The sequence below is a fragment of the Ambystoma mexicanum genome, chromosome 6q (assembly GCF_040938575.1).
Source record: "Ambystoma mexicanum isolate Mex_15411 chromosome 6q, UKY_AmexF1_1, whole genome shotgun sequence".
Lineage (NCBI taxonomy): Eukaryota > Metazoa > Chordata > Amphibia > Caudata > Ambystomatidae > Ambystoma > Ambystoma mexicanum.
In genome coordinates this window covers 68,981,903-69,126,081 of record NC_090937.1, presented here as the reverse complement: position 1 = coordinate 69,126,081, position 144,179 = coordinate 68,981,903, and positions in this window count along the sequence as shown.

The window sequence follows — 144,179 nt, the reverse complement described above, 5'->3', positions numbered from 1 at the left end:
GAGCGCTCGCTGCTGCTATCTGAGCGTGATCTGCAGGTCGCAGGTTAAAATCCCGGCAAGGCCAACTCAGCCTTTCATCCTTCTGAGGTCGATACACGTACCAATTTCAGTTGGGTGATATTGCATGTAAATATGTGCTCTGTAAAGCGCTTTGGATTAAGGCGCTATATAAATAACACATCATTATTATTTGTGTGCCCCTCTGTGTTTTAGCACAAGTTATATTTATAAAGATGTTATATGCTTGTCAAACTGGTTAATCACAAATGTTTCTGTTATGCTGACAGCAGTTTTTAGGAAATTAAACTGTGGGTTCATGGGTGCCAACTTTTGATTTTCACAGGGGCAGAAATATCCTCACCTCAGCCCTGAATATAAGCAAGCAACCAGCCCACCCATACCCTGGCCAAACACATTGTATAGCACTTTGTTTATAATGCATTGCAAAAAGTCATACGATTAACAACCTGTAGTTTTGAATATATAACATCTCAGCATCGGTCTGTCAACCTGCTGAACTACCCTGGTAGGCTTCTACTGTACAGCGTGTCTATGGATTGCTTAATGTACTAAAAGTGGGTGTACTTGTGTCATGAAAGTGATTTAAAGTGGAAATGTACAGTGTGGAATTTGGAAAGAAATTGCACCATTTTTTAAAATATTATTTTGAACATTTCCAGGTGAGCAGCAGTGCTACTGTGATATTTTTATTGCGTGGTCACAATGATCCTGATCCTGCCTCAGCCCCTCCAACATCTCTGGCAAACAAGAGCAGCTTGCTTAAGAAAGACTGTCGTGGGGGCGCACAAGGCCAACTGTGGTACTACAGGCGGCCTGCAGAAGCATAACGTGATACTGACATTTGTCAGTGTATTTACAAGCAGTTCCAAGTGGCATAGTAGCCAAGCTCTCTGCCTGCAATTGGGCTGACTAGGGTTCTGATCCTGAACACGGAACATGGCTGCAAAAATCACCATTAAATAATATAACTTAGGATAAATGTTTATTTTTCGGTATCTTCAGCGTGGGCGTCTGAAAAGGCTCAGGCGAGCTACTAGTCGCCCGCGATCGACTGTTTGGCGACCTCTGGTTTAGACACTGTTATTCTGTACGCTTTCTATGAGTGTTTTCTCTCCTTCCTCCCACTGCCACTCTCTCTCTATTTCTCTCTCTCTCTCTCTCTCTCTCTCTCTCTCTCTCTCTCTCTATCTTTTACCTTCTGTTCACTCTGATCCTCCCTTCCTCCGGAACAAAGTTCTGTTTGTGCCGTCTCGGTTTTACTCCTCCTCCTTTGCCGGGTCTCGCCCTGGGCTCCTCAGTCTTCTCTAGCCTTACCATCCTTCCGGAATCCTTCCTCCTTATCGGCATACCTTCTAGTGTGTCTGGTTTCCTGCTATTCTACTTCAGAACTGGCTTACGGTATTCTTCTGTTTATTCTTCTGGTTTACAGTCTTTTTACTCTGTCTGTGCCCTTCGGGTACAACCACCGATTCTTCTTTTTCCTGTTCCAATACCTCCCTTCTGATACAACCTTCTAAATGTTGTTCTCACCTTCCTCGGGACAGCCTTGGCTCCCTGCTACTCCATCCTTTTGCGGATATACCTTCCTCTACCTGTAGGACTTACTGGACTACAATCTCGACTGAAGATCCCTGAATTTGGTACCTTCCATCTGTCATTCTGGAAAACACAAGAGGTTTTTTCTGCCTATGGCTTTTTCCTCTCTGGGCGCTCTCGGGAGGGCGTCCTTTGACTGCCTTCACCAGAAAGGCTGCAGAGTGGCTTCAACCCGAGGGAGGCCTTATCTCTACGAAAAGAAACTTAAGGATCGAAAGAAGAGGGAAAGAGGCCAGAGACTTCTATAACAGATACAAGTGAAGAGGAGGGGGATATTTAACTAAATAGCGACCCTGGAACAAGTACCGCCTGCAGCATAACTGACACTTGGGTCCCTTCTCTACTCTATCACTCTCTCTACTTGTGGTGTCCCCCAGGGATCTATCGTATCCCCTTGATTCTTCAATGTCTTCATGGCCTCTCTAGCACACAGGATTTCTACGTTCACCTCTAACTTCCAGTGTTATTTCGGTTGACAAGCAGCTCTCTTTCAGGCTACCCTCGCCCTCTTACTCCACCTCGGTCATTCCTGACTGTCCGCAAATCAGTCTTGGTGTGCTGCTAATGATCTCTGCCTCAATGCCAGTAAGACAGAGATCATCCTCATTGGGACCCCTGCTCCCACTTTTCCAATTTCTCACTGGCCGGCCTTCTTTGGCGCTGCACACCTACCTGCTAGTGAGGCAAAAAACATGGGGGTCATTTTCGACTCCCCTCTCTCCTTCTCTTCTCAAATCTTAGACATCTCCAAAAAGTCCCACTACCAGCTGCACCTCCTCAGAAGTATTCTAACTTTTCTCACTTTCCCCCAAAGTTTCACCGTCTCCAGAGCCCTGGTTCTCTCCAGGCTGGACTACTGCAGCAGCCTCTTTCTCAATCTTCCTACTTCTCTCCGTCCGCTACAACTCATCCAGAACAGAACCTCAAGACTTATCCGTGGCCTCAAGCCCAGGGACCACATCTCTCCAGTATTGAGATCCCTCCACTGGCTCCCCCTTGCTGCTAGTATCAAGTTCAAGACCCTCTGCATAGTCCTCAAGGCTTCCTGGGGCCAGGGCCCTCACTATCTGCAATGCTCTCTTCCTAAATACTCTCCTTCTAGAGCCCTCCGCTCATCCTCCTCCAACTCTTTGCGGGTGAGACTTTTTTCCAAGCAGGGATTTGGGGGTAGATATTTATCCTCTGCAGGTGCCTCCCTCTAGAACAGCCTCCCTGCCTCTCTCCGCCTTGAGCCGGAGCTCCTTAAGTTCCGTAAACTCCTCAAGACCTTCCTCTTCTCTTCCTTTTTCTTTCTCCCTCTCCCCTGCTAACCTCCTCTCTTTTCTCTCCTCCCTCACTCCTCCTTCTCTTCCCTAACTCTGTTGAGTTTTTGCTGACTGGTCGCCTGGTTCACCTCCAGAGCCTCACAGGTCCCAGGCTCCCCCGCCAGTCTTTGCATTTGCCTCCAGTCCTATGCACTATGTTCAGCACTAGTGCACTTTCAGCATACGTTCTATGAGAGGGGTATCCTTTTTGCACTTAACCCAGTACCCTGCTGGACTGGACGCACTCCACCCTCTCGCATTTCTGTCTGTACACTTACATGACCTGAATTTACTAGGCTTGTACGTTCTGTCCTGTCCCCCATTTGTCTCCCCTCCACAGTTTGGTTGCACCTGAAACACTTCATGCACTTGCACTAGGAGAAATGCTGTCAGGCCTAGTACGCTAGTTACTTCTTTATTAGATCATTTGGAAACCTGAAGGCCTAAGAATGACTATTGTATTTCCTTGTTCCTTTCCTGCCTTTAAGCGCTTTGAAGCACTTCACTTGCGTATAAGCGCTGTACAAATAAACAGTTACAATTACAATTGCTTTACAAGATGGAGATGAAAATGAAAGGACTAATAGGAATATGCCGCGTTTTACTCTTTACTGTTCCACTCTGCTTGTGAATATTTAAAATTGCAATCAGGGTTCCAAACAGCACATACATGCAAACACTGGTGGTACCCTACATGCAATTTGCATTTAATTTAAAATGACCCCGCTTGAGTCTTTGTTACGTGTTAATCCCATATAAGAATATATATAATTATTGATAAGTATTTAGCAACTACGGTCATGAGTGACATCTGAAACAACAAGAGCAAACCTTGAGTTGTCTATGATGTCACGCGGAACAATGAAGTGAAATACAAACCATAATTGAAAGCTGCTCAGCTATAATTCTGTGTTCTGCAAGGCCCATCCTGCAATCCTTTTCCTTTACTTGAGTTGCCTACGATGGACCAGCATAGCAGAGGATTCAGACTATAAGCGTGAGGGAATATACACTCGTAAAGAATACCAAGTTGCCTCTCTCCTTAGCAATCGAAATAGGACATTAATGCACGGCAGAGAACATTTTGTACCCCATTGCAATGCCACTATAGCAATTGTTTATCAATTCCATAATCCTCTGCCATGATGTCACAGTAGGGGGCAACAGCATTCAGAACGGGGTAGTTTTGGCTTCCCTAGACATAGATGGAATAGTCAATCTGTATCAAAGGAGAAATTGTGTCTTGGGTGAGACCAATGTCTTTGACACCTTAGAGTGATGCATGCGGAGCCCTGCCATGCATTATGGACCTTTCACATAGGCCTGCACTGGTGTGTGTCTGTGTGGACACACGGGACAAGAAGTGATAGCTTGTGAGGGAACTAAGAAGGGGCTGCCATCTATAGTCTTCCCAGATAGGGATTGTTGCACTTTTTGATTTTACTCATGTGCTGCTTCTCGATGGGCCAGTTATCCATTGGAATCTTTCTCGGCGTAACTTAGTTTTGAGACTTTTCCTGAAGATTTCACTGTTTGTCTCTTCTCTGAGTAGTGGATGAAGCAGCATTCCAGACTCTCAGCTGATTTGTATGGCTATGAGGGTGGTGTCATTTAAGGAATTCCTAGACCCACCCTGCTAGGTTGGGAGGTGGCTGCAAAACAAAGGTTTCAGTGATGAAATAAAAAAAGAACAGTCATATATTATTGGTATGTCCTATGCTAATGGTGTATTCCCCCCACAATAGGCAATCAGTGAGGAGCCTGGTTGTATTCTTTGGTATGGATCGATTGTTTAAGCAACAGATACAGTCAGGACTCAAGGGCACAGACATTTAATGATCCATGCTTCAGTGAAATCAAACTGGGATTCAAATACCTGCAGACAGTGTTCTGGAATGAGGGCAGTTATCTGCAGATATCTTGGGCCCTTACTCCATTAGCCCTTGTAGAAAATCCACTTACAGTTCAACTAGAACTCTTAATGTAGATGGCATGTGCTCACTTTCCATGATGTTAAGGTAACAAAAAACACATATTGAACTTATCAGAAGGTTTCAATGCATTTATTAGTTAGCATAGATATTTATGCAAGATTACATTTTAGCAGTCTAAAAACACAGTGTCACCAGGGTTCCTAATAACATCACTCAGTGTCACAAGGGTTCCTAATAACGTCATTCAGGGTTTGGCGGTTTGTAAGAGTGAAATAAGGTGGGTTGTGTGGTTGAACAACGCAGATGACTCAGTGTTCTAATATTCCTTTCTTTAGAATCAATACAGGGTCCAAAATTATTCAATAAGCAGAAACAGAAGCATGTTCTGGGGGTATACTCCCGTACTCTAAAAGGCGTGTGTATCATCAATGTAAAGAGTTGACCTTAAAAGTGGTCACGTTAAGCATATGTAGAGAGTAATCTCAGCCTGTTCATCTTGATTAAATGATGGGTCCTAATACCAGTGTGCACAGTGTAGGGGATATATCCTCTGAAACTAATCATCCGAAATGAAGATTAACGTGCTGAGATTACTTTTGCGGGAACAAAGCCGCAGAGCTAGAAGCCAAAAAGGTTGCATATTCTCCAGATATTTCGAGTTTTGATACTCTGAATGTTAAGGAAAAGGTAGTCACAAACATGGTAATACAAGAAGGGTTTAATAAATTGTCAATTACTCAATGAATGGAGGTTCACAGAAGCGCACCGCAGGAAGAGCAGGAAATGTAGAAACAAAGTGGGTGTTCTTTATCCCCCACAGAAGCATTAAGGCAACAAGATAGCACTGTAAAGCCGGTGATGCTGGTAGCATTGTTATGGCCGGTAGCATTGTTATGGTGCAGGTTGCATTCTTTATGATGAATTGCATTGTCTGTTAAAAGTTTTCTGCTGGGCATACACTGAGAACATTAAAGGGGTAATACCTTGACCTACTGGTCCATTTCAGCATTTACGTATCAACTATGTCGATATGTTGCAGGTGTGTAACAGATATATGTATCTATTAGTGGTGGTGTGTCCTTTCTCTAGGTCAGGGATCTCCAACCTTTATGTTGGCAAGAGCTACTTTTAGTTAATTGCCAATACACAGGAGCTACTGGCAAGAGCTACCGGGGTGGTGATGTTCATGGAGTATGAGAATTTGTACCAATATTTTTTTAGGTGATTAATTGCTCTTTATATAAAAAAGAACATTTCCATTTAAGGTATTAACTTCAACAACATATTTATTTCAATTATTTTTATTAGAAGCGGTCTCCTATAAATTGTCGGCCATCTTCGATTGTAGGAAACCAATCAGAACTTTCACTGTGAAGCAGCCACTGCATGCTATACACCTGTGCTCAGTAATCTGGTTTATAGCTTGAAACAGCAACAGCACCAGATGCTGTCAGACAGGATCAAAGTTTTGATTTCAGGAAGTTCATGTCCGAAAAAGGCAGATTCCCAGAGATAGGCAATCACATTGGCTGATTGTACAAATACTTTCCTTGCCATAGTGTTTTCACCTAATTGCATACCTGACACGGCAGACAAACATTCAGGACAGTTTTTAAAATCTCTTACAACAGACTCAGCCATGGGAGTCATTGCGCCCTTCACAATTGCAAGTACATTTATTTTTCATCAAATAATTAGCAACTTTGAATGATGTCTCTGTAGCAGCATTTACATTGCTGTGTTTAGTTTACCTATTTTTTAGGATCGCAGACAGCTTCATTTGGGAAAATGATTTTCATAATGTGTGTGTATGTGATATGATAAAATGTGGCATTCATAACACGCCTGTACACAGGTGTTTCTAGGCATAACAAGACAAGGAGGGGGGAACAAAGGAGGACAAAATAACGATGTTACTAGGCCTTGTGTCATTCAGATCGCGCACTTGCGGGGAAGGCAGAAGGGGAGACGTGCCAGGGGAAGTTCAATTAACTCACAAGTGCAGCCAGCAGGTGGCTCATAAGGCCAGAGAGAAGGGACTGTATGGTTACAGATACAGACCCCTAAGTGCTGGGGAGTCCGGACGCAGTGCAAGGACAACTGGACATGCATGGGCCCGAGTTCAGAGGGAGACCAGTGCGCGGAGCAGTCAGGTGCATCAGCAGGGGAGAAGAAGAGAGAAAGTGGAAGAGAAAAGGAAGGTCTTGAGTTGCTTCCGGAACCGGAGGTGGTTCTGCTCAAGTTGAGTGGGAGGGAGGCTGTTCCAGAGGATGGCTGGTCCAGAGGGAGGCCGCAGCCGAGGAGATAGATCTGCCCCCAACTCTCTGCTTGGAGAAACATCTGGCCATCAGAGAGTTGGAGGTGGATGGGCAGAGAGCACGAAAAGAAGATGTTTTGGAAGAGAAATATGGAGGTAGAGCAGTCCCAGACCCCAGAATGCCTTGTGGATGATGCAGAGGGTCATGAACGTGATCCTTGCAGCCACGGGGAGCCAGGGAAGAGATTTCAGAGCTGGAGAGATACGATCCCTGGGCTTGAGGCCAAGGAAAAGTCTTGCAGTCCTGTTCTGGATAAATTGTAAAGGTCGAAGAGTAGAGGTAGGAAGATATAGAAAGCGGCTGTTGTAATAGTCCAGCCTAGAGAGGACCAGAGCTCTGGAGACAAGTGAGTGTCTGGGGGAAAGTGAGAAAAAGAAGAATACCTGAGGAGGTGCAGCTGATAGTTTGACTTCTTAGAGATGTCAAAGATGTGAGGAGAGAAGGAGAGGGTGGAGTTGAAGATGACACCAAGGTTCTTAGCCTCACAGGAAGGTGCAGGAAGAGAGCCCAGAGTGGGCAGCCTGGGGGAGGAAAGGAGGGAGTGGGTGTCCCAATTAGGAGGATCTCAGTCTTACTGGCATTAAGGCAGAGATCATTGTTGGCACACCATTCCTGAATTGCTGCCAGACATTCTGGTATGAGAGAAGAAGCAGAGGTGACTGAAAGAGAGCTGAGCCATCCACATAACATTGAAAATTGGAGCCGAAAGTAATGATTTGGGGGGCACAAGGTGCCAGGTAGTGGTTAAAGAGCCAGGGAGAGAGGTTAGACCCCTGGAGAACACCACAAGTAGAGAGAGTTAGAAGAGAGGAAAGACCCCAGTTGGACCTGAGACAGTCGGTTGGTGAGAAAGGAGGTCAACCAGGCCAGGGCCTGATAATACCAAGGTTGACGCGGAGGCAATTGAGCATTTTATGCCAGCCACAGGGATGCCTATCCTGTGCCGGCATGGTGACAATCACAATGGGCTGGCATTTCAGGGACTGCCAGGTACCAGCATAGTCTGTGCTCCAGCACTACTAGCATAAGTTCTCTAGATCAAACACAGAATCGGTATTGCTGAATTAGGTCTGCAGCCTAGGGCAATCATTCATAGGACAGGAGGCAGAGGTAGCAGATGGGTACAAGTATCGACTAAAAATAAGGCATTGGAATCCAAGTAGAGCAAGCTCCAGGCGTTCCTTTGAGAACTCAGGGGCAAGTTAAGAAACCCTTAACAGGCCGGTTGGCGACTTTGAACTTTGTATCACTGCAAAATTCCTATCAACCTTTATCTTCCCCCCGCAACTGTAACTTTGGCACTTTAGATTAAAGAGGAATATTTTCTTTTTACGCTGGAAGAAAAAAAGTGGGTTCCCATTCTGGATGGAAATTGAACATCATTTGCCTTTTGTTGGATGGTGCAAAGAGCTACTGGGAAGCCTCAGGCAAGCTACCAGTAGCTCACAAACTACTGGTTGGAGACCTAGCCTTTAGGTAGATCGAGGCAGGTCCATGCACACACCCTGATGCCACTTACGCAGTGAAGTTTTTAATGTGAAAAGTCTTTCAAAGGTGGGCTGTGTGTGAAGTGCTGAGATCCGACAATGGGCCACATTTTGTTATTGAGATGTTCGAACAGATTGGGCTCTTATTAAGTATTAAACACAAGTTTTCTTCTGCTTATCACCCGCAAGCAAACTGGATATGTGAGAGACTCAACAGCCTCCTTAAAGAAAGGATTGCCAAGATTAAAGTGACATTGAAGAAGTGATGGCTATATTGCCTACCCTTAGCTTTATATGCCCTTCGGAATCAGCCTGGCTTAGACCATCACCTCACCCCTCAAGAACTAGTGATAGGACGGTGAATGAGAACACCTCTTACACCTCCACCTAGAAGTAGAAGTGCTGCCCTGAGTGTAGCTAAGACTTTAGGTGGTGAACTGCATGATTATTTCACATGTATCGACTCTAGCATCTCTCTATTTTCAGATCAACTCAAGCATAAGGGGGCCGGCCTCAGGAAACAGATGAAGTAAATTCAACAACCGGATCAAGTGAACTTTTATTGGCACCCAAGGTATTTGTTGGAGATTGGATTTTAATAAAGAACTTTACCTGGAAGGGGCATGAGCCACATTTTCATGGCCCCTTTTGTTTTGAAAATATAACCCCTTCTGCTTTAAAGGTCCAAGGAAAACGAGCTTGGCTTCACTTAGGTGATGGGAAGGCATATAAAGGAGAGAAGCACCCTCCCACCATTGCCGATCCAGAAGCAAGTCAAGAAGAAGAATTTCAGTGTTTGCAGACTTGATCGATGACAAAGAAGAAGGATGATAAGGCTACCGGTTGATAATGCAGATTTTGCATTTGGACTAAGGCTCAAATGGACACGCCTTATAGATATTTTTGCAGGAGTGCAAACCCTTGCTGAGAACCTTTGGAATTTTGAAAAATGAACTTTAGAGATACATTAAAACATCAGAATGATGCCCAAACGTCAGTTCTTGAGCAGAAATTGGAAACAAGCTCAATATCCAGATTCATTACATGGTGTATACTTGTTCTAAGAGAGTTAACTCCTATGGTTCTCACTGACAATGATGTACATAGGCTTGTGCTTGCTGTTTTTGTATTTATACTTCAACCTTATCCTGCTCTTGTCAGAAAAGATGTTTATATTTAAACTTTTTTACAGGATCCTAAAAATAGCCCTGTGATCAGAAGGCTCCTAATTGCTATTATTGAACAGATTTTGCAATCGCGAATATAAAGAATGTTGACAAATTGCATTAAAAATGAGAAATTTGGAAGGTGGCACAGTCTTAGAGGAGAACCTGGGTCGGGAACGCACGGCTCCTCTTGCCTGCTTCCCAGAACTGCTGTCTCCGCCCTCCTGTCACTGCTTACCTGGGATTGTCAGGGCTTCAAGTCTTTTCGGCTGAGACCCCGAGTGGCAGTTCAATCCTCCCAGTGATTTCTGTTACCGGCTGGTACCTCAAAGGAATAACTGCACTGGATCACCTCCCATCTCTGGTTAACTTTTCTCAAGACACGCATAATTTTCTCCAGGATCCTGTCATTGGCAACCCATCTGACAACAGTACCCCCTACAGGGTTTTTTCAACCGCATGGCTTTTTCCCTGTCTGGGGTTTGCTACCGGGGAATCCTCGTTGTTTGGTGAATTATATCCGACAACGTGGCATCCATAGGAACTTGCCCTTATCTTCACGAAAAGAAGAAAGACCAAAAGGAAGAAGAAAAGAGGAAGATCAGGAGAAGGAAGACATCAGACCCACAAGACAGCTCCACTGAAGACCCAGGTGAGGAGGAAAGGAAGGAGGAGTCTACCGGGTTTGATACAGGTATCCATGCAGATATGAAAACTTTAATCCAGACATGTAAGATATGTGAAAAGACCAGCACTCACATCCCATTATCTGTCCCTCTGAACCCATTGATGATCATAGCAATTCACTTTTCAAGAATTGGTATGGCCATAATTGGGCCTCTAGAGACATCTAGATTAGGCAATACACATATCCTGCTGATCGAAGATTATGCAACCCAATGTCCCAAAGCATTCCCAGTGCAAAATAATTCAACACAGCAGATCCTTAAACATCTTCTACCATATTTTTCCAGGGTCGGCTTTCCCAAGGAAATACTAATAGACCAGGGTTTGAATTTTATGAGTAAGCTTATGGCCGTAGTCAAAGAGCTACTCCACATTAACACCTTGCGAATTTCTGTGTACCATCCCCAAAGTGATGGCTTGGTAGAAAGATTCAATAAAACCCTAATACTGATATTAAAGACATTGGTAGAATCAGACGGGAAGGACTGGCACCGAATGATCCCATGGGCACTATTTACAGTGAGGAAACCCCCCCCCCCCCCCCAAGCTTCCACAGGTCTCTTTCCCTTTGAATTGCTCTATGGAAGAGAGCCCAGAGATGTCTTGTACATGCTCCGGGAAACCTGGTAGGAACGAGAGGAGGCCCCTATTCCAATCTCACTAACCACCACCAGAATGCGAGAACACATGAAGTTGGTCCAAGACTTAGTCTGCACTCATATGGAAAAGGCCCACGGCCAACAAAAGGTCATTTATGACAAAAATGTGAATTTAAGATCATACTCTATGGAACAGAAAGTAATGGTTCTCTTACCCACCTCAGAAAATAAACTTGTCTCCAAGTGGCATGGACCTTATGAAATAATGTATAAAGTAGCTGAACCGGACAGAAAACAGGAGGTCCATTTGTATCACGTAAATCTCTTGAAAGAGTGGAAAGAGAACCTGTCAGCCACCCATGCCAAAGTACTAGCCTGTCTGGTTTCGAAGACATAGATATCTTTGACTTATTTCCTTCTGAGTTATCTATATAACAACAAGAAGATCTAAAAGATGTAGTGGTTTCATTAGCCGATGTATTCTTGGGAAAACCAAGAAGAGTAAAAGGTAAATGCCACTATATTAGAACACCTAAAGGTAAAGTGGTACACTTAAAACTATGCCATCCTGGACTTCGATGCCTAACCCATGCCATGCATCGAGTCCCTATTTGATAAACTCGGAGCAGCCACCTTTCTATCGACCCTAGATTGAACCTAAGGGTACTGGCAAGTTCCCTTATATATGGGCCATATAAGGAAAAGACCGCGTTTTCAATACCGCTAGGATTATTCCAATTTAAAGTCCTCCCGTTTGGCCTAGACAGTGTGCCAGCCTCTTTCCAATGCCTCATTGATAAGATCCTACAACCCTTTTCTGAATTCTGTGGAGTTTATGTTGATGATATCGTCATTTATAGTAAGACTTGGGAGGACCATCTCTTCCATCTTTATACCATCATGAAAGTCCTCAGAAATACTGGCCTAACTGCTAATCCAGATAAAAGCATATTGGCTCAATTAGCCATAAAATACCTTGGCTTCTTTGTAGGGAATGGGAATGTACAACCCCAACATGAGAAGGTTAAAGCCATATTGGATAAACCAACTCCCAAGACCAAAAGAGATCTTAGGGCTTTTCTCAGGTTAATAGGATATTACTGTAGGTGTATCCCCAACTTTTTTCAGGCATAACAACCCTGCTGACAGATAAACTTAACAATGCCAAACCCCAGAAATGTCATTGGACTGATGAGTATGAGATATGCTATAACATCTTAAAACAGAATCTGTGCCAGAACCCAATCCTGAAGTAAGTTGACTTTCCCAAGGAATTTGTATTAGAGGCGGATGCCTCCCTACAGGGTTAGGAACCGCCCTGTCTCAGATTTGCGATGGACTGGAACACCTCATATTATACACCAGTCGCAAGTTGGTCCCTTGTGAAAAAAAAGACTTTGATGCCAACACTGAAGAGAGACGCTGCTGTCCTGATACAGAGGCGCACTGAGCCTAAGAAGCCAGCGCTGCCCATAGCGAAGCTTAAATACAGATGTGAACCTGCAGTAGACGTGGTGTGCATGGTGCCCACAAACTGATGCCAAAACCATGAACCAAGGGAGGAGTAATCCATCCGCTGCCAACGAAAAAGAGCAGAAGTACAAAGGAATGCTGAGATGAGCGGAATCAGAAAAATGCTCATATCCAGTCCAGAAGAGTGGCAAGCTGTGTAGAACACAACAGCTGACAAAGAGACACACCCCCACTGGATCAGATCCTGTAACACTGAAAGTACGAGTGTTGCCCAGATCTGAGTGAGACACTGAGAAGAGCAAGAGGTGAAGAAGGAAGGATTGTCCTAATCCCAAACCAGGGTCATAGAGGCTCAGAGAGTGAGACTGAATCAGAGAAGGGGAAGGGTTATGGGAGCCCAAGAAACCCGAATAGGATAAACCTCCAGAAGGATCAAAGAAACCCAAAAGACCTAAGCATCACAAGAAGAGAAGGGTAACCGATACCCCAGAAAACAACATGAGTTATTGGGACAGAGAAGTCCAGTGGAGCCTGAGGAGCCCGATAAGCCAATAGAGAACATGTATGAGGAGAGCACAAACGGTACAAACATCCCTGAAAGAACCTAATAGAAAAGAGGATGACCAATACCCCAGAAGTATAAGTGAAAGAACAGGGTCATAGAGACCCGAAAAACTCGAACAGTATAATCCTCCCAACAAGTCAAAGGGTCCTCCAAGAACTAAGAGCACCAGATGGAAAGAGGGGCTGCCCATATTCCAGAGAGATAACTCTGGAGATATCAGGTTGGGGGAATCCAACAGAGCCACATGAATACACAAAGTAAACAGCCAAGACATTGTAAGGGGGCCACATGGAGATGCCCCACCTCAGAACAGAAGGGTTAGGATATAAGAGAGACATTGTGACAGATGAAGCCAAAGATGCCACTGCACATTTTAGAACTGATACCAGGAGTCACAGAGAAACTCAATATCCGAGCCAAGAGGGGAAGAGACCCACACTAGAAGCTGAAAGGGATCAGGGAAATATACATCCATCTAAAGAAAGTTGGCCATTATTATTTTGCTGGAACTTAAGACTTTTTATTGTTGAACTTGGGAAACCTTGAGGAACTTTGATAGACTACCAAAACCTGTGAAATAAGGGGAGCTGTTAATTTAGTGAATCCAAAACTAGGAGAAATTCCTGGAATAACTGAGAAATATTCTAGTAACCAACATGGAGTGCAGGGTACTCCGTCTAATTTTCTTATATATTTGTCTAAGTTGTTTGGACAGTTTAGTGGATAGGTTTGGAGTTTCTAAGTTGGAAAAAGTTATTTGAAACATAGTCTGGTTTGAGCCCTTCTTCTGACTTGCCATACCGAATATGCACAGACATGGGTCCTGTGCTTTCCGGGACTAGGGACCCAAGTTACATCCATTGGTGATGCCAAATGAGGCTGAAACATGTCTGAAGTTGATTGTGGTCTCATGCAGAAGGGATGTGACCCAGCAGGTCTGGATGGACTACCCCTTTTGTGGTGGGACCAAGCCTGATTTGCATATGTTATTGTTATTGATATTGTTATTGTTATTGTTATTGTTATTTTACTTATACCGCGCCAAAGCCCGTAGGCATCCACGCGCCGAGAGACAGATAAGAGACAAAAGCGACCTGTAGGAGTTTGTGCTAATTGAATGGATACATTTTCAATTGTTTCCGAAACATAAGAAGGTCCTTAGTCTTACGCAGAATAACAGGTAGGGCATTCCAGGCCCTAGCTCCTTGGGTCTGAAAAGCACTATCAAGCCCACAAGAACGTTTCACTCGATGTTGGACTAGTAGGAAGTCTTCAGCTGATCTGAGACTTCTTTTTGACTGATAGATACTAACAACGTCCTTCGGATAAGCTGGTGCATTCCCAAAGATGCATTTAGGGCAGATAGTTAGTAACTTAAACTGAATTCTGGCTTCCACAGGGAGCCAGTGTAGTTTTTTCCTGGCAACAGTAATCGGCTCTGAACATTTCCTCTGAAAGATGATGCAGATGGCTTTATTCTGTATTTTTTGTAGTTCATGAATATCAGCTTTGCTTGCTCCACCTTGGAGTGCATTGCAGTAGTCCACACGTGGTAAGATGGTGGGTGGCTCTCACAAGTTCAGTGCGATTTTCGACGGAGACAAGTGGAGCAGCCTGTCTAAGCACTTTGAGATGATAATTGTTGGAGATGGCTGTGAAATGGGCTTCACAATCTAGGCTATTCTCCATAATAGTACCCAATGTTTTAACTTTCTGCACAACTTTGATATAGCTGCCATCTATCCTGAAGCCTGAGTACTCCTGGCCCAGCTGCCCCACGGGGAACCAGGCTGCACCTCACTGAGGAGGTCCAACAAGGCCGAAACATGTCTGGGGTTGCTTGGTTTTCTGTGCAGAGAGGACCTGGCCTAGCAGTTCGGGCTGGGCTGCTATCTTCGGTGGCGGCAGCTGCTGACTGATTTGCACATGGCTGGTCCCCTTTTGCAATGGCGCAGACGGGCTAAAAAACGGTGGTGTGGAAGGTTGCCCAGAGCAATTGCCAGTGGTTTAGATTCATTTGAAACCTTCCACCCATCACTTTTGTGGTCACTTTGTTTCTCCTTGTGAGAGAGGATATGCCCAGACGTGGGTCCCTTGCTCGCTGCGCCACAGGGAACCAGGCTGCACCTCACTGAGGAGGTCCAACAAGGCCGAAACATGTCTGGGGTTGCTTGGTTTTCTGTGCAGAGGGGACCTGGCCTAGAAGTTCGGGCTGGGCTGCTACCTTCGGTGGCGGCAGCTGCTGACTGATTTGCACATGGCTGGTCCCCTTTGGCAATGGTGCAGACGGGCTAAAAAACGGTGGTGTGGAAGGTAGCCCAGAGCAATTGCCAGTGGTTTAGATTCATTCGAAACCTTCCACCCATCACTTTTGTGGTCACCAGCTTAGTTTGTGCCTGACGGGGTCCAAATAGCATAAGCTCAGTCCTTGAGGCATTTAGGCAGAGCCAATTTGTAGACATCCACTGTTTTCTCAATTGGTACACCATATCAACTATGCGTTGGTCAGCATCATGATCGCCAGTGATATCGAGAACCAATTGAAAATCATCCGCATAGTTGCAAAAAAAGATCTGAGAAAGTTCTAGTAGTTCTAGTTCACTGCAAAGAGGGAGGATGTAGATATTAAACAATAATGGGGAGAGGCATGCTCCCTGAGGAACTCTGCAGGTCAAAAGTTGTGATTTGGAGGCGCTGTCCCCCCAGTATACCTGAGATCGTCGGCCCTCTAAGAATGATCTCAGCCAAGCTATGGCATTGACGGAGAGGCCCCCAACCGTCTGCATTCTATCAAGTAGGATATTGTGATCAAGCAAGTCGAAAGCTGCTGATAAGTCCAGCAACATCAGCAGCCCCGACTTACTATCTTCCAACTTGGAGAACATAAAGGTCTGTAGGTCCCAAAGAGCACTCTCAGTTCCATGGTGACTTCTGAACCACGACTGTTTAGCGTGAAGTATGCCAGCCATCTGTACATAGTCCTGTAGTTGGATGGTTGCTACCTCATCTATGAGTTTGAGTAGGAACAGGGTGTTAGTAATTGGTCTTAGATTAGAAGCATCAGTAGGATCTAGTCCTACTTTTTTTAGTAGTGGTGAGACTGCAACATTTATGATTGACTGGGGAATTATACCCAACTGAAAAGAAGCGTTAGCGAATCTACAAAGGAAGGGCGCAAACAATTCTTTATGATCCAAAATAAATTTGGATGGGAGTAGTTTGCCAGGACAATTAGTGGGGTGCATCGATTTAAGGATATTTATCATTTCAACTAAAGTAGTTTCCTTAAATGTAAAGCCGGTTGCTAATCCAGATGCGATAGCATTATTGGAAATAAAATCCTGTTGGATATTAGTCAGGTTAGTGCCTATATGAGGTGTCTCACTAAACACCGGGTCGATTTTACTATGGGCAGTAAGGATGCCGATGTTTCTTGCTTAATTTTGTCTTGCACTTTTAATAATTTGTTCGCAAAGGCTTTCTGTACCCTATGATAGTCTTCAGAAGCAGGCTTTATGGAAGAACTTGAACTTGGGAAACCTTGTTTATCCCGTTTCTGTAATGGCCTGGCAGGCAAAGAACAATGGTCTGGGGGATCCTCAGAGTAATGCCAGAGGTTCAGATTAATTCAAAAGCTTCCAGCCATCACCTATTTTGTTTGCCTTAGTCACCCCGATTGTGACGGGTATGCCCAGACATGGGTCCTGTTCCTGCTCGGTTTAAAGACCCACATTACACCTTTACAAAGGAGTGTGGAAGCCCCTCTACTGAGAACAAACATAGGTCATATACCCTGTTCAATGGAATTTCTTCCACTCAGGAGGGTCTACAACCACGTTGTAGCTCACTGCACCCTTCACAGAGGAGAAATATCCATTTGCATATCAATCTTTGTCCCACCCACAAGGGAAGACCAGCACCAAAAGGCTAGGCAATTCTCCTCTGAACAAGAGTAACATCAACAATCCCAGGCATGTGTTTCGGCACAGTTGGGCCTCCTCAGTGAGGTGAAGCTGGGTCTCTCTAAAGCACAGTGAGCAAGTAACACCTCACTGAAGACATCCAATGAGGCTGAAACATGCCTGGGTTTGCTTGTGGTCATGTGCAAAAGTGATGTGACAAAGTAGTTTGAACTGGACTGCCCCTTTTGAGGTGGCACCAACACTGATTTACATATGGTCTTTCCCCTTTCTGTAATGACATGGTAGGCGAAGAACGATGTCGTCCCAGTGCCTACTGAGCCTAAAGATCCAAGCTACAACTCACTGAAGATGCTGTATGAGGCCGAAATATGTCTGTGGTTGCTTGTGGTCTCATGGAGAAGGGTGTGACAAAGCAGTTTTGGCTGGACTGCCTGTTTTGGGGTGGAACCAAACCTGATTTGCATATGGTATTTTCCCTTTCTCTAATGGTTTGGCAGGTGAAGAACATTGGTCTGGAGGGTTGCCCAGACTAATGCCAGATGTTCAGATTAATTCAAAACCTTCAAGTCATCACCTCTTTTGTTTACTTTAGTCCCTGCAACAGAAAGGGTATGTACAGACGTGGGTCCCATGCATGCAGGCCCTAGAGACCAAAGCAACACCTCACTGCAAGCCCAGTGAGGCTGAAAGATGTCTATGGTTACTTGTGGATTCATGCAGAAAAGATGTGACAATGTAATTGGGGGTGGATTGCCCTTTATGGGGTGAGACCAAGCATGATTTGCACATGGTCTTTCCCCTTTCTCTAATTGCTTAACAGGCACGGAATGATGGTTTGAAGGGTTTGCCCGAGCAATGACAGAGGTTCAGATTAATTCAAAACCTTCCAGCCATCACCTCTTCTGTTTGCTTTAGTCACCCTGAGTAGGATATGATATGATATGATAGGTTATTTATAACACGCTTAATACCCAGAGGTTTCCAAACGCGGACCCGGGGATCAAACCTGTGTTGCTTCATGTTGTCTTGCTTCCAAGGCGAGCAAGTTGCTGCTGAGCTCTCCTCCCGGGCTAAGGATGGGTATGCCCAGATGCGGTTCCCAAGCCCGCTGGGCCTAGAGACACAACTATGCCTCAATGATGGTGCCCAATAAGGCCGAAACATGCCTTTGGTTGCTTGTGCTCTCCTGCAGAAGGGATGTGACCAAGCAGTTTGGTCTGGACTGTCCCCTTTTGTGTGGGACCAAACTGGATTTGGATATGGTCTTTCCCCTTTCTATAATGGCTTGGCAGGTGAAAAGTGATGGTCTGTAAGGTTTCCTCGAGCAATTCCAGATGTTCAGATTAATTCAAAACCTTTCAGCCATCACCTCTTTGTTTTCTTTACTCACGCCAAGTGGGACGGTTATGCACAGACATGGGTCCTGATGCTGCTGGGTCGAGGGTCCCAAGCTGAACCTCACTGATGATGCCCAATGAGGCTGAAACATGTTTGGGTTACTTGTGATCTCATGTAGAAGGGATGTGATAAAGCAGTTTGGGATGGACTGCCCCTTTTGGCATGGGACCAAGCCTGATTTGCATATGGTCTTTCCCCTTTCTGTAATGTCTTGGCAGGCAAAAAAAGATGGTCTGGAGGATTGCCCAGAACTTTGCCAGAGGTTCAGATTAATTCCAGCCATCACCTCATGTGTTTGCTCCCTCTCAGAAGGGTCACTGCCAAACAGCCTCTAGACTGATATCATATGACCTCTTATGAAAAAAACAACTCTACATCCAGACTATCTTGCCAACTACTGGCCCATTAGGAACCTACTGTATATTGGCAAACTCTTGGAAAATACTCACCATAAGTGTAGCACTGAGATAACCTCCATTGAGGTGGTGGAGGATGTCCTCCAAATCATGGATAAGGGCAACTCGTGCCTACTCGCTGTGTTCGACACCAACCGAATGGGATTCTCTGGCATTTACCTGTATTCCTACCTCTCGGGCAGACACAAGGTTGTCCATTTGAACTTGTGTTCTAACCGACTCCAGGTCTCCTACGAGTCCCCCAAGGCTCCATCCTCTCACCAATCCTTTTTAACCTTTGGGCACTCTCCTCAAAGTTTAAAGTAGAGCCATCTACCAATACATGGATGATACGCAGTTGTACATGAGAATAAACAGCACACAGTACATTGCTCTTCTCAGATTAGCTATCCATCATCCAATCCAGGATGTCGACTGCCAACCTCTAACAAAACATCTCCAAGACTGAATTTGTCCTCATCAGTCCATCATCTAAACAACACCTTGTCCAACAATGGCTCAATGATATGCGCCTAGAGAGATGTCATCCACAACTCTCTGACGTCACCATTGACAGCAGCATGTCCTTACAGAAACACTTAGCCAAGAAGGCCCACACAGGCTGGCTCTGAATCACCACACTTCGCAAATTCAAATCCTTGATGATACCATAGGAATTCCGACGTAGGGGCTCCCAACTGCTCACATGGCACCCTTTAAAGCATTGCACCATGCTGCAGCATGTCTTATTTTGGATACACAGAAATTTGACTGAATGAACAGTGTCCTACATTAACAACATTGGCTTCCACTCCTGGCCAGGATACTGTTCAAAACGTCATGTATCATCTACAAAGCATTCACGATTAGCACACCAGCAAACCTGGAGGATAAACACCACATCTCTGGTGGCACACACTCCTCATGCAGCAAATCAACCAACCAGCTTGAACCACAACTCATCCGCAAAGTGAGGACCCACAAAAATGCCTTCTCTTCCCATGCACTCACCCACTGGAACTTGATCCTGGTGTTGGCTTGGAATGCTCCCACAATTCCCCAACTTCACAAGTCTCTCAAACCATGGCTTTTCAAAAACAGCTGACCAAGGACTAGTACCTCAACTCACAATACTGCGTTACTGTTAAAAGTTGCCAGCCCATATACTGGCTACCCACACTGTTTCCAGATCTCTGCTCCTCTGGAGCTAGGTCTGTGCTTTAAACAATTAAAAATATACAATCTCATGAGAATTGCACTAACTGATGGTGCAATTTTATCCAGTGATCCTTCTGCATTGCCTAAACTTTGAGACCAGAATTACCCTAAAGCCATGGGCCCTGATCAGACCCAGTGTGACATGTAATCCATGCTTATCTGGTTTGCTTACTGTAATGTTCTTACTGTTCAGCTCATGTATCCATTCATACTCTGTTACTTTATTCCTCTACACATGTGATAAGAAAGATGCATGTATTAATGGTTGTTTGCCGTTGTTGAAAGTACTGACATATTTTGTGGTACATATCAAGCATGCACAGTTTGTGGTATTTACACCCCAGAATTGATTTTCCTGAAATTTTAATTTGCAATATTTCCCGTTCTGATATTGACTCAAATTTCATTCATTTGTTTGTTCGTTTGTTCATATGTTCGTTCGTTTGTTCGTCCGTTCGTCCGTTCGTTCGTTCATTCCTTCATTCCTTCATTCATATGCTTTATTGTGACTTTATACCCTAAAAGTACAAGTACCAATACAGCAAAACAACAGACTGGTTAAACCATATAATAAAACTAAAATGATCATAGAACACACTTAAGAGAATCATGTTTCATATATTTAGAACATCAGGCAGGCTCTGAGCATGGTCGGACCAGGGCATACAATTGTCTCGGCACCAATTAAAAAGTGGCCTACCGTTGCAAATGGCAATTCATTCCTTTTGTGACAGACTGTTTGAGTAGTACCCAACGGGTTTTTTTGTTGATAAAATGTGATGCAAATTGTGCATTTTACAGACTATTTATTCAGTATCAATGGTCAAAACTACTAACCACAAGATGAAATAACTCATCATGGTTATGCCCAAGGGTTTCATGCTGATTATGGGTGAAAATGTTATCAGCATGATCTATATCAACCCCAAAGATAATCGATGACAAGAATATTAAAAGGATTCCCCGCAAAGTCACCCATCATCCAGCCGCAATGCATAACATGGTACATTTCTCCCCACCAGCAAAAGGTTCATATTGTGTGCCTCCACATATCACATCTCAGATATGATGACCAGCAACATGTGAAATTCCATTAAGTTGAGATGTTTCTGGGTAAAATAGAAAGGGGGTGATTCCATTTCCGTGTCTACTTGAGGTGAAGGTGGAGGACCAGTCCTGTGTTGTTGGGAGTGTGATTCCCAGTGCTAGGCTATCATTCAGGGGCACCCAGATCTACATAATGAATACACATGGCCCAACTTCATCATCCCGCTCCGCACTCGGTGGTGTCAGTGACCAAACTTAGCTCGGGTCTTTTTAGATCATCAGAAACACTTTGTGGGAAGAGTGATATGCCTCATTTTCCTACATGTGATGCATGGCTGGCGGGAGTAGCGGGGTAAGGGGGCTGGTGGGAGTCATCTGTATGCCGAGGAGGGGTGCATTTGGTGCATTTGGTGAGGGTGGTTGAGGGACAGAGGGAGTGGAGAAGAGAGCAGAGGTGGAGGGAGAAAGGGTATGAGGGGACAAGGGGTTGTGGGGGTGTCCACCACATCAGGATAAGAGGGGTGTGGAACTGGCTGGAGATTAAAAGAGTGTGTAGGTAGGGTGGGCCCCAGAGAGGGACACATTTCAGCTAAAAGAAAACGAAATATGGCATGTGGAATTTGATTGGATAGAGTGTCTGGTAGCGTCTGAAGTGATTCTGCAGAATGCAGCATTAGGAAATCATTCAGGGCGATTGAGTAGGGAGGAAGTGTTGTAAAGTGCTGTGCAGGATTCAGAGACGGAAGGATGAAGGACAGACGTGGGGGAGGAGAGGTAAGAAGCCGGGGGTAGGCAAAAGAGGGAAGAGGAGGAAATGCGCGTGTGTCCTGGCCAGTGGTGAAGAGGCAGCTCATAACAAAATGGCGATCATTAACCCCTTCAGTGCCAGGCTATTATGCAAGTCTATGCAAAAAGGCCGAGCATATGCGTCTTAAGAAGATAGCATGCATAGGTGACCACATAGGAAAGATCAATGGCAAATGGGATGACTTTCAAAACGGGAAACAAGAGAAAATATAGAACTCTCAAGCTCATTATGAAACTTGTTAACTGGAATTGGATAACTATCCGTGGATACGTGGTATTGTTTTTTTACATGTGGTTATCAAATGATAAGAGCTACAACACAGCCAAAGCACACGCTTCACTTAGGACATCAAATGCATGCGCACCGTTGATTGCCCCCTGATGATTAAAGTTCTGCATGCTAAGGAGCTCAATTTCGATCACACACCAGATACGCCATATCCAAGATTACACAGCCTGGGTGGCTCCCTAGACAGAATAAAGGGCACAGTCGTGATGACTCGGTCCTGCGCAGTGTGCGTGTGCATACATTTCCTCAAACTGCATTCCCCCCCTCGAAGATACAAATCACCGCATGAAAATGCTGTTATTGGATTAATGGCACACAAAATAGGACGATCAACCTTAAAAGCAAGAACTCCGGCGTGGGCGTTTCAAGGTTGGAAAATTCCTTATTACCTCTAATAACATTTTAAACCAGAAATCCCTGCAGGCTCTCTCAGATCACGATGTAATTCCATAATGAGAACTCATGAGGACTTTTTGTTTGCAGATTGGACAGTAAAGTCCTTGATGGGCGCAAAGCAAGTAAGCTCATTTCTAATTACCTCTGTATAAAACTGAGAAAACCCACATCCCGGCAGTGCCCTTTAGGGACGGAAGCATGATTGTAGAAAGCACTGGACTTGTGGGAGAATTTCAAAAGTTCTAAAATGAACTACAGGCTGAATCTGTCTTCTCTGTGCAGGAAGAGGGAGAAGCATTACTCGAGACATCCAGCTGCTAGAATCCCCATATTAAGATGAAAAATATAGACCTATACATTTCAAAGCAAGACCTTGTGGCAGATGCAGGTTGAAGGAAATCTGGAGCGGCACTACGGCACGATGGCAGAAGCAAGGTGAAGGAAATCTGGAATGGCACTACAGCACAATGGCAGAAGCAAGGTGAAGGAAATCTAGAACGGCACTACGGCACGATGGTAGAAGCAAGGTGAAGGAAATCTAGAACAGCACTACGGCAGAAGCAAGCTGAAGGAAATCTGGAACGACACTATGGCACGATGGCAGAAGCAAGGTGAAGGAAATCTAGAATGGCACTATGGCACGATGGCAGAAGCAAGGTGAAGGAAATCTGGAACAGCACTACGGCATGATGGCAGAAGCAAGGTGAAGGAAATCTGGAATGGCACTACAGCACAATGGCAGAAGCAAGGTGAAGGAAATCTGGAACGGCACTATGGCACGATGGTAGAAGCAACGTGAAGGAAATCTGGAACGGCACTACGGCAGAAGCAAGCTGAAGGAAATCTGGAACGGCACTACGGCACGATGGCAGAAGCAAGGTGAAGGAAATCTAGAATGACACTATGGCATGATGACAGAAGCAAGGTAAAGGAAATCTGGAATGGCACTACGGCAAGGAACAGCACTATGGCACAATGGCAGAAGCAAGGTGAAGTAAATCTGGAACGGCATTACGGCACGATGGCAGAAGCAAGTTGAAGGAAATCTGGAACGACACTACGGCACAATGGCAGAAGCAAGTTGAAGGAAATCTGGAACAGCACTATGGCACAATGGCAGAAGCAAGGTGAAGGAGATCTGGAATGGTACTACGGCACGATGGCAGAAGCAAAGAACAGCACTACGGCACAATGGCAGAAGCAAGGTGAAGGAAATGTGGTACAGCATTACGACGCAGTGGCAGAAGCAAGTTGAAAGAAATCTGGAACGCATTACGGCACGATGGAGCCCCAGTTGATGTTTCCTTCATCTCAACGTTTTATTGTATTCCAACAGTTTGCAAGCAAATGTGAGGCCATGGGAGCATATTTTAATGAAAATCCCCAAATCCGGGAAGGGCATGACCCAAGTGGCCAACTTCAAGTCTAGTTTGCAAATATATTTAATTTGCAATATGTATTCCAGAATGTTGGTTATCTTCGGTCAACAAACATTCCAAAATCATGGGCTCTAGTCAGACATTACAAGGTTGGTATACCACTTCCTGGCATCTCCAATCCAGTGGGCTCTTGCACTTAAATGAAGAAAAGGCCTTTGGCAGATTGTCCTGCACTTCCACTTTAGTCCTTTATGTTTGCTGGCACATTTTTGAATATGGTGAAGGCTGTGTACATTCATCCACATGCCTTAATCCTGGCCAATGTTGGAATCCGACCGCATTTTGACCCCATATAGGACTCACCAATGTTGACCCATTTATCCACTCACATTCATATCTGTGCTTGAGCCCCGCCTACACCTTTATATTTTAGCCAGGTATGAAGTAAGTTAGACCGGTTGCGAAAAAAGTAAAACTGTCTTGGCTTGTTCAGATGTTGTCTTCTTCTAGAACCCTGTGCATTTACTAAAATAACACAATGCAGATTAGCATTCCAATGTGCCTGCACTTTCCTCAGGCGAGCCGAAGACCTGGAGGTCTGGAACCTCTTTGCCTACAACTTCCATGAGACCATCACGACAACATGAAATTGATTGCAATCAATTTACCTAGCTTGCTGAGGAAGAATCAAAGTGGATAAAAAACATGACTGCTTTCTTGTTTGATATTTTCAGCTGCCGCTTCACCCTCTACAGATTACCATGTCATTCTTTGAAGAAGTTGACAAACTCATTGAAGTTCTTCTGAGGATTGGAATCAACAAAAAAACTGAGACTACGTGCAATTACTAAACCTTACTACTATCGCCGGGCATTATTGAAAAGGCAAGGTGCAAGGTGGTTTGCAAATGTGCACATTCACATCCCTTAAGACGCTATTAAATTTAAAACAGTTTCCCAAACAAATGTGACACTTTAAGATAGGATATTAGTGGATCATGTTAGCCAAGCATCATAGAAAGCCATCGTTAGGGTCACTCAGGGGGCATTTTTCAGCTCTATAACACTCTTGAACTTTCCAATTAAATGTGACTCAAGACTAGCCTTTGGAACCATAGATACACAATAATTGGAGGAACCAAGTTTGTTGGCAGGACAAAGTCCCCATGCAACCCACTTTACTCTCCTGTAATATGCTGAGGTTTTGATTCCATTCTTGATGGTATTGTGAAAGTGAGAAACTCACCGGCTACTGTGTCTCTTGATCTACGGCAGGGATAAAATACAAAAAATGTACAGACTGCGTGGGCTGTGTCATTGTGGCTATTGGAATGCTGCAGCTGTTGGTGGTTTCATCTACGTGCCAGTAGCTAGAATGCTGATGGAAGTGGCTACTCTTTTAAAATTGTGCGACTTGTAAATAGAGACAATAGTATTATGAAATAGGTCTTTATTTAAGCAATAAGCCCTGAGCAGGGAAGGGCATTACCACTTCTGCGAGGGGCTTATTGCTATTAGTAACCCGGCCAGTAAGACCGGGGTACTAAAAGCATTGTTTTCTGTTCCGTAACACGCCAGCGTTTCAGACCAGAAAAAAAAGCAAAAAAATGGCCACCAGGGAAGGGAAAACAGAGTCCGTTTTCCCTTTCCATGGCGGCGATTACAAAGATAGGAAAAAAAGTAAATAAATAAAATGGCCACCATGGGAAGCGAGAAGGGACTACACGTAGTGCCTTCTTCTTACAATGATGGCCTGTCGCAGATCGGGAGCGGACGCGCTGGGGACAGAAGTGTTCCCACCACATTCGCTCCTGAAAAAAGGACCAAAAAAGAAGATAAGTGGGGTTGGGAGGACATGGAGGAGATTGTATGGGGGGGAGGGAGTGAGGAAGAAAACACTTACCAGAATCCCCGGCCAGCAGGGGAGGATGGCAGCCTCCAGCCGTGTGGTGGCTCGGAGCAGAGATTACCCTTTTCCGAGCCTCCTCATTGACTGAGGGGCTGCACACCCCCCTCGCCGGGGATATGAAGGAACTTCAAGATTTGAGGGATTCTGCGTCAGATAAAGCCCTAGCGAGGGCCAATCAGATTGCGTGTAACAATATGATTGACTCTTGCGGGGTATTAATAACTAGAATGATGCTGAATTATACATTTAGTGAGAGCAGTCCTCTCGAGATTGTGCGTATGGTAAGCAGTGTACACAATTGAAATTAAACCCTCCCTGACATGGAGGCTTTAATTGAAATTGTAAATGTCCCTTGCCATAGCATGCTCGGCAAGTGACGCTCACGACAAAAAGCAAACGCTGCCTGGCATGCTAGCATGCCAACCAGCGTTTACTCACTTTGCACTGCAGAGTACAAATGTGAAGGGCTAAAGGCAGCATACACGCTTGTATGCTGTCTTTTGCCCTTTGCATTTGCACCCCACAGTGTAAATGACAAATCTTTGGCAGTGGGAACATGGATGTGCGTCACTGCAAACATACCAGGTCCCCACTGTCAAATTATGTCAGGGAGCAAAATGAACTCCAGAATGTACGCAATCTTCCTGTCTTCTTTCACTGATTCAGCCATTACATGGCCATTACATGGGGGTCCACGTCTGGATTGTCCTGGTGGTTGGGGTAAGACCTGGGGTTACTTGGTGTGCAGAGCGGGGGGTTCTGGGGATCCCTCTCCGAGCAGGAATAGAGCCCATGATGCACAACAAGGCTGAAATATGTGTATGGGGTTGCTGTTGGTACTCTTGTTCAGAGGAAAATGGCCTAGAATGTTGTGCTGGACTGCCCCTGGGCAGAACAAAGACTGATATGCATGGACATTTCTCCTCTGTGAAAGGGACAGTGAGCTAAAGACTTGGCAGAGTCTCTCCCAGGGGCCATCCACCCAAGAACAGGTCAATGGGCTGTGTTTGTGCTGGCAGAGGGATTCCCAGAACCCCCTTGTTTTGCATATTAAGTAACTTTGGGTCTCACCCTAAATTGCCAGGGAAATCCAGACGTGGACCCCTTGCTCACTGTTCTTAAAGAGGCACAGCTCCACCTCACTGATGATGGGCAACAAGGCAGAAACACATGTATGGGGTTGCTGTTGGTACTCTTGTTCAGAGGAGAATTGCCTAGCATTCCGGTGCTGGACTGCCCCTGGGCAGGACAAAGACTGATATGCAGGGAAATGTCACCTCTGTGAAAGGGAGGGTGAGCTAAAGACTTGGAAGAGTCACTCCCAGCGGCCAGCCACCCAAGAACAGGTCAATGGGCTGTGTTTGTGCTGGCAGAGGGATTCCCAGAACCCGCTTGTTTTGCATATTAAGTAACTTTGGGTCTCACCCTAAGTTACCAGGGGAATCCAGACGCGGACCCCTTGCTCACTGTTCTTAGAGAGGCACAGCTCCAGCTCTAACAAAAAAACCTCAGCATTTCTGCAAACTTATCTCACTCAAAAATCTCACACAACCATCTCTCGGACGCACTTCACAACACCGCAACAACACATAAGCAACACCAACAGCACACGAGGATTGGCATCGACCCAATACTCGCACCAAAGCTCAGCAACCGGTGTATACCGAGTTGAAGCTGCCAACATAACACCACTCCTCTCACTATCCTACTCCCGCTTCACCTACTAACCCATCCCACCTTCTCATTTACAAATCCGCCAGAGCGCCTGGGGACCAACACCGTTGGTGATGGTGCGCAGTACAAATACCTTTAACAATTAACATTTAACACATTAATTGCCTGAAGTGGATCAGGCCCCTGCCCTCAGAACGGTTGCTTATTTGAATGGAGGAATCAGCACTGTGTTGAAATGAAATATTATTCTCCTTCGTATGCGCCAAGGGCAACCAATTTAAAATTCCTGTTTAAAGTGTCGACTAAGGTGTGGAACGCCAAGCAAAAAGGAAGACATGCCCATGATGATAAATACCACAGAAGGTGCAAATTTGGTGAAGGAGTTTCAAATAACTCATGAGTGGCCAATGTAGACCAGACGGCTCACTTGAACAACGCGCATTTGCATAATTGCTGGAAATAAAACTGTTGCTGACGTGTTCTATTTTCACTTCACCTGAGCCCTCACGTAAATATGTATTCCCTCACAAGCACATAAATGCATCTAACGCTGACAGGCTGCTTACAATCCTGCTGAAACGCAGAAATAGCATCCTGTTCGTCCAGAAGCTGCCTCACTAAGAACCGATTAATTACAGAAATACTTAAAGTGGTTCGCTCTGGCAATGCAGAACAAAGCAAAGAGATCTGTAATTCGCACTTCTCAAATGCTTTACAAGGATTAAGCAGAGGGAGCACTCCATTACAAAACAATTAAAGAAGGGATGAGAAACAAAATGGACTCCTCGTTGAGAAGGACTCCACACAGCGCCGTAATAGGAAAGGGGAAGGTGCAGTGCATTTGTTTCTTAGTGAACTAAACATTAATTTTGAACTACTTTCTGAATATTTTACCTTAGAAGGACAAGCATTTCAGTACAATTGGTGTTTGCTGGAAATCTCTAGACTGCATTGAGAGTCCTGTGAGCAATGTGTCCCCCTCCATTCAGCTCCCCCTCCTCCCACTGACCTCACTGGACACTGCCACCTAGAGGTCAAGAGGCCACCTGGGACTCCCGCCCTGCTCCCCCCGTCTCCCACCCTGCTAGCATCGATCCTGATTCTCATACCCTCTACCTTCCCCCTCCGCCCCCTCTCCCTCCTCCTCCCCTCCCCTTGTGTAAATTGTTCCATGTACTGTACTTCTGGTTTGTTTCACGTTTGTAATAAGCTTCTCAAAATGTTGTATCTTGTTGTTTATCTGTAAAGCGCTTTGGCGTAAAGCGCTATATAAATTCAATAAACATAAACATAACATAATTCCTACCCCATCTAATGTAATCCATGTAATGCTTTCTGGAATGGGGATTGAAGCAGGCCTCATTGTATTTTAGACTACAAACTCGTTCAGCTTTGTATGATTGTGTGCCCTAAGGACAAATATATAGTCCCTAAAACAAGTTTTCCCCTTGGGCCCTATAATATAGTGCCTCCTTTAAAGTGAAGTGCAGCTAGTTCGGTGCCCCATCCCAGATTCCATGGGACAATCAGTCCAAACATTTGTTTAGCCATGCTAAGGGGGAGCTGTGCACTCAAAATCTGCAAAGGCTGACTACCTTATGAATATTTTGTTTCCGCAGACACATTTAGAGATTGACTGAAATTGTCGATTGCAATATTTCAGGAGAACACAACATTCACACCCGGAGAAGGGCTATCAGTCAATCAGGTGGCTGCAACAGCGGGCTAGAATACATATTTCGGCCACGGTCCCAGCCAACTGACACCCTTCCCCGGGTGGTGCCATTTATGTTTAAATAATGTACACCCACCCCCAAAAATCCCACAATGCCCTTTCCCACCCACTCCCTCCATCCCCACTTGCTTGCCGGACCGAAGTTCTGTGCTCCCCCGGGATCCCGGCCATGTCCATTTTCCATATGGCGGCAGCCATCTTTTCCTGTGCAATGAAAGCTATTCCCACCCTGGATGAACCCCGTGGTGCGAATGGCTTTCACGCCTGCTCAGGAGGTTGGACATTGCCGGAAATGGGCCACAGCCCGAGTTGAGGCCCATGCTTTCACTCGAGTCTGCCTTAGCGGCCATGTCCTCCGTCCCGAGCAGGCATGAAAGCCATATCCTTAATTCCCATTTTGTTATATGATTTATCGTGCCAAATTGAACATACTTAAATGTTCATATCGGCTTCAATCAAATCTTTACTTTATTATGCCAACATGAAAACTTCCAAATTGGTATTCTACAAATGTGTCATGTACCAGCTTGTCCCAAAAATGTTTCCACCATGCAGTAGGCTTTCCGCATGACATGTTTGTTTATTCCGTGGCATGAGGTAGCAGTGCTGAAAAGGGCGTACTTGATCAACGCGATTACTTTGAATGTATGTGTTTGGTTTTATGTAGTGCAAACTTAGCACAGACTTTGAAAATTCTGGGAAGATTTTAGAAATCAGCTGCAGATTTCAAAATGTTTGAAACGTTTCAGCAGGTCTCCCCTCCATAACTATTTAATTTCTGACTGCACAGAAGAATAAATACAATAATTCTGCAGATTTTGCCAAAGTTTACCATAGCCCTGGATTGCCTCTACTATGAAGAACAGAGCGCTGTATAAGAAGGGAATACACTGAGAGGATAGAAACATATGGCGATATTTAGAATAGAAGGTTAATGCTACAGTTAGAAGGCTATGGAGAGAAGGGATACATAGGGTGGCAGTCAGGTGAAGCAGATTTGGGAGGGAAGGACCCTCGGACGTCATTTCACTGAAATGCCTTGGGTAGCGGAAGTGACATCACATGACCCTTGACCTCTGATGATATCACAGGAAGTGATGACTATTGACCCCATCCCAAAGTGACATCATCGGAAGTGATGGAACACGACCTTTCCCCCTTGACAAAACAATAAGTGGCATCGCATAGCATTGTTCCTAAGTACACTATGAAACATATGGTTACAATATCACTGTAATGTGATATACATTTCATACAAGAATGGATCACCATATGCATCATTAATATCAGTGTATATAGTCGGCCCATGTTACCAAATTACTGTGGGTGTAAGCAGACGTCCAAGGTCAAATGATAATGATGTGTTATTGTATAGCATTTACGCTTACTTACACTTACCTACGCTTTATATAGAACAAATATACATACAATATCACCCAACTGAACCTGTGTAGGTACTCATTTATCAACCTCCGAAGGATGAAATTGCTGAGTTGGCCTTGCCAGGATTCAAACCTGCAATCTGTTGATCACACACACATTGCTGCAGCGAGCGCTAAAACCACTGAGCTATGTTACCGGCTATAGTAAAATGTGCAATTACATGTGTGAACGTTCTCAAAGTCAGAAAGCAAATTACACTCTCTTGTGGATACCATTAAACTGATAACAGATTTAACAGCAATCCAGTTCATCTGCAGGTCTGGTGCAAAGTTGGCCACATGTCAAGCCTGCGTGGATCTACTTTTCAGGCTTCAGAGCTTGGCCTCTCACGGCTTCCCGTACTCTGGGCACTCGTTAGCTCATACGTGCAAACAGTCATCCTGAACAGCATGCCATGCAGATAGGAATGATAGACACATTATAACAAAGGCACAATTAAACCAAGGGCCACTTTATGTGCTATGGTCAAGCATTTCTACACTGTACACAAGCTTTTAGGAAACCGAGATGGAATGTCTTGTGATGATCACAACAGAGACAACAGCAGAAAAAACATGCTGTAACTGCAACTTGCAAAGAGCAAAATACATAGTCCGGCATTCATGCTTATTCTACTGAAAATGCTTTTTGGAAGTTTTTGTCTGCATTGTGAATTTGAGGTGTTTAAGAACAGGCTAAATCAGTGGCTCACCCCCTGAAGTGTGCCTGAAATAAACCTTAATGAGTCTATCAATTATTGTATAGAATTCCAGCAAGATGAATTATTTTTCCGATTCTTTCTTATTTAGGGTCATGGCTCAAAGTGGTTCACCTGTGCAACCCCCTGTTTTTATTATAAGACTCCAGAAACAAAGAGCCACATGGTGCTGACCCCAGCCCAGGAGCTTCTATCTAACAAAGAAAAAAGAACAAAAAAATGTATACGATTTTCTTTTAGGGGTAGCAAGGGAGATCACAGGGGTAGGGATGACCCCTAAATGACGACCCTGGAAGGACCACTACACAAACAATACATTGGCATACATCTTTTAGAAACCGTAAAGACTAACATTATTTGAATTTGCGACACGTAATCAAGGATGCCATTTTGCAAGAAAAGTAAAGTGACCGTTTTTTTGTCCTTGAGTGTTGTTTGTGGGCGATATGCTTTAGTTGGAGCATAACAATTGGGACTGCAGAGAAGTCAATAAATTGCTATCATCTGACCAAAGACTGTAAAAGTACTTTAAGATGAACGCTAAGGTTTCTGGAGGGCACACCAACATCAACATGGGTTGCCCCCTAGGACATCAGACTCTATGCTTTCTGATGTCGTGGGTACAACACTGCACACGAGTGGGCAAATCCAGGGGTGGAAATGGGGTTTCCGGACGCTGCAATGCACATTTTTTACTCACGAGCTGATGCACATTCTAAAATCTGGAAATGCAAGCATTCACTGCACCTTCTTTCAACAGGCGCAGTGAAAGGCACCATATGCAGAAGGGTCATGAGTGACCCATCTATGCCTTTAGCTCCATGGATAGCAGTGGTGCAAATGGCTGCTATTCTGCATGCATTCCTACCCCTTTTGCAGGGAAAAATATCAATTTTTTAAATTTCTATAACCAGAATAAGAAAGATTGCTTGTGAAATATATATTTTTAATATGTTATTTAGAAAATACTGTATTTCTGTGTGATGTTTACTCCACCTTTTGGCAATGAGCTCATAATAGGTTTCCAAACCTGAAAATACTATGGGCCTGATTCACAGAGCGTCTTCCTATGGGATTGTGCCATTATAAAACGCTTCTGTCAATAAGACCATATATATGTGGTAATGGAATTTCAGCACATGTGGTGTTTCCAAGAAAATAACTCAGAATTGGCAACGTGCGCCTAATGAGATGAGATGAAATCCAACCTACAATTAAATCGGCTCCTAGAAGCATACGGAAAAAAAAATCACTTTATTTGACAAATAGTATAAAGCAGAAAAAGGGACCTGAAAAAAAGATTAAGCATATACTTACACATGGTGTTACCCCATAAGTCCTGTTATGAGTAGCAAGGAAACAATGAGAGGTTGATCCAATGCAAAAGGTAACAAGTAACTAAAAGATCATCGAATGATGTATTAGAAGGAAGGAATACAAATAATATATCATAATATACAGTCTTCAGGTGTGTATCCTGTATTAGTACCAGGTGAGGGGGTGGCGGCCACCCAGCCAATCAGGAGGCTCAGAACGGGGTCTTTATCGCATGGAAAAAGCCCTGTTCCGAGCCTCCTCGGAGCGTGAGGCCACCATCTTCCTCCGTCGGGACCAAGGAAAGTGCTCCACCGTGCACCCCTGAATCCACTGCCCCATAGCACTTTTCCACATATTTAACCCCCTCCCACCACACTTACCTGGTGCTCCATGGTCCCTTGCTGGCACCAGGAACACTAGTCTTTCCGGTTAATGCCTGACGCGGCAATGATCACCATGGAAAGGGAGAAGGGACTACATGTAGATCCTTTGTCCCACTTCCACAGTGGCCATCTTGGATTGTAGTTTTTTTCAAGTTAAGAAATGTCAAACACGCCTTCTTCTCAACTTGAAAAAAAAACGATTTGTATCCTGGTAAAATGTGCCGGGATACTAATAGCAATACACCCTTTGATGGGTTAGTGGACATTGCCGGTCAGGTAATACCCAGGGCCAACGTTAAATCCCTCACATCGCTCAGGCTTCTAACCTATGCCCCAGGGCCTTACCTGACTGGTAATGCCACCCTTCTAGGGATGTATTGCTTAAATAGGAGTCAAACATGAATAAAGCTCTGAGGAATACATGTAATTTAATTAACCTTTAAAGAATGATGGATGTGTCGTTTTTATGGGATCATGACCCCAAGTTCCTGCCCCAGGCAAAACGAAGGGCAATCATTTAGTGAAGGGTAATTTTTCCAAGTGATAATGACTCATCCAGAAGTATGTAAGGCTATTTTCATGTGGAGTTGTTCAACTAAACTGGAAAGATTGTTAATGAGCATAGAAGTAGTAATAAAAAAACTTCAAACAATTTGTGTTACTGTTTGCAGATATGGGAAATTGAACTGCAGATGCTTCTCTATGCCTTCTGTGCTGATTGTCAGGGTTCTGCTCAAGTGAGAATGTTTGGAAAATGGTCTATAACAGAGATATTAGACTGCGTTCCGGAGAATTCTGATTGGCTGAGACGAGGTCCATAAAGGAATTGATGTGCTAAACCTCTTCATGACGATGATCTAGTCCAAGAGCCAGACACAGCTGGTATCCAACCAATAGTGAACATCTTTAGAACTAATCCATTGCCAGCTATCACTTTTCTAGTAATGAACTAGCTACTGGATTATTTTTCAGTAGGCAAATTAAAGATCTCAATCATCTGCCCATAGAATCATTTAAATATAGTTTTGAATTATGTGCTCCTATCGTTAAAAATACAATGTAGTAATGAATTCTGACATTATTCCCAGCTTCACGTGAGACTGCCATCATAGCTGCAATCTTTAAGAATAGAAACAGGACTGGATAAAGTAAGCATCATCCGTAGTGCAGTTGAGAGAGCCCTGCCAATTAAGCATTGCATTCAGTATGCTGTGTACACTCTATAGTCTCAAGTTTGGATGGCAGAAGTGATGAGTCTGCCCTTCATTTTTATCAAGTTGATATTTTGCGTAATAATACATTCAATATGAATACATCCTATTACTATAGCCGTCTTACAGGAAAGATGAATTCAGCCGTGAATCACTACATAAAGCATTATATAATAATATTAATAATAATAATAATAATAATAACAAAGATAATATTGTTGGAGGTTATTGCAGTTGAACTCCCACAATTGGATTCAATACACATGTGTTATCCTATCAGCTTGGCAAGGGAAATGGCATAATAATAATGATAATAATAACTATTATTATTAGTAGTTGTAGCAGCAGTAGTAGTAGTAGTATTAATAGTAGTATAATATAGGTAAACAATAATAATGGTGATTATTATTGTTATTATTATCATTATTAATGTTATTATTATCATTATTATTTCACTAGTCAAGCTGATTGCAAAGTTATTTAGTAGCGAAATAATATATGGGAATTATACAACAGTGAGCTCCAGCACTGTCAATCAGGAGGTATAGAGGTTGTAACCACCATTGCTCAATGCTTTAAAATGTATGTGGTCACTTTCAAACATATGCACTTTTCAAAGTACCTTATTTCTCATCTCTGAAATTCTGAAGGCTGCGTTTCCGTCTAGTAAGTCATGTCTTGCTGTAGTAAATCCTACATTTCTTAAAATTAACTCAGCTCTTTACGATCTTTTGAGGCTTTTCTAAGTAATGGATCTTTTCCCATATCAGATTTGAACTATTAAGGTGAGCCAAGCAAGGGTCCGTTAACAAGGGTTGCAGACTGTTACCTACATGGTCGGATCCCCACCTTGGGGCAGATTGCCATTAGCACCCGTGTAGAACCATAGAAAAATTAAAAAATTAAAAAATGAAAGAAAAATAAACATACCTTGCTAATTTGTCCCGGTGCCGGCGGTGCTGCTGTTCCTGCAGTCCATTTTTCATGTTGGTGATTGTGCCGTCATCAACCTGAAAGGTGACTTTTCAGATAGCTGCACTGAGTAGCGCTGGGCCACACAACAAAGGTAATTTCTAAAACGACACCATTAGCACTCGTGAAGGGAGCTAAACAGGTGCTAAGGTGAAGGGGAAGTGGGGAAGGGAAGGGAAATGCCAGACACCAATGAAAATGTTTGGAACGCAGGCTTTCCTTAGTGAATACTGCCCATGTTCTGAGCATTCTCATTGGTTGACAGTGCCTCGAGGGGTGCAAATGGTAAAAATGGTGGCTACAATTCCAGTATCTGCAGGAGTGAGAGAGTGTATCCCATCCCAACACTGCTTAACCTCTTTAATAATTGCATGAATGACCATCTTTGGGAATGGAAATGTCAATATTGATGGTTAAGGACAGGTCTGTCCTGCTCTTAGCATGTTAAGGGTTTTACAATTGCATGCAGAGTGGCCATACACATGTTTTGACGGGTAATGGAGATTACTGCAAGGACAATACATTGTTCTTTAACAAAGGGCCAACAAAATGAATGGATTGGGGTCCAAGAAGCACTGTGCAACAAGCTGTTTGACTAACTGGTCTCATTGACATTGAGACTTGATATGCAAAAATGCAAGTTGGGAATGTTGCAACTGGTGGCTGCAATATTTCCATTTAATACAAATTGAGGGAAACTGACATTGTGCAGGTAGTAGGGGATTTTGGAGTAAGATCAATAGGAGAAAGCGAAAGGTACTTATCTAGCAGTTATCTTCAGATATGAGATCGAAGATGAGATGTGATTGGCTGAATACAATGTGCCATTAATTCATGTCAGGAATAATATGTTTTGCATTATTTAGGTCATTCAACCTCAGTTTGGCTTTAATTAGGGGTATGCATATTTTTTCTGAAGATTAGAGTTTAAGATCTAAGATAATAAAGATCCAAAATAACGTACCCATATGGAGAATGAATACCAGAATAGAAACGTAAGAAGAAACCATTTTCATGATAGGAGTATTTATAATGCGTGAGAAAATGATACTGTAGCCGTTAAAGGTCTGGGTCTATTAAAGGTAATCTGCTGTATTGGCTTTTTTCATGAATTGCAAGAAAACATCCACGAAGAAAATGCACATTTCAAACACATGCTTTACAAGTTTTATATCAACACCCCTCAAAAGAGAACATGTTTACTCCAACATCCTTGAATTAGAGACATCATGTGAATTTCTACATACAAATACATTTAATAACATTAATAACAATTGCTCAAACAGGTAAGAACGCAAATGTAGATTAGTGCAAGTGTCATAAAACATTAAATTAACAAAAAAATGACCAACATTTTAATGTGATATACAAAGTTTCATCAAATGTAAAAATTGGGTCAAGAACTTCCAAATCACTGTTTTACTTGGCATGCACCAACCAGTACATTATGAGTGTAAGGCCATGGTCGAATCAGGTTTCTTCCCTGGTGGCCAATAGATGGTGGCTTAGCCTTCTTCAGGAAGAGCCATATTTTAAAGCATGCCCACCATGTAGATATTGGTTATTCTCGTTGTAATGATGTATGAAGTGGGGAATTCAATAGGACATTAGTTATCAGTAGTACTGAGTCTCTCAAATCATGGTGATCAGTATCAGAGTATGCCAGGACAGTCTTCACGGCATGAAACACAGACAACTTCAACCAGTAAGTAGTGATGTCTCAAAAGGGTAAAGCTTTTGCCTCAGGAATTTTCAGAGCTGCATATAAATAAATTGTGTGGCCTGTATGCAAATAGATACAAGACAGTATCAATGCCTATTCATTATGAAAGGGAAATTGGCAATAAAGGGAATTCTAAAGCTTCCATAAAATCAAAATAACTATATATAAGCAGTACAAATATGACATATTTCAACAATATCAGTGCACAAAATTAATAATTGAAGGGTGATGTGTGAGTCATTACTTTTATTCTTATTCATCATTTCAATAAATATTTGCATTTAAACCTGTAAAAAACATACACAATGTTTCAAAGATGTAATACATTTGAAGAATCATACATTAACAAACAAGAGGAGAAAGTGTCAGGTCACCTATTCTAGAATTGTACTTGAAGAAACACTTTCAGGCATGATTTATATGTCTATTATGGAATCATACAAAATTCTGAAGATCAATCTGTACAATAAGGACTCTTGATTATGCTGTATGTTTCATTGATTTTTAACCAAGAAAACCAATTAAAATGCAAAGTTTGGTCTTACCATTTTGAGTGGCTATACCCAAGTGCATGATTGAATAATATGTGCAATTTAACTTTACGCTGTATCTGCATCATGTAGTAATGCATGTAACATAATTAGTATTATAAAGTAAACCTAATATTTGGGCAGGCATCTAAGTACCGATTCCTTGTTTAGTTTCAGTAGGGAAATCATACTTTTATGGATGTATTTGATTTGTGAATGAGTACCTTTAATTCCATCCTATGATATATACACTTGATCGTCATGTATAAGGGGTCTACAGGAAAAATATAAATTGTCTGATCAATGGGGAAGCACTGATTGTCAGAGGAACCTTTTCACCAAATAACTTTGAATCAAGTATATGGAAATCTCTCCTATATGATCAATTGATGCTACAATCTGAATCTGTCTGAATCTGTTTCTTGGAGAATGTGACTGTTTTTACTCTTGCTCACAAATATAACCCAGAGAAGTAAATCATAAGTAAATATGATAGGCCTTGAAGTGAGTGAAACTTTTTAAGATACAACGTTTGGATCCTGGAGATATTAGCACATTTTGAGAGGACATTTTTTCAAACCCATGGTTTTAAGAGCTGAAGTCAGATGCATATGTTTGTACTTTATTAAACTTAAGGCAATACAAATGAACTGTCTGGTAGAATAGGACCAAACCAATAAAAGTATGCATTTTACAAGATGTTTGAGACTTCAACATATACCGCTTATCTGCCTCAAGATCAGGATCATCTTTGGCAGCCTATATGACCTCATGATGGTCTTCTGATGTTCTCATGCTGTTCCACTTCTAATGCCTAACATTTGCAGTGGTGGGACAGGGGCAATTCCCCCTGTTTATAGCCTCATCTGTGTATATGAAAACCTGCCTTATATCGAAACCACTTTCAAACCTTTACCTTTCAACCGCAACACTGGATCATTCTACACTTGCCTCAAAATGTAGACATTACCCTCCAACTTCCCATGTTTTCCATGTCAGATTAAATGTCCCCATATAGTACAACAGAGAGGTATTTTGCATGTGTGCATGGCCTGGAAGTGCTTAGCAATAGTTCATGCATAATACAGACAACCTTCAGCTGGCAGCAGATAACTGCTGTCAGGAATAATCATTTTCTGCTTGCCCCCAAATTGTAAGAGTCCCCCTGAGAACCCACTCATGCTGCTCCCCTTTTGTGTAGGTGCTCCATTTAGTGAATGGACTATATTGCGTCTTCCACCCTCCTGCTTCATCCAATATGTGAGAGTTGAATTAGGTCTTCTCTCCCTCAAAGCTACTATTCTGATGCAGAGAGGATTATTACCCCGGAAAGCTGTAACTCATCCAGAATGTCAAATGCTGAGAACAATATGTACCAACATCATCACTACAGGGAAGACTACACATGACAACTTATATGATCAGTTTACCATGGAGTTATTTGTAGAATTCAACTGCTCTATGGTAAAAGCATGCTGTGGTAACTTTAACCTCATCAAACATGCATTTAAAAAATATATTAAAAAGATGGAATTGCGAACACAATTACACCTACATGAGCACGCTACATAACTATCCCCAAATAGGTGTCATTGATTCTTATTTTCAAACGCAAACCTATCTATTAAAGTGCCCTGACCCTGCAGTCCGAACGACTCATCTTCCTGTTAGAGCACTATGGGAAGCCAAATGGCAACTACCTAAAGAGCAACGTATTTGCTGTATGTGTGTCGCACTAATCCTGAGACTGTAGGGCATGTTCTTACTGAATGCCCATGCCTGGGTTCGATTTATATGTCACTATATGCCCGATGTGTACATCAGTATGAGGCAATTAGAAATGATGATTTTTGGTATTATTGCTTAAATATGGACTGCGGAGCAATGCACATTGCGTTATACAGGGTTTGGCAACATGTGATGAAGCAATTTAAACTGGTGTAAAGAGTAAATAGAATAAGACTGAACTGTGCCATGTTGTATGCATGAGCTATGAATACGAACCATGCCCAGGGGACAATTCTAGGATATGTAGCCTACTCTATTATGTCTAGAATATTTTTCACATACTAGAGTGATTATTTGATGATTATTATTTGAAAGTATTTTGGAAATTGATGAAATGTTTATGTATTAAGTTTTCATTATTTAATTTTTACATGTGATTTAAAAGGCTCGGCTCACAGGAGAGAGAAAATATTAACTCAAGAAAAAAAGAAGCAGGCCATCGACCCCTGTGGTGGTATATACGTCACATCCACTTTATCTTCACATCCAAACCCTAATTAGTTTATATGGCTCATGGAGGCTGACTCTTTAATCTTAGGATGAGTATAGTGAAAAGTTAACCAAAACCAAATGCAGTGTCCATGATGTATTTAGTGATTAAAACATACAACCATTTGATCATGCACACATTTGCCACATTTAAATGCCTGTAGCCATTCTTAAGTTCCGAAAATGCTCTTTGATTTTTGAAAGGAGACAGGATCACACATTCATTCTTTTAGTCCCTTGCCCCTACAATTGGAATGTGTGTATAAGTATACAAAGTGGTTTGAATAAGTCCTCTGCCTGACTCTGTGGCAAGGAGGTGGTGTGGGGAAAATCCCCTGGTCACCTCTTCTTACTCCCTGGCATTGGGCGGGATGTTTCACATTTGGACAGCTCAATATACTGGCGTCTTTAGAAAAAGACTGGTGGGGTGTCTGGAATTAAATGTCAACACAAAACCTGATAACATGAAGCTTGAAGCAGAAGTAAAGGGAGTGTGCAAATCACTGTACCCTAAGTGAAACAGCAGGAACCTACTCCCAAATCAAAGAAGCTGTGAGAAATCAGATGGAGATCACAAAGGAAGTCCACACCACACAGTCAGCAGAACCATGCTTTCCTTCTCAGTGGCACTTGCTCCTTGTGTCTGCTGAAGGTCCTGTCATCGCATTCATTTTTTGACCATGTAGGTGGTCAATCTCCTGTCTTAGATGTTGCAAAACACACACATGTACTTTCTCTAAGCTCACCCTAAATAAAAGATAACCACCTGTAAACAGTGATTACAGCCACCCATGGCATTAAGAGGCAGTGAGGCCTGCCCTAGATTCTGAAATGAAATACAGGATAATGTATACAACTTTTAAAGGCTTGGTCCAGGGCACATTTCCAAATCAAACCCAAATGAACCCATCATGAACCCATCAAAGGTATCCCATCACAGACACCCTCCCATTCAGCCTCACAGCTGCAAACCCTTGCGAAAAGGCGAAACCAAGAGAAGTGGCTAAGCCCAGACAGGTTGGGTGGGTGTTTGAAGAAGGTTTTTGTGGTAAGGAATTAGATTGTGGTGACAATGTGTGAAGAAGATAGTGATAGGAGTTCAGACAGCAATTAGGAGAGAGTGGGGAAGAGGTTGTGCACTAGAGGAGAAGAATGATCCACTAGGGAATCATAAAGAGAATGATGGGGAACATCTGAAGGAGGTGGTAGGAACACATAAGTAGAAGGTTGGAGAACATCAGAAGTAGATGGTAGAAGACAGAACGTTAGAGGATGTCAGAAGGATGTGGAGGAGAGAATAAAGAGGATGTAGAACATCAAGAGGTGAGGGAGACTAGCGAGGTTCAGACTAAAAAGAACCAGAAGGTTTGAGGGTGAACATATGGCCCTAGGCATAGGATAGGGGCGGCATCCCAATCTGAAGATGTTCATCCAACAGTGGGAGGAGATACAAACATGTGGCAAAGGAAGGTGATATGTTCCCTTTCAATCCACTGCTGAGACAGGGGAAAGAAAACCACAGGTGGTACTATCTGTGCTTCCAGAAGAGGTTCCTCCTACACCTGCAGCTGGTGGCAGAAGCAGAAAAATCATTGCAGCTTAACCACAGGACAGATTATAAATGAGAAGAAAGGTGCGGAAACCCCTTAAATCCAGAACTAAGTACAAAGGAGAAGAGAGGTGTGGGAACCCATGATATCTGGACAGAGTGATCTGGAGGTTGGATTGTTCCATTTCTGTGTAGCTGTTCGTTGTATTTTACCAGAAAATACTTTTGTGGTTAATAAAAGCCATTGGGCCTCATTCCGAGGTTGGTGGTAGTCATGGCGCTATTTGCGCCATGACTGCCACCAATAACGGGTCTGGCACCGGTCTAGTTCAATGGGGAATTACTGGTGTAGTCCAACCTTTGCGGGACCAGTAAATCCCCATTTAAAATGCCATTCCCCATTCCCATTTGAGCCCCAATAGGGTTCAATGAGAATGGGCAGGGTGCAAATAACGGGCTGGCGTATGTCAAGCCCGTTATTTGTGCCCTGGTCCCTTAACGGGTCCCGTCCATAACACCAGGTCAGACCAAGCGTTAAAGGAGGGACCCGCTAAGGGACTTTGTAGTAGGGCGGTAAGGGATTACCGGCACGAGTCTCCTTACCGGTGCCCGGTATCCCTTACCGCCCCAACTTGGAATGAGGCCCATTGTCACTCAAGTACTGTTCTGTCTTGTCGTGTCCCCCCTCAGCTATGTTTACAATATTGTCAAACTTGGAATAACACTCTTTTTCAGAAAATCATTGATATGGTTTTTCTAGGTTTTGATGATGTGAATTGCTCAGTAAGATACATCTAACATTATTTTTATCAATATGATGTATACTGGCATTGATTATTAGAAATTAACATTGTAAAGGTTTAAAAAGAGCCAGTTTACAATGTTAATAAAATGAAATCATGTTACTTTTCTCAGTGGCTTTTCTGCTGGGAACATGCACCATTTTGTCTTACAACTTGCCCTTACATTTTGGAAAGTGCCACACTCAGATGTAATAATTAACAGAAAATAAAAAACATCAACTTCAATTGTAGACAGATTTTTCCTCTGGTCCCGAACAAAGTGTAGAGACACAACAATACCTCAAAACCATTAGCATCTGGAGAATGATGTCAAAATATTGAGAGACCATGCCGTTTATTTGTGCCCTGGTAAGTAACACTAAACAAAGTGTAGTAGACAAGTATTTCCTATTTTAATCAAATATAGGTTGTTATCAATTACAGAAAAACAATAAGACACCACTGAAATATAAAATAACAATAATTTGCAGTCCATGAATATACAATGAATTGTGATGTAATCACCTGAGACAAACACAAGTTACATGCGACAGTTCAAAAGTGATTACCCGTGTTTTCTCAACATGACTACAACATATTGATATCATTTGAATAAAAACAACGAAAATGATGATACAAAGCACAACATGTTTCATTCCTCCAAACGGTTGCAAGATTTTCCTCATCTGCAACCCAAAGTTGAATAGGTGAAAAACATCTAAGTACACCTACTTAAGGGTTTCTCATTTGCTACTGGTGTCTCAATTCTTCAGACCTCAATTCTAAACTTGAAACTTGTTTAGGTGTTGAATGTAATGGTTAGGCACATCTAATTATGATTGGGTAATAATAGTAATGTATGCAAATATGTCCAATGTAAAGCACGTGTATAAAAAAACTAATTATTATATCCAAACAAATTATTATTATCAAAATGTATGTGAGTCTAAGCACAAAAATAATGAAATGAAAACCTACTATTTGTATTCCATATACTAGAAGCATGTATAGTGATTGTATAAATGGTCGTGAGGGTGTTAAGTTTGTAACCTGTTCACCTTAATTGTGCTTTGGTCAGGTCAAAATATGGCATTATATTAGCGCAATGGTCATCTCATCAGTAAATGAGGACCTGAATAGTTATAAACAGCCACATTAGTTGTTGGTAGAGGGGTTGTAGATGAGAGCGTTCATAGTTATAGGCACATACAGCAAAAAGTAAAACAAAAATGCAAAGAAGTATTTACCTCAAAGCAGTGTAGCTCAATATAGTGCCATATTTCACTTTGTCTTCTTTGTGACAAAACAAAGTGTTAAAAAAGAAGTACTACTCACGCTAATTTCGATCATGTTATTGCAGCAGGTTTTATAGTAAAATGATTTTGAGGGGGAGCTGAGCTCAAGCAGCTCTGCTTACCTGTATGCATTCAGCGCTGTACATCGGTGGAGAATGCTGAAACTAGGCGAGCCTCTAGGATGCCATACTTGTGTTCATGTGTCGTTGGAAGCAGTTGAACATTAAGGCACGTAAAGTGCTACACTGTAAAGACGGCTCTGGGGCGAAGGGGTAAGCACACTTAACTGTTTATTGTTATTTACATAAAATAAGATATATACATAACTGGGAAAGGGAGCCCTGCTGGCACCCGCCACGCTGTCTCCTCTCAATAATCCTTCTCCCCGCTTTCCGCTCCAACCTTGTGAGCCCTACGGAGCAGGGTTCTACAAAGCTGCAGGATTGGCTGACGAGGAAGTCAACCCTACACATCCCCTCTTCTTCACAAAGACTCCACAACAAGAACTACAACTAAGGGACCATGAGCTAATTGAACATAGTCTCTGAGGTAAGCTGGTCTGCAACAGTTCCTTCCACTTCTGAAACTAGTCGACTCCGCACTTGTAACACTCTATGAGGAAGGGACGTCAGATCCACGTCCCCTTCTTCCACAGGGCAACCCTCCATCTGAAGTGCTTCACAAGGAAACTAAACCAGAACTATTGGAGCCAGAACTATTGGAACTATCCCTCTTCTCATTATCACTTGTTCCGAATTCCAAACCCTGTTGTCCTCAGTTTTAACTGCAAACCTAAACACCTCCTTCACTCTAATGGGATCGGACCACTTACACGCTCCAATTCGAAGAGCCATAGGCAGCTTGATTCTCACAATGTCCCCAGCATGCAGCGACACCCTCCCTGTCACTCCACTCCAATGATACTGTTCCTTTTCCTCAACTGACTTCTTTCGATATTCTCTCTTACACAACCCACTCTCTCCTCTGATAAGGTAGGACGAACCATCCATGGGGGAAAAAGCTTTGTTTTGGTATTCTTCCCCTACTGAGCTCAAACTGTGAAACAGCAGTGGTGCTGTGTAGAGTAAACCTATGGGCTCTCACAACCTCCCAAATAGCAACCTTCCAGTTACACTTATTCGCCCAAGCCCACCTGAATGCTTCCTTCGAAACCCTGTTAAAATGCTTCACCGCCCCAATGGTCTGTGGATGCTAAATGGCACTGGTTTTGTATTTTATGGTATGCAGGCAGCAATAGTCACTCCATTTCTTTGATGAGAACTGGGTACCATTATCAGTCACTATCACACTCGGATAACCCCCTCTCCCACAATATTCCTCAAGGAAATCACTCTTCCAGAGGACACACTGTCTGTCACTAATACCTCTGCCCACCTAGTGAGCAGATCAAACAACACCAAACAGAACAAATGCAGCACATCACACCAAATGGGACCCAATACATCCATGCCAACTTTGTCCCACGGCTGTGCTGGAAAATCAGTCACTGCCATTGGACACTTTATCCTTTTTTTGCAAAGGATACAATCCCTAACCACCCTCTCAACTTGAAGGCTACAGGCTGGCCACCTATAGTCATTGCAAATTATTTGCTTTGTTTTCAAGATGCCGGGATGTCCTTCATGACTCAATTCCACCAGCCGTTTCCTGATGCCTTCTGGCAGGAAGATCATGTTACCTCCCCACAGCAGTCTATTTTCGATCGATAACTCATTCATCGCATCCCATAGACTCCTGAGACCTAAAGACTCTGCTTGGCTTTTGTTGCAATCTCCTCTTAGGACTGCACTCATGAACTGTTCCAAATTTTCATCATTTTGCATCTCTTTCTCTCCCACTCTTCCCGAAACAAACTGCCATCAACCTCGAAAATGACCTCATTCTCTTTGTCCCCTTAATTTCCTTCAACGTGAGAAGACATCCTTGATCGGCAGTCGGTAGCACAGTACTCTACTCCTGGAATGTATTTAACGATGCAATCATACTCCTGGACATGCAAGACCCATCCTCTGATTCTTCCAGACACTTTATCTAACCATGTTGATGTGATAATCTCAACCAGGGGTTTATGATCTGTGTGAAACTCAAATTCTGTGCCCCACACACATTTTCAGACCTTCTCTGCAACCCATTTGACAGCCAAAGCCTCCTTTCTGATGGTGGCATAGGTTTTATCCACTCCTTTCAAATGTCTTGAGGCAAAGACTATGAAATACTCTGCACCCCCTTGCACTTGTGTCATTATAACCCCAAACCCAGGTTACCAGCATCAGTCATGATGATTGTGGTTCTCCACCTCTTGGGGTTCTGCAACATGGGGGCCTTAGCCAAGGCATCCTTTACGAATGCAAACTCTTCCTTGCAGGCATCATCCCACATGAAACGTCCTCTGCTTTTGAGAGGTTCCCTCATGTTAATCGTGTGAGAGACAAAATTGTTAATGCACTTCGAATAATATTCAGCAATTCCCAACACCAATGGAGAGAGACACTCTTAGGCATCAATGCTCTCAATTATGTCAGATTTCACCAACTTTTTCAGTTCCAAGTTGACTTCACTTGCAACCAACGCGTCATCCTTTTTTTCCGGCTCCGTCGGCGGTGGAACAGCAGGCTGTCGCCCTTCGGGTCCGGAACACTCTGGCGGGACCCTTAAGGTAAGTGGTGTGGATGGATGCATGATGGAATAAGGAAATAACAATTTAGGGTTCATGAAGAGGACAGTGGTATGTCCCTCTATGGAATAATAATGATGAAACGGTGATGTATTGATATTGGTATGGCGATATATGTCAGGAGGATGTACTGTTAATGTTAGCCTATTAATGCACATTTGGGAAAGGTGAGTGTTTTTAGGCAATTGTGGTATACCAACAAAATGGGTCAAGCGGCTTCCAGCAAGAGTGGTATAGGCAAGAGACACTATGCCCCTCTTGAAGGAACCCCTGCATTTGATATGTTGATTAAACATGGATTGAATTCAACATTGTTCTTAAGGGAGTGGTCTGAATATACAAAAGATTCGATTGAGCATGAATGGCCAGACACCGGGTCCTTTGATGTGGACCGCATATCCAAAGTAGAAATAGAATTAGTAAAAAGACGGGTCAGACCCGCACAGTTTGAGGCTATACGACTATGGAGGGTAGAAGCAATGCGCAGGCGCAATGCTCAGAACAAACAAAAGGCAAAGGGGCAGAAGAGAACAGTAAATTAAAAATTACGTGACCTAGAGATAAAAGAGAAGGATGAGAAACTAGACCAGTTGGATAGACGTATTATGATTAAGAATAGCGGGGGTATGTATCCTGCCTTGCCGGCGCCTCGGTATGAAGATGTGATAAGACTAGAAGCAGAACAAACAACGACTGAATTGTTATTTCCAGGGGCTACGGCTCCTCCGAGAGAAGGTGAGGGTGAGAGGGCGGAATTCCCAATGAAGTATGGAGACCCAGATAGGTTGATAGACCATAGGAGAACGACTACTGTAGAAAAGGATAGAGATGGAGACTTGCAAATCCTTATGACCGGGCTGTATGGCACACCCCTCAATGACAGCCTACGGGACCAATTGGGGCGTTTGACACCTTTGGAATTTAGGACAGTGGCCACTAAACTATATACCTTTTATGAGGGTAACTGTAAATTGAGAGGACAGAGTACTGCGGATCTGCCCTCAGCACATCAGGACGCTGTCGCGTTACTACCAGTGACTGCGTCCAGTGTTCAGTTATGGGGATGTATGTCCGACATAATAGCGGAAGTCATAAGGGGCGGTGTTGAATGGGAGAAGGAAAAGAGGGCATGGGAAAGAGAGGTGAGGGAAAGAGAGGCTAAACTCAAAGATGCAGACCAGGCGGGCCAAAACGTAGCTAATCGTATGATAGCATCCATACACTCGCAGTCCATGTCCACCCTGGTGAGTCTGATGGAGGGCCTTGGCTGGCCTATACAAGTAAACGTAATTAAATATCTTCTTATTAGGGTGGATGGTATAGAAGAGGAAAAGGAGCCTAGATATGTGTCCCAGTGGAATAGGATTAAGACAGAATTGGATAAGAAACTGCTATCTAATATAAGAGTGGATGATTCTGGGGTGGAAGAATGGAGAATGGCTAAGGTGGAGAAACTGTTAAAAGGTTATAAAAAAATAAAAGAGAAAAACCTTAGTCACCACTCCTCTACTTCATCACCAGTGCAGGCCCTTGTAAGTGAACAAACAAACATGGAAAAGTTACTATCAATGCCAATGAGAGAGTGTCAACCCACCATAGATGCAGTTACTGGTAACATGATGCGCACCTATGCGTATGTCCCCTTATCTCGAATAAAATTGATGCATATCACCAAGTCCATCCCCGACCCCCGTATAGACCCGGCAGGATTCTACAAAGAAGTGGGAAAGCTATTCAGACCCGGGTTATTTACTGTAGAGGATGTAGATAACATATTGTTAGCTATTGTCCCAGAGGAGATATGGACCCCCTTTCGTGCCAAAGACAATGATACAATAAAATGGAAAGATGTAATGGAGGCGAGTAAAAATAGGAAACTGCATGAGGAATATCCCGAACCCCTAAGGGGGCATGGCATGGCAGTCCTGAGGGCTCTAGAAAAGGTATTACCCCCATTTGATGTGAATGTGGAGAAACTGTCTGCTGTGATACAGGGCGCAAGTGAGGAAGTAGCACAGTACTTCCTGCGTTACGAAGCAGCATTTAAAGCACACAGTGGGCTAGAGATAGGGTCTGAGACGGGCCAACGGTACTTTGCCACAAACTTTATAGAAGGGCTCCACGGGCCAATCCAGGAGAACATTAGGAAGGCAGAAAGTATGTGGATGACTAGAAACCCCCGGGATCTCCTCGAAATGGCCAGGTATTATGAAAGAGGAGAAAGAGTAAAGGGACAACAAAAGGCACGACAAGAGAAGGATCTAAAAACCAAAGTGTTGATGCAACAGTAGCATCAAGGGCCCCAAGGCAGGTATAACTACAATAATAATGGCCCGTAACAGGGCTATAGTAGCAACATGATAGGGGGCCAAGGGACAGGTAGAGGTACAGTGCAAGGAGGTGCGCTATATGGGAGGAGGGATGGGCTACCCCAAGATGTATGTGCCTTCTGCAAGAGACCCGGACACTGGAAATCCCAGTGTCCCCAGAGTGGTGGGAGACGAAGGGGCGTACGGCACCCTTTACAGACAACATTTTCCCCAGGAAATAGGGCTGGTGGGTACGGCAATCAAGACAATAGAATGTTTAAACCCCCTCAACCCAATGCCTTTGACGGACAAGCAAGAGGGGATGTTCCCTGGCCGGCCCCGCCTCACCCCAATCTACTGTATCAGCCACAACAAACAACACAAGTACAAGGTGTATGCCAGGTCGAAGGATGTGGGGAAGGGGTATACTATAATGACGACTTCCAGGATAACACAAGTGATATGTCCTGAGGAGGCTGAAATGAGACAGCGGGAGTGGTACAAGTACCTATAGATCAGAGGGGGGCTTATGCCTCCATTAGGATCGGCCCCCACCGAAACTTGAGATGTCTGGTAGACACGGGAGCTGGAAACAGTTCCGTGAATATCAGAGCCGTCCCCGCTGTCCCATTATCGGATAAAAGCAAGGTATCAGTTGGATTTGGGGGAAATCCAATAAAGACTCCTGTAAGTGAAATAGTAGAAGCGGAACTTCATGGGGTAAAATGGGAGAATGGGTAGCTATTGACCAATCACTGCCCAGAAAACTTGTTAGGTATTGATGCATTAAAGACACTAGGGGCCACAATATATTGCTCCCCTCAGGGGGTGAGAATGACTATAAGCAAACCTATGGGTATGATAGGAGTAACGCAAACCCTGCCCCCGGAACTCCAAGACATCCCGAATGAACTATGGGCCACTCATGGGAATGATGTAGGGGTGTTGGATGTTTCCCCAGTAGTAATCAAACTAAATCCCGGTGCCAGGTTGCCCAGGATAAAACAGTATCGCATATCACACGAGGGAGAGCAGGCACTATATCAAATAGTACAGGATATGATACGGTTAGGGGTGGTAGAGCCAACAAATGATAGCCCTTGTAACTCTCCGATCCTTCCAGTACACAAGAAAGGTGATGAAGCGGTACCCTATCGTTTCATTATTGATTTGAGGGAGATAAACAAAATAGTAGAACCCAGATATCCAGTTGTCCCTAATATTGCAAGTGTACTCACTTTAATTCCCAAAACAGCGAAATGGTTTACGGTAATTGATTTGAAAAATGCCTTCTTCAGCATTCCTATTGCCGAAGAAAGCAGGTACCTGTTTAGTTTCACTCTTCGAGATAGACAGTACCAATTTACTAGAGCCCCGCAGGGATATACAGAAAGTCCCGCTATATTCACCCAAGCACTAAAAACACAGATGGATAACCTAGCCCTACCCGCTAACACTGCTCTGATACAATATGTTGATGATTTGCTATTATGTGCAGCCACCGAAGAGGAATGCCATTATGTGACCAGATTGGTGCTAATGCACTTAGCAGAGAATAAGCACAAGGTAGCCCTAGCCAAAATGCAGTATGTAAAACAAAAGGTCCATTATTTAGGCTTTGAGTTGTCCGAAGAGGGGCGAACTCTGTCTACTGATCGCATTGCTTTGATACAGTCCATAAAAGGCCCCGACACGGCAAAAGGTCTCAGAAGGATAATTGGTGTTTTATCCTATTGTAGGCACTGGATTCCTGAATTCTCTGTATTGATCCAGCCCATGCTAAAAGCCTTAAAATAAGTACAAGAAAACGGGCCATTAGAATGGACACCTGAGATGGAAAAAGCCCTGACAGCTATGAAAGATGTTCCATGCCACGCACCAGCCTTAGGCACACCTGATTATACCAAGAGATTTTGCCTTTTCGTTGATGAACAGGAAGGTTGCGCTGTGTCAGTCTTAACGCAGGAACAAGGGGGTAAACAGAGACCATGTGCATATTTCTCCAGTGCTCTGGACTCAGTAGCTCGAGGCCTACCCCCATGTATGAGAGCAGTGGCCGCAGCAGCGGCAGCCCTAAAACAAAGTGCAGGTATCATCCTAGGGAGCGAAGTGACAGTAAAAGTCCCACATGCGGTGGACGTTCTCCTGAATAGAGTGCATACACAGCATTTGACCACAGCTAGACTCACACAGTATGAGATGATTCTGTTTGCCAGTAATGTAAAAATCGAACGATGTAACACTTTGAATCCAGCGACACTGCTTCCTTTGTCCGTCTCACCTAATGACATTAGGCATGATTGTGTGATCCAAATGGAAGAACACACTAAGGGTAGAGCAGACCTGCAAGACACCCCGCTGGTTGATAATGAGGGTATATTATTCTGTGATGGTTCCTGTTTCAAACTGCCAAATGTGGAGACAACAGCAGGGTATGCTATAACCACAGGGGAGCGGTTGATTGAGAGTGGGAAAGTGTGTGAAAAATCGGCCCAGGCAGCCGAATTGATTGCGCTAACGAGAGCATTAGTGTTAAGCAGCGGTATGAAAGTGACAATTTATACTGATTCAGCCTACGCTCATGGGGTGGTTTCCAGTTTTGGTAAACTCTGGGGAGAGCGTGGGTTTTTAACCTCCCAAGGTGATACTATTAAACATGCCCAATTGATTGCTGAATTATTACAAGCCCTTACGTTGCCCAAGGTGGTGGCCATAGTGAAATGCCCAGCGCATAAAAGGACTCTAGATTATGTCACGCAAGGAAACTCCTTAGCCGACCAGATGGCTAAACTAGCTGCCACAAGGGATACACGGTGGGAGGCCCGGCAACTCATAGTGGGGAGGGATGTGACTATGGAAGGGACGAAGGAGCGCGTAAAGGAAATCCAAGCAGATGCAACCATTGAAGAAAGACTATCTTGGCACAAGGATGATCAATACGAGGAGACGGTAGATGGGCTATGGGCACATACCAATACGAATACTTGGGTACTACCTGATGCATACTTACCTGTGGTAGTGAGTGTGGCTCATGGTCCAACTCACGTTAACGCAAGGACTATGGAAGAAGTTTTGAGTGCTGTGTGGTACAACAGAAGATTGGGAATGTATTGTCGTCAATGGGCAAAACAATGTGAAATATGTGTTCTATACAATGTGGGGAAAGGTGTACCAGCCCCGGCGGGCCACAGTAAGTTACCCACCTGCCCTTTTGAGGTGGTGTATATGGACTTCATACAGCTGGAGCCTGTAAATAAACATTCCTACTGTTTGGTGATGAGATGTGGGTTCTCAGGATGGGTGGAAGCATATCCCCTGCGGGACAATAGTGCCACCTCCACAGCACAATGCATATTGAAACACTGGGTGCCCTTGTATACGGTCCCCAGATATCTATGGTCTGACAATGGGACTCATTTTACTGGTGAAGTAGTACGTAAAGTTTGCAAGGCCCTTGGTATTGATCAACGCTTCCATGCAGTTTTTCATCCTCAATCAGCTAGGATTATAGAGGGCACAAATAAGGTACTGAAGAACAAACTGGCAAAGGCTTGTGCTGAAACGGGACTGAAATGGCCGGATGCATTGCCTATTGCATTATTGAGTATGCGTACTATGCCTAAGCGTACACATGGTTTATCTCCTTTCGAAATTGTTATGGGGCGTCCACCAAGTATTGGGACCCCCATATTACCTAAGAGATTGTCTGCGCAAGCATGGCCTGCATTACAACAGTATTGTATTGGGTTAACTAATAGACTGATTTCTATTAATGCACAGGTGAACGCAGTAGCTCCATCTCCTCTGATAGGAGAAGGTCACGACGTGCAGCCCGGTGACTGGGTTGTTATAAAAGCCTTCGATCGCACCAGCGGACTGCAACCCAGATGGAGGGGCCCGTTTCAGGTGCTCCTCGCAACACAAACTGCGGTAAAAGTTGATGGCAAATCGCACTGGTACCACGTGAATCACGTCAAGAAGACGCTTCCATTACTGATTCCTCCAGAAAAGGGAACCAACCAACCCCAGGTTGCAACAGTACTGCCAGACGCCATTAGTAGGTGTGCCCATCGTCTCCGATCCCGTGACGTGTATGTGCCAAGCAACGTGTAAGGACACTGTTTTGAACTTTGATCATTAGGGAGATGAACATTTGGACTCTCTTGTTGGTTTTAGCAGGATTGTGCCTTACTGAAGACAAGGGGCTTGTAGCCTGAAGGGCCTCTGGCGTTCCCCTCATGGGACAGGCACTACGAGACGTGGGACAGATCGGATGAAGGTTTTCAGTGAGACCTACCACTATTAGAGTAATTAGGACAATGGTGCTTTAAATAGGGAATACAGCTATATCGCTAGGTTGCATCTGATACGCATACGTACCTATAATTGAGCCACATACTGAATTATGTCTGCACCCGTATATGCTGGTTTAATCCCTGAGCAGATAAATGTATGCTCCCCAAACACAGAAGGTAAGAGAAAAACACCACTTTGCACCACAAGGAACAAAATCTTATTTTTTGTATGCTCGATAGTAGGCAGCTCCTTACGCCCATACTAGTTCTAGCGGCAATAGTTGTAGGAATTTGTCTCTGCATCCAATGCTTCCCGGTATGTGTGTCGTGCTGTGTTTCCATGTGTTCTTCCAGCATAACGCGCCTAAATCCAATGGATAAAAGCCATGTACAACAGGAATTTTTTGACATGGGAGGCCTGGAGAAGATTATAGTACATACAGTATGTGATGATGTTGCTTTCCTGCCATCTGCTTATGCTAGGACTGTTTAGATTGATGCTCAAGTGTGAGCAAAGGGTGGATTGAAGGAATGCATACATATGTAATGTTGTGCTCACACTTGAAGTTTGTACTAATCACCATATGCGTTAAAAGAATGTACCCTTTGTTAAAAGAAGAGGCCTTCTCTTTATACAGCGGCGTTTAAGACCTGCTGACCTGGCAAGAACTTGTTTTTAACAGAAGAATTGTGTTTGGTCACTGTATGTCGAAGCATGCTGAGCCTGCTAAAACTATCTGCAGATTACGGGTGGGGGAAGGAATGAGTAAGCATGGCCTTGAGCACAGAGATACGGGCACAAAGGGGCACGAAAGAATGTGAAGACCGGGATAACAGGAAACCACGATAAACCACGATAGCAAATGTGCAATGGTTGTTCGTTAAACTCCAACTGGATACTTCAGATAAACTCCAACTGGGGTGGACGTGTTCTATGTGCAAGGCAATGTAAACAGGAAAGTATAAAAGAGCATGATGTGTAGAGGAAGGCGCGGCACTTCGACGACTTGCTTTGCGAGACGTTTGAACTTGCAGCCCATTTGCGAATGCTTGTGCATTAATAAAGTAATGTTTACTTGGCTCTTTTCTGTCTGAGTTATTGCAGGGTCCCTCATTTTACTGGTTATGGTGACGGCGAGAAATCGCACCCACACCAAGAAAACCAATTAAAATGCAAAGTTTGGTCTTACCATTTTGAGTGGCTATACCCAAGTGCATGATTGAATAATATGTGCAATTTAACTTTACGCTGTATCTGCATCATGTAGTAATGCATGTAACATAATTAGTATTATAAAGTAAACCTAATATTTGGGCAGGCATCTAAGTACCGATTCCTTGTTTAGTTTCAGTAGGGAAATCATACTTTTATGGATGTATTTGATTTGTGAATGAGTACCTTTAATTCCATCCTATGATATATATACACTTGATCGTCATGTATAAGGGGGTCTACAGGAAAAATATAAATTGTCTGATCAATGGGGAAGCACTGATATATCAGAGGAACCTTTTCACCAAATAACTTTGAATCAAGTATATGGAAATCTCTCCTATATGATCAATTGATGCTACAATCTGAATCTGTCTGAATCTGTTTCTTGGAGAATGTGACTGTTTTTACTCTTGCTCACAGATATAACCCAGAGAAGTAAATCATAAGTAAATGTGATAGGCCTTGAAGTGAGTGAAACTTTTTAAGATACAACATTTGGATCCTGGAGATATTAGCACATTTTGAGAGGACATTTTTTCAAACCCATGGTTTTAAGAGCTGAAGTCAGATGCATATGTTTGTACTTTATTAAACTTAAGGCAATACAAATGAACTGTCTGGTAGAATAGGACCAAACCAATAAAAGTATGCATTTTACAAGATGTTTGAGACTTCAACATATACCGCTTATCTGCCTCAAGATCAGGATCATCTTTGGCAGCCTATATGACCTCATGATGGTCTTCTGATGTTCTCATGCTGTTCCACTTCTAATGCCTAACATTTGCAGTGGTGGGACAGGGGCAATTCCCCCTGTTTATAGCCTCATCTGTGTATATGAAAACCTGCCTTATATCGAAACCACTTTCAAACCTTTACCTTTCAACCGCAACACTGGATCATTCTACACTTGCCTCAAAATGTAGACATTACCCTCCAACTTCCCATGTTTTCCATGTCAGACTAAATGTCCCCATATAGTACAACAGAGAGGTATTTTGCATGTGTGCATGGCCTGGAAGTGCTTAGCAATAGTTCATGCATAATACAGACAACCTTCAGCTGGCAGCAGATAACTGCTGTCAGGAATAATCATTTTCTGCTTGCCCCCAAATTGTAAGAGTCCCCCTGAGAACCCACTCATGCTGCTCCCCTTTTGTGTAGGTGCTCCATTTAGTGAATGGACTATATTGCGTCTTCCACCCTCCTGCTCCATCCAATATGTGAGAGTTGAATTAGGTCTTCTCTCCCTCAAAGCTACTATTCTGATGCAGAGAGGATTATTACCCCGGAAAGCTGTAACTCATCCAGAATGTCAAATGCTGAGAACAATATGTACCAACATCATCACTACAGGGAAGACTACACATGACAACTTATATGATCAGTTTACCATGGAGTTATTTGTAGAATTCATCTGGTCTATGGTAAAAGCATGCTGTGGTAACTTTAACCTCATCAAACATGCATTTAAAAAAAATATTAAAAAGATGGAATTGCGAACACAATTACACCTACATGAGCACGCTACATAACTATCCCCAAATAGGTGTCATTGATTCTTATTTTCAAACGCAAACCTATCTATTAAAGTGCCCTGACCCTGCAGTCCGAACGACTCATCTTCCTGTTAGAGCACTATGGGAAGCCAAATGGCAACTACCTAAAGAGTATTTGCTGTATGTGTGTCGCACTATTCCTGAGACTGTAGGGCATGTTCTTACTGAATGCCCATGCCTGGGTTCGATTTATATGTCACTATATGCCCGATGTGTACATCAGTATGAGGCAATTAGAAATGATGATTTTTGGTATTATTGCTTAAATATGGACTGCGGAGCAATGCACATTGCGTTATACAGGGTTTGGCAACATGTGATGAAGCAATTTAAACTGGTGTAAAGAGTAAATAGAATAAGACTGAACTGTGCCATGTTGTATGCATGAGCTATGAATACGAACCATGCCCAGGGGACAATTCTAGGATATGTAGCCTACTCTATTATGTCTAGAATATTTTTCACATACTAGAGTGATTATTTGATGATTATTATTTGAAAGTATTTTGGAAATTGATGAAATGTTTATGTATTAAGTTTTCACTATTTAATTTTTACATGTGATTTAAAAGGCTCGGCTCACAGGAGAGAGAAAATATCAACTCAAAAAAAGAAGCAGGCCATCGACCCCTGTGGTGGTATATACGTCACATCCACTTTATCTTCACATCCAAACCCTAATTAGTTTATATGGCTCATGGAGGCTGACTCTTTAATCTTAGGATGAGTATAGTGAAAAGTTAACCAAAACCAAATGCAGTGTCCATGATGTATTTAGTGATTAAAACATACAACCATTTGATCATGCACACATTTGCCACATTTAAATGCCTGTAGCCATTCTTAAGTTCCGAAAATGCTCTTTGATTTTTGAAAGGAGACAGGATCACACATTCATTCTTTTAGTCCCTTGCCCCTACAATTGGAATGTGTGTATAAGTATAAAAAGTGGTTTGAGTAAGTCCTCTGCCTGACTCTGTGGCAAGGAGGTGGTGTGGGGAAAATCCCCTGGTCACCTCTTCTTACTCCCTGGCATTGGGCGGGATGTTTCACATTTGGACAGCTCAATATACTGGCGTCTTTAGAAAAAGACTGGTGGGGTGTCTGGAATTAAATGTCAACACAAAACCTGATAACATGAAGCTTGAAGCAGAAGTAAAGGGAGTGTGCAAATCACTGTACCCTAAGTGAAACAGCAGGAACCTACTCCCAAATCAAAGAAGCTGTGAGAAATCAGATGGAGATCACAAAGGAAGTCCACACCACACAGTCAGCAGAACCATGCTTTCCTTCTCAGTGGCACTTGCTCCTTGTGTCTGCTGAAGGTCCTGTCATCGCATTCATTTTTTGACCATGTAGGTGGTCAATCTCCTGTCTTAGATGTTGCAAAACACACACATGTACTTTCTCTAAGCTCACCCTAAATAAAAGATAACCACCTGTAAACAGTGATTACAGCCACCCATGGCATTAAGAGGCAGTGAGGCCTGCCCTAGATTCTGAAATGAAATACAGGATAATGTATACAACTTTTAAAGGCTTGGTCCAGGGCACATTTCAAATCAAACCCAAATGAACCCATCATGAACCCATCAAAGGTATCCCATCACAGACACCCTCCCATTCAGCCTCACAGCTGCAAACCCTTGCGAAAAGGCGAAACCAAGAGAAGTGGCTAAGCCCAGACAGGTTGGGTGGGTGTTTGAAGAAGGTTTTTGTGGTAAGGAATTACATTGTGGTGACAATGTGTGAAGAAGATAGTGATAGGAGTTCAGAGAGCAATTAGGAGAGAGTGGGGAAGAGGTTGTGCACTAGAGGAGAAGAATGATCCACTAGGGAATCATAAAGAGAATGATGGGGAACATCTGAAGGAGGTGGTAGGAACACATAAGTAGAAGGTTGGAGAACATCAGAAGTAGATGGTAGAAGACAGAACGTTAGAGGATGTCAGAAGGATGTGGAGGAGAGAATAAAGAGGATGTAGAACATCAAGAGGTGAGGGAGACTAGCAAGGTTCAGACTAAAAAGAACCAGAAGGTTTGAGGGTGAACATATGGCCCTAGGCATAGGATAGGGGCGGCATCCCAATCTGAAGATGTTCATCCAACAGTGGGAGGAGATACAAACATGTGGCAAAGGAAGGTGATATGTTCCCTTTCAATCCACTGCTGAGACAGGGGAAAGAAAATCACAGGTGGTACTATATGTGCTTCCAGAAGAGGTTCCTCCTACACCTGCAGCTGGTGGCAGAAGCAGAAAAATCATTGCAGCTTAACCACAGGACAGATTATACATGAGAAGAAAGGTGCGGAAACCCCTTAAATCCAGAACTAAGTACAAAGGAGAAGAGAGGTGTGGGAACCCATGATATCTGGACAGAGTGATCTGGAGGTTGGATTGTTCCATTTCTGTGTAGCTGTTCGTTGTATTTTACCAGAAAATACTTTTGTGGTTAATAAAAGCCATTGGGCCTCATTCCGAGGTTGGTGGTAGTCATGGCGCTATTTGCGCCATGACTGCCACCAATAACGGGTCTGGCACCGGTCTAGTGCAATGGGGAATTACTGGTGTAGTCCAACCTTTGCGGGACCAGTAAATCCCCATTTAAAATGCCATTCCCCATTCCCATTTGAGCCCCAATAGGGTTCAATGAGAATGGGCAGGGTGCAAATAACGGGCTGGCGTATGTCAAGCCCGTTATTTGTGCCCTGGTCCCTTAACGGGTCCCGTCCATAACACCAGGTCAGACCAAGCGTTAAAGGAGGGACCCGCTAAGGGACTTTGTAGTAGGGCGGTAAGGGATTACCGGCACGAGTCTCCTTACCGGTGCCCGGTATCCCTTACCGCCCCAACTTGGAATGAGGCCCATTGTCACTCAAGTACTGTTCTGTCTTGTCGTGTCCCCCCTCAGCTATGTTTACAATATTGTCAAACTTGGAATAACACCCTTTTTCAGAAAATCATTGATATGGTTTTTCTAGGTTTTGATGATGTGAATTGCTCAGTAAGATACATCTAACATTATTTTTATCAATATGATGTATACTGGCATTGATTATTAGAAATTAACATTGTAAAGGTTTAAAAAGATCCAGTTTACAATGTTAATAAAATGAAATCATGTTACTTTTCTCAGTGGCTTTTCTGCTGGGAACATGCACCATTTTGTCTTACAACTTGCCCTTACATTTTGGAAAGTGCCACACTCAGATGTAATAATTAACAGAAAATAAAAAACATCAACTTCAATTGTAGACAGATTTTTCCTCTGGTCCCGAACAAAGTGTAGAGACACAACAATACCTCAAAACCATTAGCATGTGGAGAATGATGTCAAAATATTGAGAGACCATGCCGTTTATTTGTGCCCTGGTAAGTAACACTAAACAAAGTGTAGTAGACAAGTATTTCCTATTTTAATCAAATATAGGTTGTTATCAATTACAGAAAAACAATAAGACACCACTGAAATATAAAATAACAATAATTTGCAGTCCATGAATATACAATGAATTGTGATGTAATCACCTGAGACAAACACAAGTTACATGCGACAATTCAAAAGTGATTACCCGTGTTTTCTCAACATGACTACAACATATTGATATCATTTGAATAAAAACAACGAAAATGATGATACAAAGCACAACATGTTTCATTCCTCCAAACGGTTGCAAGATTTTCCTCATCTGCAACCCAAAGTTGAATAGGTGAAAAACATCTAAGTACACCTACTTAAGGGTTTCTCATTTGCTACTGGTGTCTCAATTCTTCAGACCTCAATTCTAAACTTGAAACTTGTTTAGGTGTTGAATGTAATGGTTAGGCACATCTAATTATGATTGGGTAATAATAGTAATGTATGCAAATATGTCCAATGTAAAGCACGTGTATAAAAAAACTAATTATTATATCCAAACAAATTATTATTATCAAAATGTATGTGGGTCTAAGCACAAAAATAATGAAATGAAAACCTACTATTTGTATTCCATATACTAGAAGCATGTATAGTGATTGTATAAATGGTCGTGAGGGTGTTAAGTTTGTAACCTGTTCACCTAAATTGTGCTTTGGTCAGGTCAAAATATGGCATTATATTAGCGCAATGGTCATCTCATCAGTAGATGAGGACCTGAATAGTTATAAACAGCCACATTAGTTGTTGGTAGAGGGGTTGTAGATGAGAGCGTTCATAGTTATAGGCACATACAGCAAAAAGTAAAACAAAAATGCAACGAAATATAAACCTCAAAGCAGTGTAGCTCAATATAGTGCCATATTTCACTTTGTCTTCTTTGTGACAAAACAAAGTGTTAAAAAAGAAGTACTACTCACGCTAATTTCGATCATGTTATTGCAGCACGTTTTATAGTAAAATGATTTTGAGGGGGAGCTGAGCTCAAGCAGCTCTGCTTACCTGTATGCATTCAGCGCTGTACATCGGTGGAGAATGCTGAAACTAGGCGAGCCTCTAGGATGCCATACTTGTGTTCATGTGTCGTTGGAAGCAGTTGAACATTAAGGCACGTAAAGTGCTACACTGTAAAGACGGCTCTGGGGCGAAGGGGTAAGCACACTTAACTGTTTATTGTTATTTACATAAAATAAGATATATACATAACTGGGAAAGGGAGCCCTGCTGGCACCCGCCACGCTGTCTCCTCTCAATAATCCTTCTCCCCGCTTTCCGCTCCAACCTTGTGAGCCCTACGGAGCAGGGTTCTACAAAGCTGCAGGATTGGCTGACGAGGAAGTCAACCCTACACATCCCCTCTTCTTCACAAAGGCTCCACAACAAGAACTACAACTAAGGGACCATGAGCTAATTGAACATAGTCTCTGAAGTAAGCTGGTCTGCAACAGTTCCTTCCACTTCTGAAACTAGTCGACTCCGCACTCGTAACACTCTATGAGGAAGGGACGTCAGATCCACGTCCCCTTCTTCCACAGGGCAACCCTCCATCTGAAGTGCTTCACAAGGAAACTAAACCAGAACTATTGGAGCCAGAACTATTGGAACTATCGCTCTTCTCATTATCACTTGTTCCGAATTCCAAACCCTGTTGTCCTCAGTTTTAACTGCAAACCTAAACACCTCCTTCACTCTAATGGGATCGGACCACTTACACGCTCCAATTCGAAGAGCCATAGGCAGCTTGATTCTCACAATGTCCCCAGCATGCAGCGACACCCTCCCTGTCACTCCACTCCAATGATACTGTTCCTTTTCCTCAACTGACTTCTTTCAATATTCTCTCTTACACAACCCACTCTCTCCTCTGATAAGGTAGGACGAACCATCCATGGGGGAAAAAGCTTTGTTTTGGTATTCTTCCCCTACTGAGCTCAAACTGTGAAACAGCAGTGGTGCTGTGTAGAGTAAACCTATGGGCTCTCACAACCTCCCAAATAGCAACCTTCCAGTTACACTTATTCGCCCAAGCCCACCTGAATGCTTCCTTCGAAACCCTGTTAAAATGCTCCACCACCCCAATGGTCTGTGGATGATAAATGGCACTGGTTTTGTATTTTATGGTATGCAGGCAGCAATAGTCACTCCATTTCTTTGATGAGAACTGGGTACCATTATCAGTCACTATCACACTCGGATAACCCTCTCTCCCACAATATTCCTCAAGGAAATCACTCTTCCAGAGGACACACTGTCTGTCACTAATACCTCTGCCCACCTAGTGAGCAGATCAAACAACACCAAACAGAACAAATGCAGCACATCACACCAAATGGGACCCAATACATCCATGCCAACTTTGTCCCACGGCCGTGCTGGAAAATCAGTCACTGCCATTGGACACTTTATCCTTTTTTTGCAAAGGATACAATCCCTAACCACCCTCTCAACTTGAAGGCTACAGGCTGGCCACCTATAGTCATTGCAAATTATTTGCTTTGTTTTCAAGATGCCGGGATGTCCTTCATGACTCAATTCCACCAGCCGTTTCCTGATGCCTTCTGGCAGGAAGAACATGTTACCTCCCCACAGCAGTCCATTTTCGATCGATAACTCATTCATCGCATCCCATAGACTCCTGAGACCTAAAGACTCTGCTTGGCTTTTGTTGCAATCTCCTCTTAGGACTGCACTCATGAACTGTTCCAAATTTTCATCATTTTGCATCTCTTTCTCTCCCACTCTTCCCGAAACAAACTGCCATCAACCTCGAAAATGACCTCATTCTCTTTGTCCCCTTAATTTCCTTCAACGTGAGAAGACATCCTTGATCGGCAGTCGGTAGCACAGTTCTCTACTCCTGGAATGTATTTAACGATGCAATCATACTCCTGGAGATGCAAGACCCATCCTCTGATTCTTCCAGACACTTTATCTAACCATGTTGATGTGATAATCTCAACCAGGGGTTTATGATCTGTGTGAAACTCAAATTCTGTGCCCCACACACATTTTCGGACCTTCTCTGCAACCCATTTGACAGCCAAAGCCTCCTTTCTGATGGTGGCATAGGTTTTATCCACTCCTTTCAAATGTCTTGAGGCAAAGACTATGAAATACTCTGCACCCCCTTGCACTTGTGTCATTATAACCCCAAACCCAGGTTACCACCATCAGTCATGATGATTGTGGTTCTCCACCTCTTGGGGTTCTGTAACATGGGGGCCTTAGCCAAGGCATCCTTTACGAATGCAAACTCTTCCTTGCAGGCATCATCCCACATGAAACGTCCTCTGCTTTTGAGAGGTTCCCTCATGTTAATCGTGTGAGAGGCAAAATTGTTAATGCACTTCGAATAATATTCAGCAATTCCCAACACCAATGGAGAGAGACACTCTTAGGCATCAATGCTCTCAATTATGTCAGATTCCACCAACTTTTTCAGTTCCAAGTTGACTTCACTTGCAACCAACGCGTCATCCTTGTTTTTCCGGCTCCGTCAGCGGTGGAACAGCAGGCTGTCGCCCTTCGGGTCCGGAACACTCTGGCGGGACCCTTAAGGTAAGTGGTATGGATGGATGCATGATGGAATAAGGAAATAACAATTTAGGGTTCATGAAGAGGACAGTGGTATGTCCGTCTATGGAATAATAATGATGAAACGGTGATGTATTGATATTGGTATGGCGATATATGTCAGGAGGATGTACTGTTAATGTTAGCCTATTAATGCACATTTGGGAAAGGTGAGTGCTTTTAGGCAATTGTGGTATACTAACAAAATGGGTCAAGCGGCTTCCAGCAAGAGTGGTATAGGCAAGAGACACTATGCCCCTCTTGAAGGAACCCCTGCATTTGATATGTTGATTAAACATGGATTGAATTCAACATTGTTCTTAAGGGAGTTGTCTGAATATACAAAAGATTCGATGGAGCATAAATGGCCAGACACCGAGTCCTTTGATGTGGACCGCATATCCAAAGTAGAAATAGAATTAGTAAAAAGACGGGTCAGACCCGCACAGTTTGAGGCTATACGACTATGGAGGGTAGAAGCAATGCGCAGGTGCAATGCTCAGAACAAACAAAAGGCAAAGGGGCAGAAGAGAACAGTAAATCAAAAAATACGTGACCTAGAGATAAAAGAGAAGGATGAGAAACTAGACCAGTTGGATAGACGTATTATGATTAAGAATAGCGGGGGTATGTATCCTGCCTTGCCGGCGCCTCGGTATGAAGATGTGATAGGACTAGAAGCAGAACAAACAACGACTGAATTGTTATTTCCAGGGGCTACGGCTCCTCCGAGAGAAGGTGAGGGTGAGAGGGCGGAATTCCCAATGAAGTATGGAGATCCAGATAGGTTGATAGACCATAGGAGAACGACTACTGTAGAAAAGGATAGAGATGGAGACTTGCAAATCCTTATGACCGGGCTGTATGGCACACCCTCAATGACAGCATACGGGACCAATTGGGGCGTTTGACACCTTTGGAATTTAGGACAGTGGCCACTAAACTATATACCTTTTATGAGGGTAACTGTAAATTGAGAGGACAGAGTACTGCGGATCTGCCCTCAGCACATCAGGACGCTGTCGCGTTACTACCAGTGACTGCGTCCAGTGTTCAGTTATGGGGATGTATGTCCGACATAATAGCGGAAGTCATAAGGGGCGGTGTTGAATGGGAGAAGGAAAAGAGGGCATGGGAAAGAGAGGTGAGGGAAAGAGAGGCTAAACTCAAAGATGCAGACCAGGCGGGCCAAAACGTAGCTAATCGTATGATAGCATCCATACACTCGCAGTCCATGTCCACCCTGGTGAGTCTGATGGAGGGCCTTGGCTGGCCTATACAAGTAAACGTAATTAAATATCTTCTTATTAGGGTGGATGATATAGAAGAGGAAAAGGAGCCTAGATATGTGTCCCAGTGGAATAGGATTAAGACAGAATTGGATAAGAAACTGCTATCTAATATAAGAGTGGATGATTCTGGGGCGGAAAAATGGAGAATGGCTAAGGTGGAGAAACTGTTAAAAGGTTATAAAAAAATAAAAGAGAAAAACCTTAGTCACCAGTCCTCTGCTTCATCACCAGTGCAGGCCCTTGTAAGTGAACAAACAAACATGGAAAAGTTACTATCAATGCCAATGAGAGAGTGTCAACCCACCATAGATGCAGTTACTGGTAACATGATGCGCACCTATGTGTATGTCCCCTTATCTCGAATAAAATTGATGCATATCACCAAGTCCATCCCCGACCCCCGTATAGACCCGGCAGGATTCTACAAAGAAGTGGGAAAGCTATTCAGACCCGGGTTATTTACTGTAGAGGATGTAGATAACATATTGTTAGCTATTGTCCCAGAGGAGATATGGACCCCCTTTCGTGCCAAAGACAATGATACAATAAAATGGAAAGATGTAATGGAGGCGAGTAAAAATAGGAAACTGCATGAGGAATATCCCGAACCCCTAAGGGGGCATGGCATGGCAGTCCTGAGGGCTCTAGAAAAGGTATTACCCCCATTTGATGTGAATGTGGAGAAACTGTCTGCTGTGATACAGGGCGCAAGTGAGGAAGTAGCACAGTACTTCCTGCGTTACGAAGCAGCATTTAAAGCACACAGTGGGCTAGAGATAGGGTCTGAGACGGGCCAACGGTACTTTGCCACAAACTTTATAGAAGGGCTCCACGGGCCAATCCAGGAGAACATTAGGAAGGCAGAAAGTACGTGGATGACTAGAAACCCCCGGGATCTCCTCGAAATGGCCAGGTATTATGAAAGAGGAGAAAGAGTAAAGGGACAACAAAAGGCACGACAAGAGAAGGATCTAAAAACCAAAGTGTTGATGCAACAGTTGCATCAAGGGCCCCAAGGCAGGTATAACTACAATAATAATGGCCCGTCACAGGGCTATAGTAGCAACATGATAGGGGGCCAAGGGACAGGTAGAGGTACAGTGCAAGGAGGTGCGCTATATGGGAGGAGGGATGGGCTACCCCAAGATGTATGTGCCTTCTGCAAGAGACCCGGACACTGGAAATCCCAGTGTCCCCAGAGTGGTGGGAGACGAAGGGGCGTACGGCACCCTTTACAGACAACATTTGCCCCAGGAAATAGGGCTGGTGGGTACGGCAATCAAGACAATAGAATGTTTAAACCCCCTCAACCCAATGCCTTTGACGGACAAGCAAGAGGGGATGTTCCCTGGCCGGCCCCGCCTCACCCCAATCTACTGTATCAGCCACAACAAACAACACAAGTACAAGGTGTATGCCAGGGCGAAGGATGTGGGGAAGGGGTATACTATAATGACGACTTCCAGGATAACACAAGTGATATGTCCTGAGGAGGCTGAAATGAGACAGCGGGAGTGGTACAAGTACCTATAGATCAGAGAGGGCCTTATGCCTCCATTAGGATCGGCCCCCACCGAAACTTGAGATGTCTGGTAGACACGGGAGCTGGAAACAGTTCCGTGAATATCAGAGCCGTCCCCGCTGTCCCATTATCGGATAAAAGCAAGGTATCAGTTGGATTTGGGGGAAATCCAATAAAGACTCCTGTAAGTGAAATAGTAGAAGCGGAACTTCATGGGGTAAAATGGGAGAATGGGTAGCTATTGACCAATCACTGCCCAGAAAACTTGTTAGGTATTGATGCATTAAAGACACTAGGGGCCACAATATATTGCTCCCCTCAGGGGGTGAGAATGACTATAAGCAAACCTATGGGTATGATAGGAGTAACGCAAACCCTGCCGCCAGAACTCCAAGACATCCCGAATGAACTATGGGCCACTCATGGGAATGATGTAGGGGTGTTGGATGTTTCCCCAGTAGTAATCAAACTAAAACCCGGTGCCAGGTTGCCCAGGATAAAACAGTATCGCATATCACACGAGGGAGAGCAGGCACTATATCAAATAGTACAGGATATGATACGGTTAGGGGTGGTAGAGCCAACAAATGATAGCCCTTGTAACTCTCCGATCCTTCCAGTACACAAGAAAGGTGATGAAGCGGTACCCTATCGTTTCATTATTGATTTGAGGGAGATAAACAAAATAGTAGAACCCAGATATCCAGTTGTCCCTAATATTGCAAGTGTACTCACTTTAATTCCCAAAACAGCTAAATGGTTTACGGTAATTGATTTGAAAAATGCCTTCTTCAGCATTCCTATTGCCGAAGAAAGCAGGTACCTGTTTAGTTTCACTCTTCGAGATAGACAGTACCAATTTACTAGAGCCCCGCAGGGATATACAGAAAGTCCCGCTATATTCAGCCAAGCACTAAAAAGACAGATGGATAACCTAGCCCTACCCGCTAACACTGCTCTGATACAATATGTTGATGATTTGCTATTATGTGCAGCCACCGAAGAGGAATGCCATTATGTGACCAGATTGGTGCTAATGCACTTAGCAGAGAATAAGCACAAGGTAGCCCTAGCCAAAATGCAGTATGTAAAACAAAAGGTCCATTATTTAGGCTTTGAGTTGTCCGAAGAGGGGCGAACTCTGTCTACTGATCGCATTGCTTTGATACAGTCCATAAAAGGCCCCGACACGGCAAAAGGTCTCCGAAGGATAATTGGTGTTTTATCCTATTGTAGGCACTGGATTCCTGAATTCTCTGTATTGATCCAGCCCATGCTAAAAGCCTTAAAATAAGTACAAGAAAACGGGCCATTAGAATGGACACCTGAGATGGAAAAAGCCCTGACAGCTATAAAAAATCTTCCATGCCACGCACCAGCCTTAGGCACACCTGATTATACCAAGAGATTTTGCCTTTTCGTTGATGAACAGGAAGGTTGTGCTGTGTCAGTCTTAACGCAGGAACAAGGGGGTAAACAGAGACCATGTGCATATTTCTCCAGTGCTCTGGACTCAGTAGCTCGAGGCCTACCACCATGTATGAGAGCAGTGGCCGCAGCAGCGGCAGCCCTAAAACAAAGTGCAGGTATCATCCTAGGGAGCGAAGTGAAAGTAAAAGTCCCACATGCGGTGGACGTTCTCCTGAATAGAGTGCATACACAGCATTTGACCACAGCTAGACTCACACAGTATGAGATGATTCTGTTTGCCAGTAATGTAAAAATCGAACGATGTAACACTTTGAATCCAGCGACACTGCTTCCTTTGTCCGTCTCACCTAATGACATTAGGCATGATTGTGTGATCCAAATGGAAGAACACACTAAGGGTAGAGCAGACCTGCAAGACATCCCGCTGGTTGATAATGAGGGTATATTATTCTGTGATGGTTCCTGTTTCAAACTGCCAAATGGGGAGACAACAGCAGGGTATGCTGTAACCACAGGGGAGCGGTTGATTGAGAGTGGGAAAGTGTGTGAAAAATCGGCCCAGGCAGCCGAATTGATTGCGCTAACGAGAGCATTAGTGTTAAGCAGCGGTATGAAAGTGACAATTTATACTGATTCAGCCTACGCTCATGGGGTGGTTTCCAGTTTTGGTAAACTCTGGGGAGAGCGTGGGTTTTTAACCTCCCAAGGTGATACTATTAAACATGCCCAATTGATTGCTGAATTATTACAAGCCCTTACGTTGCCCAAGATGGTGGCCATAGTGAAATGCCCAGCGCATAAAAGGACTCTAGATTATGTCACGCAAGGAAACTCCTTAGCCGACCAGATGGCTAAACTAGCTGCCACAAGGGATACACGGTGGGAGGCCCGGCAACTCATAGTGGGGAGGGATGTGACTATGGAAGGGACGAAGGAGCGCGTAAAGGAAATCCAAGCAGATGCAACCATTGAAGAAAGACTATCTTGGCACAAGGATGATCAATACGAGGAGACGGTAGATGGGCTTTGGGCACATACCAATACGAATACTTGGGTACTACCTGATGCATACTTACCTGTGATAGTGAGTGTGGCTCATGGTCCAACTCACGTTAACGCAAGGACTATGGAAGAAGTTTTCAGTGCTGTGTGGTACAACAAAAGATTGGGAATGTATTGTCGTCAATGGGCGAAACAATGTGAAATATGTGTTCTATACAATGTGGGGAAAGGTGTACCAGCCCCGGCGGGCCACAGCAAGTTACCCACCTGCCCTTTTGAGGTGGTGTATATGGACTTTATACAGCTGGAGCCTGTAAATAAACATTCCTACTGTTTGGTGATGAGATGTGGGTTCTCAGGATGGGTGGAAGCATATCCCCTGCGGGACAATAGTGCCACCTCCACAGCACATTGCATATTGAAACACTGGGTGCCCTTGTATACGGTCCCCAGATATCTATGGTCTGACAATGGGACTCATTTTACTGGTGAAGTAGTACGCAAAGTTTGCAAGGCCCTTGGTATTGATCAACGCTTCCATGCAGTTTTTCATCCTCAATCAGCTAGGATTATAGAGGGCACAAATAAGGTACTGAAGAACAAACTGGCAAAGGCTTGTGCTGAAACGGGACTGAAATGGCCGGATGCATTGCCTATTGCATTATTGAGTATGCGTACTATGCCTAAGCGTACACATGGTTTATCTCCTTTCGAAATTGTTATGGGGCGTCCACCAAGTATTGGGACCCCCATATCACCTAAGAGATTGTCTGAGCAAGCATGGCCTGCATTACAACAGTATTGTATTGGGTTAACTAATAGACTGATTTCTATTAATGCACAGGTGAACGCAGTAGCTCCATCTCCTCTGATAGGAGAAGGTCACGACGTGCAGCCCGGTGACTGGGTTGTTATAAAAGCCTTCGATCGCACCAGCGGACTGCAACCCAGATGGAGGGGCCCGTTTCAGGTGCTCCTCGCAACACAAACTGCGGTAAAAGTTGATGGCAAATCGCACTGGTACCACGTGAATCACGTCAAGAAGACGCTTCCATTACTGATTCCTCCAGAAAAGGGAACCAACCAACCCCAGGTTGCAACAGTACTGCCAGACGCCATTAGTAGGTGTGCCCATCGTCTCCGATCCCGTGACGTGTATGTGCCAAGCAACGTGTAAGGACACTGTTTTGAACTTTGATCATTAGGGAGATGAACATTTGGACTCTCTTGTTGGTTTTAGCAAGATTGTGCCTTACTGAAGACAACGGGCTTGTAGCCTGAAGGGCCTCCGGCGTTCCCCTCATGGGACAGGCACTACGAGACGTGGGACAGATCGGATGAAGGTTTTCAGTGAGACCTACCACTATTAGAGTAATAAGGACACTGGTGCTTTAAATAGGGAATACAGCTATATCGCTAGGTTGCATCTGATACGCATACGTACCTATAATTGAGCCACATACTGAATTATGTCTGCACCCGTATATGCTGGTTTAATCCCTGAGCAGATAAATGTATGCTCCCCAAACACAGAAGGTAAGAGAAAAATACCACGTTGCACCACAAGGAACAAAATCTTATTTTTTGTATGCTCGATAGTAGGCAGCTCCTTACGCCCATACTGGTTCTAGCGGCAATAGTTGTAGGAATTTGTCTCTGCATCCAATGCTTCCCGGTATGTGTGTCGTGCTGTGTTTCCATGTGTTCTTCCAGCATAACGCGCCTAAATCCAATGGATAAAAGCCATGTGCAACAGGAATTTTTTGACATGGGAGGCCTGGAGAAGATTATAGTACATACAGTATGTGATGATGTTGCTTTCCTGCCATCTGATTATGCTAGGACTGTTTAGATTGATGCTCAAGTGTGAGCAAAGGGTGGATTGAAGGTACGCATACATATGTAATGTTGTGCTCACACTTGGAGTTTGTACTAATCACCATATGCGTTAAAAGAATGTACCCTTTGTTAAAAGAAGAGGCCTTCTCTTTATACAGCGGCGTTTAAGACCTGCTGACCTGGCAAGAACTTGTTTTTAACAGAAGAATTGTGTTTGGTCACTGTATGTCGAAGCATGCTGAGCCTGCTAAAACTATCTGCAGATTACGGGTGGGGGAAGGAATGAGTAAGCATGGCCTTGAACACAGAGATACGGGCACAAAGGGGCACGAAAGAATGTGAAGACCGGGATAACAGGAAACCACGATAAACCACGATAGCAAATGTGCAATGGTTGTTCGTTAAACTCCAACTGGATACTTCAGATAAACTCCAACTGGAGATCCGCCCTGGGGTGGACGTGTTCTATGTGCAAGGCAATGTAAACAGGAAAGTATAAAAGAGCATGATGTGTAGAGGAAGGCGCGGCAATTCGACGACTTGCTTTGCGAGACGTTTGAACTTGCAGCCCATTTGCGAATGCTTGTGCATTAATAAAGTAATGTTTACTTGGCTCTTTTCTGTCTGAGTTATTGCAGGGTCCCTCATTGTACTGGTTATGGTGACGGCGAGAAATCGCACCCACACCAAGAAAACCAATTAAAATGCAAAGTTTGGTCTTACCATTTTGAGTGGCTATACCCAAGTGCATGATTGAATAATATGTGCAATTTAACTTTACGCTGTATCTGCATCATGTAGTAATGCATGTAACATAATTAGTATTATAAAGTAAACCTAATATTTGGACAGGCATCTAAGTACCGATTTCTTGTTTAGTTTCAGTAGGGAAATCATACTTTTATGGATGTATTTGATTTGTGAATGAGTACCTTTAATTCCATCCTATGATATATACACTTGATCGTCATGTATAAGGGGGTCTACAGGAAAAATATAAATTGTCTGATCAATGGGGAAGCACTGATATATCAGAGGAACCTTTTCACCAAATAACTTTGAATCAAGTATATGGAAATCTCTCCTATATGATCAATTGATGCTACAATCTGAATCTGTCTGAATCTGTTTCTTGGAGAATGTGACTGTTTTTACTCTTGCTCACAAATATAACCCAGAGAAGTAAATCATAAGTAAATGTGATAGGCCTTGAAGTGAGTGAAACTTTTTAAGATACAACGTTTGGATCCTGGAGATATTAGCACATTTTGAGAGGACATTTTTTCAAACCCATGGTTTTAAGAGCTGAAGTCAGATGCATATGTTTGTACTTTATCAAACTTAAGGCAATACAAATGAACTGTCTGGTAGAATAGGACCAAACCAATAAAAGTATGCATTTTACAAGATGTTTGAGACTTCAACATATACCGCTTATCTGCCTCAAGATCAGGATCATCTTTGGCAGCCTATATGACCTCATGATGGCCTTCTGATGTTCTCATGCTGTTCCACTTCTAATGCCTAACATTTGCAGTGGTGGGACAGGGGCAATTCCCCCTGTTTATAGCCTCATCTGTGTATATGAAAACCTGCCTTATATCGAAACCACTTTCAAACCTTTACCTTTCAACCGCAACACTGGATCATTCTACACTTGCCTCAAAATGTAGACATTACCCTCCAACTTCCCATGTTTTCCATGTCAGACTAAATGTCCCCATATAGTACAACAGAGAGGTATTCTGCATGTGTGCATGGCCTGGAAGTGCTTAGCAATAGTTCATGCATAATACAGACAACCTTCAGCTGGCAGCAGATAACTGCTGTCAGGAATAATCATTTTCTGCTTGCCCCCAAATTGTAAGAGTCCCCCTGAGAACCCACTCATGCTGCTCCCCTTTTGTGTAGGTGCTCCATTTAGTGAATGGACTATATTGCGTCTTCCACCCTCCTGCTCCATCCAATATGTGAGAGTTGAATTAGGTCTTCTCTCCCTCAAAGCTACTATTCTGATGCAGAGAGGATTATTACCCCGGAAAGCTGTAACTCATCCAGAATGTCAAATGCTGAGAACAATATGTACCAACATCATCACTACAGGGAAGACTACACATGACAACTTATATGATCAGTTTACCATGGAGTTATTTGTAGAATTCATCTGGTCTATGGTAAAAGCATGCTGTGGTAACTTTAACCTCATCAAACATGCATTTAAAAAAATATTAAAAAGATGGAATTGCGAACACAATTACACCTACATGAGCACGCTACATAACTATCCCCAAATAGGTGTCATTGATTCTTATTTTCAAACGCAAACCTATCTATTAAAGTGCCCTGACCCTGCAGTCCGAACGACTCATCTTCCTGTTAGAGCACTATGGGAAGCCAAATGGCAACTACCTAAAGAGCAACGTATTTGCTGTATGTGTGTCGCACTAATCCTGAGACTGTAGGGCATGTTCTTACTGAATGCCCATGCCTGGGTTCGATTTATATGTCACTATAAGCCCGATGTGTACATCAGTATGAGGCAATTAGAAATGATGATTTTTGGTATTATTGCTTAAATATGGACTGCGGAGCAATGCACATTGCGTTATACAGGGTTTGGCAACATGTGATGAAGCAATTTAAACTGGTGTAAAGAGTAAATAGAATAAGACTGAACTGTGCCATGTTGTATGCATGAGCTATGAATACGAACCATGCCCAGGGGACAATTCTAGGATATGTAGCCTACTCTATTATGTCTAGAATATTTTTCACATACTAGAGTGATTATTTGATGATTATTATTTGAAAGTATTTTGGAAATTGATGAAATGTTTATGTATTAAGTTTTCACTATTTAATTTTTACATGTGATTTAAAAGGCTCGGCTCACAGGAGAGAGAAAATATTGACTCAAGAAAAAAAGAAGCAGGCCATCGACCCCTGTGGTGGTATATACGTCACATCCACTTTATCTTCACATCCAAACCCTAATTAGTTTATATGGCTCATGGAGGCTGACTCTTTAATCTTAGGATGAGTATAGTGAAAAGTTAACCAAAACCAAATGCAGTGTCCATGATGTATTTAGTGATTAAAACATACAACCATTTGATCATGCACACATTTGCCACATTTAAATGCCTGTAGCCATTCTTAAGTTCCGAAAATGCTCTTTGATTTTTGAAAGGAGACAGGATCACACATTCATTCTTTAAGTCCCTTGCCCCTACAATTGGAATGTGTGTATAAGTATAAAAAGTGGTTTGAATAAGTCCTCTGCCTGACTCTGTGGCAAGGAGGTGGTGTGGGGAAAATCCCCTGGTCACCTCTTCTCACTCCCTGGCATTGGGCGTGATGTTTCACATTTGGACAGCTCAATATACCGGCTTCTTTAGAAAAAGACTGGTGGGGTGTCTGGAATTAAATGTCAACACAAAACCTGATAACATGAAGCTTGAAGCAGAAGTAAAGGGAGTGTGCAAATCACTGTACCCTAAGTGAAACAGCAGGAACCTACTCCCAAATCAAAGAAGCTGTGAGAAATCAGATGGAGATCACAAAGGAAGTCCACACCACACAGTCAGCAGAACCATGTTTTCCTTCTCAGTGGCACTTGCTCCTTGTGTCTGCTGAAGGTCCTGTCATCGCATTCATTTTTTGACCATGTAGGTGGTCAATCTCCTGCCTTAGATGTTGCAAAACACACACATGTACTTTCTCTAAGCTCACCCTAAATAAAAGATAACCACCTGTAAACAGTGGTTACAGCCACCCATGGCATTAAGAGCCAGTGAGGCCTGCCCTAGATTCTGAAATGAAATACAGGATAATGTATACAACTTTTAAAGGCTTGGTTCAGGGCACATTTCCAAATCAAACCCAAATGAACCCATCATGAACCCATCAAAGGTATCCCATCACAGACACCCTCCCATTCAGCCTCACAGCTGCAAACCCTTGCGAAAAGGCGAAACCAAGAGAAGTGGCTAAGCCCAGACAGGTTGGGTGGGTGTTTGAAGAAGGTTTTGTGGTAAGGAATTACATTGTGGTGACAATGTGTGAAGAAGATAGTCATAGGAGTTCAGAGAGCAATTAGGAGAGAGTGGGGAAGAGGTTGTGCACTAGAGGAGAAGAATGATCCACTAGGGAATCATAAAGAGAATGATGGGGAACATCTGAAGGAGGTGGTAGGAACACATAAGTAGAAGGTTGGAGAACATCAGAAGTAGATGGTAGAAGACAGAACGTTAGAGGATGTCAGAAGGATGTGGAGGAGAGAATAAAGAGGATGTAGAACATCAAGAGGTGAGGGAGACTAGCAAGGTTCAGACTAAAAATAACCAGAAGGTTTGAGGGTGAACTTATGGCCCTAGGCATAGGATAGGGGCGGCATCCCAATCTGAAGATGTTCATCCAACAGTGGGAGGAGATACAAACATGTGGCAAAGGAAGGTGATATGTTCCCTTTCAATCCACTGCTGAGACAGGGGAAAGAAAATCACAGGTGGTACTATCTGTGCTTCCAGAAGAGGTTCCTCCTACACCTGCAGCTGGTGGCAGAAGCAGAAAAATCATTGCCCCTTAACCACAGGACAGATTATAAATGAGAAGAAAGGTGCGGAAACCCCTTAAATCCAGAACTAAGTACAAAGGAGAAGAGAGGTGTGGGAACCCATGATATCTGGACAGAGTGATCTGGAGGTTGGATTGTTCCATTTCTGTGTAGTTGTTCGTTGTATTTTACCAGAAAATACTTTTGTGGTTAATAAAAGCCATTGGGCCTCATTCCGAGGTTGGTGTAGTCATGGCGCTATTTGCGCCATGACTGCCACCAATAACGGGTCTGGCACCGGTCTAGTTCAATGGGGAATTACCGGTGTAGTCCAACCTTTGTGGGACCAGTAAATCCCCATTTAAAATGCCATTCCCCATTCCCATTTGAGCCCCAATAGGGTTCAATGAGAATGGGCAGGGTGCAAATAACGGGCTGGCGTATGTCAAGCCCGTTATTTGTGCCCTGGTCCCTTAACGGGTCCCGTCCATAACACCAGGTCAGACCAAGCGTTAAAGGAGGGACCCGCTAAGGGACTTTGTAGTAGGGCGGTAAGGGATTACCGGCACAAGTCTCCTTACCGGTGCCCGGTATCCCTTACCGCCCCAACTTGGAATGAGGCCCATTGTCACTCAAGTGCTGTTCTGTCTTGTCGTGTCCCCCCTCAGCTATGTTTACAATATTGTCAAACTTGGAATAACACTCTTTTTCAGAAAATCATTGATATGGTTTTTCTAGGTTTTGATGATGTGAATTGCTCAGTAAGATACATCTAACATTATTTTATCAATATGATGTATACTGGCATTGATTGTTAGAAATTAACATTGTAAAGGTTTAAAAAGAGCCAGTTTACAATGTTAATAAAATGAAATCATGTTACTTTTCTCAGTGGCTTTTCTGCTGGGAACATGCACCATTTTGTCTTACAACTTGCCCTTACATTTTGGAAAGTGCCACACTCAGATGTAAACCAATGTTATGTTTCTATAATTAACAGAAAATAAAAAACATCAACTTCAATTGTAGACAGATTTTTCCTCTGGTCCCGAACAAAGTGTAGAGACACAACAATACCTCAAAACCATTAGCATGGGAGAATGATGTCAAAATATTGAGAGACCATGCCGTTTATTTGTGCCCTGGTAAGTAACACTAAACAAAGTGTAGTAGAAAGTATTTCCTATTTTAATCAAATATAGGTTGTTATCAATTACAGAAAAACAATAAGACACCGCTGAAATATAAAATAACAGTAATGTGCAGTCCATGAATATACAATGAATTGTGATGCAATCACCTGAGACAAACACAAGTTACATGCGACAGTTCAAAAGTGATTACCCGTGTTTTCTCAACATGACTACAACATATTGATATCATTTGAATAAAAACAACGAAAATGATGATACAAAGCACAACATGTTTCATTCCTCCAAACGGTTGCAAGATTTTCCTCATCTGCAACCCAAAGTTGAACAGGTGAAAAACATCTAAGTACACCTACTTAAGGGTTTCTCATTTGCTACTGGTGTTTCAATTCTTCAGACCTCAATTCTAAACTTGAAACTTGTTTAGGTGTTGAATGTAATGGTTAGGCACATCTAATTATGATTGGGTAATAATAGTAATGTATGCAAATATGTCCAATGTAAAGCACGTGTATAAAAAAACGAATTATTATATCCAAACAAATTATTATTATCAAAATGTATGTGGGTCTAAACACAAAAATAATGAAATGAAAACCTACTATTTGTATTCCATATACTAGAAGCATGTATAGTGATTGTATAAATGGTCGTGAGGGTGTTAAGTTTGTAACCTGTTCACCTAAATTGTGCTTTGGTCAGGACAAAATATGGCATTATATTAGCGCAATGGTCATCTCATCAGTAGATGAGGACCTGAATAATTATAAACAGCCACATTAGTTGTTGGTAGAGGGGTTGTAGATGAGAGCGTTCATAGTTATAGGCACATACAGCAAAAAGTAAAGCAAAAATGCAACGAAATATAAACCTCAAAGCAGTGTAGCTCAATATAGTGCCATAATTCACTTTGTCTTCTTTGTGACAAAACAAAGTGTTAAAAAAGAAGTACTACTCACGCTAATTTCGATCATGTTATTGCAGCACATGTTTTATAGTAAAATGATTTTGAGGGGGAGCTGAGCTCAAGCAGCTCTGCTTACCTGTATGCATTCAGCGCTGTACATCGGTGGAGAATGCTGAAACTAGGCGAGCCTCTGGGATGCCATACTTATGTTCATGTGTCGTTGGAAGCAGTTGAACATTAAGGCACGTAAAGTGCTACACTGTAAAGACGGCTCTGGGGCGAAGGGGTAAGCACACTTAACTGTTTATTGTAATTTACATAAAATAAGATATATACATAACTGGGAAAGGGAGCCCTGCTGGCACCCGCCACGCTGTCTCCTCTCAATAATCCTTCTCCCCGCTTTCCGCTCCAACCTTGTGAGCCCTACGGAGCAGGGTTCTACAAAGCTGCAGGATTGGCTGACGAGGAAGTCAACTCTACACATCCCCTCTTCTTCACAAAGGCTCCACAACAAGAACTACAACTAAGGGACCATCAGCTAATTGAACATAGTCTCTGAGGTAAGCTGGTCTGCAGCAGTTCCTTCCACTTCTGAAACTAGTCGACTCCGCACTTGTAACACTCTGTGAGGAAGGGACGTCAGATCCACGTCCCCTTCTTCCACAGGGCAACCCTCCATCTGAAGTGCTTCACAAGGAAACTAAACCAGAACTATTGGAGCCAGAACTATTGGAACTATCCCTCTTCTCATCATCACTTGTTCCGAATTCCAAACCCTGTTGTCCTCAGTTTTAACTGCAAACCTAAACACCTCCTTCACTCTGATGGGATCGGACCACTTACACGCTCCAATTCGAAGAGCCATAGGCAGCTTGATTCTCACAGTGTCCCCAGCATGCAGCGACACCCTCCCTGTCACTCCACTCCAATGATACTGTTCCTTTTCCTCAACTGACTTCTTTCGATATTCTCTCTTACACAACCCACTCTCTCCTCTGATAAGGTAGGACGAACCATCCATGGGGGAAAAAGCTTTGTTTTAGTATTCTTCCCCTACTGAGCTCAAACTGTGAAACAGCAGTGGTGCTGTGTAGAGTAAACCTATGGGCTCTCACAACCTCCCAAATAGCAACCTTCCAGTTACACTTATTCGCCCAAGCCCACCTGAATGCTTCCTTCGAAACCCTGTGAAAATGCTCCACCGCCCCAATGGTCTGTGGATGCTAAATGGCACTGGTTTTGTATTTTATGGTATGCAGGCAGCAATAGTCACTCCATTTCTTTGATGAGAACTGGGTACCATTATCAGTCACTATCACACTCGGATAACCCTCTCTCCCACAATATTCCTCAAGGAAATCACTCTTCCAGAGGACACACTGTCTGTCACTAATACCTCTGCCCACCTAGTGAGCAGATCCAACAACACCAAACAGAACAAATGCAGCACATCACACCAAATGGGACCCAATACATCCATGCCAACTTTGTCCCACGGCCGTGCTGGAAAATCAGTCACTGTCATTGGACACTTTATCACTTCTTTTGCAAAGGATACAATCCCTAACCACCCTCTCAACTTGAAGGCTACAGGCTGGCCACCTATAGTCATTGCAAATTATTTGCTTTGTTTTCAAGATGCCGTGATGTCCTTCATGACTCAATTCCACCAGCCGTTTCCTGATGCCTTCTGGCAGGAAGATCATGTTACCTCCCCACAGCAGTCCATTTTCGATCGATAACTCATTCATCGCATCCCATAGACTCCTGAGACCTAAAGACTCTGCTTGGCTTTTGTTGCAATCTCCTCTTAGGACTGCACTCATGAACTGTTCCAAATTTTCATCATTTTGCATCTCTTTCTCTCCCACTCTTCCCGAAACAAACTGCCATCAACCTCGAAAATGACCTCATTCTCTTTGTCCCCTTCATTTCCTTCAACGTGAGAAGACATCCTTGATCGGCAGTCGGTAGCACAGTTCTCTACTCCTGGAATGTATTTAACGATGCAATCATACTCCTGGAGATGCAAGACCCATCCTCGGATTCTTCCAGACACTTTATCTAACCATGTTGATGTGATAATCTCAACCAGGGGTTTATGATCTGTGTGAAACTCAAATTCTGTGCCCCACACACATTTTCGGACCTTCTCTGCAACCCATTTGACAGCCAAAGCCTCCTTTCTGATGGTGGCATAGGTTTTATCCACTCCTTTCAAATGTCTTGAGGCAAAGACTATGAAATACTCTGCACCCCCTTGCACTTGTGTCATTATAACCCCAAACCCAGGTTACCAGCATCAGTCATGATGATTGTGGTTCTCCACCTCTTGGGGTTCTGCAACATGGGGGCCTTAGCCAAGGCATCCTTTACGAATGCAAACTCTTCCTTGCAGGCATCATCCCACATGAAACGTCCTCTGCTTTTGAGAGGTTCCCTCATGTTAATCGTGTGAGAGGCAAAATTGTTAATGCACTTCGAATAATATTCAGCAATTCCCAACACCAATGGAGAGAGACACTCTTAGGCATCAATGCTCTCAATTATGTCAGATTCCACCAACTTTTTCAGTTCCAAGTTGACTTCATCCCTCATTTAGAGTGGAATGTTTTGCATTTTCTGCACAACTGATGTACAGTTATCTATAAGTTACGGCCAAACTCTCATAGGCATCCAACCTTGTCATGAAAAATGTATTGCACTACATTTGTTCCTACTGATGAAGTGACCACTGACAGCACTGCATCCTAGCATTGGGGTCTAGTTTGACTGATAATTTCTTTTGACATGGTGTAGCTCCTTTCCCTGAAATATAAACCTTCCTTCCTTTCAAACCCAGGGTCATGTAGAACCAGTCCACCCGATCTATGGCTGCACCTCTAAATGTCCTTGGGCAAATGTCGACTTCCTTGAGATGCTCGGGTCCCACGCTGTCCCAGATTTTCTGTGGCATCAACGTATACTTGCCACCCGAGTCAATCATCAGCGTTGTGGGAACTCCATCTATAAGGAAAGGTGCTTTTGGGCTATCGACCTCTTCGTCTTCATCCATTATCAAATGGGCAATTTCTTCTTGTTCTCCTTTGTTGTGATCACTCCCAATCGAATTGGTGGTTTTCCTGACCTGGCACCATCTCGCTAAGTGTCCTTTCCCTTTACAATTTCTACAAATGGTGCTTAGAGAAGGGCAGTCTGGGTCATTCACCCAGTGAGATGAACTATCACATCTAAAGAATCTTCTTGTGCTGCCACAACCCCTTCTTCAGGCGTTAAACCTTCCCCTGGCTTCAGAGTTCCTTCTCCCTGTTAGGAAAGATTTCCTAATTGTGGGTAATTTTCCTTCCATGTGGCAACCCCTAAACCTTTTGCTGTTATTTTCACCAGGATCTAGCCTTCTGCTGCACTCCTCTGGGCTTTCGCTCCATTCTTACGGGGAAACTGACATGCCCTTAAGACAGTCAGTACCGGGAAACGTTGTTTTCCGTAGTTTCTTTATCATGTTGCAGCTTTCGCGCAACATGGCACAAGAGGGCACTGTAAGCTAAGTTACTGCTCTCTTTGGGTCTCTAGTCTGCTACAGGCCCTAGATACTCTCTTTGGATTGTAAATGAACGGTGCAAGTGAATCACGGACGGGATTGGTGGCAGTGATCGTTTCTTGTGTTTTTGAGCTCCTTTTGGCGTTTTAAGCGCGTTTCTCGCGCTTAGCCCAAAATGTTGGCCTGGCTCCCAAAATGGCCAGACCACGAGGCTCGTTGTCCTGTCCGCTGACCGACTTGCCCCCTTCACCTTCCCCAGGTCGAGCCAACCTGGGGCCTTCCTTATTTGGGCATGTACTTTCCCGCGAAACACAGATGCTTTGGCGGGCATCTACAGGCCTTGTGTGTGCCTCCAGGGTGTGGGCTGGAATGTCTGGTCCCAATACACATCCTGGGTGCCAGAGAATCTAGGGTGGTGTGAATGCCTGGGACCTCCGTGGTCCGTGATTGGTCCACGTATGATGTGAGTGTTTTGTGAGCAGATCTCCCATTGGGTCCCCTCCGTTTTGGCGCGAAGGGAACCGTGGATAAGAGGGGGCTGGAAACACCACTACCATGTCGATCTCCTGAGTTCTCACGAACAAAGGAATACAGGAGCCAAGTATCCTGCAACCACTAGGCTGAATCGAGGAATCGCTGGTGACCCGCTGAAGGACTGCTCCTCTGCACTGCTGTCGCTTGGTGAAACCCTTTCTACCTCTGATCGAACGAGAAGGCCTGTACTGGTACTTCGACCCTTGGAATAGTGGGAACAACTATTCTCAGCATCTTCACCATCTCCTGCACGTAAGCCTTCGGAAGTGTCTCTGGGTCATCCAGCAGACTGACCAGCCTACCCAGGAGTCTTGCATTGTAACCACCGTCAGGTTGTGTTGTATTACAAGCCCTTGTCACTCTCACACGATTCGTACACTTGGCATTCCCAGGTCTGAAGTGAGTAGTGTACATTTGGCTGAAATACACACGGCCGCTCCGTTGCCCTGCTGTGGTAACAAACTGTGCGGGTTCACTGCGTTTGGGACGTCCTCAACTCAACTTCTGCTGCTGCAGAATCTACACGACGCCGAGACGTCCCCTGCTTGTATCTGAACCTGCCAGCACTGAAACTGACGCGGAGAAGCCTGGGTCTGCTTGCATCGGGGACCGGTGAGTAGCATCGCTAGGAACTGGGTGCCCTCCTGCAGGAGCCCATATCTTTTCCCGCTGTGTCTAACAGCATGCCTTTCCATACTCGTGCTCAGCTTCTGCCCACAGTGGAGGCTGCGCTTGAGTCGCGGAGCTCTGTTCATCTTCATTTGTTCACCGAACTAAACTGCCTGATTCCCTCGAAGAGACTCCCCTTTTTGCCCGTTGGCACCAGCGTGTGCAGGTACTTTTGAGCACAAGGCTCCACTCTTCGTAGGGCTTGGACTTCCTTTTAGTTAGGTGCCTCTGATGGCGGACTGCGTCTAATTTTTATTCACACTGCCTGTTTTCCTCCCCATCTAGGCGGTCTACACATTTTGTGCGTCTAACTCGTTAGACTCGTTTGTATTTGTATATATATTGTATTGGTTTGGTATGTGTTGGTTTATTTGAGTTTTATTGTGATTTCTCGCTCCGGTCAATGTTACAAAGGCCTTGTAATAAATGTGTATATATTTTCAATATAACACCTGCTTGGAGTAATTTGTAAGTGTCCTTGCTTTGTATGCTCATTGCGGGCTTTCAGTCACCCTCACCCCTCTTGAGACCTAGTCTTGACCGCCGCGATCGCTACCCTGATTGGTCTGGCTTGTCCAGAGGTTACCCTGTTCCAAGAAACTAGGTTGGCTTTCTGAACCTCTGCCCATCCAGGACAGAGTTCAGAAATCCGTCTTAACAAATTGGTGTACAGCGGTGGGATACGACTGAAGGTATCCAGTGTTGCGCATGAGCGAAGGCATTTCAAGTTATTCCTACCAGGACACGTAGTGAATTGTCGGAGTATAGCTTTTAAAAGGCCATAGCCCTATCATACAGTATGGAAACAAATAACTTGCTAACTTTAAATGCTTCTAAATCCAAAACATTGAAAAGGATGTGTGCGGAGAGAGGTGTCTCCTCTCAAGGCACCAAATTGGATATGATCCAAAGAATCGTGGTGTGGCAAGAAGCGCAGCTTGACGCTATAACTTCTGAGGACAGTGCAGAAGGAGGTTGGGCTGCTCTCACTGGTAGAACCAACGGTTCTGCCGCTGCACTGGTCCACCGCGACCACGAGGACAGGGAGGATGTGATGTCTAATGTTTCCTCTGCCAGTGTTGATGGGGAGGCCATGCTTGAATTCAAGAAGCAAGAACTGCTGTTTAGGCAGAATGAGCTTGATTTCAACATGACCAAGCTAAAAATCGAACAGGCAGAAAAACAGAAAGACAGGGATCACCATTTGGAACTGGCCAAGCTTCAGGTTGCAAATGGATCCAAGGGTCCTGGACATGGGTCTGGGGCCTCCTCTCATCCACGGTTTCCAAAAGATCTGCTCAGTGTGTATGAGGAAAAGAATGACATTATGGACTGGCTGAATACGTTTGAGTATGCATGTGAAGTTCAACAAGTTGACAATGCTGATAAGATTGCCTGGTTACTCAGCAGACTGCCCCATTCTGGCTGTAGTGCCATTATGGAAATGTCAAAGGCTGAGCGAGAGGATTTCGCAATGTTTAAGCAAACTCTAATTTTAAAGTTTGGAAAGACTCCTGCCCAATATTTAAAACGATTTCGAGAGTATAAGATAAAAGAAGGTGGTACTTGGGTATCTTATGTAACCGAATCCTTAAAAAACTTGACTGGCTGGGTCGAAGGTTATAAGGTTTCTACCTTTGAAGGCATGATAACTCTTGTCATGCTGGAACATATTTTTGCATCTTCTTCCCCAGAGCTTAAGCAGCATTTGGACGATTCGAAGGAGATAGATCCTAAGAAGCAGGCCATTGCCGCAGATTTATGGGTGTCACATCGAGTGTCCCATAAGGACAAAACTCATCCTGGTAAGCAGGAGGAAGGGAAAAAGCCCAAAGATAAGGAGGGTGGAGAATCTGATAAATCTTCTTCTCAAAAGGGCCACAAAAAGAAAAATAAGGGTAAGACACAAGAGACCTCACAGGGTAGTGGAGGTCAGCCTCCGAAACAGAACTCTGGTTACAATAAGCCTCCCTATGTAAACAGACCCAATGGATCTTGTTTTGCTTGTGGAGCAACTGACCACGTGAAGGGGGATCCCCGGTGTAAGGTTAAACCTTTGGGGGTCCACTCCGCTAATCTGGCCTTCTCCTCCTACGAGGAAGAAGAGATTACAGGAGCATCCTTCTCCTCAGACTCCTTCCCCAGCGGGATATAAGCTGAGGTAGTTTTAGTTTCCCTGGGTTCCTGGGAGCCTAAAGTCGCAGAGGCTTATGCTAGGATTCCAGATAATACCAAGCACTACTTTAAATACAGTGTGCTGATCAATGGAGTGGATACTCCAGCTCTTAGGGATAGTGGGTCTAGTCGAACTGTAGTGGATTCTACCTTTGTAGACTCAGAGGAAGTTGCCAGAGCTACTCTGATGCCCACTAAGTTGGCTGACGGCCCACCTCGCATGTTTCCAGTAAAACCTGTAAATCTTACTTTAAATGGTACAGCAGTCAGGATTCCAGTGAGCATTCAGAGAAACGTCCCAGGAAAGGTCTTGTTAGGCAGTGATCTCAGAGCTTTAGGGATCGTAGGAGACACTGCCGACAGACCCTGCACACGGTCTCAAACACGGGCAGCATTGGCCATGACCAATACGCCACCCCAGCCGAAGGTGAAACCCAAGGCGAAAGGAGTAAACAAGTCAAGATGAGCGAAAGAGAACATTCCCCTGAACTCGCCTACCACTGCGGTGAAGGAAGTTGGTCAATCACCCGGGCCTGACGAGGAGGTGGCGATGCCTGAAGTATTTGATCCCAACGACCATCCTGAACTAAAAGACTTGTTAGTAGAAGCTAGTCCTGACAGGGAAGAATTCAGTAAAGGCCAACGTGAGTGCCCATCTCTGGAAGGCCTAAGGAGACAGGCCTGCTCCCAGCTTGAGAGTGAACCTCCTGGGACGCATCGGATTTATTGGGAAGGTGGACTCCTGTATAGTGAGCCCACAGAGTCTACAGAAGGAGACCATAGTAGGTTGGTGGTTCCCCTTGCTGTAAGACCCTTCCTCCTGCAGTTGGTGCATGAAGTGCCCCTTGCTGGTCACCTTGGTATTAAGAGGACCAAGCAAAGGTTATCCATGCACTTCTACTGGCCCAAGATGGGAGTGCAAGTAGAAAGTCACTGCAGGAGTTGTGCCTCCTGCCAGTTATATGGTAACAGTGGCTCAACAATCCAAGCTCCATTGGTACCACTCCCAGTTGTGGGAATACCATTCGAAAGGGTAGGGATCGACATCGTTGGTCCCCGTGCCCCACAGACATCCTCAGGCAATAGGTTTATCTTGGTGCTAGTCGACTATGCTACCAGATATCCTGAGGCCATCCCATTGAAAACTATAACTGCCAAGTCAGTTGCAAAAGTGTTACTTGGCATCTTTACTAGGGTTGGCTTCCCTAAAGAAGTTGTGTCTGACAGAGGCAGCAACTTTATGTCAAAGTATATGCAGGCTATGTGGAAAGAATGTGGGGTCACCTAAAAGTTGTCTTCTGCATACCACCCCCAGACCTATGGTCTGGTGGAACGTTTCAACAGAACGTTAAAGAGCATGGTTGGGGCTCTGGAAGAACCTCAGAGAAGAAAATGGGATCTTCTTTTACCATGCTTACTGTTTGCCTACCGAGAGGTACCACAGGAGGGGGTTGGATTCAGCCCCTTCGAACTTATGTTCGGTCATCCTGTACTGGGACCCTTAGCCATAGTCAAAGAGGGATGGGAGATGCCCACTCCCCCTGTTACTACCAACGTAGTAGATTATGTGCTGGGGCTCAGAAAACGGATGGTACTCCTGATGGGCTTGGCTAGTGATAAATTGAAGGCAGGACAAGCGCTGGTGAAACATTGGTACTACCAGAAAGCTTTCCTCATCAACTTTACACCTGGTCAGCAAGTCCTGATCATGAATCCCATATGGCCTCGAGATTTACAGGACAAATGGTCAGGCCCTTACACAGTGGTGGAGCCTCTGGGTGATGTTAACTATTTAGTGGACCTTGGAAGGCCTGGACAAGCTCCAAAAGTGTTCCATGTAAATAGGCTGAAGGCTTTCGTCCCAAGAGTCGAAATCACAGCACTGCTACTGTCTTCAGATGTTGAGGAAGAGGAGTCTGAACCTCTCCCCGACCTGTTCCAAAGCGGTCCTTCAGATAGCTCCTTTGAGGGTGTCCGAGTGGCCCCTCACCTGACTTCTAATCAGCAGGCTAAGGTGAAAAGTTTGCTTAGGCAGTTTTCCCCCCTGTTTTAACAGTCGCCTGGTTTGACACCTTGGTGCAAACATAACATAGACACAGGAGACAGTGTACCTACCAAAAGTAGGGGATACAGGATGTCAGACAAAGCACGGTCTTACATTAAGACTGAGGTCAACAAGATGTTAGACCTTGGGGTGATTGAACCCTCTAGTAGACCTTGGTCCAGCCCTGTGGTTTTGGTTCCAAAGGGAGGCACTTCTGAATTCAGGTTCTGTGTGGATTACAGGGCTCTGAATGCTGTCACCAAGACAGATGCACACCCCTTGCCTCGAACAGATGAGCTGGTGGATACTTTGGGTACCTCCAAGTACCTCAGCACGTTTGACCTCACTGCGGGCTATTGACAAATTGCTTTAGCAGAACATGCCAAGGAGCAGACAGCGTTTTCTACTCCAGACGGCCCTTACCAGTTCAGGGTAATGCCGTTCGGCATGAAAAATGCACCTGCCACTTTCCAAAGGCTTGTGAATCATGTGTTGAATGGGTTGGACGAATTCTGTCTTGCATATCTGGATGATATAGCAGTTTTCAGTGCCACCTGGGAAGACCATGTTAAACACCTCGGGATTGTGCTCCAGGCTCTTCAGAAAGCACACTTGACCATAAAGGCTAGTAAATGCCAGATTGGACAACGCTCAGTGGTTTACCTTGGACATGAAGTAGGTCGAGGGAGGATACAGCCTCTTCCCAGTAAAGTACAAGCAGTACAAGACTGGCCTACCCCCCACTACACAGACCCAAGTGAGAGCCTTCTTAGGACTCACGGGGTATTACTGCAACTTCATGGCAGACTATGGCACCATAGCTGCCCCTTTGACTGCCCTCACCACTCCGAAGAAACCCAAGAAGGTAACTTGGACCGACGAGTGTGATAAGGCCTGCAATGGCTTAAAAGACTCCTTGTGCCAGGCCCCTGTCCTCATGGCCCCTGATTATCAAAGACCTTTTATTGTGCAGACGGATGCCTCTGACACTGGGATAGGAGCTGTACTATCGCAAGAAGATGAGAAGGGTAAGGAACACCCTATTGGTTTTATTAGTCGCCAGCTTAAGGACAGAGAGCTCAGATGGTTCACAGTGGAGAAAGAATGTTTCTCTGTTGTGTGGGCCCTACGGAAGCTGAGGCCCTACTTCTATGGGACCCACTTCACTGTGCAAACTGACCATAAGCCCTTAAAGTGGCTAATGAACATGAAGGGAGAGAATCCAAAGTTGCATAGGTGGTCCATAAGTCTACAAGGCTTCGACTTCACTATTGAGCATAGGCCAGGTGTCCAACATAGCAATGCTGATGGGTTGTCCAGAATGTTTAACCGACCTGAACAAGAGACTCATCCAGGGGTGGATTAGTTCCCCCTGTCCATAGTCTGCGAGGGGCGAGTGTTAGGAAAGAATTCCTAATTGTGGGTAATTTTCCTTCCATGTGGCAACCCCTAAACTTTTTGCTGTTGTTTTCACCAGGATCTAGACTTTGCCAGAGAAGTGCAGCCTTCTGCCGCACTCTTCCTCTTTGCTTCTGCTTTCTCTCTCCCTCTCCCCTGCTGAACAGCAAATTAATTCTTCACTGAAACTGCACTGATCCTGCAACTGGACCACTCTAAACGGCCTCGGTCCTGGGCCCAGCCACTCTCCACTTGCACTGATGCCCTTGAACCCCTCTGCACTGTGGGACTGTCTCTGTATCCCTACAGCCCCCCCCCTTCCCCAGCACTTGTTCTGCACTTATCTTGCACTTGCCACCAGCTGCCCTATTTATTTATTACTTTACGCCACTTACCTTGTACTGCACTTCCCCCCCTCCCCTTCCCCTTGCACTTTTTCCCCCTCCCCCACCCCTGCACTTGCGCGATCTGAATGACACCTGGCCTAGTAGGATCGTTGTCTGTCTCCCCTTGTTCCTCCCCTCCCTGCCTCGTCGCGCCTTGAAACACCTGTGTATAGGCGCGTTACAAATACCATATCATATCATATCATATCATACTCCTCTGGGCTTTTGCTCCATTCTTACGGGGAAACTGACATGCCCTTAAAACAGTCAGTACCGGGAAACGTTGTTTTTTTTCGTAGTTTCGCGCAACATGGCACAAGAGGGCACTGTAAGCTAAGTTACTGCTCTCTTTGGGTCTCTAGTCTGCTACAGGACCTAGATACTCTCTTTGGATTGTAAATGAACGGTGCACGTGAATCACAGACGGGATTGGTGGCAGCAATCGTTTCTTGTGTTTTTGAGCTCCTTTTGGCATTTTAAGCGCGTTTCTCGCGCTTAGCCCAAAATGGTGGCCTGGCTCCCAAAATGGCCAGACCACGAGGCTCGTTGTCCTGTCCGCTGACCTACTTGCCCCTTCACCTTCCCCAGGTCGAGCCGACCCAGGGCCTTCCTTAATTGGGCATGTACTTTCCCGCGAAACACAGATGCTTTCGCGGGCTTCTACAGGCCTTGTGTGTTCCTCCAGGGTGTGGGCTGGGATGTCTGGTCCCAATACACATCCTGGGTGCCAGAGAGTCTAGGGTGGTGTGAATGCCTGGGACCTCCGTGGTCCATGATAGGTCCATGTATGGTGTGAGTGTTTTGTGAGCAGATCTCCCATTGGGTCCCCTCCGTTTTGGCGCGAAGGGAACCGTGGATAAGAGGGGGCTGGAAACACCACTACCATGTCGATCTCCTGAGTTCTCACGAACAAAGGAATACAGGAGCCAAGTATCCTGCAACCACGAGGCTGAACCGAGGAATCGCTGGTGACCCGCTGAAGGACTGCTCCTCTGCACTGCTGTTGCTTGGTGAAACCCTTTCTACCTCTGATCGAACGAGAAGGCCTGTACTGGTATTTCGACCCTTGGAATAGTGGGAACAACTATTCTCGGCATCTTCACCATCTCCTCCACGTAAGCCTTCGGAAGTGTCTCTGGGCCATCCAGCAGACTGCCCAGCCTACCAAGGAGTCTTGCTCTGTAACCGCCGTCAGGTTGTGTTGTATTACGAGCCCTTGTCACTCTCACATAATTCGTCCAATTGGCATTCCCAGGTCTGAAGTGAGTAGTGTACATGTGGCTGAAATACACACGGCCGCTCCGTTGCCCTGATGTGGTAACAAACTGTGCGGGTTCACTGCGTTTGGGACGTCCTCAACTCAACTTCTGCTGCTGCGGAATCTACACAACGACGCCGAGACGTCCCCTGCTTGTATCTGAACCTGCCAGCACTGAAACTGACGCGGAGAAGCCTGGGTCTGCTTGCATCGGGGACCGGTGAGTAGCATCGCTAGGAACTGGGCGCCCTCCTGCAGGAGCCCATATCTTTTCCCCGCTGTGTCAAAACAGCACGCCTTTCCATACTCGCGCTCTGTTTCTGCCCACAGTGGAGGCTGCGCTTGAGTCGCAGAGCTCTGTTCATCTTCATTTGTTCACCAAACTAAACTGCCTGATTCCCTCGAAGAGACTCCCCTTTTTGCCCGTTGGCACCAGCGTGTGCAGGTACTTTTGAGCACAAGGCTCCACTCTTTGTAGGGCTTGGACTTCCTTTTAGTTAGGTGCCTCTGAAGGCGGACTGGGTCTAATTATTATTTGCACTGCCTGTTTTCCTCCCCATCTAGGTGGTCTACACATTTTGTGCGTCTAACTCGTTAGACTTGTTTGTATTTGTATATATATTGTATTGGTTTGGTATGTGTTGGTTTACTTGAGTTTTATTGTGATTTCTCGCTACGGTCAATGTTACAAAGGCCTTGTAATAAATGTGTATATATTTTTAATATAACACCTGCTTAGAGTAATTTGTAAGTGTCCTTGCTTTGTGTTCTCACTGCAGGCTTTCAGTCACCCTCACCCCTCTTGAGACCTAGTCTTGACCGCCGCGATCACTACCCTGATTGGTCTGGCTTGTCCAGAGGTTACCCTGTTCCAAGAAACTAGGTTGGCCTTCTGAACCTCTGCCCATCCAGGAAAGAGTTCAGAAATCCGTCTTAACACTCCCTCTGTACTCTCTCTCATTTGAAGGCTTATTTCTTTCTGCACAGGCACAACCTCCTACGGCAGCAATTGTCACCTACGGAGGCAATTGTCTGTTGGGGTCACTGGGATGGTTCCATTTTTGGGCATGTCAGATTTCACACCTGATTCCTTCAATCTGGTTTCCAACAACCTGACACATTGTTCAGTGTGCTCCACTCCTTTCTCAATGTGCACTCGTCGCTGGTCTGTAATGATGGCTCGGGCAAAGGGGTAAGAACACTTAACTATTTATTGTGATTTACATAAAATAATATATGTATATATAACTGTGAAAGGGAGCCCGACTGGCACCAGCTGCGTTGTCTCCTCTCAACCGTCCTTCTCCCCGCGTTCGACTACAAACTTGTGAGGCCTGTGGAGCATGGTTCAACGAGGCTGCAGGATCCGCTCATGAGTAAGCCGACCCTAAATAGACGCGTTGACGTTATCATGTCTCAAAGTTTATTGCTTGATACAAGGGGCCTGATTCACATTTTCCAATGCGACTGTGTTATTTTAAAACGCTTCTGTGAATCAGTCTAAAGTGTGCATGGATGCAGAGACCATCACGCTGTCCAAAAAATTGCAGGAGCCCTGTTCAACGTGAAATTAAAAACATGCTGTTCTTATTTCTTAACAGCGTAACCAATTATAATGTAGCCAAAAGCCACTATGTTTGCCTCACCAAAATACTGCATAAAAACTGAAACGTTGCTGTTCATTATGCACTGGCACCTTAAGAGTGCAATAAATATTCATATTGTGTAGCCTACCGTATCCTCAATTGAACAATGTCTTTTACATTCTCTTACATAAATGTAGATGTATGAGATACATTGTAAACCAGATAACGTCATGCTCTGTTCAAATGGGGAGGGTGTGATTGTCAAACAACAGTTGGAGTGTCAGTTGAAACAATCAATCTTTAGAAAAGTTTGTCAGGCTGATTCATGGGATAATTGTGTGCCGAAATCGGTGGCGCAAGGGAGCAAAATCCAGCGCATGCATACAAATCACACGCAAGCGATTCATGGAAGTCTGTGTGTGTGTTTTTCCAAGGAGCTGTGCCGAAACTGTGAGTGGTGCACACAGGCGCACACGTCACTGCGACATCCCGAACGCTGTGCGTGACGCGCACAGCGAAAGCACACAACGTGTAGCGCACACACCAAAAAGGGGGCAGAACGTGCGGAATGAGGAACAACGTGTGAAAATGAGGGTGTAACTGGGAAAGTACTGCTGGGAAATACATGGAACGCCCACACGCATGCGAACAACACGTATTAATGGAATCGAATAGGGAAAACCTGTGCACACCAAAAGACACGCACAGGCGTAAACACGTCCGCCACACGAAGGCAGGTGGAAGCGTCCTGCGCAGTATAAAAGTGCGCGCAAACAACAAACACGTAAATACAGCTACGATGAATGTCCCATTTCTCGCAGCAGTGATCGTGGAACACCACAGGAGGAGGAGAATAGCCAGGCCCCGCATTTTTTTGCCCTGGACCAGCCTTTTTGGAATGCCTCATGACGAGGTCTATGGCAGGTATAGGTTTCCACCTCATATCATCCTAGACCTGGTCACTGAGTGGGAGGATGCGCTCACATCACCCGCATTGTGCTCCCAAGCATTCTTTGGCCACTGGGTCATTTCAGCGGACAACTGCCATAGTTGGTGGTGTCTCACAGCCCACGCAGTCACGCTGCCTACACCAGGTGTTGGCAATCATGACTGCACGCCCCTCAGTCCGCAGGCACATATACATTCCCAGAACACCCGCAGAAAGGCAGTCCATGGTCCAGGACTTTTACAGGGTGGCACACTTCCCCAAAGTGCTCGGTCCCATAGATTGCACCCATGTGGCCCTATGTCCACCTACGGCCACTGAGAACATCTACCGCAACCGCAAGCACTGGCAATCCATCAACTTGCAGGTTGTATGCGATGCCCATGGAATCATCACCTCTGTCAATGAAAACTATCCTGGATCTACCCATGACAGTTTCATATACAGAATGTCTGCCCTGAGTCGGGACTTGGAAGCTGGGAAGCATGGCGACACATGGCTCATTGGTGAGTACAATGTCTGTGCACATGCATGCATGTCACACACAGACAAATACACAAACCCAACTAATGACAACAATCATCACCTCCCCAGGGGACAGTGCCTACCCTCTGAGCACCCACATCATGACGCTGATACGGAACCCCACCTCAACACCCCAGGTAAGATACAACGCATCCCATATTGCAACCAGGGGCATAGTGGAGCGCACATTCGGAGTGCTGAAGTCACTCTTCCGCTCCCTTGACCGCTCTGGCGGGCTGCTACTATATGCACCCCCCGTAGTGTGCAGGATCATTGTGGCAGCATGTGTCCTGCACAATGTTACAACATGGCGGTGTGTACCGGTGGATATGGTGGTGCCCCCAAATCCCCAACCACAGGCACAGGCACTGCTCATGGCATGGGAAAGGGCATGTGGCGAGGCAGCCCGGACACCGCTTGTGGCCACATTTTTCACCTAACTCCCACCCCTGCGGAGTGCACACAGGCGTGGCACATACCAGGTGACAATCGATGATGACAAAGAGACAGTCATCTGTCACAACTGTACCACCTTGAGAATGTTTCCACGGAAGTGCTACATTGTGTGCATCCCTAGCTACTTAAACATAACCAATCCGGTGTGACCAAAAGGAACACATGCAAGGTGCATATCACACCACCCCCCTGCAAAACAAACCATCAAAATCACTGGTATGTCACCCAAACCCTCCCAATCCCTATCACCCTCGTCGGCTACACCATGACATGGCATGCAACAGCAAAAGAGCAGAACAAATGCACAACACGTGACAAATTAGTTACAAATTGCCACGTGATAAATGGAAACAGACCTTAGACAATCACACCTGTCATGGAATCAGATGAAATGACTGACCAACAACCTCCCACACATACAACGTCATACACAAATGCATGCCACCAGCGGTACCATCAACAAAAGACAAAATGCCTGTTGGCAGACACATTGGCCAATCCAAATCGGCAAATCCCAACACCGTGTGCTGTGCGTGTCCCCTGCAACACGCTCCTCAGCACACAGCACAGTGAGCGGACATTGTGTTGGGAATACACCTTGTGCATCATATAAAAAAGGACAAGCAACAAAAATTACCCAGTGACGCATGAACACGATCCCAAAATGGTAAGTGTTCATGCGCTGCAGGGACACAGCATGGCAGAGAAGGCAATCTGTGCATGTGTGGGCAGGGATGGGTGGTTGTATGTGTGGTGGTGTATTGAGTAAGTGTGTGTGCAGTAGGGACATGCAGTCAATACATGCATTTGAAATGAAGTGACCCTCAGTGTGCTATACACATCACATGTGAACATTGCCCATGTGGACACCCCAGTGTGTCAAACCACACCAATCCCCTGACACCTGAAAAGTAAACCCAACACAGGAACAGCCATTGACCAGCAGAACATATCATGTACATAGTACCCCACATTGACAATGTCAGACAGTGACCAATCACTGTAGCCCAAGAGTACAGGCTGACAACAAAAGCACCTCCCTCATTTCCCCATCACCTTGACCTTCAGAAGAACTGTCTTTGGGGTCCGTCAGCTTCTTCCTTCTAGTCTACCTGGATTCAGGATCCCTCTTCCCCTTGGTTTCCTTGTTCTTCCTTTCATGTAAATAGGGTCCAGCCCCCTCAGAGGCCACCTTGACGGGTAAAAATACCAAATTGCAGAGAACTCCAAGGAGCCAACCCCCCAATCAAGGAAAAAGCCTCTAGGCACCAAAAAAACCCTGGAAGAGTCTCCAGAAGATGACTTGAAGTTGTAGAATATGGCCAAGTACATGTCCAAGCTGAATGATAGAATAACTCCCAAGGTTGCACAGTTGTACAATGGTTCAACAGGATGGGTAGGAATCTGAGTACACAATAATCAATGAGGATACCACAACTGATGGGTAGAGCTGAAACCTGAGTAGAAAATAACCAAGGAGGCTGGCACAACTAGATGGTTGAGCTGAAACTCAATCAACCCTTGATAGCATGAACAGAGAATGGCAGAGACAGCACACGCCTGGAAAGGCACAGTGAATGCGAGATTGCCGGAAACAGCTGGCAGCAAGTGAAGAGCGAGAACAGTTGAATAGCTTTGGTAAAAGGCCAAAGTGAACATAAAGGTATGGATTGAATAGATGAAAGATAGGAGGAGCAAGAGAGAGAGATGCTGTGGTACAGAAGTGTACCGAGGCAAACTGAGGCAGAGTACAAGTACGTGGAAACAACAACCCGAGAGACGGGCAGACAAATCTGCAACAAGGACAGTAGCTGGAAGAAAAATAGGGACTACAGGCACCAGAGTGTGAAAAATGAGTAAAAGAGCTGTAGTCCAGTAGGAAAACTGTACCATCACGCAGCAACAAAGTCCAAGAGGGAAGACAGATACAACGTGCCATCCAAACAGAATGGAGCCGAGAAGTAGTCTAGGCGTACATCTCAGGTGAGGACTAAACTGTGAGTTGTGGTTCTTGGGTCACATTCCTAATGCTTCCACCATTGCCACAATTCCCAGGGGCTGAACCTATCACGTACCAACTTGACATTGTCACCACCCGGCCCCCTCCCACAATCAGTGTGGCTTTGACAGCTAATGGGTTCAGGCTACCGTCTACAGCATGAAGTGCATCAAGCATATATACAGGCAAGAAATGAGACAACATCACAATCAACTTCAATAAATGCAGATTTCAAAAATGTACTCACCAAAATTGATTGCAGACATGCCGTGGAGAAAACATCCATAATCCCCACTAGGGGTGTAAACACAAGTAGTACAGGAGCAGACTGGCCACAGATATGACAAAAGTCCATTGTCGTTGTGTAAATTGCTGTCACAACGAACCATCCTTGCAAGCCCATGGAAAGGGGAAGCGGGAGTGCCATATGTGTCTAGACCCCACGCCACAAACACATGCACGAGACAAGCTTGTATGGGCCCAGCTGGAACAGACAGTGGATGCTTTCAAAAGCCACAAAGCACCACACCGTCACATGAATGTACAATAGACAAACAATCTTATAAAAAAGAAAATGGCCACACAAGACCCGGGGGTGGGGGGTGCACCCAGGAGCGAGGCGGAACAGGGTGTAACTCAACACCCACATGCAATGATGTTGAGATAAAAAAAACTCCATGGGTTCAACGCCTGCACGGCCCGACCTGTGTGGGAGATAAGTCGTCGTCCTGCTCACCCTCCGGATGGAAATCAGAAGGTGGACGTGGCACAGTTGCCTGACCACGCCTATGCACAGCTTTCCCCTCAACGGCAGCAAGCCTGCAGGTCTGGTAAGCCCGGTCCTGTGTGGCGATGGCACATAAGTCAGCATGAAGCACCTCATGTGACCTGCATGGCCTCACATGACCTCTGGAGCACCGCCCGGCATGCACGTAGCTCAGCTGAGATGGTGTTCTCAAGCTGTTCCAACCTCTCCTCTGACCGCTGACTCTGGGACATGTTGAGGCCAGCCAGAGTAGATCTGTGGGATTGATGGTCATCCCTCAGGGCCTCCATATGTGTCTCTGCGTGAGCAGCAAGTGCTTGATGCAGAGACACCATTTCAGCCGGCATGCCCTGTCTGAGGCCGCCATGCCCAGCCTGAGTGAGCGGCCCGTGGACTGCGCTGTCTGGTGCTGGAGCTTAACCTGCCTAGCAGGGGGGAGCACGGATTGGGCCACACGTTCCATGATCTGAGCGATCTTATCACTAGCTGCCTCCTGTTACTCTGAACTGGCATACATGGATTGCTCCCACTCAGTATACCCCGGTGGCACACGGCCACAGCGTTGCCAGACATGACACCCGCAGGGCCCAAGGAGCTGTGGTCCTTGCTGGATTGGTACCGTCCACGGCTTTAGGACTACATCCCTCCATTGACATGATGCCCCAGGCACATCAGCAACTGGTGTGGAGTGTGACTGTGCGTCCAGAACCACCACAGGCGGAGGATCCAACACTGTCTGGCCCCTCAGCACAGGTTAAAGGTGAGCACGGCCCAGCAGTTCGCTGTATGTGCTTTTCGTGGAGACCAACACGTGTGTTGCTACTTCTTGTTGTTTCACACTCCATCACTTCACAGCGGATCGAGAACATACCTCTTCTTTTGGCAGGGGTTTTGCCTATGCGTGTTTTTCTTTCCCACGCTAGTCAGAGGGTGAGTCGCGCGCGCTATTTTTCCCACTGCGGGTCCACGTGTTTCGCTTACCCATTTTCGAGGTCATAGTAGCCTGTGTGCCCTACGCGTACACATTTTTTGTGTCCCTGGGTGACACCGCGTACTGCGGGAGGTTAATTCCACACAGGTGAGCTACTAGGGGGTGCGTGCACGGTTTTATTGCAGATTTGGGGTGCCTGAGCATTGCGTGACCCATCATTTTCTCACCGGGGTCACATACAGCCTTGCAGGTGCACAGGGGTGCTGTTTACATCTAGTACCCCACCCTCTTCACCCCAATTGCCCAGGACAATTGTTGTATGCACCTCCCATTGGCACTTATACACCGTGCCATGGTTGGGGGGGCCACAAAAGTTGAGGGGCACCTCAGTTGGGCGTTCTCCACGTGGTGGGCAAGGTCAGGGACATGGCCGGGCTGATCAGGGAGTAGGGGGAGTCCAGTGTGCCCAGGGTGAATGCAAAGGGGGAAGAGGCAGGGGTGCTCCACTTTGGCAGGATGTTTTGCCACGTGTTGGTGCAGTCATGCCACCACCCCCTGTGGCTCTGGGAGATACAGCTCTTGCATCTGACACTGGTGCCTGTGTGACCCGGCAGTCAGTTTCATCTACTGCCATGGGCCCAACGGTAGTGGTAGTGGCAGGTGCAGCTGTGGCGACCACCACCCAGGCTCAGGGTCGGCCGGCGCATGATGCGTTGGCACCTGAGGACTCCCAGGCAGAATTCCAGGTGGTCAGGAAGCACAAGCAAAGTGCGCGCCGGTCTGCTCTGACTGAAGCACATGTCCCTGGGGCAGTGTTGTCATCTACTGCCCCAAGCAGCCGGGTGTTGGCAACTGCATGGGCAGATGCAGCCAACACCACCCCGGCTGTGAGTCTGCCAGCCAGGCCAGATGAGGGTCACAGAATGCATTCACCCAGCACTTCACCTCCAGGTCCTTGAGAGGCAGACCCATCTGGATTTGAGCAGTAAGTGTCCATGCATACTCATTGGACTCAGTGCATGTTGAGGTGTGCCAGGAGTGTGCAGCTTGGACATATGTCTGACATGGCCCATGTATGGATGTGTATGAGCAGGGACGGACATGACCGTGCTGCATGTGAGTCCAGTCATGTGTGATGCACATCAATGGTGTATGTGTTCCAATGCATGACGCACAACTGCATGTGAAGATGCACACATGTTTGCATGCGTGTATGTACTCAGCTATGTTTGGGGTGTGACACATGGATGCTCATCACGCCTTCATGTACGTGCATGGTGTACATGTGTGTGTGTCTGTTTGGGGGTGTGGAACTGTGAGACGCCATGGATGCATGTGAAACAGACATGTAGGTAATCGATTGGCAGATGTGACATAGTTGCTGATGATTACACTGTGACAGGTGGTGGAGATGTACAGATGCATGTCTGTCTGGTGGCGTGTGTGCATGTGTTTGGCACTCCCCATGTTGCTTGTGATGTCATGCCAACCTTTGGATGTTCATGCAGTTGTGTGTGTATGGAGGCTGCTGCCTGCTGCACGATTCCTGTTAATGTGTGTGGGTTCCAATGATATGAGAGTTGGGGAGTGTGATGCCATCTGTGAAATTTGACACTGCCATTCAGGTGTGTATCAGACCATTGTACAGTGCCCTGATGCCTGTGTTCTATCTCTCCCTGTCTGCAGCGTTTACTGATGAAGAGGGCGGAGACAGTGCTGTGGAGCACAGCGGCAGGGATGCCACCGCCAGCCAGAGACGCAACGCCCAGCTCCACTCCGAGGTAATCATATATTCTGGGAGTGAGGAGTCTGATGCCTCGTCCATGGCTGCAGCTGCAGAGGAAAGGTCCAAGAGACAGAGGTTGGAGGTGGACTCCTCGGCAGCAGAAGGGGCAGCTGAGCCCCCACAGGGGCCTACGGAGGAAGACGGCACAGAGTCATCCAGGTTGGTGGGGGTTTGGTGGAGGAGGAGGCTGTGACAGCCCCATCACGGGGCCTGGAAGTGGAGATTCTGCTGGTGCTAGTGGTGCAGTCCAGGGGCAGGGACAGGAGGCAGCACATGCCACCACAGAGGTGCCTGTGTGTAATCCTGTCCCCGATCCTGTGACTGCATCATCCGGCACCAGCAGGGATGCCTTCGTCCAGGGAGGGGATCGGCAAACAACAACTGCCCTTCCTCTCCCTGTGGGCGTGTCAATCCATGACTGGATTGAACATGTCCTAGCTGGTGTGGCATTACGCCAACGTGGTATTCGGGATGACGTGCAGGGTTCTCGTGAGGACAATGCACGTCATTTTGGATACCTGTCTGGGTGTGTCACACTACTAGGACAGGTCATCGGCACTGGGTTGCTCTGTGTGCTGGATCTTCTTGCAACCCCCTCAACTGAAACCCATATGCGCCAGTCGTCCTCTGTGCCATCTTCCCTCCTAAGTATCACATGGGCCCCCTGTGGAGATGCCCCTGAGCCAGCGGCCAGGCTGGGAGAGGACACATCCCTGCCACAGTCGGGAGTCAGAGGTCTAGCAGGGGTGGCCACCCCACCAAATGAACCTCAGCAAATGGAGGACGTACAGGCATCAACAAGCAGGGCACGTGCATGGCAGCACCAGAAGATTCCATCAGCCTGGATGCCATTGTGGTGCCAGAGGCGGTTGCATTGGAGCCAGCAGCAGGCTCAGCGTGGGAGCCATCATGGCTGGGGCCATCAACATCCCGGGGGCAGGCATCGGCCGGCGGGCAGGAGGACCCAGGATAGGGAGTGTCTTCCGTGTGGCAGCGGTTGGGCCAGCAAATAGATGCAGAGCAGCGGCGGGCAGAGAGGGCATGGCTCACAATGGTCAGGACGGAGAACTCCATGCACCGGGCTTTGAGCCGAGTTGAGTGCCTTGATTCAACTCACAGGGAGTTGGAGGATGCCATGGCCGCATCACTGCGAGACCTCCAGGCCAGGGAACATGCCCACCTCTGGAACATCGGCATGGAGTTCGATGATGCCCTGGCCCTGGACATCAAAAAGTGAGCTGTTGGACTAGCCTGCCGCCTTTGTATATAGTTATTTAGGTTTAGGTTTCATTTTGTTTTTTTATGATTTGGAGTACACAGACTTTGCTCCCATTTTTGTATATAGTTGTGGTTTACATAGGGTTTTCCGTAGGTCTCATTTAGTTTTGGGATCATGGACCCTTCAGACTTTCATTATAAATAGTTCCGGACATCTACATACATTCTTTTTGATGTCATCCCAATGAGTAATGATTTTTATGCTTTTTATTTTTTTATTTTTTTATATGGAGTTTGGCGATGGACCACTTTTCATTTTTCATGTCTTGGATTTTCATTTTTCCTTGAATGTTACTTTCTTTTTCATATTGCATTCATTAGTTGTTCTTCATTTGCATGTGTGGTTTTCATTTGGTCATTTATTTTTATTTTTAATGCATTTCATTAATCTTCATTATTGGTGTGGTCTACTCTCATTGGTTTCGTGCATGTCTCTATGAGTATTGGCTCAGTCATGTGTTGCCACTGTGTGGCTCTGTAGGACATTTATTCATGGGCATGCTGGTTATTTTCAGACTCTCATGGCATGGGTAAATTACTAGGGAGTGGGTGCAGTGGATGGTTGTGTATTTGTACTGGGGGGTTCAGGGGGGTGGATTTTGGGTTGGCATTAGGGCCATGGATCTGTATTGTTATGATGTGGTGTTTGAGGGGACATGAGTCGGGGCCTGCTGGCAGGTGCCAATCACTGGTGGGGGGGACATGAATCTGGGCCTGCTGGCAGGTTGCCGTCAATGGGGGTGGGGTGGAGGGACATGTGTCAGGTCCTGCTGGCAGATGCCCATCACTGGTGGGGGGGACATGAATCGGGGCCTGCTGGCAGGTTGCCATCAATGGGGGTGGGGTGGAGGGACATGTGTTGGGGCCTGCTGGCAGGTTGCCGTCAATGGGGGTGGGGTGGAGGGTCATGTGTCAGGGCCTGCTGGCAGGTTGCCGTCAATGGGGTTGGGGACATGAGTCAGGGCCTGCTGGCAGGTGCCCGTCACTGGTGGGGGGACATGAGTCAGGGCCTGCTGGCAGGTTGCCATCAATGGGGTTTGGGTGGAGGGACATGTGTCGGGGCCTGCCGGCAGGTTGCGGTCAATGGGGTGGGGTGACGGGGCATGTGTCGGGGCCTGCTGGCAGGTTGCCATCAATGGGGGTGGGGACATGAGTCGTGGCCTGCTGGCAGGTGCCCGTCACTGGTGGGGGGAATTGTGTTGGGGCTTACAAGCGCATGGTGCCATGTGGCCTGCCTGCAGGGCATGGTCAGGGGTAGCATGGTTCCCCTCTGTGGTGTGGGCTGCCAGCGGGGCATGCCCAGGGGTGTAATCTGGTCCCCTGTGGTGTAGGCTGCCTGCATGACATGATCAGGTTGGATGGGCTGCCTGTGGGGAATGCCCATGGGTGTTGGTTGGTCCCCTGTGGTGTGGGCTGCCTGCAGGGCATGGTCAGGGTGGATGGGCTGCCTGTGGGGCATGGTCAGGGGCTGCAGGGGTCCTCCCTGTGGTGTGGGCTGCCTGCAGGGCATGGTCAGGGTGGATGGGCTGCCTTCGGGGCATGACTAAGGGTTTGGGGGGGTCTGTGGTGTGAGCTGCCTGTGGGGGATGGGGAGGGCACAGCCGGGATGGCACACACTGGCAAATCATGTGAAATTCTCACTCGCGTACCCCGGAATACACATACCCCACTCCCGCCAGCAAAATCACATGTAAAGCGCACTTGCATACCCCGGAATACATGTACACTGCTTGCGCGAACAAAATCGCGTGTAATTCTCACTTGCATACCCCGGAATACACGTACCCAGCTCACACCAGCAAAATCAGCTGTAATTCTCACTTGCGTACCCCGGAATACACGTACCCCGCTCCCGCCAGCTAAATCACATGTAAAGTGCACTTGCATACCCCGGAATACACATACCCTGCTTGCGCCAGCAAAATCGCGTGTAATTCTCACTTGCGTACCCCGGAATACATATACCCCACTCGTGTCAGCAAATTCACGTGAAAAGCTCACTCGCGTACCCCGGAATACATGTACCCTGCTCGCTCTAGCGAAATTGAGTGTAATTCTCACTCACGTACCCGGAATACATGTACCCCGCTTGCGCCAGTGAATTTGCATGAAAAGCTCACTCGCGTACCCCCAGATTCACACAGCAGTGTGGTGAGGAGCCACATGCACCCCCTGCAGCCAGCCCACACCACAGGGGTCCACCCTACCCCCCTGTCCATGACCCGCAGGCAGCCCTCACCACAGGGGACCACCCTATACCCCTATCCATGATCCACAGGCAGCCCTCACCACAGGGGACCACCCTACACCCCTGTCTATGACCCACAGGCAGCCCTCACCACAAGGGACCACCCTACACCCCTGGGCATGCCCCGCAGGCATCCCATCCACCCTCCCCATGCCCCGCAGGCACACCATCACCCCTGGACATGCCCAGCAGACAGCCCATCCACCCTGCCCGTGCCCCGCAGGCAGCCCATCCACCCTCCCCATGCCCCGCAGGCAGACCATCCACCCTCCCCATGACCCACAGGCAGCCCATCACCCCTAGACATGCCCAGCAGGCAGCCCATCCACCCTCCCCATGCCCCACTGGCAGCCCATCCACCCACCCCATGCCCCGCAGGCAGCGCATCAACCCTGGACATGCCCAGCAGGCAGCCCATCCACCCTCCCCATGACCCACAGGCAGCCCACACCACAGGGGACACCCCTACCATCCCTGGCCATGCCCCGCAGCCAGCCCACAACACAGGGGGGACTTTTTTGATGCTATTTTCCTGGAGCGAGCGGGGTATGCATATTCTGAGGAGTGCGCATGGAGTTTTACACGCGATTGGCCTGGCAGAAGCGGGGTATGGAATAGGTGCTAATGTAAACCAACTGATCCATTTCAGTGGCACACATCAAATCTGCCAAAAGGGCTTCACACTGATTATTAGAAAATCATTTTAGCTCTCTTGAGTAGTTTCTTGGGAAAATCTCTGTCTTGCTGTTTTTTCATCAGGCCTATTGCATGGTATTCAAAGTCTCCTTTATCACTGCTGTTTCTCTTTAATCAAAGACATTGACCATAAGGTAAATACTTCGTAAGTGATGCTGAATGGAAACTATGATAATTTTGTAAGGGTTGTTTTGTTGTAGGTTTTGTGAAGGAATCACCTTCAGTTTGCCATGATCATTGGAAATAACATCGAGAAAAATAACTGAATTAGGGTCTAGATGGCTTATACACGCTAATGACAGGATACTAGTATTCAGCCAGTCAATACATTGTTTGGCACAGGAAATTGTGCCTTGCCAGATAATGAAAACATCGTCGATGTAACATCTCCATAGTAGTATTGTTTTAGATAAGGGTCCTCCACATTATAAAGAAGGGTATCTTCAAAGTTCTCAACATAATACAAATTAGCTACACTTGGGGCCATAGTGCTGCCCATTGCATTTCCTTTGATGTGAGCGTATATTCTTTGATGAAATCTAAAGAAATTCTTTGTCTGGGCCATATATTCACAAAGGTAAATATTCAATTCACTGTGTGAGGTATCAAGATGTTACCTAATTAAGACTATCACCTCGTCCTGTTAAAAGGAATGCCCTCAACAAAATAATTTTGGGGATTTGTTTTTAAAGGAAGAAGTCTGCATATTTTGAAAAAAGTTCCAAAATGTACTCTAGCCCTGAAACTATTGGTCTTAGGTTCTTGTATATTTTGGGAAGTGTGTATAATATAGAAATCCCGGTTAGACTCATTGGGCCTCATTACCACCCAGGCGGTAAGTTACCGCCTGGGCCGTGACTTTACCACCATGGCGTAAAGTACGTTTACGCCATGGTGGTTGGAGGACTTACCGCCCCATTCCGGCCTTGGCGGGGCGGTAAGTCCCCAATCCCCATTTACCCTTCCCCATTCCCATTTTTGCCCCATAGGGCATAATGGGAGTGGGGAAGGCGTTAATTACGCCACCGTAAATTACGGTGGCGTAATTAACTCCATGGTCCCTTAGCGCCATGGATTTTAACACCTGCTAAAAGCAGGTGTTAAATCCGCCATGGCGCTAAGGGACCTCGTACTCAGGCGGTAAGGGTCGGCGCTGTTTACGCTGCCGTAAACCCCTTACCGCCTGGGTCGTAATGAGGCCCATTGTCAGAAAATCGGCCTCTTGTTTTGCTGGTCGACCATGTGCGACCTTCTGTTTAACGTATCACTCATTTGTCAATTTCAAATCCTCAGTGGGATTGTGGTCTAATAAACAAAACCGTGCAGTGTTGCTCTATAGGTGCATTTATTCATACATGTAATCCACATTGTTCAATAGTATAGTAGCTCAACCCATGTCAACTGGTGTATAATCAGCTGAGTAACCTGTAGTAATGAAAGAATTGCATTGCGTTCTGATTGACTAACACAGTCAGTCAGAACCTGAACACCCCTTGCAGAGTGTATCCAAGTCCTCTTCGCATCTCCTCTATGGACAATGATCCTTCAGTATGATGGTGACAGCCCTGCAGGACACTGATGATGACAAAGTATATCTCCTAATACCAGGGCAGTGCCCACCTCGGGTCATGTCTCTGTCACTGGTATTCTTATTCTATTTTTAACCCGAAATAAATAGCCACCATTTCAAGATGTCGGTGTTATTTCTCTGATTGTGCTGCAGTCAGCAACTGACACTGCGACTCTCACCTACAGTTAGCGAGATAGAGACCGAGCCATATATTGAAACCGAGAAAGACAGTGAGAGAGAGAGAGAGAGACAGAGACAGAGGAGGGGTAGCGAGAGAGGGAGATAGAGTGATGAAGAGCAACACAGTGCAGAGAGAGAAAAGACAAGAGAGAGAGCACTACATCGGCATAACATACGATGGATACAGCGAGTTTTACAAAACTGGCAATAGCTTGATTTCAGGCGTGGCAATGTAAAGTGTGTGTGCACAATCCACGCATGCGCTGCACACATTCTGTACATGTACTTTATAACCAAGTCTGAATAAATTGTCATTCCAGGGTAATAGCTTTCCTAAATTACTAAAATTCGTATGCAGTGGTTTTCTTTTATTGTGTTTTAGTTTAAATAAAAGTTTCCACAACGTTTCCACATAAAAGAGAAATAAAAAGGAAAAATAAAACTAACAATTCATCCAACCAAGAAAGTTAAATAAAAACGAGTGAAGCAGCATAATACAATTAAAAGAAATACAAATTGGTTTCTACCTCTTACATCATAACCATTTCTCTAAAAATCATGTGCAATTAATAACAGTTAAAAAACAAAAATGTATTCAAAACAGTGAAGGCATGCTTTTGACAAACGTCTTTGCACTTTACTTGCAAACAAAATGTATGGGGTTGAGCTGCAGAGTAGATTGTGATAATTTAGCAACATTTTCATGGCACAACAATAAACTGAGTGATTTTCAGGCGAAGATCGCCTAACTGCAAGTTATGTTATGTTATGCAAAGAGGCTGTTATACTGTACCAAATAACCACAGTAGTAGTCTTAGAGCACCAAGCCTTGTTTGTAGAGTAGTGTATTGTGCGCCCTGCTAGGAGAAACCAGACGTCAGTTTGGGGAAAGAAAAAAGAGCACCAGAAGATAAAAGGAGAACATGGAAACAGACGCTACTAACAAAAGGGTTGAAGGGAGGGTAGAATTTTTGTAATAGCACTTGAGATGACAGTCCTGTTGGGTGTTCCATAGTTCAACAATGCAGAAAAGGAGGGTGCGTCCAAAGTGTTGTGATAATTTGATTGTTCCCAAGGCAGACTTGGACAATTTAAGTACAAACATAATGTACGGTTTTGATACATGAGGGTCTTGACAAAGTGCCCATGCTGTCTTGGATGTTTCTTGGCTTAATTGCATGGATACATATTTAAATAATATTAATTCCAGCACTGACAAGCATGAGGGCCGAGAGTAAAGGTTGATTGTTTTAGAAAGATTAATATTCTCAGATGACATAGGGTCGGGATTGAGCAAAATAAATAATGACAGTCAGACAGTTTGAGAATGAGAGCTAATTAGGGAGAGACTTCATTGGAAAGCTCTCAAAGTCACTAGGACAGATAATAACCTCCCAAACGGGAAAAGAAATGTGTAGCGCTGCAGGTCCAACCCGGGACCGATCTCAGAGAATGTGACAGACCGATCTCAGAGAATGTGACACGGTTGCCCACTGATCCATTTAACAGTGCCAGCAGTCACAGTCCATAACAGACCAGATTCTCTTTACCATAGGTCCCAATTTATGTCTCCAGCTATGGCAGCTCTCCACCAGACATGTGAGGTAAGACCCTGCATTGCTGGACTCAACATCAACATTTCTGTCAGAATATACTTTGTTTAACACATTTGGAGTGAGATGATATTTTTTTTAACTCTGTCTTCTCATTACTTGTTTAAATATTTGACCTATGCGAATCACACTTTTAAGGTATTATTCCCATCAATATATGTCACTGAAAATGAGTAACTACGTGATAAAGTCCTCTGCTTGTGCCCAGGAATCACAGATCTTTGGGTCATGGGCTTGGAGGAAGTACACCAGGATGCTGCCAGTCACTCACCGTGGCACAGGCCTAACGCAGAGGACTGCCGTAGCAATTACACTGCCCGCTTCTCTGCTCCTTTAAAAACTCTTCATGTGTTTTCAGCAAAAGGTCCTGGTGACCTTTTGAGATTTTGTCCTCTACGTGGTGGCCCACCTGAAAAGGTACCCTTAACCACCATTCAGATGTGAATGGCCCTCACTGCAGCTTGCAGCAGAAGTCTGGGGAAATATAGGCCTGACGAATGTCAGTCAGTGAGAAGATGTGTGTGGGTTCAGCTTTGAGCTGAATGTCCTTCAGAATTCCAAAATGGTGGTTGAACCTAAAGAAAGTTCTTTCCAAGTTACTGTGCAGCACACTAATGACGAATTACACACAGGAGAGTCAGACTAGCAATCCCTACACCAAAGTAATTAACTGCCACAGGTGCAAACACTCATGGATAGCATGGATCTGTAGACATGGGCAGGTCCCAATGAAAGCCAGGGCCATTTGAGGAGCAAATTGAGAGTTGTGAGAAATTGGCAAGCAACGGCAGGAAGTGGCTGGATATGGATGGAGAAAAGAGTTCAAGGGAGGAGGAATATTTACTTTATACACTCTGTAGATTTAATATTCTAATACAGATTCTTACTCCAATAAGGAAATAAACAGAACAAATACCGGCCCATTTTCATTTTTACTTTTCTGTTAGATGCTGCACTTTTACATTCTAGAGGGTCGGTTTTTCCATCTAATAGAAGGTTGCTGGATGCTTTCTGGTAACTTGAAAGATTGATTTTGGACCTTTTCAATTACTTTGGACAAACACAGTTGGTGTTGATGGTCTACTGACTTCAAAACATGTGTACGTTTTTGTAGTCAGTAGGCCATCTACAAGTGTGTTTCAGATACTTTCCACAGGATGTAGTTCCCATGTTCATTTTTAAATGCAAGGTTTTGCCTTGCATCTGAGCATATGACCCAATGGATGGCGATGCAGAATAATTCTGACACTAAATAATAGAACCAACTCAGGAAGATGGCAAAAGTGCTGTGTTATTAACAATTATCTAAAACAGGGAGTTACAAAGGACATCAACAGACGTTCACTCGAGCTCTCAGTGCATTTCTCATAAAAACACTTTTATATACAGAAAATACATCAGACGTGATATCATACTACATGGCAAATGTGAAAAACCTACGAAGGATTGTGATACATCCAAGGGGAACATCTAAGTATACTTTCTATTAGGGATAGGATTGTGATTGGCTATCTGCTGTCAGGTGGACATGGACATCTAATGCCTACCTCTAAAAACATGTAATCTTCAACACTATCTAGTACACAGTATATCATTGGTCTTCAAACTATAAGCCCCTTTGTTATAAGGCCCACTACAATTGGTTGGCATGCTCATGCCAATCTGGAACATTTCGTTCACTTAGCAGCACGTAAGCTCAGACCCTGGTGCGAGGAGGCGGATTTGACTTTACCTCCCCACCCAATTAGCCCAACGTCTCTCATAACCCATACATTTTGCCATGGAGATTGTCGATGAACTTGACTTTGCAATGTATTCTCATCCCTGGGAATAAATGGGAGTACAGGCTTTCACTATTGTTGTTCTAGAACTCCACACTCAACTTTATTTCCATCCTTGGCTCACGTGACAGGAGACCATGATTTGGTCCATTTTTCAGCATTTAAATGTCTTAAATGAATACAACTTGGCACCCTTGGTGTTCTTTCTGTACACCTTAACAAGGGAGGATTCAGCTTCTCAAGTTCGCTGTCTTCAAGAATAGATAACCAGCCTTGGCTGCTTTAGTTTTGATAGCAGGCTAGACAGCCTCGCCATTCGTTTTCACAATCTCAGCTTATTCTTGCTGCAACACAGTTCTCTGCCTTTCCTCTCCATGGGTCCAGGCTTACTAAATCCATGACACTGATGTCCAGTTTCTATGAAATGGCGGCTTCGCCTGCAGTCTCTTCACTAAATATAGCCAGCTTCTTAGATTACTTAATCTATTTGCGTTACAGCATCTGTACGGTTATTGAACGGCTTGAATCAATCTTCTTTTTGCATATGGAAGTTTACTTGATTCTTAACTTCGTCATCAGTTTCTGTATGATTCATGCATTCTCTTCAGCCAGTATTCTCAGGTCGTCAAGCTCGTCTCTTGCGATGTCAACAGCTCCTCTTTTTATTCCTTTTCATATTCCTTGAGGGATTCCACCCTCAGATTGGCGTCTCTTCAGGAATACATTTGATAGGGTTTTCTCAGTGGGTTCCTTCTTTCGAATACTCACAGTGGTATGGTCACAACTGCTGGTGTCAAGCATGGCACAATCTCAGGCTTCCAACATACAGGAGGAAGGGGTGTGGGACTTCCTGCAGAGGCATGTAACTGCTCCTGGACACCTGCTTTTCTTTTGCATAGATGTCCCTACAGTCAACAATGTAATGCCTCTCCTTGACAGTGGCCCATGGCTTGGCTGAGCTAGCTCAGCATGTTAATGAGCCATGTTTTCTCTGCTTTCCTGAAGGCCAGGTTTTTCTCTATTGAATGTATTCCCTTGTGGAGTGTGTTCCAAAATGACATCGAGATATATAAGAAAAGCAGATCTTCCATAGTTGTTTTTCACATAACCTATGGTTTAAAGTAGAATGTCATTGGTTTTCCCCAAGGTAATATTTGATCTGTATTTGATCTGTAGATGGAGGCTTTTCCTTGCATGAAATATGCAGCTTGGCTGTCAAATGCTCTGTGAATACTGCAGAGTGTTTTGAAATAGATCCTTGCTGGACTGGTAGCGAGTGCAGAGATATTCATGCTGGTGTGATACGTTCCCTCTTGTTGATTCTTAGAAATTGACTTGCTGCTGTGTTATGAATCTGTTGTAGTTTTTCAGTAAGATAGTCAGACATGCAAAAGAATATGACGTTGGCATAGTCAATTTGTGACATGACAAGTGAGATAATCAGAAAAGTCTGCTATTTGAAGCAAGGGAATGCAGGATTCCACAGGTTTCTGATTACTGACTGCGCCTTTCTTGAAAACGTGGATATAGAGCCGATTAGGGTGAAGCCCTGTAAGCGAAAAAGCGCTGCTGTTTGGAGCAGGGCTGATCAGAGTGGCTGGGAGGCGATTACACCTTGTGAGTACCTTCACCATAAGCCTTAGTCCTTTGAATTGATTGCCCTTTGAATGGGAACTACCGTGGATGCTTGGCCCTCAATTTTGTTACTTTCTTTTTTCTTGGTTCTCTGAAATGACTGGCCTCTTGTAGGTAAACTGCCTCTGAATATTTGTGTTTGTGCCAATTACTATATTGCTAGTGGAAAAGGGCTGTTTACACGGGCTAATGCCCGAAAAGGAAGACATGTTTAGAGTGTAAATATATTATGTCGTGTATTTTAACGTAATTTATGTTAATAGAAAAGAACATTGTAAAGGATCTTGCTCCTTTACTTGGAGGAGTAAGAAACTCAAACTAAATCTCAGAGAATCCATTGAAAGTTCAACATAGTACATACAGCCAGTTGTTGTATCTGCTCCACATAGTCTTGGATTCCACTTATGGGTTTTGGACTCAAATATATAATGTTGAGGGATGTCAGAGTAATACAATTCACGTGCAGCATGATTTTAAGTGAGCATGAGATCATAAAATAAAGTAAATTGAAGTCAAAGTTTAACATGTACATGAAGAATCTTGTTGATATAGTAATACGTACCAAGAAATATTACAATGAACAATTACATAAGTACATAAACATATATTGTTTCATTAGAAAAATATTGCTTAATCACTTGAATTTCTGTTTCTATGTTTTTACATTTTTAAATATAGTTTCTTAGTGTATGCAACTTGAAGTATGCTGTTAAACTGGTATCCCTATCTTGGGTCTTTTTGGCAGCAAATTGTATTTTATCATTGTTGAAATACACATTTTGCTTGCCGGGAAGATGAACTTGAATTATTATTGTTGTATGCATAAGGCAACAGTTCCCTCTAGCGGTGATAACTTGAAGTACACATTTTGTTCGCCTGGAAGATGAAATTCATGTCTTATTGCTGTTTCGTAAGTCAACAGTTCCCCCTTGCGTTGATAACAGGTGAAGTGCGCAGGAAGGCTTTGGACAAACATACATATGGCCTGTTATTACATAGTATGATAACACCATTAAAGCCACATAAAAATCACTTTTTCCCCCCACATGCACTTGGCATTGTTAGTGCAGTGGTGTTGGAGTAGGTCGGAGTGGGAGTAAGCTAAATGTGAGCCAATAAGGACTATATTGCTCTGTGTATAAGTGCAATTGTGGCTAACATGTCCAACTGGCTAACTGGCTAATTTGAATTGACAGAGTAGAACCTTAGTTCCTATATCCATCGTGGTGACTGGACACAATATGGATCTTGGATACCTGAATGGAATATAAGGAGAAACCAATTGAGAAAGGCTGTTCCTTTATGCCCCAAGTTGACCAGTTGTTCAATATATCCGTAAGCAATGGGGGAATAAGTCTAGACTGCATTCAGAGGAAAGTGAGAGCCAGGGGGTGGCGGGCACTGGCAGCCCCTCTAGTCAGTCAGGCATTCCTTGCTCCATGTACTCTGTTGGTAAATTGTTCAATATGCACCTACGTAATGGGCAATACGTCTTGACTGCGATGGGAGGCAATGGGGAGCAAGGGCGGGAAACAGGCTCTGGTGGCACCTTGAACCTGTCAGACAATCCTTGCCCCATTTACTAGCATTGTATATAATTGATACTTTTAAAATAATTGCATGGTGATTGCCTTTTATATACATAGGCAGACATTTAAAAACACCTTCATTCAATAAATTAAGGACCTTATTTATGATACTGATGGTTTACAGGAAGGTGGGAAGAATGAGGGCAAGGGGTTGAAAATGAGCAAAAACAAATTTAGGGCTCTTATTGTGTACTCTTAGGAAGGGAAATCAAAGCCATTGAGACCCTCCAGACACACAGTGTTTGGCAAATCCGCCTGTAATATTTCTAAATCTTCCCCCACCCTAGTCTAGTTAAGCAGCTCAAGGATCCCCTGTCCATGTTTAAGGTATGGAAAAAGTCAAGGCAAGAAGGGGGAGGAATTATGTGATCCCTGCCATTCTACCTGGCACTATAAATACAATTAATCCCTTTAAGGACAATATTGAGATGTATCATCAACCAGAGGAAGGTAATATCCCTTCCATATATCCCATTTTTGATATGAATGATTGTACTTTGCCACCTGAGGGGACAATTAGGGGGGGAATTTCAAACTGGTAACAGATGTAATGATTAATGGTAGAATAACCACAGAACCCCCGGAGAAGGCAATAGATGGCTGACTTGCCATTGTGTTTCACTACCGTGACTTGATGTCATCCAAACATTTGTGGCATGGCCGTGCCTTGTATGTTATACGCAGACGATTTGGTGTTGCTCAACCATATCTACTGTGGTGCAAAGGATATGTTTGAGAAACTTACATCGTTTGCTGTAGGCAATGATCTGTTGATTAACCTGGACAAAACCAAGGTGATGCTGGCAGTTGCTAGGAAGGTGAACTTCCTGTCTTCTCAGTACCTCTGGGTTCTCCAGGGTATGTAGAGAAGTACGCTTACCTTGGCCTTGAAATGAGTGCCAGTACTGATTATGTATATACATACTCAAGAGGCAAAAAAAGGAAGGCCCATCAGTTAACATACATGATTGATACATTTGCAAGAGAAACTGCTGAATACTCCTTGGAGGGCTTAATCATTTTATATAAACATAACTTCTGTCCCATGGCATTTTATGGGCTGGTGGCAATATCCATGTGTGATTTGTCCTGGCTTAACACACTGGAGGGGTTCTTCTGGAAAAAGATCTTAAAATTGGCTTCCTCTTCTCCGGTAGAGTACCTAAGATTAGGAATGGGCGTGTTATCATTGAAAGGTCAGCTACTTGTAAGGAGAGGGGAATTGCACTTGAAATCCAAATCCAATCCTAAATGTCCACTCCTGGCTATGATGGGAAGCACTAGCCTGGAATTGGTAGCTATAGGCTGTAAGGTCAAAGCCCTGAATGAAGTTATTTGCAAACTTGGGTTGGTACACATACTTTAAACCAGGAGCAAATTATGACATTTTGAAGGCTTTATTGAAAAGGAAGCTTGAGCAATACGATTGGGTCAATTACTATCAACATTTATCAAATTTACGGACATACAAGTAAGTATCAAATCTTACACATCAGTACTTAAAAACGTAATCTTATCTTTTTCAGAGCTCCAGCCCCAGCAGTTTGAAATCTAATGCTTAGATTGCGAACCAACCAATTACTTTTGTTAGTTTTCCAGGGAGCCCACATTAATATGCCGTTAGAAAAAAGGGTGTGTCATATCGGTAAAATTCCACAAATGATAGAGACCGCGAGACATGTTTTTAAAGAATGTATGATATGATATGATATTTTATTTGTAACACGCTCGTACACAAGTGTTTCAGAGCGCGACAAGGCAAGGGAGGGGAACAGGGAAGAACAAAACAGCAATCTTACTAGGCCCAGTGACATTGAGAACATGCAAGTGCATTGGAAAGTGAAAGGGGAAAAGTGCATGGAAGGGGGAGTGTGGAAAGTGCGGAGCAGAGGATAAACAGATAAATAATAATAAATACAAATAAAATAGATAATGGAGCAATAAACAGGGGTAGTGCAGCCAGCACGTGGCAAGTGCTGTGTTTACGGCAGCAGAACTGGGTAAGTCTGATAAGTGCATAAAAAGAAGAAAAAGTGGTGTGGGGGCCTGTGTGGGTACAGATACAGTCCCCAGTGCAAGGAGTGTCCGGGAGGCATTGCAGAAGGGTGGCACGGTGAGCAGGTACCTGGGCCAAGGGGTCAGAGGGTGGCCAGGTGCACAGTGCCAAGAGAGCGCAGATCAGCAAGGCAGAGGGGGAGCAAAGGCAGATGCAAAGAGGAAGGTCTTGAGGTGCTTCCAGAACCAGAGATGGTTCCCTTCAAGTTTTAGAGTGGCAGGGAGGCTGTTCCAGAGGGAGGACCCTGGCGAAGACAGAGATCTACCGCCAGCTTGTTTCTTTGAGAAATGACTAACCCTGAGGGAGTTAGAGGTAGAGGAGCGAAGAGCTCGAGAGGGGAGGTATTTGCGGAGGGATAGCTGGAGGTATTTTGGATGTACACAAATGGGGGCAACTTATATGTACATACCCGGTTAATATGTACATAACTACGATTCCATGAAAACAGTAGAATTTGGGGACTATTGCCTCAACTCCGAATCTGAGAGGTTGCAAATCGCATTACACCAGCTGTGGTGCATTATTATCACATTTCTTTCTTAAATATGCATTCTACCTATATGTTTATTTTAATATTTTACTCCTTATGTTCTCAGAGTGTATTTTATTACTTTTAGTCTACTGGAGGTCTGTAACCTTGTAAATCCTCAATCGTGTAATGAAAGGATGTTAATTTATGCTATTTTAACAAATGCATTGGAAATTAAGTAATGTATTGATTGTGGTGCAATTCAAGTGTTTATGAAATGTATATGTATTTTGTTGTTGATTTTTGTAAAGATTCTTTTAGAGTCAAAACAAATAAATAAATAACAAATAAAAAAATAAGTACATGTTAATGGTAGTGTAATCATAGAACCCCCCTAGAAGGAACTGGAGGAACGGTAGATCCCTGAAATACACATACATGAAACAGAAGACTGTTTGGTAGTTGATCCTATAATTCTGGCAAGTAATAGGTTCGCAGGTCTTGAGAAGCGGAAATCGAACAGACAATACAAGGTAAATGGTACTCGCCATCCGGGTGGGGGGAATAGCCAAGAAAGGGTCTGTAAACCTAGGAAACTGAACAATACACGGCCGCCTACCATAAAGAGGAGAATTGAGTTTTCTTAGATCCGTACATGCTCTGGTCAGAATGAGGCTCTGTACCAAAATGTATTAGCCGAGCTGAAAATATTAAATAGCACATGTTCTGAAGCAACGTAACATGATTTTCCTGGAGTCACTAGGGTTCCACAAAGGGGGGGCTTCCCAATATGAGATGTTAAAGCTATTAGAAGAGCTAAAATCATTGAGTAAGTTATTCACAGAGCTCAACAGGGAATTTTTGATACTCATAGACCCAGTTAAAACTATTTCAACTAAAGTTAACACTGGGGATGACCAGGGTTTCTTAAATTCCTTGCAATCAGTGGATAAGAATAGGATACCACAAAATAGTGATTGTGTTCCACAAGGAAGATCGAACGAGAAAGCTATAGTATGAAGAGGCCTCAAAGCCTCAACTAATACTTGCCTCCCAAGGAGACCCCCCTTTTGGTCAATGTAAACCTATAATGCTCCAAATAAATGCACAGATATTAATCCACTAACAGAGCCAAACAATAGTTCCCTTTAGCAGGGTAATTTAATGGAGAGAAGTGGTAACAATGGGGCATAAACCACGCAGGGAGAGGGGGAAAATGGTTGAGCCATCTGTGACAATGCATAAACCCGGCTGCCAGTGGGAACATATGAATCGCATGATTCATAAATGTACCCATGGGATAAGCTCTGTCAAGGGCTGTGTTTCTGTATTTAGGGAGGACATAGGTGTGGCCGACTGAAAGTATGAAATTCCCTTACAGACTGCATACAGATCTTTTCTAACATCCCAGCCATAGCAGAGGGGCTATTGGCTATTGACTACAGATTGACTACATGACTTACCCTCCCCTGGTTCGCTAATAACTATAAGAGCCCATCCACCGTTTATTGATCAGCAAGTTCCATAATATGCTCAGGACTCATATAGAGAACCCAAGTAAGGGAGATTAGCTGCTTCTATGCTCGTCCATAGACTGTGTCCCAGATTGGGAGAAAGACTAGCCAAAGATTTTAATATCCCATAAAGGTTAACTTGTATCCCTTCTGATGCCCTCCCAATGCTATCAAACTCCAGGGATATACGTCATGGCAGACCAAATTATGGGGTTATAGATGGTGTGGAAGAGATTGATTGAATTTCAAAGAGCCTGGTGGTGGGCGTGGACTCTCTAAAATATGCCAATTGTTTTCTGGGAATATAGCCAGTGTCTTTTACACATTTTTCGAGGTTATTAAAACAACAGTAGTCAGAGAAAAGTTCACAAGATTTACAGTTAGAATCCAGCAGATAATATGGATTACTAGGGAGGGTAGTCCTAGGAAGACATTCCTAGATCCCTAGCAAGAAGGCCACATTTATAGTTACAAATTATACATCTTTTTACACATTTTTTGTGGTTATTACCACAGAATTAGTCAGAGAAAAATATTACATGATTTACACTGCAACAATTTGGCAGAGAATAAGGTGTACTAGGGAGGGTAGTCCTACGAAGGCATTCCTATGTCTGTAGCAAGTAGCCAACATTTTGTTTTATTTCTGAAGCTGAAAAATGAGGGGTTAGCTCTCATATCTGTTGGGATAGAGTTCCATAACTGAGCTGCTATGACAGAAAAACTGCTTCCCCTCTGCTTTTTTGAGGTTATATCTGGGGACTTTCAGTGTGTGGCAGTACATGGTCCTAGTAGGTCGGGTTATATATTGTTAGCAAATTTGGGTGCTGCCTTGGCTAGGCATTTATGTGGTAGATTTAATTAATGAAGTTGTATTCGATCCTTGACTGCCAGCCACTTAACGTTTCGTCTGGTCACAGAGATATGTTGCATTTTTGGTATACTTAATGCAGTTCTGAGGGCGTTTTTCTGCAAGATTTATAATTTATTGATATTTTGTTTGCTAGATCCAAGGTAAAGTGCATTACAATAGTCAAGTTTTGAGAGTATTAGGACTCTCAGTAAGGTGATGCAGCTAATTGTCGATAGGAATGGTTTGCATGTGTGGATGAGCTTGCAAGTTTATGCTGTCGTGGAGGCAGTGGCGTTGACTTGTCTGTGTAAATTCAGGGCTGAGTCTAGGTGAAAGCCCAGAGTTTTACATCTTTAGCAACGTTTTATAACTATTCCGTCGATGGTAAAAGATAGAAACTAGTTGCTAATTTGCTAAGTTTAGTAGGAGCTCCGATTATCATGAGCTCGGTTTTTTCATCATTCAGGCAGAGGCTGTGCGAGGCCATCCAAGTCTGAATGAAGAAGTAAACTTTATCCATCAAGGCGGAATTAGCCTCATAATCGCCAGACATAGGTATGAGGATCTGGGTGTCATCTGTATAATTTGTGTAGGAGACACCCAGATTGTCAGGGTCATCAAATAACGGGTTAGTGAAGATATTGTACATCATAGGCGATACACAGGAACCCTGCGGGACTCTGCAGGATCTTGGTGTAGGCTCTGCTGATGCAGAGGGAGAGAAGACTTCTATAGAGCGATTGTTTAGAAAGGATTGGAACCACACTGTCGCTTCTGGCGAGAAGTGGCCAGCTGTCGATATGTGTTCAAAGCGTTTTATGATCCACTAAGTCAAATGCAGCTGATAGGTCTAACAGAAGGAGGAGAGACAATTTTTCAAGTTGATCTAGGCAGTTTCTGTGGCCTGTTTAGGCCGAAAGCCAGATTGTCAGAATCCCAACAAATTGTGAATCTCAAGATAAGTCTGAATTTGGATGTAGGCAGCTTTGTCTAAAGTTTTTAACAAAAATGGGATCATAGTTATTGGTCTATAGTTTGTTGGGATGTTTGTGTCCAAAGAAGGTTTCTTTAATAATGGGAGTACCCAGGCGTCCTTGAGATTGTTGGGAACTGAGCAGGAATTGAAGGAAGCGTTAATTAATGTAGTGAGGAATGGGGCTAGATCCCTAGCTGTTTCTTTAATAATGGATGCAGGACAGACGACACCCTAGTTGGTTTGATGGAGGTGATGATATTCTCCACCTCCTTGATAGAGACAGGTGAGAATTTGAAATGATTAGGAGGCTCAATATGTGGCAGGGTAGGTGATAGTTTGAAGTTTAATGTTTTCATTTAGTTTTTATCTTGCAGGAGAGGAATGTTATTAGCCAATGCAGATTGGATATTAGTGCACCAAGTCTTATCCTTGATGCATGTATCAGCGGGCGGCATGGGCGACTCAAGTTCTCTTAGGATATCAAAAATCTCTCTAGTACTTGAACTCGCTTTGTTAATCCTGTCATTGTAGATGTCACGTTTGGTTTGTAAAATCTCGGATTTGTATCTAGCTGCAATTTTAACAAGATTATCCCTGTTTGATGCAGAGGAAGTATTTTTCCATAATTGTTCAGCTTTCCTTTTTTCTGTTCTTAAGGCTTTCAAATTAGGGGTGTGCCAACAGTATTATGTACTAGTGTTAGTCGGGGATTAGAAATTGGTCACACATTTTGAAATTCTGAATTGCAGTGAAAGCAACCATAGGCCGTTAAAAACCTTTTGTTAAGAACTGGACCAAGTTACGTATTTCTTGTCAGGCTAGTATTAATACACAGCCACTACATGTGGTTGGGCATTCACAGCGATCTGTAAAGTAGGCCAAACTCATACAGCAAGGTGCAAATCCTAGGATTTATGGTGCAGCTCTCCAACACATTGAAAAGATCTGTGCCAAGTGGTCAATGGCATATTTCCTTGTGTTACATGCTGTAGGAGAGTTACTAGGAACCATGCACTAAGTAAGGTAAAATTGTACCATCAAGACTGTAGATTTCCAAACAACTATAGGTTGATAGCCTTACCTCTGTCCCCCGATAGATAAACCTGTAGAGCTGACTATAAACAAGTTATCAAGGAGAAGAAAGACACCTTTGTAAGGACAGAATGTGCGTGACTATTGGAAGCCTGTGAAACTCAGGATAGTGTTGTATTTTGCAAAATAGTCAGCGGGCTGAAGTCAATGGAGAGGGTGTACACCAGTGTAGGGTTACCCCATATGCTTGGTGTAGCCATGTGTCCAGTCTTTATGATAGTGGGCAGGATTTTACATTTAGACAAATACCAATTAAGAAAGATCATAGTTTCCAAATAGGAGTGGAGGAGGTCTATGAAGCCATCCTGTCACAGAAAGGTGGTAAAGCCTCTGACCCAGATAGACTTGCATAGATATCTTCAGGGATGAACCAATGGTTTGGGCACTAGTTTAATGCATTTAATGCATATATTAACACCAATACTGCCCCAACCTCTTGGTGGTCAGCAGAGATCGTCCAAATTTACAAAAAGGGGGGAGGGAACTGCTGGAAAATTACCGCCCGATATCACTCTTAGGTAGTTCTTGAAAAACCTCTGCTCGAACGAGGTAAAAGTACACTAGATCAAAGCTTCTGGTAGTACTTACTCACTCAAAAATATACGGTCTTGTTTAAGATGAGACTTTATGCCATATTTGTGGATCTTAAAATGGCTTTTGATAGGATTCCATGCAAGTTGCTCTGGGAAGTTATATAAAAAAAGTAATATCCCCCAACATCTGTTAATGTAGGTCCAATCCTTGTACACAGAAAACAAGGCAGTGGTTCGCTATGGTCTAGCCAGCGAAACTACAAAACCATTTGCAGTAACAAAAGGGGTGAGGCATATCTGAGTCCTTGCCCCCTTTCTCTTTGTATACACATGTGGAGGAAGTTATTTTTGCGTTATTGAAAGGCTGCCAGGGCCCACCTAAAATGGAAAGTCAGATATATCCAGCACTATTTGTGGCAGATTACGCAGAGTTGTTTGCTACATCACCACAGGAGTTGAAAACCACCTTAGCATAATTCTTGAGTATCTATGATGACTTTAAACTGGTTTTGAACACAGGTAAAATGAAGTTTATAATGTTCAAGCCAAGTTTTGCTAAACGATCCAAGTTAGTTATTAGAGCTGGTGACCAAGTGCTTGAGCAGGTTACTTTTTATGATTAATTAGGGATAAGATTCCACGGAAAATGAATACTGGTTGGCACATTTGGATAAAGGTAGAACCACTTTAGAGAAGTGTAATGGAGCAATTAAGGGATTCTTCAACAGACATGCAAAGGGAGCTGTGTCACCTGCCCAAGAGATTTATAGAAAGTAAGCCATTTCCACCTCTTTGTTTGGGGCTGCGGTCTGGGCTCACGCCAATACCAAAGATTTGTCCACAAAAGGAAATACATTCGTACAAAATCTGTTGATGCTACCGCAAGGATCTCCTGATGTGCTTGTGTGCCCGGAAACTGATGTCCACCCAATAAGGATAAGTGCTAATTACAAGGCACGTTTATATTGGTTGAGACTTTGCCATATAGAATGTCTGGAAAAGTATTGCAAAGCATTGGCACACTTGTTGTCCCTTGATGTAGGCATGAGCCTCCTGTGGGTCAAACACCTGACAATCACTTTGCCCACCGTGAATGAACTGCTGCTGTGGTTTAACCCTAGTAGTATAAATAAAAGCACTGTTAATAAGATCAAGGGTGCCATCATTGAAATATCAAGGTTTAAATTGTTAGAAGATTGTGATAAGCTTAAATTGGAAGCTGATGATCTGCAATGTAAACTTGATTTTGGCTATGAGAAATTCTTGGATACCCTTACTTTGCCATATGTGCCTGCACTATATGTGAGTTTTAGGATGGGGACTCTTACGGTTGGTACATTTACCAAGTTGTGAAACATACTGACATAATCAACTGTCCTATGTGTGGCCTAACTGAAGAGACAGTGATTCATGTCATGTTTCTGTGCCCCAGATAAATCTCATTGATCAAAGTATTATGAGCTGTAGGGAGTCATAACACAGCCATTAACTAGCTTTTTGCAAGAGTACTGGTGATGGCGATGCTGTATCTCTAATAGCAAAGTACATCCACCGGAGCTGGCTGATAAGGCACATGTGTTTTTTGCACCTGAGCAAGATGGAGGTTCCTTGTTTTCTGGAGCATATTTCTTAATAGCCAGTTGGATGTGCCCTGAATTAGAAATAGTGTATTTGTTGAGGGGAACACAGTGCCAACTGGTTATTTCTTCAGCATAATATATAAGTCATGGACACTCATTAGGGGCTGCAAGACTACTCTCCCCATGCTTTTATGATTTTATCATCTTTTACTTTAGGATTCAAACTAACCAATCTTATCACAAATTATGTTTTTAAGAACAAGGTAATGCTCAAACCTATTATAGGTTCATATATGTAAATATGTTACTATCAGGGGCTGCAAGTCTACTCTCCCCATTTTATTTTTACTTTTCTACTCTTGTCCCTGGATTTGATCAAAAGTGAGGTTATACACATGAGGCTAATGCTTGAATATATTATAGTACTGTCTGTGCAAATAGGTAATCATTATGTATTTATTTGTATTGTTTTATCGTTATCTTGTATGGCTTATGGCCGAATAAAAGTTGATTGATGATGATTATTGATGATGATGATGATGATGATGATGATGATGATGATGATGATGATGATGATGATGATGATAATAATGGCTAGGATTCTGTGTGGAAAAGTGAGGAAGGCCAAGATCCACCTGATAGAACGTAAGCGGAAGAAACCTTTCTATACTACTGTGTAAACTTGAGGTTCCAGCATTAGCTCATTGTGCAGGAGAATTGCAAGATGTTTTACCACTTTAAAGGGTTACAGTCTGGTCCTATGTCCACATGCCATGGCAAAGGTGGTCATATAGAGGGGTGATGAGGCATGATCATAATTTCAATTTTTATCTGGGTTGAGTTTAAGGATGTTGTTGCTCATCCATGTGTTGATTTGTGATAGGCATTTGATGATGACCTGGGTGTGTGTCCTTTATGGTAGTCAATTTGTAGATGAATTGAATATCAACTATGTAGCATGTAAGTCTGTGTCACGTGATGGGTTTCATAAGTGGGGCCATTTAAATGTTGAAGAGTAGTGGTTATAGATCCTTGTTAAGCACTACATATACTTACTTACATGTAAAAAATGTTTGCCGCTGTTTATTCTTTCAGGCAGGAATTCATCCATTGTGGCGTGATATTACATTGCTATGTTTCTTATTTTGATGAGTGTTGCATGGATGACCATGATGAAGGATCTCTCCTTTTTTAGTTTGTTAAAGACTTCTGGTGAGATGGTTTCACAGCGGTTCAGCCATGTGGTTATTTGTGGGGGTGTGGTGCAGGTGATGGCACTGTCATGTTCTTGGTCGTAACGCTGATGGCTTGTTGGATGTTAATGACTCTGTTTTATGAGAGGGAGGAGGCATTACTGCATTTTGTAAGGTTCTTATCTTGTGGGTGAAGTTGTACATCTCTTTCTGTGCCTTGTTTGCTTTCCTGATTTGTACAATGCAGCACAATTTCTTTGCTTTCAGGACTGCTGCTTTTTACAACCAAATCTGCCTTTGGTAGGCAATCTTGTCATGCTGGTTAGAATGTTTCTTCCATGTTTGTTCAAGCAGCAACTTTCATCAGCAAGGGACAGAATGTGTCTTTGCTGCTATGGAGTCTAGTGCTTCTGGGATCAATTTCCTGAGTGTCTCCATTATTTCGTCCAGTGGAAATTGGTCCAGGAGATAGTTGGGCGATTCTGTGGATTCCAATGTAGTATACAGTTCACTGGGGTTGAGGGATTTCCAATTTCTCTCCTCACCTGGAGCTAGATTTCTTTGCATGGCACGCATCATGAACTGTATCATAAGGTAGTCCCTCCAGAGGATGTGTACTTTGAGATCAGTATTACATAGGCCGTTTTTGCAGATAATTGTGTCCAGGGTGTGCCAGGCTTCATGGATTGCCACCTTCACCATTTGTTAGGGGTGTATGCTGGTAGATGGATGGTTAGAGATTTGGTAGAGCTTTTGTTTTCCTCTTTGAACCCGATTGTTAAATCTCAGAGTATGTTCAGATGCTCCTGTTCCTCTTTGAGGACGGTTATGGCATCTGCAAGTTTTTCTCTGAAGCACAGGTTGTATTTGGGTGGTCTGTAAATGAGTATGAACAAGAGATTTGTTCCATGGCCCAGCACTAGGTGGAGGAAGAATAATTAATAGTTCAGTATGTTTAATTTGTGAAGTACTAATGTTAACCAATTCCTTATAGAATCATATAAAGTGCTTCTGGCATTGTCTTCCTCTATTCTAGGATAAGATGTTCATTCTAGAATTCTTTACATTTTTCGTATACTGCAAATCAGTCTTTCAAAGAAAAATAAACTGCATGGAGCTTTCAGTGATTCAATTTACCTGTAAAGTAGACAGCTACATCACAATCATAGGCATCTGCTTCATCATAAAATAAAGGGTGACCTGGCCCTTTCAGAGCTTACAAAGTATGACTGGGCTTGTAGAAGAACATTTTGAAAACTCTATGGGCCTCATTGCGAGTCACCCGGTATGGAAATCACGAGATGGTGCCGGTGTTTCCACTTCCCCATTCCCATTGAGTCCTATGGGACTCAATGGGAATGGGGATTTACAGAATTCCGCCTACCGAATTCCCGGGTCACCGGGGTCGTAATGCCCCGGTAATTCCGGGAATCATGGAGGCGGAATGGTAATACGAGTCCAGCGGTAACCTGCCGGAATTTCAGGCACGGTTACCGCCGGACTCGTAATGAGGCCCTATGTTTTTCTTTCATTTCAGCTCTACATTGCAGATACTAGTGGAAGCTTTAAGAGACCACAGGAATCGTACCTCACTTTGCTAAAAGAAGCACAATGTCGAGTCCTCTGCATGGATGCTGAATATTTTTTTATGACACATTCTTTAATTCCCTGTCTATTCATCCAGGGCCCACTCAGGTAAAAGCAGATCCTCTGTCCTAAAAAGATACCAATGATACTGGGCCTCTGGGACCATTGCACAATCTGTAGTCAGCACACTCAGAGCTATCCTAGGGAAGGAATACTAGCTTAAAATGTCTCGCTTTGTACCTGCAGAATTATCCTTTCCTGAAACATGTTTTCCAATGCGGACTTGATGTCACAACTGTGTTGTCAGCCTCAATAGAACATAAGCAAGGAGTTAGTCAAGGAATGGTTCAGTTGACCTTACAACAACATCAAAGCTTCCATCCAGAAATGTGCATTCAGAATAATGAGGTTCAGAATCCTGCTGCTGGTCTACTGAATCATTTCCAGGTACCCGAGAAAGCAGGTGACTTCATCACTGTAGATTATATCATGAAAAACAAGAAGTGGGTAATGCTGCTCACTCTGAACCAAACAGTGATTGCCGTTATAGTGTCCTAAGCTATTAGTGGTCTATGGACGTTGGCTGCCCCGCGTACTGAAAAGGTTTACCCAAACGTTAGCATGGTAAACATAAGCTATATACGGTACGCTGGATCTGTCGCTAGTCCTGTAACAAGTAATGTTGGCCAGCTTTCCAAAATGTCCTCGGAAGAAGACAGCGATATCATCTGGTAATCAATGAGTGCCTTTATTATTGGAGGTGACCTTAAAGTTGACACCTGTTTCAACCTTGTCTCAGTTTTTTTTTCAAAACTGGGTACAAAAATGTTGGGTCTCTAATGCTCCCAGTCAAAGCACGCTGCGTGCGGAATAATATATATGAGGCCGAAACTCCAGGTTCCAGTAACTGATGATGTGGCACCTCCAATAATAAAGGCACTCATTGATTACCACATCTTTTCGCTTTCTTCTTCCAAGAAGATTTTGGCAAGCTGCCCAACATTACTTGCACCAGATACAGCCTAGCAAATATAACTTTTGTAGATTATATCATGAAGATACCATCTCCCCGAACAAATCTGTTTTCTGGTAAGTGATCAACAGCTACCCCAAGATCTGGCACTACATTCTGGCCTCTGCTTGTAAACTGGTCCAGGACTTCCTGCAACATGTTGTCCACCTTCAAAGCTTTTCAAACAATGTAGCCTGTAGCCTCTAGCCTAGGCTATGCAAGTGGGATTTCAAGTCTACCATTAGATGACTGATATTAACAGCCAAATTAAATGAGTAAACCAAGTCACAGAACACTACCTGTATAGTTTCATTTCACAAGGTGTAGAAATAAGGAGGAATCTCCTCCTACTTAGAGTTAGCTTAACTACCATAATCAAACACCAAAAGGCATGTCACCCTCCTTTTCTTTAATGGACTCTACTATCCCATTGCATTGAACCGCTTAATTGATGCATCACGGGATTTGGCCAAAAAATGTCTTTGCACGAAACCGTGCATAAGAACTTGCAGCCATCTAAAGACACAGAAAAATACCTGGCTGAACGTAAGCATTGGCTTGCAATCGAATCCAGTTTACAGCAAAAAACAGCCAGATTCCCTAGTGTCACCACAGACTAAATGCATATGTGTTGAACCCTTAAGAATCTTTAAACTTGTTTGCTTTCTCACTGAAGTGTTACAACTTCTGTGCAAACGGTGGATCCAGCCTGTCTCCCGTCTTTCCCTCCTAAGGCCTTCGACCCTATGCACTAGAGAACTAGATGCATCAGCCTCAGAGGTCTAGACCATTTTAGATTCCCTCTTGCAGGAGCCCAAACTCTAGTATCTCGTTCACCGGAAGGGCCTTGGTTCTGAAGAAAGGTCCTGGGAACGCAAGCCTACTTTGCAGGTCACGATGTTCCTTAGGCATCTCAACAGGTCCACTCATGATACTCAGCACAGAACGGTCCTTGAGGGGGAAGGAAAGTACTATCAGAAACCACAGACCCATATACAAATCTGTGGCCCCAAAGGCACTGTAAAAAATAATTCTGCTTAGCATTACACCATGATCCATATCGTTATGTTGATGCATGAACGTCTGCTTTCTCTTTTGCATTTTGCCTTGCAACGCCCTTCATTCCTTTTTTACCTCATCTGTGCTGCAACTTCCATACAAACATTCATTCCTTCATCCCTGACTCCACCCTCCACTGCCCCAAAAGTCAGGAAGTCCTCCACTTCTTCAGTTGCTGCCTATTCCCAGTGATGTCTCTTGCTGAAACCCGGGGAGGAGTCTGAGAGCCAGGGAAGTATGGGGAACCTGTGCTATCAATTGTCTATCTTCGCCCTCAGCCCCATTGTGTTTCCCTGAGCAGCTGCTTCCACCTTGATCCACTTTCACACCTCATCTGTTGCACACCAGAGGGATTCAAAACTCTGCAGTGAGACGTATCTTCTCACTGCCAAGAAGGGCAGCCATTTCACACCTTCGCAGGAGTATTCATTGGCTCCCTGTACAGCAGCTTATTTTGTTTAAAACCCTGTGCCTTGTTTTTAAATTCATTAATGGTTTGGCGCCAGCCTACCTTTCAGTTAAATTGTTCCCTATCAACCGGGTCGACTTCTCAGGTCCTCAGAGGGGCGCCCACTCATGGTCCCATCCTCTAAATCAGTTCGCTATAGCAACAGATGTTTCTCAAGAAAGGCTCTGCAGCTTTGGAAAAACCTTCCATTTGAATTAAGGAGAGTGGAATCACTGGTGGTGTTTCGGAAGAAGCTTAAACCCACCTTTTTCAGTAATCTGGTTCACTACTGCTGACTGTACATCATTAAATACCAACTGCACCCAGATGCATCTTTTTGCCAAGATCTTCAGATAGGCGCTCTATAAATACCTTTTCCATTCCATTTCCATTCCACATCAGCTCCTGAACTGTCGACTCACCTTTCTTAAACAACCATTAAACGTTCCAGGGAGTGATGGAAATGTGAACAGATTGATAATGCCCTTTCACCAGCCCGTGTGCATGAACAGTGTGTTGCATCTGACACTAATCACTTGATGGATAAGGATGATGTTAAGTGTGCTGTTGACTTGTTTGTTTGGTTTGTGCATTTATATAGCGCTATGAACCCTCAGGTATCTGAGTGCTGCTTATTTCCCACGGTGTGTGGTGCTCATTTATCGACCTCGGACGGATGAAAGGCTGAGTGGGGTCCTGCCGGAATTCGAACCTGCGTCAGCATACTCTGCACGGATGTCAAAGCGAGTGCTCTACTCGCTGTGCTATCTGACCGGCAAGTTGCATGTTCAACTCTTTTTTTTTAGCAGGATGACATTTACTGACATTATTTCGGTAGTGTTGCATTGTACCTCACAAGTTGCTAAGTAAAAAATGACATGTGAGACCATTGGTTTCCTGTTGTCTACAACAAAATGTTTTGCATAGTGTGTTATTATGGCTGTTCGTGTCTTTATGAGTAAAGTGAATTAAACTAATCATGTGTATAATATGGAATTAAATGTGTACACACACCCACACAGACATGTATGACAAAGGGCTGCATTAGGACTTTGTCATTACTTTCCTGGTATTTCTGACGAATTTACCACCAAAGTCTATTTCCATTACTGTCACTCTGGTCCAGCAAATTTACTGCAAGTGATAAATGTGGTCTATTTCCAAATATTTCCAGCCCATAGGACTCCATGGGCTATTTGGCATATTCACTGTGAGCTTTACTTCCACAACAAAAATTCCACAAAAAATGTTGCCCTTGAAGTGGGGGATTTAAATTCGAAAATTTTGTAAGAGGCAAATATACCACTACATGTCCAAACGTATAATTCAGCGGTGCAGTAAAATTGACAGTCATTCAGTTATCGTCCAAACAATTGATGACAGTGGAATTACTGCTTTGTTTAAGGCACACACTTGCAATTAGTCCCTAAATACTGAAATATGCTAGGGTTTTTTATGAGATAAAATAATACACATCCAATTTTAATACAATGAGAAATTGGAGGGAGCTTTTGTGGCAAGCAGATTTTAATTCATTTGAAAAGCTAACATTAGGATGTGACTAGTGCAAATAGGTGTAGAACTGTGGTATTCATGCAGTACAAGTATTCTGTGTGTTCTGCAGCTTCCCTGTGATTCTCAATAAGTGAACGATAGATAAATTACAAAGACCTGCTTATCTACATGTAAATGAGGGAAATCGATGATTACTTTTGAAGTGAAAGGTTTTAATGTGGAAATGATGAAGTGGCTATGTAAAAGATGTGGTGACTGTGGAAACAACAAGACAGGCAGTGATGAGGTGTGATGGACATGATGAAAGTCGGTGGAGCAAGAGAAAAAGGGTGATGTTCCATAGAGCAGTGCTAACAATTCCACACAAAGCTAGAAGATGAAAAGAATTCCAGACTTTTGCAAAGTCGAAAGAGAGGCACATGTTGCAGATTGTGCAAGTTATAATAAGAGAATCAAAAGGAAGCTCTGTATACATCCTTAATCAGCGAACGCAGGAATTAAGGCAACATGTGACCAAGTATTGTTGTTAAGGTTTCAAGAGGATGTGACCAGGGGCCGACAGCAGAAAAACATGTGCCATTGATGTACATAAACACCTTTATATTGAGAGCCCAGACAGCCACGCTTGATGTGCAACCGCATCAGCGAGATCTTCTTTAGCAGAATCCAGGAGGCAGTATTGATGCTATTCATCATGTCACAGAAGGAAGCCAGTTATCTACAAGGCTTGGAGCAAAGTGTGCGGGAGCAGGAGTTTGGGTTTGTTTTTGGAAGCTCTGTTTGAGCTTAATCTATGTTACAAGTTGGCCTGAAATATTGGACTAAATGTGGACTAAATGTACTTTTAAAGACAGATCCCACCCAAATGCCCCTTGGAGATTCATTTGATCTACCTCGTTTTATACCTTACCCAGATTCCAGGCCCCATGGTTTTACCCACATTTTGTTTTTGTTACCAACATTAATGTATCACTGTGAGAGGTTTGCACGTGTTTTCGGTGTATTGACATAAACCACTTAAAAAGCCACATTCATGCAAAAGTCAGGCACAATTTCCAACCGTGGTTAGTGGCCAAAAATAGACCACCATGAAACCCATAGCCACAATAGAATATTCCAAGGATGTGTCTCTCCAGGATGGGGAAATGTCAGTCGAGTTTGGATAATATCATGCTTATGTAGTGCTTCAAGGATTTCACCCATTTCTAAGGACTCTAATGTTGGCTGCTATTGCTGTTCATGTTAATGTGAAGGATGAATCAAAAGTGGCGGGATTTGAACCTGTGTCTACCGAAGGGGCGTAGCTCCTTACGTCTTTGATCTGTTGTGATGATTGCATAATTACTGGCTGCTCTTTCCTTCCACCTGGATTACAGGCTTTTCCACCCAATTTGGGCCTGTTTACCAAAAGCAGTTTCCCTTCATGCAACTTATTATTTAATTTAAAAAAATCGGTGGTTCAGCTCTGATCCTCTCCTACTGATTGCCTACAGACTTGCCAACCCTACACCTCCCCTTCCTCCATAGTTGCTGCCCAACCCCCCCCAAAATCGAACATTTACTTAAGGCTTCATACAAATTAGTGGTATGAACTCATTATTGTATAAAATGTATAAAAAATGTACTTCATGTGCGAAAGTCTTAGTTATTCTTGTTTGTTTGTCTTATTTAAATGAAAAATAGCAATACAAGATTTTCTTTTAAAACAGTAACAAGCATCATCTCTGTAGGAAATATATGTTTCTTAAATATTCACCCTGCGTGAATTTCATTAATGATTGTGGTGCCTCAGCGTATCCTTTTATATCAGCTCCTATTATTCCCACATAGCTCTCAAATATCCAGAGGCGATCTTGTCACCGGTGGAATTCGCAACACACAAAAGGCATGCAGTGCCAGTCGGAGTACAGTTTGTATTCTCTTCAAATGATTTCCTTGACCATTGCCCATGAAGCAATGCATTGAGATGAAATGATCGGGTACCACATTGCAAGACAGAGTTTGGGAATGGGACCTTGGGAGTATCTGAGGAGTTGTTGAAACGGCACATCAACACTTGGCAAAAAGGAATGGCTGGAGGATACAACCAGCTATGCACACCACACATTGTGTGTAGTTTCCAAGTAGAGTAGAGCATAGATTGATCACAGTAAGTGCAACGATTAAAATGTGTCTTTTAGGGAATATGCAAATAAGTCCATAGAGGGTGACACCCTCTAAATGCACATAAGTGGCATTATTCGTAACCACTACTTCAAATATTTGTCATTAACATAGGTAGGACAGTGTCTATGTTCGATGATCTCTCTATGTGCTAATTGTTGATTGACCATTATAGAGCACACAATCATAGGGAACAGTGCAGAACATAATCCAGGGCTTAGAACCCCAGTACTTCTGATCTATGCATAGTCGGTTGGTGGTTTTCCATTTTATCCAGCACTTATGAGCACGTGGAACAAGGATCACTTGGGAGGATAGCTCAGAGGCAATGCACGGCTTGGAAGCAAGACAACGCAGAGCAACACCGGGTCTGTGCTTGGAAACCTCTGGGTATTAAGCGTGCTATAAATAACCAATTATAATTAACTAAAATAATTATAATTAATTAATCACAGAAGCAGGTGAGTCAAACCTGGCATTCTGATACTTTGTGCAAGCACTGTCGGCAACAGTATCCAGCTTAATATTCACTCGTGTAGAAGCAGAAGTGAGCTGAAGTTGTTTGTTGAGTTCGTAACAATGCAACAATGGAAAAGTAGCACTCGCGTGGGATCGGGTAATCTCTCTTTCACTCACATGAAGAGCAAATGCTACAGAAAGCCATTGTTATACCCTTTAAACTTTGTAAACCCTATGAAGAACTGGTCATGTGTTGTGCCTAATTTTGTTTTTCAAGGGAAGAGTGAACCTTACATCCTTATTCATGCTAAGAATAATTGCTCATGAAAGCTTAGGTTGTTGTTGTGGCAGACAGACAAGATAGGCAAAGAGGCTGCCCCTTTCGAAGAGAGATATTAAGAGGAAGAGTGTCTTGCCTATTTGAAGGTATTGAAGTGCCTTAAAGTAAATCTTGTCAGAACCAAAACAAGTTTTGAATCACAAAGTGCTGAAGCTGTGGTGGTATCATAACGTATTGAAACTGTGGTGTTATATCTGGTTGTCAGTAGATGCAAAATGCCACTAGCACAAGTGAAGTGGAGTATTATGAGACGAAGGGGAATGTCCTCATGGCAAACTTAAGTAGAAGTGAAGTTATTGAAGTAGAAGCAGCAGCACTATGAAGTCATCCTGACAAAGATACCTATTGTAAATCCTAATCTTGTAAAAAGTTACATAACCGTGACCCAAGAATTGTGTTTCACTAACATTTATAGAAGTTTTATTTTCTTTGAACTGTGGCAAGTCTTCTTGGATTACTGGAAGTGGTGGCAAAATATTGTGCCTGTAAATAACATTGGTGCTATTTTAAGGAAGTATAAAGTCCTTATTTTACAAAGGAGAAAAGAGTTGCTGATGTTGGAGCATTGGTTAACAAAACGTTACCTTGACGTTGAGACATCAAGAACTGATCTGAGACTATATTGCCAATATGGATTTCCTTGTTTCTTTTTGTTGAACATTGGAGCTGAATTCACTTTGAATCCTGGGGAAGGGAACTCGCCCAGGTTATTGACAGGTTATCAAGAAAGAGTGAATATTATTATTGATGTTAATTGTGTTGCCATATATATTCTTTGTGTATTTGATATTTAAGTGTGAGGGCCAGACATCCTGTACTAGAGTGTTTACCTGTTTTGTTAGGCATGGAAATGTCGTTAGAGTAGGGATGGTGAAGTGTTTGATAACATTTATACTTTAATAAAATGGCATGTTTTGAACTATCATCAAAAATGTGTCTTCCTCGCATTGCTGACCCTCATAACAAGCACATGTTAGTCCCAAATTCCAATGATCCTGATTGTCTGATGTTCAGCCAGCCTTCAATAGAGGTTGTTAGCTGCAGTTTAATGTCATGAAGATCATATTCAAAGAGATTTGCATTTTTATGTAAGTTATTGAATTGAGTTACTGAATTTACATTTTGATAGAAACTCTTCCAAAAGCCAATGTATCGCGAGGCAAAACAAAAGCATTAGTTACTTCTTATGAAGCAATTGACACGGAAATAATATGTAATGTACTTATTTTCTGTTTAGTTAAACAAAATTGCATGTGTACAATTGTTTGTACTTTTCACAATTACTTTGAAGATGTTGTGACCGGGGAGTTCTGACTTTGAAAATGGTTGCTCCATTACTGATATTTCATGTTTGCACTTCCTCTGTGATCATGTCATATGGCCTACCCCCCTGGCAACAAAATCTGGCGACCTGTGTTTCCACTAATACGCCCTATGGGGTCAATATTTCACCGGTTCTCCGCTCTCTCCACTGGCTCCCTGTCGCCTGAAACATTGACTTTAAGGCATTCTGTATTGTGCACCGGTCGCTAAATGATCAGGGCGCAGAATTTATTAGAGCTAAGTTTGCCCTGGGCACTGTTTGCGTTCTGCTTCATCCAGGCAACTCTGCGTACCATCCTTTAATCATGTGCAGATTGGCGGCCGTGCTTTCTCCATAGCAGCCGCTCAGCTCTGGAATGAGCTCCCATGAGGTATTAGAACAATTTCTATCATCTTGCCTTCAGAAAGGCCATCAAGACTTACCTGTTTTAGCTGGTCTTATTCGGATGTGCGCCTTCCCTCTAGCATCAAGATACCTTCGGGTGAACGTGGGCCTAGGAAGTTCCCTTAACATAACTTAACGGTAATATTGGGCAAAGTGTCCGTTCTTGTTGCTTTTCTTACATGCTGCTCAGAGTGCTAGGCACACTTCACTGTCCAATATGCAGAAAGGGATATCAGATTGACATCGTGTGCCTCCTCACATCATCCGTCTATTCACACTTCACATCACCGTTCCAATTCCTCTAGTAGAACCTGCATGGAGTAAAGTTCTGAGGGTGCCACAAGGTGTAAGAGAAAATCAGCTTGGAATAGCAAACAAATAAAAAATAAACATTGTTAAGGTAAAACAACAAATACATTTTAACATCACTTGCAGCAGCGAGTCTAATGTTTGTGCAGTCCACATTCAGCACTCTGTACAGCATTAACAGAACAAGATAAAACACCCTTTAAAAGCTCAGCAGACCTTGAAAACTAGTTTCCAAAAGAGTCTATTCTTGCCTAAAATGTATCTTGAAGGTGCCCTTTGAGGTTGCACGTTTTACTAGATATTGCATCGAACCCAGGCAGTTCTTAATTATGCAATAAGTAGATTCTGGTACTACAAGGGGCATTTGTGGACGGAGAAAACGGCCCAATTAGTGAAAAGTAAATTGCTACATCCAAAGGGAGGCCAAGATCCTAGTCAATTCCTTGAGTTTGCTATATTTGTTACACAGATTAGAGGCATTAAAGCTACAGGATAGGATGCATTCAGGGAAACAAAACAAAACTATGAAGACAATTTAATGAAATTAACATTGCTGTTTGTGTTTTGTTTAGTTGCAAAGCGCATGTCCTGTGAAAGGACACCAGATGCAACATCGGGTCTATGTTTAAAATGTCAACAACTTTGGGGTTGATCCCCCCAAAAAATGGTTTTCTGAACAATGTTCTGAGGTCAGGTGCTGAATCTGTGTTTTTCCTTAGTTAGTATTGACATTGGTGTTTAGCATCTCCCTGAAGATCTCTAAGGATACTTCCTTGCCCATGCTCCTGGGCTCTGTTAATGTGACCAATTCATGTTTTGGAGACAGTGCTCCACAATTGAAGTGTAACTTTTAAAGCATATGTATGATGTGTCTGGCAAGGGTAGTGCTATGGGAGGGGCAATTCTGCTGAGAATTACCCCTCCATAGCACTACCTCCCATTACCCCTCTTAGCAAATGTTAGATATTGGGTAAGGAAAATCATTGTTTATAAAATAGTGAAACTGTAGAATAAAATGCATGTCCATATCCTAATTTTGTCTAAGAGTTTCCATTTGTGTGTGTTTAACAGCATGAGTATACCAATGGAAATGTAGTAAAACTGCATTAGCTTAGTTTTCTCTAAACTTACCCTGGATTATTGCAGCTGGAGTCATAACTCTACCAACAGTTTTTATAAAATGTGTCACTTATGAAAGAATCATATGACAGACATTCTCCTACACATTCCCATTTTACTATGTGCAGCAATGCTGAAGGCGGGACAAGTGTACTTTGTAAACTATGGAATGAAACAGATCAATAACTGTGAAAAAGCCACCAGCAAAGCAAGGCAGGATGGTGGCAATGTTGTGACCATTGAGCTCTAACCCTTTCTAGTCTGTTTAGGATAGTGTGGCCATGTACTCACCAGAGTGACAGCGCGTTTCAAGGAAAATGAGCAGATTGCTGCAGGAATGGGCTCTTCAAAATGACTGGAATTGTTTGAAAGGGTGGCATTTAGAATGGCTTTTTTCACATTTTTGATGCATTATTTCTATCTCTGAACAGATCCCATATGTGTTTCTCGCCCTTTGCTCCTTTGTTCTCCTCTTTAGGTCAAGCATGCCATCCTGCTCAACCGTGTCTGCGATAACATGGGTATCACTGATCAGGCCCAGGATTGGTTGTCCTCCTTCCTCTCCGATCGACCCTCCCGGGTCCAACTTGGGTTCTTCCTCTCCTCTATCTCTATCTCTACCTGTGGTGTTTCCGTGGGGTCCAACCTCTCTCCCTGGTTGTTCAACCAATACCTGGCACTTCTTGCCTACCGCATTGCTGCTCTCTGCCACAACTTCGAGTGCTATGCAGATGACACTTGCGTGATCTGAATGTCACCTGGCCTAGTAGGATTGTTGTCTCTGACGTCCCTCTGTCTCCCCTCCTTGCCTCACTTATGTATAGGCTCTGTCGGCCGGGCTGTCCGCAGACCTCCGGGCAGGGAGGCCCCAACTCCTCCCGTATATCCCAAAGGAGATAGAGTATGAGACACACACAAGAAGCAATGTGACTCTGCTGTTTATTAAACACAAACGGCAGGGATGGGTCAAGGATCATACGCGTCTGACCTGACACACACACAATAGTGGGGCTCGCAGGCCCTTTTTACTGTAGTATGACGCGCTACCTGCGTCACTCTAGAAGATTAACAAAAAACCTATCGCCACTCTTAATTGGTTGCTCGAGTGGTAGGGTTAGTATAGCATACGTATAGAGAATAATATGAGTGGCTGAGGGTTAGTCAGGTGATATATCTGGGTTGTCCCTACAATTAGATACATAAAATTGTTACATGAAGACTCCCAATGATTGGTTGATGTTAATGGCGTCAGTAATAAGAGCCCCATGTTATGATTGGTGCGCCCGTGAGCTTCCCAGCCTGGGACCATCATTGTTCCCAGCTCTCGGTGTACCTGCAATTTGCAACAATGTTTCACTATTGGTACATGCAGACAATGTGAAGACTTATTCATGAGCTGGACGGCCGACTACTCCCACCGTTGCAGATGTCCATTGATCCTTTCAAGTGTATCTGCCGGTGTCTTGTAACGAGGGATCCAGACGCCTCCTTCCTCCTGGGCTTGGCATCTCGTCAGGTTCGGCTTGGTCACGTGGGATGGGACCGTGTTTGAGGCAGAATTCTGCACAATTAATATTGTTTTTCCACTGTGTGCCTGGTTTAATTGCAGGTGCGACTTTAATGTTGGTGCACAGCGTGCGAAGTTGCAACATCGTGCCCTTGATGGTCTGCTTTTGGAATGTGGGTTTGCAACATTACGACCTTGGCTGTCTGCTTTCCCCAGGCTCATTCTGCAGGATCAGCAACCTGACTCTTGTTCTGTTAACGTCCACGGGAGCTCTTGCTTGCGGCCTACTCAGGCCTAGTATATAGGTGGAACCGTCTGGTGCACAGGTGCTTTAGGTTATAGTCTCATATTGTCTTATGACCAGTATCGTCTTCGTTATATTTCTCATTATGGCATCTAAGTGTAGGAGAAGCGTAAGCAAGCTCTTTAGATGAGTTCATGGTGCGTCTTGCGTTTCTGCATTTCTGAAAGCCTATATGGAAAATAATAAAGATGCACGTCCGTGAGTATGTCTGTCGTCTACGTCATAGCACTGAGTATATTCTTCATGGCGATTGGTGCGGGAGTGTCCAGTGTGTATGTTGGCACAGGTGTGCTATCCGTTGGCTAGATCGTCATGGCATCTCTAACGACGTATAGGTTTTAGTCTAGTTGATCCATGCCGCAGGCATCGGCATGGGCAGGGCGGGATGCGGGGCAGGCAGTTGGATACATCCTTATGTTCCTGTACCAGGGTATCTGGTCGTCTGGTAGATGGGCAAACTCTTCTCGTGGCGGGTGCTTGGGCCGTGAACCTTTAGGCCAGGCGCGAGAGGGGAAAGAGGGGAGTCTGTTTTTCCATTTTCCCACTTCAGTCCCCCCTCTGGTCGACTTGTCGACCACAAACATATCCTTTTCGTTATCTCCTCTTACTCTCCACACTTTAGTTATTCCTCCTAAATGTCCATAATGGTTAACATGATCTTCAAATGACCAATACATATACTCACAGGCTCCTCCAGGAGTACAGTATACCCATTTCCCTATGTAACTCCTGGGGTTTCTTGGGTTCTCGACCTTCACCGATGGTGGGTCCAGATGGTTGGTGATGATCTGGTTGCGCAATTTCTCTCTCTCTTGTATTATTATACCTGTGTGTTGGCCGTCATCTGCTTGCATCAATGGGTGCATACCGACCATTTCAAGCAACTCGTCAGTGGTGCGTGCCTTCCGGGCTTTCCAAAATCTTATTATGATCAGGGTAGCTCCAGCCAAAATAATACAGCCAACTATAATTTTCAGTCCATCTGACAGCCAAGATGGCATCCATGACCATAATAGTGAAAACCAGCTCTCATCCTTTTTCACACCGTTACTTTCATCCACCATTTTGGAGTGTAACTGGGCCAGTTGTGCAACTGCTTCTGTCAATGTACCGTTGTCAGCATCATTGGCAGGAATGAATGTGCAGCATGATTGTCCTATCTTTGCGCAAACTCCTCCTTCCATGGCAGTGAGGAGGTCCAATACATATCTGTTCTGTAGTGCTACCATCCTTATTGCTCGCAGCTCTTCTTTTATTGCGTTGAATCCGTTTACTGTAGAATTGATGGTCATCATGAGTTCCCATCTAGTTATCTGGAGCCATTTTGCGTTTGCGTAAGCCTGCAGTCCTGGATGTATTATTGAGGAGAAGAACATTGCTGCTCTGCTAAATAGTCTATGTTCTGGTGGAATCGAAGTGAGTGCCGTTTCCGACCTTCCCCATAGGTAATTTCCTGTCAGAGGTTCCCCTTGTCTTTTCCGTCTGTTTAGGACAGTATCATTGCCGTTGGTCCTGTTCCCTGGCTCCCCCTGGGTGGTGCAGATCTCTTATTTCTCTTGTCCCCTTCATCCATTTTGGGAAAGTGTGCCACATTCACATGCTTCTGGGGTACCACTAGCGATGGTACATTGACGTGCACCATCGTGCATACACCATTCCACAGAGGGGGCAGCATGTGATATGCCTTTTCTCCACAGGCCCAGTAATGGTCCATTATCACTGCTGTTCCTGCTCCCCCCTCATGTAACCCCATCACGCTTCAACAATTGGTGTTATATCCTACGTCCACCTCTCCTTTATGTTGGTAGCATACTTTAGGTGCAGTCAACGGCAGTATTGTTATCGGGTCTTCATCCGTTTCTATCCATGTGAGCATGGGCACTTATTTGATCCAAGTTGTCCAACATCTGTGATTGTGCGCATCGATAGTTGAAATAGTTTCTTTTGTTACCATGTTGCTGCCAACCACTCCTATCTCCCATTTGTTGTCCAAGGATACTTTCCCCGTTATCGTCACCAGTGGCCTCTCCCAGCATCCTAATTTACCAGGGACTTCAGTGGCGTACCAATCACGTGATAAGTACTGCAGTGTTACTTTCTTTGTTTCTCCTTTTGCAGGACCACTTGTTATGTATCTAAATGCTTCAGCATGTAAACTGCTCTTGTGGTAACTCAAATAAGTCTTGAGGAAGTTGTTTTCGTATGGGTATGAGTCTCGTGTTTTCCACGTCATATGCACCACTGTTCCTTGAAATCTTCCTTTCGTTTGGAACAGTGCCAAGTATATTATGCACCGTGCCGTTTTTTCGTCTATTTCTGTGGCAACATATGTTCGAGAAGCGCTCATGGCGTATGGTATTAATGAGCAAACGTAGCAGCTGTCTTCTGTTGTCTGCTTAGCAATGCGGGTCATGTGTTGATACCATATGTTGTTTGAGACGTGTGCTGAATCTTGTATATAATTGTCAATACCTTTATTATCTGAGTATGTGCTGCGTTGTACTCTATTCTGCTTGTGCGCAATTTTGCTAATATCACCTGACGTAACACCTGTTGCAGCTGGGGATGGGGGTGTGTTAGGTTTGGGTACAGCAATAATATTGGTAGCATAGCTGTACTGCCATACAGAGGCAGCTACGAACCCGGTGATTATCAAAATCCCTATTACCTTTATTACATATGCTAATTTCACCGGCATTTTGCTCTTGCATTGCTGCAGTCCGGCAGCGAATTCTTGCGATGTTAGAGTTGCCCGCCTGAAAATTCTTAATATGCTGGTTAATGTTAGTTGTTAAGCTCTCCCTATCAAATAGTCATTCAGTGCCCAGGCGAAGAACTGTTCCCACGCTACTCTGAGCGATCTATCTCTTAGGGCAGGTAAGTATGGGTGGAGGTGGGGCATCGAATATTCTATGGCCAAAAGGAACGCTGTGTAGTAAATTCGTACCCTTTTTCTTTTCAGGTACGTTGGCCTTTTTATTTCATATACAAATTGGTGTGACAATTCTTCTGGGTAATTATCGTCTGAGGGTACCATCTACTCCTGGGCAGTGAATTTGTTAGTTATCTACTTCTTAGCAATACAATAATACGCGGTTCCTGCATGTGCGAGAGAAAAGAAAAGAGAGCATTCACGTGTTTACATGTGTATTTGTGCGAGGCAATGTCCTTTAGTACAGTTACTACTGTAATGGGTACAGAGGTCAGTGGATGATGGGCAGGGGGTTTTTGGGTTCAACCGGTGGGCGTTGTTTTACTCTTTGAGCATGTGATCATGGGGTGGGCTGGATGGGGATCACCCCTTTCTTCTTCAGTTATTGTCTCTGGGAAGTCTGGGGAGTGACAGGGTATGGTAATACTTGGGCCGCTGGCTGTGGTAGAACATCCTTCTTCTGTTGTCGATGTTGTTGCTGTTCTCTCAATGGACCTATCGGTGGCGCTGGGGCGGGTCTGTTGTCTGTAGATCTTTACGTCGTGTAGGTGGTTGCAGGCAAGCTTGTCCTGTAACTTTACTGCTCTTGTTGATACCTCCTCTACCAGATGGGGACCAGTAAAGCGTGGGTCATTCCATCTCCTATTGAAGTTGGGAAGTAGTACGTGGTCACCTTTAGCAACCTTACACAGTCCTTCCTTTTCCAGTTCTTTATCCGCGTCTTCTTGTTGGCTTCTATTAGACCCGCCCCGTGTGCGCTCGAGCTGTTGAGACACAACACTACACTAGTAATCAAAGAAGACACATATTGGTACATTTCATCACCCAAAACACTGGCAGTGCTTTCATGGTCGGTAAATACTCTTGACGTTGGCTTTAGGGGAAGGCGCATTTGACGTCCGGTAACCACCTCATGGGGAGTGAGGTGGTGGTCGGACCCTGGCCTATTCCTCAGCTCAAATAATGCTAATGGAAGACAATATAACCAACTCTTCTTTGTTGTTTGCTGTATCTTTGCAATTGCCTCCTTTAATAGGCCATTCAGGCGTTCACATACACCGTTGGCCTGTGGGTGGTATGCACATGCAAATTTATGTTTAATGTTCAGCAGCGATGTGATGTGCTGAAACATCTCGTTTGCAAAATGTGGGCCGTTGTCTGACCTTAACACCTCACACACTCCCCACCTGGGGAAGACCTCCCTCACTAGGAACTTGGCTGCTCTAAATGCATCTGGGTGTGAACAGGGCCCTGCCTCAATCCACCTAGAGAATGGGCATACTACTACAATCATATACCTATTTCCTTGACATATATTGATCATATCAACATAGTCAATGTGGAGATGCCGGAAAGGTCCCTCTGGCCGGGGTATAGTACCTCTTATCACCTTTAGAGTGTGGCCGGCCGTAAACTGTTGACATGTGATACAGTTACTGATAAAATTCGACACATGCGAATTTAACTCGGGGCAGAACCAGTCTTCCCTAATTCGTGCTGCAATTACTTCCTTGCCTGTGTGGGCTGGATGATGTAGTTGGCTCAGGGCAGTGTTCAAAAGTGCCAATGGTATTACAACCTTTCCAGTGCCACCCTGGCGCCATAGTGCGTCAGTTGGGGACATTGTACATCCTCTTTTTACCCATATTTCCTTTTCGGCCATTGGTGCAGCCGCTTGTAGCTCCATAATCTGTGTGGCTGGGAGATGGGTGTACCCTTCTCTTAACAACATCTCTTTTGCTATTCCCCTCCCTCTCCCTCTCTGTGACTCTGGGGGGTTCCATATCTCACCAAAGTATGCAGCATACTTCGCATGTGCGTCTGCTGCTGCATTCCCTTTTGAGACGTGATCTTCACCATTGGTGTGTGCGGTGCATTTTACTAAAGCTAGTTCCTGGGGGTCATTTATTATTTCAATCAGTTCAGCCAATAAGAGAGCATGTTGCACTGGGGTGCCATCAGCTCTCCTAAACCCTCTTCTTCTCCATTTCGACAACCCTGAGTGGACAGTTGATGTAACATATGCGCTGTCGGAATATATAGTCACTCGTTTGTCAAAGCTTTCCTTCAACGCCAAGATCAGTGCGACCAGTTCAGCTGCTTGAGCGGAGTAATGCTGTGGTAATTGTACACATTTTACTGCCACACACACCGGTACCTCCGTCATTTTCACCACTGCTGCCCCAGTCCTCCTCACACCATCCCCCTGATCGATGGTTGATGACCCATCAATAAATAACAGCTCACCCCCCTCTAGTGCGTTTTCCTCAACTTTTCTAGTACATGAGTACATTTCAGTTGTTTCAGTACAGTCATGGGCATAGTCTCCCTCCTCAATTACTTCTGCTAGGAACCTTGCAGGGTTGACCATGCTACATCTAACAATTGATAGTTCAGCTCTGGATAGAATGATCTCATAACCTGATGCCCTTTGCGTGGTTAGGGTGGATTTAGGTTTATTCAATATTGCAAAAAGTGCATGTTCCACAAATAGTGTAGTCGGGCACCCCATGGTTATTGTTGATGCTTTCTCCACCGCAAAAGCGGCTGCAGCGAGACCTTGTTCACAGGGGAAGTGGCCTAACATTACAGGATCTAAGTGGCCACTGTAAAATGCTACTGGTTTGTAGCCCATGCTTGTTTTTTGAGCCAACACGGCTTTCATTACTGCTGAGTCGCAATGTGAAAATATAAAAAATCGCTGCTCATAGTCTGGGGATGCCAGCACCGGAGCAGTTGATATCGCATCTTTTAATTCATCAAAAGCTTCTTTCATTTCCCTCGTCCACCCCAACTTGTTCTCCCCTTTATTAGCTTCCCGTAACGCCTCAAGCAGGGGCCCTATATATGAACTGTAATCAAATACCCAAGCTCTACAGTAGTTGCAGAGCCCCAGGAACTGCTGCAGTTCCCTTACAGTTTGTGGCATTGGAGTGGCCGAAATAGCTTGTGCTCTTTGTGGTGCGATCTTTCTTCCATGTTGGGATATAAGCTGACCAATGTAAAGTACCTGTTCCTGACAGTACTGTATCTTTTCCATGTCTACCTTGTAACCTTTGTCAGCCAATATTGTCAACATCTTTAATGAGTCCTCTCTGTATGTTTTTTCGTTTTTACTGCAAATTATTATGTCATCCATGTACTGCAACACCGTGCTTTCTACTTCAATGTTACCCAAATCCATCTGTATCACTCTGTTGAAAATTGAAGGTGATTCACAATACCCTTGTGGTAATCTGGTGTGCTTCCACTTAGCGTTTCTGTAAGTGAAGCTCGTCAGATCTTGTGAGTCTGGGTGTAATGGAATTGAGAAAAAAGCATTTTTAAGATCGATCACTGTAAATCGTGATGCTTCTGCTGGAATGCCACACAATATTGTGGCCGGGTTTGCAGCTACGGGATATTCCGCTTCTACTATGTTGTTCAAGGGCCTGAGGTCCTGTATAAAGCGCCAAGACCCTCCTTTAGCCTTGCGCACTGGGTACACAGCTGTATTACATGGTGATTCTGAGGGGACCAATATACCATTATTTATAAGGGCCGTTATGGTTTCATATATGCCCTCATCTGCCTCTTTTGATAGTGGGTACTGTTTTACTCTGGGGAGTATTGCACCTTTTTTCAATTTTATTTTTACTCCCCCTATACTTTTTATGCAGCCCACGTCATAGGGGCCAGTAGTCCACAATGATTTGGGTACCTTTGACATGTCGTCCTTAAAGAAAGGGACCGGGTGCATGCGGGTGCCTCAAGTGCCATTGCAATTTTCTGTGCTACTTGTTTGTAGGTCACTCTTAGCCATATTTCCACACTCATCATAAACACCATTTCACCTTCCTCCCTTTCATCTGAAAACAGCTCTTCATCTGACACCTGGGTGAGCCTACATCCTTCTGCTAATGCTATCACTGCCCTCCATGCTCTTCCTTCTCTGTCTTGGGCATGTATAGCAATATAATCAGCTGTTGCAATAATGCTCTCAATGTCCATTGAAACCACCTTCCCTTCCGGTTCATTAACAGGTGTTTCTGGTCTGAACAGATAGGCTGCTGGTCTTCTCCATATTTTCCCTTCTATCCCTGGCATCCATGCAATTGCCATGTCCGTTCCATACTGGAATAGTTCACCATCTACTGGCTCCGCCCTAATCGCTGTCTGTCCACAGTATGCCTGCATAATTTGCCGTGCTGTGAGCATGTTAATCCCTGGAGTAGATCAAATTATGCCGTCCTCAGTAAAGGAGATCGTCATATTCAACCTGTTCATTATATCTCTCCCCAGTATATTTACTGGTGAAGCACTATAATATAAAAGAGGAACTGACAGATCGTAATCTCCAATAGATAAGGGAACGTTATCAGTAAAGGGAACCAACCCTCTAGCCCCAGAGAATCCTTGGGTGTTCATGGTCTCACCTGACATCTTAAATTTACCTTCCCTTATGCAAGACCGGGTCGCCCCGGTGTCAACAAGGAATGATAATTTTTTGTCACCTATCGTTACCTCTATGCGTGGCTCCTCCGCACTATTAGGTGTTACTGACAGGATGGGACACACCAAGGCCGTCTGTGGGCTGTCCTATTGGGGGTACAACGACTGGCCATTCCCGGTATAAGGGTTGTGTCCCAAAACTGTCACCCTACCCAATTGCGTTTGTGGTATTTGTGGTTGTTGTGTGATCGCTACCTGTTGTTGTGGCAATGGTTGGGGCTTTTGTTGTGTTAATTGTTGTTGTTGTTCATTTCCTTGTGGCAACATTTGCTGTTGTGGTATGCCTTGCTGTACTTGTGCGGGCCGTGGTTGTCCCTCACTATTCCATGATGGTGTTCCGGGCCTAACTCTACACGTGCGTGACATGTGCCCCAATAGTCCACAGCTCCAACACATCGGGGGTTCCCTATTCTGCCATGGAAAGCTCCCTGTGTTGTCCTGGTATACTGGTTGCCCTGTGGGATAGGAATTTCTAAATCCTCCCACCTGCGGTTGGGTACCATACCCGTACCCTCTCTCTCTCATAAGTCCTCCTCTCCCCCTGTTGTAATTGTAATATCCAGCTCCTTGCATTGGGTATCCTCCTCCCATGTTGGGCGTGTATGGTTGGAGTGGCGGCACCTGTTGTGTTGTAATCTGTGAAGGTGGTATTTGTGAGGAATCTTGTGCAGCCACTACTTGTGTGGGGCTTTGGGTCATTGTTGTAGGTGTAGTTATTAGTGCCCCTTCCATTGTGTACTTAGTAAGCTTTTTCTGTACTAGTTTAGCCTCTTCCGTTTTCCTGTCTTCTTCCTTTTGTTTCATTTTTCCTTGCCATGTCCTACAATGATGCACTATAGTCAGTTGTATCTCGGGCCATGGTTTTGCTTCCATTCCCACTACTTTCTTTAGTTGTTTCTGAACTCCTTCCGGGAGCCCTTGTACCAGTATATGGTAAAATATTGCTGGTGTCTTATCCCATTGTTCTCTAGTTTCCATGCGCCACTTCTCTTGGATTTCCTGAATATAATCAACAGGATCTTCGTTCTCATGCATTTTGCGGGATGTAATTGCTCCTATATCTGAGGTGTCTGGGTACTGTACCCTCAATGCCTGCCATAGTGCATGTCTGCAGTTTGCGAACGGTGCCCCATCGTGCGATGTATTTGTTATTGTTACCCCATGAAATCCCGCTCTTTTCCATATGTCATCCGCTCTATCCCCTAATATTGATATTAAAAGGCCCTTTACATCTCCTACTGCTAGCTTCTGTCCTGCGGTGTGTTTTTCCATTTCATATATCCATTTACCCGCACCTCCACTTAATGATGGGAGCCTACATTTGATATTTTCTTTATCGGTATGCTTCCAAGGAACATACTGTGGTCTAACCCCACCTCTCTCCAACAGTGGCATTAAATTATGTTTCGTTTCACCCTTTGTGTTCCATAATATTGAGTCCTCACACCCTTCCTCCTCTTCTCTTTCTTCCGCATTTTCACTTTCGTTTGTATTTCCCCTGCTCATACCTCTTTCTTCTCCATCTTTTCCCCTTCTTCCATCTTCCTCTGTATTTAATGTGGGCATGTGTACACCTCTTTCCTGCCTGCGACTAGGGAGGTCTCTAAGCCGCCATGTATAGGGTGTCAGTTCGTCTGTGAAGGGAGCAAGTTTTATTTTGCGTAACGAACGTGAGGTGGTTGAGCCTGTAGGGTGCGATAGGGGAGGGCGTGATGGGGATGATGGGGATGGGGATGTTGCGTCCTCATTTGCCCGTCTTTCCTCTACTCCTGTCTTCTCCCCCTCACTTCTCTCCATCTCATCCTTTCTCCTACTGATCTATGGTGAGTCCATATTGGTCCGGGTGATGTATAGTTTATCTAAGCTTTCCCTTTCACTCTTCCTCCCTTCACTTTCCACTCTCTCTTCCTCACTACAAAAGCTATTTATAAACGGCACCCACCACTCGGTCTTTTTCTCCCTGATCGTTACTGTTTGTAAATCTATTAGGTCCAGTTCTCCTCTTTCTCTTTTGTCAACCGCTCCCCTTTGTGCTGATGTTGTTGCTACTTCTGTGTCATGATATATATTCCCCCATCTTCCACTCTCTCTTCCCCTATCTTCTCTTTCTCCTTCATACCTTTCCTCCATCTCCTTATTATTTTCCTCCCTCTTCCTTTTCAATTCCTCCATCACTTCACTTCTCATCTGTTCTAATATTCTCTCATCCTCTTTCTCCCTCTCCCATTTCGCCCTTTCTTTTTCTACTATACTCTCCATCACCCTCTCTTATTCGTATTTCTTAGTTGATTCTGATAGTAACCTCCTCCTCCATATTGCCATTTCTTTTTCTTTTTCTTCTTCTTCCCTTTTCTTTTCCCGCAGTACTACTCTTGATACCCTTTCTGCTGCTGCTTTTACCCTGTCAGCTTCTCTCCTTTGCTCCTCAGTTCGTTCCCTTATTTTTTCCAATTCGACCTTACCTTCCTTCCTTTTCCTCGCCCTCTCTCTCTCTTCCCTCTCAAGCTGCCTGGTCAATTCATTCTGTTCATCCCTTAGTTTTGCTAATCGTTCCTCCAAAATCTCTTCCTTTCGTCTTAACAGCTCTTCCCCTCTCAATTCACTCTCCCTGGTATTATCCTCATCTGTTTTCTTCACTACCTCCCTCTCTTCTTCCGTTAATGAACCTCGTAATTTTAATAATATCTGTGCAGCTACCCATTCATCATTTCCTATCTCCACAGTCTGGTCTTCTCCAGTCCTCCCTTCCCCTGCTGCCATTTTCCTATGAGCTACATATGGTGGAGGGCTGTATGCCGGGTTCGAGTATCCCTCAGCCGCCCTTAACTGTCCTCTTTCTATTTCTCCCAATTCTCTTAAAGGGTACAACCCCCCTCCCTCTGTTTTTACTCCCGCTACTATGGGTATATCATTGCTCGGTTCCTTTTTTATTTCATCTGCTTTATTATTCTTTTCTCCTCCCTCACCTCTGTTCCCCGTGTTCTTTGGGTCCTCATACCCCTGTTTCCCATTCTCTTCTTCCTCCGTAATCTCTGTTTCTTTTGGTATTTCCCACATAGTGAATATTCCATTTGGTCCTGGTCGGGACGCCTGGAACATCCTCCA